Source organism: Pituophis catenifer, unplaced genomic scaffold (genome assembly GCF_029215685.1).
Source record: "Pituophis catenifer annectens isolate HBS135680 unplaced genomic scaffold, rPitCat1.0.hap2 SCAF_1, whole genome shotgun sequence".
NCBI classification, from domain to species: domain Eukaryota; kingdom Metazoa; phylum Chordata; class Lepidosauria; order Squamata; family Colubridae; genus Pituophis; species Pituophis catenifer.
The window spans coordinates 42314271-42454181 of record NW_027256881.1 but is presented as its reverse complement, the minus strand read 5'-3'; the positions used below and the strand labels follow the sequence as shown (position 1 = coordinate 42454181).

General features: G+C 36.5%; 1 protein-coding gene and 1 pseudogene across 1 annotated transcript; one reads left to right on the top strand and one right to left on the bottom strand.

Moving 5' to 3' along the window:
* Window positions 1–20526: 20526 nt before the first annotated feature.
* On the bottom strand, window positions 20527–117412 carry LRPPRC (leucine rich pentatricopeptide repeat containing). Its single transcript, XM_070932364.1, has 37 exons — window positions 117273–117412; window positions 107946–108142; window positions 106562–106684; window positions 105497–105618; window positions 105357–105415; window positions 104751–104837; window positions 103642–103768; window positions 102291–102435; window positions 101851–102005; window positions 100969–101074; window positions 100771–100878; window positions 92960–93078; window positions 89489–89582; window positions 88715–88784; window positions 84582–84609; window positions 81529–81577; window positions 80360–80466; window positions 80071–80148; window positions 78990–79100; window positions 77639–77769; window positions 75155–75240; window positions 73548–73755; window positions 60567–60691; window positions 60066–60172; window positions 55436–55504; window positions 52094–52184; window positions 48890–49032; window positions 48657–48771; window positions 43469–43589; window positions 40007–40095; window positions 35089–35293; window positions 32634–32764; window positions 30466–30581; window positions 26843–26917; window positions 26212–26296; window positions 23691–23833; window positions 20527–22151 (listed from the first exon to the last, which is right to left on the bottom strand). Exons 1-37 carry the CDS (start codon window positions 117410–117412, stop codon window positions 22083–22085), a joined length of 4134 nt encoding a protein of 1377 aa, XP_070788465.1. The 3' UTR covers window positions 20527–22082.
* On the top strand, window positions 96284–96913 carry LOC139327377 (cleavage and polyadenylation specificity factor subunit 5 pseudogene; annotated as a pseudogene).
* Window positions 117413–139911: the final 22499 nt, after the last annotated feature.

The following is a 139911-nucleotide window of genomic DNA, read 5'->3' as shown; positions in this document are numbered from 1 at the left end:
ATTTGAATCAGCCACTAGATGGCAGCAAACCACCACCAATAGAAAGCCATATTCCTGCGTTTGGCACACTCTCTGGTACTTGATGAAAGAAACCAGATTTATCACCCCAAGACTTTAGTGCAAAGTTATACTCATGGTTGGATCCATACAACCTAGATTTACCTCAGAAAATGGTGATTGTGTAATCAAATGTTGTCTTACAAATGCTGTCTTAAATAAAATCAAATGCAGCAGAGAGCCTGACAATGATTATTTGTTGTACTTTTATTTGTACGGATTATTTGCTTTATTTTTCAGCAATGGGAAAATTAAAAGAGAACCATGGACAATTATGGGGAGATGCCAATGCTTCTTCATAAATAGCTGAGTGCCGCTGGTGGGGCAGAAGCAAGCTATTTTGAAAGCTTGCTGTCTTCATTCCATAGCAAGGACTTGGTGGAAGAATGACCGAAGTTTATTCTTCCTGTTTATTCATGTCATGACAAACCACAGTGCTAGAAGACAAGAAACAATCAAGGAATCTATAACATAAGAGCTGCATAGGAAGAATAACCCTAAGTTTGAAAAATCCACATTGGAGGAGTTTCTTTTATTTGATTCCTCTCTCTTCCGCCATCAGAGCTAAGTCAAAACCCAAATCTACACAGGATGGTGACAGCGCACCACAAAAATATCTGTTTAATTTAGTTTACTTTATTGTCACTGCATCTCGTACAATGAAATTAAATGCCATCTTCAGGGTACATCATACATAAGAAAACTATAAAAATAAAACAAAAACACACATCCTTCACATTCTATACAATTGAATTGAAAAACCCCGATACTGCATTAGTATTACACTATACCGTAGAATTCAATATAGTTACTGCTCTGGAATAGAAACTATTTATGGAATAGTTGTAGACAAGTTGCAATTCACTAAAGTGTGTAACAAAATAAATAGATATCTGAAACAAAGTTTTTTTAAAATTCATATATCCTACAAGAGAGTCCCCGGGTCACAGTCAACAAAGCCAGTGAATCCCAACAATAAAGTGGCCAACATTTCTATCAGAGATAAAAGAGGTGCATCAACAATCATGGAGAATTAAATAAATTACATGGACAGGAAAGAAGCCAAGTCTGTATTGGCAATAAAAGTAACCAACTAGACCCAGCCTTGAGACTTTTGCCATAGTCTTATTGTCAACTCTAGTAGACATTTCTTAATCCAAATGATAGCCATTCCTTTTACTATTTTGATAAGATGATTGTTATTTGCCACTTTAAACTGAATTGCAAAGTCAAAGAATGCCCAATTCCACAGAAAAAACAAGACTTAAACACAAAAATTAAAATCTTAACTAAGAAAATCTATTTTATTAAAAATCTAACTTTTAAGCTCCACAGAATTTTATTAGTCCAATATTGAACTTACACCAGGTAGTGCTTATATTATGTAAGCATTGGAGGTCATACTATTAAAGCTGAGAACATAGATTTGTGTGGAGCAGCCATAACATGAACTTCTTAGAGTACTAAAGATAAAAGTGATAAATAACTCATGAATAGACCAATAAATTGAACAGCTTGGAATGAGTTGTGACAGAAATGCACTTCACTTATGGAAATAGCCTGTTTTTCTGTGACAAAAAATTAATATAGAATTTGGACATATGTTCAAAGTTGACAGAAATGTTTCCAATTAACTCAATAACCACCACATAAACCATAGATGCATTGATAAGTTCTTTTGAGCAGGTTTTCCGCAACTATCAGTGATAGATAATGCATAGATAATATTTTGTAGCTGAAGTTTCAGAAATTTCCAAAATAGAATGGAATCGTGTATATTACATCAGATATATTGCATCAGCACCAGTGGTGGGTTGCCCCCGGTTTGCACTGGTTCTATAGAACTGGTAGTAAAACTGGTGGGAGGCTCCACCCACCGACCCCGACATCATAAAAATGCTTCTGTGCATGCGCAGAAGCTTCTACAGTTTGCGCAGAAGAGCGTGCGCACGTGCGAGCGAAGCAAGCACGTGCGTGGCCCTGCTGCGAACCAGTAGTAAAGTAAGTAGAACCCTCCCCTGATCAGCACCATGGAATCAGTATATTACATCAGCAAATGGAATGGATGAAAGGTTTTTTCAAGTTTTCAAGAGTGATTTGAGAGCAATACCTGGAGAAAATATCATGATCATAAGCTTTCAACTGTTCTATTTGCATATCAGAGTAGAACATATTGAAGAAATCAAACACCAGTGATATAATTTAAGGAGCTGATCCAAGCTGAGCATTTTTTTTTTATGCTGAGATATATCTATTGGAGACACTATTCTACCAAAAGTCAATAGAGCAGGGTATAAGAGACAACCAGAAAGATCAAAGAAAGAACACATTTTCAGTTCTTGACTTACATCTCCCCAAAGCATACACAACCACGTTTGCCTCATGGTCACTAGTACTACTTGACTCACAGTGTTCCAGTTGGTTGTGACAGATGATAACCAGTGGTGGGTTTCACATTTTGTTACTACCAGTTTGCTCCGTGCATGCACACTCACTTTGCGTGCGCACGCACCTTCCACGCATGCACCCGGCCTCAAAAACATGCCTAAATAGGATGGCATAGCGCCGGGGCGGGTGGGCAGGCCCACCCACAATCTCTGCTACCAATTTGCCTGAACTGGTACAAACCAGCTGAATACCACCTCTGATGATATCCTACTCATATATGAAAACCATAATGGATCTTAGATTTATAAATATAATTGAGTTTGTTTCTTGACAGGGAAGGGTATTGATCAGAGGTGGGTTTCAGCAGGTTCTGATCAGTTCCGGAGAACCAGTAGCGGAAATTTTGAGTAGTTCAGAGAACTGGTAGTAAAAATTCTGACTGGCCCCGCCCCCATCTATTCTCTGCCTCCCAAGTTCCAGCTGATCAGGGAAATGGGGATTTTGGGGTAACCTTCCCCTGGAATGGGGTGGGAATGGAGTTTTTACAGTATCCTTCCCCTGCCACGCCCACTAAGCCACACCCACCAAGCCATGCCATGCCCACTAAGCCACACCCACAGAACCAGTAGTAACAAATTTTGAAACCCACCACTGATATTGATTGTTTATTATCTTTTGCTGATAATTGCAGTTATCAGAAGGAAAAAGAAACAAGCATATCAAGTACCCTGTTTTCCCGAAAATAAGACATCCCCTGATAATAAGCCCAATCGGGCTTTTAAGCGCATGCGCTAAAATAAACCTCCCCCAAAAAATATTTAAATACAAAGCTGGAAATCAGGTAAGACGGCAAGAGGAGCCCATCTTGCTCCATGTGCCCCAAAATAATAAGACTTCCCCGAAAATAACCCAAGCGCTTATTTTGGGGTTAAAAAAAAATAAGACAGGGTCTTATTTTTGGGGAAACACGGTATTCTGGATCTAACTTTGAATATCCAACAAGAACTGTTTGATGGATTGAAAATGTCAGGCATTTAGGAGAGGGCAATATAGTCATGCTGAAGTTACAGATAGCTAGGGGGTGGGGATGGGCCGTTTCTGAATGTTTTCAGATGCAAGTTGGATGGCCACTTGCAGATGCTTTCGTGGATTTCTGCATTGAGGAAAGGGTTGATCTAAATTATGTATACAGTCTCTTTCAAATCATATGTTCCATGGTTCCATCATACAAACGTTAACTTACCATTTACTGGTCAAGGCATTGCATGTTAATAATCTTGACAATATTTCTCTGTTATAGGACATTCCTTTTTTCTCAAGCATGATTATAAAAAATTCTGAATTATGCTATTGCAAAAAGGAATCAAGTACAATCTATTAGATGGTCTTTCCCATAAGCATAAAACTAGGACCATCTGGATGTGGAATAGTGCAGTTCCTCCCTTAAAAACTTAAAGTAAATTATAATATGCATTCTAAATAGACCTTTGCAAAATTAATTTTCTAAGGTGTAGTTTTATATGTTCTTTGTTCTGTCCACATTTTGTCCTCGTTTTTTTATTTACTTTCTTAAAATTCATTGTGAGTAAAACCTAATTTCTGATCATCTTCCCATCTGACCCCATCCCATTAATTTGATTTGACTGTGTTATTCTTACATAAACATAGGCTTAATTCATAAAATAAGCCAAAACTTGTCTGTTTTGTAGCAATTGTATCTGGCTGGATTTGAACAACACACTAAACTAGTGCTTATAAATTGCAAATATAGGTGCACACACAATACACTAAGCCAAAATTAAATCAACCAACCAATTGGCATTGCTTGACATTTTCTGAACACTATTAAAAAGGAACCCCAATGCAATGGGATGATGGATTTGAAACATACAGAGAGGAAGATCCATATTGTGTTGATGATGTATGAACATGCAGATTGGCATTGGTGCATCAGGCATGGAAAAGACATTGCTTATCCAGAAGACATTATTCCTGCAAATAAAAAACTGAATTTGTTTGGAATGCTGCAGGGATAATCAGAAGCAGTAGTTATGGTAGCAGCAGCAGCAGCATTTTCATTTATTATTGGCTTCTAAAAAAGCAAAGTACAATCATAGACAACTTACGTTAAGTAATGTCATGCCTAAAAGCACCAATGAGTTCTTAGAAGTCACCTTTGACATCAAGCAGCTAAAACAGATTCTAATCTATTTTACAATTGTTCTGCTAAAAAATAAACAAACAGGAAGCTGATATGCTCTAACATAATTTCCAATAAAGTGTCCCAAAGCTCTTAAGCATAGTTTAAACCAGGGGTCTCCAACCTTGGCAATTTTAAGACTTGTGGACTTCAACTCCCAGAGTTCCTCAGCCAGAAAGCTGAGTTGAAGTCCACAAGTCTTAAAGTTGCCAAGGTTGGAGACCCCAGGTTTAAACAACGGAGAGGATGGAATGCTGTCAGCCCAGGGTTTTGTGTTGTTGTTTTTTTAACAGTGTTTCCACCTGACTGGGAAAAAAAGGTAAAAATAAGAGGAAGTGGTAGAAAGTTTCCTAGAAGTTGCTCTTGTGTGCGTGCTTGTGCGTGCGCGCACAGAAAGCAAGTTCATCAGTTTTGTCTTGTGGTAAATTGGTATTTTCTCCTTAGTCATTTGTCAACCTTGTCCCCTCAAGACGCTTTAGAAATTTTCAGAAAGCTTGCTTCCTATGGAACGAAAGCAAAACCCCCTGTAGATACAGACTTACTTACTGTATAGTTAGAGCGGGTATATTTAATATAAAGATAATAGAGCTATAGACAAAAATATTAAAAAGTGAACTAGTATTTCAATAATTTTTAAATTACCCAACTTTCTCTATAAAAAGATGAAAATGAAAAGAGATAGGCCTAGACATTTTCATTCTCATGTGGCATCATTAAATTGTCTAGATGGTGGCCTCTCTCTGATTCTTAATTATTCCTTTTTATTGTATTTAAGACTTTTTTTAAAAAAAAAAAGATTTTTTTTCTCTTTTGCATAATGTTCTGTTATGATTAGGATCTCTTTTCTAATTTGCTAGTTTCCAGATTATATTGGCAAGTCAGTTCTTCTTTTCCTTTTTTTCTTTTTTTTTAAAAAAAACCCTCTATTTTTAAGGATTAAATTCTAGGCTGACTGTCTGTTGTGAATGCAAGGTGATGGGGTTCTTTTCGCACCCTTTTTTTTTTAGAAAAAAGGGGGAGCAAATAGAAAGGAAGAGAGATAATTGGGGAAATCTCACACCACATAGAAAATTCTGAATTTAGAGGACGAAAGATGTAAAAATGCCCCCTTTTTCTCCCCCTTTAGTTTTTCCTTTTGTGAAGTGAATCAAGACTTGACATTGCTTAAACAAGGTTTTTAATATTTTAAAATTCCACCCTCTAAGTGTTCTGCTAAAGGGACTAAGCAGGATGAGTGCTCAGAAGTGGTGTTATGACAAGAGGAGATCCCCGTACAATGGAATTTGGGGGAGAGCAAGGCTACAACAGCTATTTTGGCATTTGAAAGCCGAAAAGTCTTGCAGAAAGCAAGTGTGCACATGCTGTCGAGTTAAGGAACATCTGTCAGATCTTACTTTTATCTCCCTGCCCATCCTGATGTGCACAAAAGACACATAGATTCTCTTTTATCAGTTAAGAATTAGGGATGTGCAGCCACACCGTGGTCAATCGGTAAAACTAAGACTCATTATCATATAACTAATAATGCAACAATGTTCATTAACTTTCCTGTACATTGAATTGCATCCTGGGATATGCACAGGGGGTGGGATGAAAAAGGTCAAGATGCCAGCTGCAGCTGGGCAAAATCTCCCCTTTTTTCATGCACTGGAAGCAAACATGTGCATGTTAAAAGAGGGGGTTTAACTAATCAAGTGATTGCAGTTACCATTTTCACTCTTTTGATACACGCCTACCACAGATGCCCCTAACTACAATGTCCAAAATTCTCATACAGGTTAATCTTTAACAATACTGGCTGACTGTAGCAGCTGCCCCCACCCCTTTTCTTCTCAATGTTTCTTATGGTGTACCTTTCTTTCTCTCAGTCTTCTGAAATCAAACAGTTAAAAAAAAGAGCATTTGAGAAACTCAAAATACTGGAACTTTAGCTGATTAGATTAATTGCCACAAATGAAAAATATGTATTTATTTATTTAGTGTATAGCAGTGGTGGGATTCTACTGGTTCGGACCAGTTCGGGTGAACCGTTAGCTCTGACTTATAGCCGTGAGAGAACCAGTTTGCTCCGATTTTGGAGTGGGCCCGCCTGCCCCTGCGTTATACTCACCTATATTTCTGTTTCCCAAGCCTAGCTGATCGGTGTGGCAGAGTGGATTGCCACGCCTCAGCTGTTTACTTTGCCAGCAGCAATGCAGAAGGTGAATTTTTTCCAAACTGTGCATGTGTGCACAGTGTGTGTCTGGCACACGCAGCATGCGTCTGTCGCACTCAGCAAGCTGGTTGTTAAACCGGTAGGATCCCACCCCTGGTATATGGCATATCATACATGGACTAGCAATATAAATTAACATTTGAACTCGATTAGTAGAACCCAATAAAATATAAATGTCAAAAAGATCTATATTCAAATATAGTCTAGGGCCTAGGCCATCTAATCATTGAAATGCTGCATTGTTTATTTTAAAAAGAAAATCAGATACTGGACCAGTATATACTTTCAGCTTACAGTCAGTCACAATGTGATCTACAGTTTGACATGTAAAATAATACATTTATCATTCCAAATAGTAAACCAAAAAGTGTAGAAGAGGCTCCTTCCATGCATGGGATGATTGGCAATGCCCAATGGCATGAGAATAGCAGGAACAGGAACAAAAAATAAATAAATAAATAAATAAAAAGTGTGATGAAACAAAACAAAAAAACTTGTCAATGCAAACTGTGGGAAATGAATATGCTCATTTGGGAGTATATATGTTTTTTCTTCCTTAGTTGAAATAAATCTGTGCAACAGACTTCCAGAAGAGTGCTAAACCCCTAGACCATTGTGCTAGAGCATTTGAGAATAGTCTGTGCTCTTTTAAAAGAAGACTAAACCCAGGTGTCTAAGGATGCCACATAATATGTGAATAGCATTATGCCTTTTGTTCATAATAGATTTCTGCTGAATATCAGAAAATTTACAGCTCTATTGTGAGAATAATCATACAGGGAACTAATTTGTTCTCCTTTGTTGGTTGTGACCAAGAGGAAGCTGAGCTGGTCAATGATCTGGACAGGATGTTTGAATTTGGATTATAATTCTGAACCAGGTATGAGACTCAGGCTTAAGTGGTGACTTCCAGTGTTATGAATCTATTAAAAAAAAAGGGAGATTACTGATTTGCATTAATTCAACATAAATTAATGTTCACAGCAGATAATCTTCAGAATGTACTTCTCACTATAGTGGAGAAATCTGAGATTGGGTAAAATTTGTTTCTACTAACTAGAAAAGCAACCTCAGGACATAGAACTATTTCTGACTCTCTTCTGGAAAATAGGCTTAAACGACAGACTCCTTCACAGAAAAGATGGTTCTTAAGCAGCCATTCAGGTGTAGGTATTGATCACAGAAAGTATCAGGAAACTCATGTCTCATGAGATGGCCACAATTTCATGAAATGGAAACAAGACCAAAAAGAATCTGAGAAGAACAAAACAGAATTCTAAAGAAAGAACACGAATAACCAAGGGAAAAGACACAGCTAAAGAGAAGAAGGCTACATTAAAAGAAAGAATCATAATTCGAACAGGAGTTAGGAGGAAGGAGCAGAAAAAAATCATTAGTAATCAAAAGAGATTCAAAAAGGTAAGCTTAAGAAAGAAACTTATTTACAATTTGATGTAGAAAATGTGAAATCCAGAAAGTGTTTATTTTAAGTTTAGTTTTAAGATTATTTTAAGACAGACATATATGAAATTAGAGTATGCAGGCAGATTTAAGTGGATAGATTATTTTTATGTGAAAAAGTAATGTAATGTTATATAAATCAGATTTTATATTTTCTAGTCCAATATGATTTGATCTTTAGTCAGAGCAGTCTTCGCTAAATTGTTCTTTAGACATGTTGGAACTTCAATTTACATAGTTTCCTGAACACATGATGGATATTGTAATCCCACACATCTGATGCACCATTTCGGGAAAGAAGAATCCAGTGCTTCCAAAAGGGTCCATAGATGTGAGTGAGAGATAGCTGATGATTTCAGGGTCGTTTGCAAAGGGGTGCCATATTATTGTGAGTTGGAACACTGTCAGCTGAGATTCAGACCAATAGAGTTGATTAAATTTGAGGAAAGCCTAAGGCTGAATTTGCTCTTTGCTTAATAGGAAATAAATGAAGAATGGCTTCTGTCATAAATCATGTGGTAGCTATATCATCTACAGTATAAGGGTCTCATTAACTGGATCAGTTTCACCCTGTGAAATAAGTCTATATTGCCACAACTCCTCTAAGACGAGGTACCGTATTAGGATCAAGATTTCTACCTGTTTGGGGCTAAATTTTAGTACCTATTGTTAAAATTACACACATAACATCTGCTTGTTTTGATGCAGGCATGACTGAATCCTTGGTACCTTCAACAAAGATTTTTAAAAGAGCCAGAAGTGATCTCAGCATGTGACTTGGACTTTTGCTGTTAGAAGAGAAGTTGGTATTTGTTGGTGAGAATATTATAGTATTATCAGTCAGGGAAGGAAGGAAAGAAGTCTTCAGTAGGTGGTAAAAAAAGGATTTCATAGTTTATTTGGCTGATACAATAAAGAAAAAAAAAATCAGGAATTCTTATTTCTTAATCTAGACAGAATAATTTATTTGATTTTGAGACAGTTCTTTTTTAAATTTCAGGGTGGGTGATAAGCAATAAACGTGCCTGCATTCCTCTGACATGTGGATTGGGGGGAAAAAAACCGTGAACCAAAAATGAACAACAACAGTTCACGGAGTGTTAACAACTATTAATTAAGGAGACAACATTTAAATGGAAGGTTGAGATATTTTTAAAAAGCCATTTAACCCTTTCTAGAATTTGCTTTCATAGGCAATTGAGGAAAAGAAGTATGCTCTTGTTATAGAGCCATTAAATACAGCCATTTGAGCAGGGGCTACTTTGAAATGGCCGCTTGGCTTGGTATTTGAACACAGAGTGCTTGTGACAACAAGGAAAAGCTGTTCATTTAGGCTGATTTTTTTCCCCTAAAGTCAAAATTCGCAACAAGGGGCATCTGAATTTCAAGTAATTTGGTTCATAGATGGCATGAAAAAATTTTATTTCTCAGCATTACAAGAATTAGATGTTAATAAAGTGGTGTCCACCATTGTTGCCTGAACTTGATAGGTGAACACCAGATGGAGGGCACTAGAATGAGGAATATTTTCCTTAAATATTCTTGGACAGGGACTTTGTCAGGAGCTGAATGTGGAAAATAGGCATAAATAAGAGCCTTGGTGGTGTAGCAGACTAAAGTGCTGTTAAGTAGCACTTAGCTGCCAGCTGCCTGCAATTACTGTGAGTTCAAATTTCACCAGGTTGACTCAGCCTTCCATCCTTCCAAGGTAGGTAAAATGAGGACCCAGATTGTGGGGGCAATAAGCTGACTTTGTATAAAAAAGAACACTGCTTAGGGGGCCCCGAAAGCCCTACTAAGCAGGTATATACAAAAGTATGAAGGCTATCCGTGTATTTCGCTGTGCCCTCAAGACCCTGCTGTTCCGCCAGGCCGGGCTATCAATGTAATGATTTTAAATTGGGTGTTTTAAATTTTTGGGGTTTTAAATCTGAGCCGAAATTATTTAATAATTTTATTTATTTTTAATTGATGCCTGTCTTTGTGCTTTTAATAGGCTGTACACTGCCCTGAGTCCTTCGGGAGAAGGGCGGTATAGAAATAAAATTATTTATTTATTTATTTATTGCTTAACACATTGTAAGCCGCCCTGAGTCTCCGGAGAAGGGCGGCATATAAATTGAACCAATCAATCAATCAATCAATCAATCAATCAATAAACAAATATTCCACTGAACTTTCTGCTCACAGCCTTACTGAAAAGGGGATAAATGGGAGGAACCTGTGCAGAAACCCTTCCCCACCCCAGATTTCCAGAACAGAATGTAGTGAGGACTGACATAGTTCATACACTTGCCAATCACTCATGATGCAGTTCAGAAACACTCTACCACTGCTGCTCCACATTTTTCTCAAAAGCTTTCAGCATGATGTGGCCTACATGCTTGTGAGCCTGGAGCATACAGAGAACACTTTCAACCAATTATTTTTTGCAATTTGTCCATCTGAGCTAGTTTACAGCTGAGTATATAGTGTAGAGAATATCAGCCAATTAAAAGCAAGAGTGTTTTGTGTGTGTGGTATGAAGAAAGATTATTTACAAAATTAAAAGATACAGAAAAATAAACAAGAATATAGAAAAAAAAAGAGATAAAAAGAAAAATAGGAAAGAGAAGAAAATGTGAACAGTAAACATCAAGAAAAAGGGGGGAAATGAAATATTTAAAGAAGTGACTTCCGCGCTTCTTTGCAGCAGTTACAAGGTTAATACTGCTTTCACCCTCCCAAATTACATAACGTAGTTCCTTTCTTCCGATACACAGCCCTTTTTAATCACCATATCTAGATTTCATCTGTTTATTTTTATTTGTTTTCAGCAGAAAACCCATAAAGGGTTTCCAGTCTTTTATACAAATAGCTATTGCTCCTTCCCTGATTAAGCAACTCAATTTAGCTATTTCTACAAGTTCTGCTACAGCAATTAAAAGTTTTCAATTACCGTAGCTGAGCTATCTTATGAATGTGGGAAGTCCTGGAAGGGGGACATGGAAACAAGTTCTGTAAGACTAGCATGCCAACATAGTTGCTATTGCTGTTCAAATAACAAGGTTTATGGCAAGATGAAACAAGTTTCACTGTGATGGTAAGTAGGATTTGAGACAGGGCATATGGGAAGCTGTCTCCACTGGAAGAGCAAATACCCTTACATGCAAGATGAGCTCAGTTAGATAACTAGAATCTATTCATTTTCCAGGATCAATGCAAATTTGTTTTGCATTCACAAATATGGCGAGGAACTGGAAGGTTGAAAAGTTTCATAGATGAAACTACAGCCAAGTAGAGCTTAGGGTTGACCTCACGCTCAAGTGAATGAAAATGGCAGGCTGGTTTAAGTGACTCTAAGATAAAATATTTACACAACCTGTGGAACTATAGCAGCAGAAACTTTCAAAAACGAATGTAGATATTAGATATAACATTGAATCCTTCAGGTATTATTAAACCATAATTCTTCAGCATTCACCCATGCTGTTTGGGTGTTGATAGAGATTGTAGAAGGACCAGAGTGAATGTAGGGCCGAGGAGTCAAAATAATCATGCCCATGAGATTAAATTCCCACCCTTTTTAAATGTCATGCTGCCTAATGCGTCACAACAGTGTCCTGCTGTATTGTTTCATCGTGACAAGGGAGAAGGTGTCATCCTAGGAAGGATGAATGAAGAACCTTGCAGTTATTCGCCAAGAATATATATTTCCATTTGGATCCCTGAAGGCACAAAGGTCATTCTAAATGCCCAACTAAAACAAGCAGGCTCCTATTTTAGGTAGTAGCGATATAGGAAGATGCTGAAGGCAGATTATCACTCTAGTGACAATGGCAAAGGCATCTTTTTGTATTGTGCTGAAAAGGCAGTGTATTTTATTTAGAATCGAAGGTAGTAAATGTAAAATGATTGAAATATAGTGCCAGATGATGGTTCTTCAAGTTGGATGACACTCAATATGCCACTAAGGAAGTGTTACGGATCTTTTAGGATGTCTAGTTACTGCCTTTGCCAAGCAGGAAAATAAAATCTGAAATCACAAAGATAGACTTACAGTGGAAGCATGACTTCCAAGAAGCATGAATATGAAAAAAATCATCACAAATGAAAGATCAAATGAATCAACTACAAACTGACATCTTAGGCCTCAGCAAATTGAGATGGACTACAACTGGACTCTTAATCAGAATGCACTTAATTGGACATTTATTATTCAGGACATGAAAATTAAAGGACTGGTGCTGTTTTCCTAATTAGGAATTATATAGCAATTTTATATTCCATGCAGCAAAACAGAGGAGGAGAGTTTTATGGCCATGTTCAACCTGAATATAAAACAAAACGCAAGCAAGATGTGCTACTTGTGGTTGGAGACTGGAATGCCAAAGTTGGAAATATGAAAGAAGAAACTACTGTTGGCACCATGGCCTAGGAAACTGAAATGAAGCAGGGGAACCACAGTTCAATCTCTGTCAATCCAATTATTTCTTCTTTGCTAACACATAGACATCATCAGATGGAGTACATAGAAGTCAAATTGATTGTATTATTTGTAGAAGGATGTAAGAGCTCAGTTATAACAACAAAGATGTAACCAAGAGGGCTCACTGAGGAACAGATCATAAATTCCAGGTTCAGCTAATCTGGAAGAAAGAAGACAACTGATTTTTAGCATGTGATTTTGAAACTATACCCACCATTTTCAAAGAGAGCATCAAGAATCGCTTTGAAACTTCATTAGTCATGACATACAGTAAAAGAGGAGATATTTGGTATCCATCCTCTTAATATTTTTATCACCTTTTCTCTCTTTTCCATGAGCTATGTTTTCTCTGTAGGCAGTGGAATATATGAAATGGATTATTTTAAAACTTATGGGGAACCTGAAAAAACCATCCTCTTATTTCACTAGATTAAATTAAACTGAATATTAAACAACAATAATCATCACAGCAGCCTGATGCCAGAAGAACCCAAAGGCAGAACTATGTTTCTCACCAAATAATACTTTGTCGCTAAATAAACCTAAAGCTGCTGCAACCATTTGTGTGATAGGAACAATGCAAAATTGCTATTTTTGTTTTTTGGATTCCTAAAAACACAATCCCAGAAAGTGGCTTGTTGCTGTACTTGACCTACGACAGCATTTTGCAAGAGTAAAACCTAACACTTGGGATGCCATTAATTTCATTTTGACTGCATTGACCACCATTTTAAAACTCCATTTCTCTGCATTCTAAATAATAATAACAACAATAAATTACTGCTAGTAATTGTTTACAGTGATTATTTGGCTAAGTATTATCTGTATTCAGAAAAGCAATTTTCTTTCTTTTTCATCTTCTGGTTGCAGTGGGTCTTAATACATTCAACTATTTAGAATGTATCTCTGATTTGTTCCTTTTCAAAAAGAATAAAGAGGAGGATTTGACTATTTAGCTTTGTGTATTTTATGGAGAACATCAGTATTCCATATAATAAAAAAAGTACATTATAGCTGCTTTATAATATATTCAAACCCAGAAGCTTGACACTGAACACATTCATGTGTATAAATAATAATAAACCCATAAATTACCACAATTTTCTGCCCCTCCTGCAGTTAATGGTACAACACACTTTTCCAAAGTAGTTTTCACTTGCTCCATTTAGATAAATTTATAATGTTATTAGCATGGCTTAGAAAAGTTATTCATACAAATACAACACACACACACAGACACACAGAGGATATTCTTGGACGTGCAAGATAGTATTTTACTGGAAAACAAGAATTCTATCTTTAAATGCCAAGTGAATATTATTATTTTACTTACGTATTGATATGACATTCAACTCAAACTATGTGACTCTGAGTCGCATACAAAAGACACGCCCCCCCCCAATTAAAATAAATAAGTTAAAACTTTGATATTGTTTTTGGACCCAACCAAAGGTTCTCTATTCAGTCTGTAATTAATTCTTTATTGCCTCCTCTTGATTTGAAATCCTGTTATATGGTACAATTACCTGTTTTCCCCATTTGAGTTTTCATCAGTCTAATTCTAGAATGGGGAAATATGGAAGGTCTTTGACAATGTGTCAGAAATTATTCATTATTAACCCATTGAATTTCATCTATCTTCTGCATGTCCTTTTTTCACTCAGTAAACCATATATGTGATTTCTTTTTAAAAAATCTATTTTTACATGAAATACTTCATTGGCATACAAGACTACTGGTTCATTTCAAACCCACATTGTTGGTTCAGTTCTCAGCCTTGAATGGTTTGGGTTGCTGGCATGAAAAATAAAGTATTGGTGCATTAAGTGGGGTGGATTGGGGAACTAGAAAAGTCAAAGTAGTTGTCTCAATTACATGATCACTGCTGCCAACTTGATTTTTTTGACTTCACTTGAAAAATGTGCCCTTTAGAAACACTTGATTTGGAAATGTATGAGTTTTTATGTATTAGATAAAAAAATTATTGAACTTTTTAGCTATTATGTCTGGATATAATTCAATCACATTTTGTATCCTACTAAGCAGAACTATTATACTGTGACTGCAGATCTCAAAACCAACTGAAATTGCATATGGTTTTTTGTATTTATACTTAGAGTCAAATAAAAAGTTAGTGTTCTGACCCAGCTCTCCAAACATGACAAACCTTCTGAAGTTAACTCAGATTCCTTTATTAGAAGTGTCAGCAGCCCCGGCAAAAAGTTTCTCAACGCAGGCTAACAAGTCTGTCCGGCCAGAAGATGAATAGTTGTCTGCCACATCTATTCATCTCCGCCCCCTGCCTTTTATCCCCAGAGCTAGGGTGGGGCTTTGCTAGCAGCGGTAGCTCTTCCTTCCCCAGGATCGGCCCATGGCTTTCCACTGCTCTCCTGTCCTCTGCCTTCTGTGCATCCGTGCATCAGGCACTGGACCTAACTGTTCCTCCTCTTCGTCATCAGCCACCTCTGGACCTGGGGGTTGTTGATTCTCCATCTGAGGGCTGACAGATGGCCCAGGCTCCCCCTCTGTCTCTCTCTCTCTGCCAGCTCCATTCCCTCTTCCCCCTTGGAGCTCTCAGGTTGCCTTGATGCTGACCCCAACTCCCACACTTCCTCCTCCTCTGATTGGGCTGCTGGAGGGACTGGTGACCAATAGGCCACAAGTTAGGATGAACTCATCTCTGCTGCATTTACAAATTTGCTGAATACTGGCCATCGCTTGTGCTTTCCATCCTTTTTGCTGGGGAGGAGGACATATATTTATTATAATAAATATGTATTAAAATTAAGCAAACTAGAAAGCCATTTGGCAAGAAACTTTTAAAACACTTTCAGTATTTTTTTTGTGCTCAGAAATATATATATATATTTTTTACAACCAATTCTATTTCAAAGATACTAAATGACATAATAAAACCAAGGGAGGTTCTTATAGTATTTTGTTTGCAAACCTGAATCTGTTACTAGTGACTAATGCTGGCTTTTCTTTAATTCTAGTGTCTATGGAGATTCTCAATCATCCAGGTCATGGTTGACCCAAAGGTGCTTTTCAAAAGACAACTGGACTTTCTTGTTTTTTTTCCTTTGAAAACATTTGGTTTCAAATCTAAGAAGCTTCTTCAGTTTTGACCGACTGATGGGGAATGGAAGGAATCCTGCAAGGGATATAAATCGTTCCATTCCCCACCATTCAGTTAGAACTGAAGAAGCTTCTTGGATGAGAAGCGAAACATTTTCAAAGAAAAAAGCCCAAGAAAGTCTAGTTGTCTTTTGAAAAGCACTTTTGGGACTTTAATTTTAATATTACAGGGGACAATGATATAAAGTGCAAGGAAATCAGGTCTTAGATGGCTGGAACTGAGCATATTAATATGGAGAAAGGGTGATTATGATGCAATGAGACTCTTTAACTCTATGAATTATTCAGGGATAAAATAAATTGGTTTTACCACATAGGCCAAATGACCTCTTCATTTACTTTATGATTATCTGTTACTGAAAGACATTCTTCTTCCCCTTGACAGATCAACTCTGTGTGATAGCAAAACTATCAAACCAAAAAACTATTGAGAATAACTGCATTTTGCTCTTTTACAGACATTTGTCATCTTGATTTTTAGCTGTTCAAGGTGGAATGCAGGCTCTTCATGTTTTTGTCTTTGTTATTTAAAACATTCACAAGTTCTCTATTTTCATAGTTTAATATACTTTGGTTTCTGTAACACACTTTGCTCCTCTGTGCATAGAACAGATCTTCTAAAGGACATGTAGGAGTAAGAGTTATAGTCTACTGAATGGATTGCCGAAAGGATTCAATTACAGAAATGTTTTTTTTTTTTCTGGAGTAGTTCCCCAAAAAAGGGAGAAATGCCTTTCATTACAAAATAACATTAAACACCTAAATAAACTTCTCTGCAAAACAAAACACTCAAACATGGAGCCATGTGTCATTATCTTAATATATATAAGCACTAGAGAAAAATAATTATAGTGCTAATTAGCAAAACCTGTGGTGTTGTGCTTTATTATACAGCTCTTTCTTGTTTGCCTGAAAATTTAAGCACAGAAATGGGAGTAATTTAACCACATCATTCTATTATCAGTGTGGAGAGCCAATTTGAGCTAGAAACCAAGAGACTGAGTTCTAGTGTCACCTTTGGCGTGAAAGCTGGCTGCATGACTTTGGGCCAGTCACTCTCTCAGCTCACGTCAGGCTTGTGTGACAACTCAGTTACTCAATTTCTGTTGCAACCAATGGATCAACATTTGGCTGATCTGAAAAAAACAGATGCTGCACTTGCAAGAAATATACTAGGAAGAAAAAAATAAATGTTATCAGGGTTGATGAGATTCGAACACCCTATGGAGAATGAGGGATGAACTCTGACATCTATAATAGAGGAAAGAGTACCCTATGCAGTGTTAATAATTATGTAAACAAACTATGGTTTCAGGAAGCAACTTTATTTATTCTCATATTCTGGCCCAAGATCTTCTATACAATTCTACTTCCAAGATTAGCTTGTTGCAAAAATGAAGGAATTTGTATTTCTTGGTTCTGTGTGGAAGTTTATACAAGTTGCTATTCGGGAAAAATAGAAATGAAACCCTAGAAAGTTGCTATAGATCAGTGATGGCTAACCTTTTTGCCATCGTGTGCCAAGAAGGGGGGCATGGGGGAGTTCGCACGTGCCCACACCCATAATTCTACATGCCTCACCCTGTGCATGCGCATCCAACTTGCCCTCCCCCCCGCTCCTGGCACGCAATGGCTCGATAGACCCATTTTTCTTTGTCACCTGGCTCCAGATCCTCTCTATGCATCTGGGGAGGGTGAAAACAGCCTTCCCCACCCCCTCCAGGCCCTCCTGAGGCAGGAAACAGCCTGTTTCCCTACTTCTGGTGGGCTCAAAAGGCCTGATAATCAGGTGGCCAGCCATGTACATGTGCGCCAGAGCTGAGCTGGCGTGCCCACTGATATGGCTACACGTGCCACCTGTGGCACATGTGCCATAGGTTCACCATCATGGCTATAGATCATGTTGCTTAGATTTACAGTGTATTATTCAATGCTATTACTGCCAATTTCCCCCCCACCCAGTTTTTAATTTTTTTAAATTTTTTTACAAACGTATCAACGCGTGAATAGTGTGGCACCTGGGTGTCATACATTCTAATACAAATAAAACTAGTAGAATTAATCAGTTATTACATTCAATCCATTTATATATTTCTAATAATACACATTTATATTAAGTTAGTCTGTCATTATTCAATTATTCCATGTTTTCTTGTTATTGCTTTCATCATATAAGTGTATACACTAATATTCCCCCTTCCCCTATTTCTATCTCTTATTCTAACTTCTAGTCATCTCACCTATCTAAAAAAAGAGAAAAAGAAAAGCAAATCAGAACAGCAAAAGAGAAATAATCTATCCATCATCTCTTGCCCGCTTCAATACTTTAATTGCTGTTTTTTTGGCTTGCCTCCAGTATTCCTCTTTTGGATCTTTATCATTGTCTGCATCTGCTTCTTGGCTGTTTAATCCTTTCTCCATGATGTCCTTTGTTTTGAAAAAGTAATCCCATCTCCTTCAAAGTTCCACTCATTTCTTCCTTATAAAGCATTTTATTTTGTTTTAAAAAAATGTTTGTCCATCAGTCCAAGAACTATTTATTCAATCCTTAAATTGTCCTTCAAGGAGTGCACTAATCACAGTTCTTTATATCCCATAGGTAAACAAACAGTTCCATTTAAATAGTCCCAGAGGTTATCAAAAGCCTCTTTGCGTCCCCTTTACAGGTTCAATCTTCTAGCATAACATTCAGGGGTCTCTTTAATTAAATAGCTTTCTTATTTTCATATTTGAGTCTCCAGTAGTCATGGGGTAGTTAGGAATAATCCAGTAAATATTTTCACAGTCCTTCATATAGGTATTCCCAGACTTGTAATTTTTCCTTTCGTCAGCAGGTGGCACACTCAACTTAAATTTCTGTATTGCTACTAGTCAATCGTCATTTTAGTTGTAAATCAATTATAAAAGCAGAATAAGTTTTGTAAGTAAACGATTCCAGCATTTTAAAATGCCTTCCCAGTATCTCTTCCCAGTTTAAGAGTCCAATTTTCTGTATATTTCAAATTTTATTATTTTTCTCTCTTGTGCCTTTCTCTTTCAGTCTGGTATTTTCTCAGAATGTTTAAACGCCGCTTTAACAAATAATTCTGAGCAAATAGTTTGAAATTATTCCTTGGGGTTAAGTTTAAAATAAAAAGGAATCCCCTCCCTCAGTTCCAGTCACTGTTCATCTACTTCGCTCCAGCACCAGTCTTCGTTGTTATTTGGCTGACCCAGGTGTGTGGCAGCCATCTTTAGGCTGCCTCTTCTTCTTGCCGTGGCTAAGAGGGAAAAAGAACCCTGAGTCAGACAGGAGAGGTGCAACACTCTGCGACCTCACAGGGCGCCCCTCTTTGCTTTACTGCCTATACAGGGCGGCTTTGGCTCCTCTCGGAGCCCACAAACAGAGAGAACTCAGCACAGGGAACATGGAGTCCTGTTCCCTGTGTCTGATATCGCCGCAACGTCAACTGGAAGTCTCTATTTAAGTTTATACAAGTTGCTTTTCAGGAAAAACAGAAATTAAACCCTAGAAAGTTGCTATAGATCATGTTGCTTAGATTTACAGTGTATCATTCAATGCTATTACTGCAAATTTCAATGTCAAGAAACTAGACTTTTCTACTTATTTAAGAAAGACTCTGCTTGTTACTTTCCCGTATCTTCTGAATGATCAGACTGCCAGAGTGCTGGATTAGATTACCTTAATCCATCTGGGTTGTTCTTTGATCTGGGCCTGAAACTGAGGAAAGAACAGCAGTGACCATAGCATATGGTATGTGTGCTATGCATTTTGTTTATGCCTTATTGTCTCTCAATGTCTTTCCCAGCACTGTGTGTGCATGAAAATCAACAAGATGATAAATGAGGCATTAAAGCAATATCACTTAGATTTATATACCACTTCATAGTGCTTTACAGCCCTTTCTAAGCGGTTTTCAGAGTCAGCATCCAGGTCCTCATTTTACCGGCCTTGGAAGGATGGAAGGCTGAGTCAACCTTGAGCCTGGTGAGATTCAATCTGCCAAACTGCTGGCAGCCGGTGATCAGCAGAAGTAGCTTGCAATACTGCACTCTAACCACTGTGCCACAGCAGCTCTTATACTGCAAGCCCCAGCCCCTTTGAATGAGCATGCAACATTGATGAAAATAGAAAAGGGTGGGGCTTGTATTATAATGCTCCATTTGGCACATTGGTGATTTTGAGTCATTCCCACCTGCTGGGGAAGAAAGATACACAGAACAGCAAAAGAAAAACCAAATGCATCGCCCCATCTCTCCACCAATCGGGAGCTTTCACATATTCTCTAAAATGTATGAAGAAAGTTCTTGGCTGAACTTCAAGGGAAGGTTGTTTAAAAATGTTCCAAAGTTTCCATATGACAAATACTTTCAACATTTTAAGCATACTCACAACAATGTGCCATTAATGTGCTCTCTAATAACAAACTATACTGAAAAAAAAAAACAGTACAGAAAAATACTCCAGATTGTGAGTATAAAACAGTTAACAATGGAAATCTATGGCACTGGTACCACTAATGAAAAATGTACTATATCTAAATTTCTTAGATAAAGCAGTAATTTGTCCAAACTTTGACAGATAATGGAAACATTGGCTTAATTATTTCTGATTATTTATTTGATTTGTATAACTGCCCATCTCACAATTTTCTGTACCCGTAAAAATAATTACAGAGCTTTGCATTCATACAGTGACCATTAATGAAATTTGCAGATTTTCTAAAAAGGAACTAACATTTTCAAGGAAATATATACAATATAATACTGGTGAGGATGAGGATTATCTATGGTTTTGGAGTCTGAGCGAATTCTGAACTTTGAAAGAGCTACAGAAATCTGAAATTTAATTGCTGCAGTTGAATCTGGTATCAGAAGTATCCTTATTTTACCCCATTTACATGTGAGAAAAGATTGGAAACTCAATCAAAAACAATTAGAAAAAATGAAGAGTTTTTAGGGATCAGAAGGTTTTTGGAAAAATTACAACTCTTTCTGTTGGCTGACTATAGCTGTTTGTCACCCGTTATAGCTATTGTCTTAGTTTTTTGTGCTGGTTTCCCCTTACTTATAATCCAATCACTCGTTGTTGTTTTTTGTTTTTTTTTAAACAAATCATGAATACATGCACAACTTTATTCTTTGAAGCCAGAATTTTACTGGAATAGATGTGCTGAGGGTAGGTAGCAAAATGAATGCAGACCAGAAGAAATAAAGAAACAGTGATATACCGTATTTTTCGGAGTATAAGACGCACCTTAGTGTTTGAGGAGGAAAATAAGAAAAAAAAATCTGCCTCTGCCTACTAGCATCCATCGGTATTCATCTGGCTTGGGTCCTTTCAGTGTGTGAGAGAGAGTTGAGGGCTGTTTGGAAACTGAAACAGTATTTGCTGTGTGAGCAACAAGGAAGGAGACAGCAAGGAGCCTGGGCAATGGAAATCTGTGGTTTAGGTATGCAGCTCTGAGTCTGTGCTAAAGCTGCAAACTAGTATGCTGCTCAAAACTGAAACTGAAATTCCTCTCCTCTGCTTGTGTTTTGCTTGGAAAACCTGCTTTTGGTATTGTATATTTTATTTCATGTGTTATATTATATATAAAGAGAAGTTATTGAATCCTGCTAAATCAATTACTTGTGTGTGCTTTCTGGATGTGATTGCTGCTGCAAACTCTGAGTCCTTGCAGCAAATAGCAAATAGCCAGGTCAGCTTCAGCACATTATTGCAGCCTGATTCAGCACAAGCAACTGATTGGCGGGTGGATCGGCCTTCCGGAATACCCCCAATCAGCTGTTCCAGGCTGCAGGGATTGCCAAAGACCATCACCGCCTCAGTGTCTTGTGTTTATGGTTACATTCAGTGTATAAGATGCACCCAAATTTTCACCCTCTTTTTGGAGGTGGGGGAGGGAAGTGTGTCTTATACTCCGAAAAATACAGCATATAGTTCACATGTAACTCTTTTATATATATTTTTGTTAGCAGCAAAAGCAACCTTCAGGGTAAAACTACTGTAAATCTGTAATGGTATGAAGTCAGTTACATTACACAAAAAGTCCTATTTTTTCACCTTTATTTTCTGACAATAACACAGAATTTAAAACAGGCCCTTTTACAATAATCACAGTATTTCTAACAGAAGCTAATATATAAACAAGTTAATCATCATCGGATGAATGTGACTCCTTTTCACTCCTTAACTTCTCTGCGTAGAATGTGAAGCTTTCCTACAGTAAAAAAAAAAAAAAAAAAAAAAAAAGCAAGAAACAAAAAGAAAGCAAGAAACTGAAGTGAGAACGCAAATAAGCCATATTTTAACATATATATCAAGCAATTTCTGTATCAGATCCTCAGATTTTTCTCTGTAACAGAATATTTGATATATCTATTCTAACGGCAATGATATTAAAAATATAAGGATATTTTTAATGGGGAAGTATTGTTATTTTATTATAAATTACAACCATTTGTTCAGCAATATTCAAATTTATGACAAAACTGAAAAAAGCGACTTAGGACCAGCCTTAAACTTACGACTGTCGCAGTGTCCCGTGGTCATATGATCAAAATTTGGGTGCTTGGCAATCTGCATGTACTTACAATGGCTGCAGGGTCATGTGATCACCATTTGTGATCTTCCTAGCTGATTTCTAACAAGCATAGTCAATGGGGGTAAACTGAATTTGCTTAATGACCATGTGATTCACTTAATAACTGCAGTGATTCCCTTAACAAGCATGGCAAAAAGGTCATACAAAAGCTCATGAAAAAGATTTATAAAGTACAAGCAGTCCTTGCTTAACAATGATAATTGGGAGCAGAATTTCCATTGCAAAGTGACGTGGCGTTAAGTGTGAAATCACACTTACCGCATTGCTTAGTGATAGCAATGCCACTAAGTAATCCTGGCAGTTCCCATTGCTGTCATTAAGTGAGGAACCACTTTGCAACCTCCTGAATTTCAAAAACATAGTCAATCGGAAAGCTTGCAGACAGTCTCAAGTCACAAGCAGGCCAATGGGGAGTAAGTGCTGTGGCGGCATGGGTGTAGCTAGCCAGGAGTGGCTCTAGCCAGATACAGGAGGATATCCTGGTAACAGTTGCTACACGGTGCAAATGTTGCCAGGCCAGGATGGACAGTGTGAAAGGATGGACAGGTGGCTGCTGTGGTGTGGGTCATGGGGATTGTGTATTCCATAGCCAGGCTCCTCAGAACAAAAAGTGGAAGGAGTGGGAACAACCTGCCACCTTCCCTGCAGGCTTCCCCACTCACTTTGCTTTTGGGGAAGCCAGCAGGGGAGGGCACAATTGGGGACCATGTGACCATGGGATACTGCAACCACTCGAGGTGTGACATTGGCCACTCTCTGGATGTGCCTGGATCACCATTATGTGACGGTGGAATGGTGGGAATTTCAAGTAGTGGTTGTAAGCAATACTTTGTAACTGAACGAACGTTTGTTAATTGAGAACTTTATGTAGTAATCAGTTACAATATACATTAGATCTTATTCTACACTAAAGCATGCAGTAATCATTTAAAGATAAAATATTCTGTAGATGCATGGTAAATCCACACCTGAGCTTGAATCTTTGGCTTAAAAATACAGATCCCCAAAATTTCAGTTCTCCCACTAATGAGATATCACACTGGAGTAAAACAATAAGTATTCTCTGAGAAACTTTAATCTGAGCAAAATTAAACATGTTTTATTAAAATTTACAAGCACATAGATTTCCCCTCATGAAAATCACTAAGCACTCACAGGAGGTTCAGTGAAAGGAACAGGTTGTCCGAATTCTTTCAGAAGGACTGCCAAACGTTTCAAACACAGGTCATTTAAGTCCATATTTTTTGCTTTCATTTCTTCATACAGAGCTTTACATGAAACTACATCCTTTTCCAAGTCTAAAAAAGAAAAACAAACCAAATAATTTGTAAGTATTTAAAATTATCTTTGTATTCTGTCTATCTAGTCAGCATGCTTTGTGTTCAGAAATATCTAGCTGCACACTTCACAAAGTCAAGATGTGGTTTGAAAGTATCCAACAGACTCAATTTGTTGCTCTACAGCAGGGATGTCAAATTGGCGGCCTGTGGGAAGGATACTTCACGCGCAGGCCACGCCTGTTCCAGATCCGCGAAGGGAAAAAATGTTGTGAAACACCACGGGATGGCAACACAACACTGTGAGTTTGACTGTGCTCTACAATAAACCTACTCATCCCTGTGAAAGAATACTGGATTGTAGTGGGGCTACAAGCAAGAACTGATTAATTGGTGTGATTAAATAAAGCTTTGAAAAGCTGATTTAGCAAAATCTCTATTTTTGGAATGGAACTACCCTGTTTCCCCTTAAATAAGACACCCCTTTAATATAAGACCAATCGGGCTTTTGAGCGCATGCACTAAAATAAGCCCCCCCCTTGAAAATAAGCCCTCCCCGAAAATATTTAAATGCATGCACAGCCGGTCCCTGCCATTTCCTTTGGTTTCCTCCATGCACCCCAAAATAATAAGACCTCCCTGAAAATAAGGCCGAGTGCTTATTTCGGGGTTCAAAAAAAATATAAGACAGGGTCTTATTTTCAGGGAAACACGGTACTAAGAGGTAAATCAAGTCCCTTGTTCTTATAGTTATTGATCTCAGCTGCAGTAAAGCTTCTACAGAATATGAAACACAAGCCAATCAGAAAAGTGTCAGTGGTACTAAGTGCTACTGCATTCTTTAAAATAGTGATAAGATCGAAGTTTGCTAGGAGATGAAGACATTTACAACCCTGGTTAATGATTCCCATTCAAAAAGTAATAAAATTCCTAAAGAAGGTTTTCTGCTTTGATCATAAATAGCAGAGGTTGCTTTTACACCGAAGCTGTCATCCTCAACCAATTGAGCCCTTACCATACATAGACTCTACGGAAGTGTCTTTGCAACTCTGACCTCCAACATAACCCTACTAACTCTGATGTTTTCCTACAGAGCTTGTGCAGCAAAACATTTACTGTTGTTTCTTTGCTTCTTCATGCAATAAGTGACAGAAACACTAAACAGTGTTTTGGGAAATTATGCTGAACTGATTTGATTTTCATTTAACTTGTGGTATCTGCTTTTCCAACAGGGAGTTATTCAACTAAAAAGCTTCTATTCCATGGAGGTGTATGCCTCAGATCCCTCCATTTGCTAGGAAGAAACTCCCCACTCACAGCTGCAAGTGTAGAAGTGTTGCTTTCTAACTGTGGGAGGCTTCAGAATCTGCAGAAAGTGATGGTTTAATAAAGGTATAATAGAAATTGTTAACTTCCCATTCCTTTAAAATGGAAGTATCTATTGTATGAAAGAATAGTGAGATTATGTTTAATGGACCGCATAACTGAGACATTTTCTTAGTAATTCTTTATTCCTGGAAGACTAACAATATAAAGAGCTTCTCCTACCTCACCGCCCACCTACACATATGCATCGAGAACAGGATTGTAGAGAATTAGTCTTGATGAAAAACAGAAATGACTATCTATTGGTTTGCTGCCTTTGCCGGATGTCTGATTTGTATAACTCACTCCCTGGTGAGTTTAAGCAACCCTGATCTACCTCCAAATGCAGTGAGTTTCAGCTCCTGTGACTCCCATCCACATTTCTGTTTCATGAGGAGGTGCTACATTTTTAAAAATGCCAAAATATCATAACATCCAATCCCAAATGTGCTTTTTCAAGAGGCAACTGGGCTTTCTGGTTTTTCTTTGAAGATGTTTCCCTTCTCATCCAAGAAGCTTCTTCAGCTCTCTCAAGAAAGAGACGCGAAAGAGCCTTGGTGGCGCAGCAGACTAAAGTGCTATTAAGTAGCACCAGCTGCCTGCAATTACTGCAAGTTCAAATCTCATCAGGCTCAAGGTTGACTCAGCCTTCCATCCTTTCGAGGTAGGTAAAATGAGGACCCAGATTGTGGGGGCAATAAGCTAACTTTGTATAAAAAAGAGCACCGCTTAGGGGAGGCCGAAAGCCCTACTAAGCAGGTATATACAAAAGTATGAAGGCTATTGCTTAACGCATTGTAAGCAGTCCTAAGTCTCCGGAGAAAGGGTGGTATATAAATCGAACCAATAAATAAATAAATAAATAAATAAATAAATAAATAAATGAATGAATGAATGAATGAATGAATGAATGAATGAATGAATGAATAAATAAATAAATAAATAAATAAAATGCATAAAATGCAGATATGTAAATTAAATTAAAATGCAGATATGTACACAAAATTTGAAAAAAACTAAACATTAAATCTTACAGTAGCTTTTCAGGAGGTAGTGGAACAATTGGTCTTGATCTTTGAAATCAGGTATCAGGTCCCGTAAAGTCCTGATCTTTTTGCTCTAGAAAAATTACAGGCATAGAATATTAGTGAAATATCTTTCATAAAGATTTAGGGCTAAAGAAGAACAAAAGTGCTACAGTTTGAATCCAGAGATGCTTTCAGCAGAAAAAGCACAATGTGGACAGCTTATTAGAGAAACCAAAGGGCAAAAATATAGGAAACTACCTTGTATCATTATTATAGTTTATTATAAGAAGTTCTCCAGGGTTTCCCACAATTTTTTCCAAAATCTATTTTAGGGATTTAATCTGGGGCACTCTGCCTACAATTTGTGTGCTTTATCCCTAAACTACAGTGATTCAAGTTGTAAATCATGCATGTTTAGTCACTTTAGAATCAAAAGAAGGTAAGATGTCCACTGTTTATATTAAATTGGAATATCTCCCTTTTTCTTTTCTCTTCTCGGATTGAGAAAGTTCAATCTTAACATCCCTGTGAGAATGTTCAACAATGCAAATGCTGACATCAGAACACAATTAAGTAAAGATGCTAGAAAGAATATGCTAATTACATTCATATTTTTTTTTAAAAAAAGTTTATATACCTGTCCTTTGGTCCTGGATTTCTGTATAATAAAAGCTATGATATAACTCTTTTGTTCACTTATTGCTTTGTTTCTCTTGAAAGAAAAGGGGGGGGGGAGAGAGAAAAAGAAAGAAAATTAAATGAGCAAAGTAACTATAATATCTTGATAAATAAAACACACCTTTCAATTAGAAAAGTTCACAATAGCCAATAATATATTATTACTAAAGGCCTTAATGGTCAACCAGTTATTAAAAACCTGGAGAAAGGAACATACATGGGAGTCTAAGACCTATTTCTTCTTTTTCTGGCAAACGCTATTCTTGGCATTATAAACATTATGTTTGCTGCAAAGGGAGAAGAAAATGAAGAAATGGCTTAACAACCCACAGGAAAGAGATTTAGGACTGTAAAAGAAAGAAAGGGGGGAAGACTATTCTTCTCCAATTATTCTGCCAAGCATTCACAAGTGAGGCAGGGATCATAAGGTTAATTATACATTTAATAAGGTGTCAGAGAGATAACTGCTCGTTTCTTTATAAAAATTAAAATGTACAAAGCAAGTTCTCTTTAAAGTATAATTACCTACACTTACACATACAAAAGGACTGATTTCAATCTCTCTATTTTATAAAAGGCTTTCTCTGCAACAGACAGCCACTGCTCAAGAGACAAAAGTTAAACTCAAAGTTTTTTTTTTTGACAGACCCGAAAAATCAAGTGTCTGTCCCATCTCAGAAATTCTATGGAAGGAAAGAAAAGAAAAACAGCAAAGCAGACAATAAAACTAAAACATTGTCTGATTTGCTGCTTTTTAAATTTCTCTCTTGTTTTTTGAAAACTTGAAAAATATACATTGACTTCTCCTCCCGCCTCCAACCCATCAATGTTAAAACCTCTATTCCCCTTTGTTTAGAAGTAGAAATATAAGCAAATCCTATAGATCAGGGGTGAGCAAACTTTTAGCAGCTGAGGTGATTTAAAAAGAAAAAGATTTTAAACATTTGAGGAAGCAGAGCAACATGGTGTTGAAGTACCCTTTAGCTTTCTTTCTGAACCCTTTAATCCTAGTCTGGGTCTGTGTGTGTTTAAGAGAGAAATGACTCACAACAGATGTGCTATAAGATAGTTCACAAACCTTTTTATAGTTCATTTTTAAGTTTAAAAAAAAGCTACAAACATGTTTATTTACTGCTGAATTTAATCAGCATAATTTGAGGAGGCTTCAGTAGACACAAAATGGAACTGAGATATAACAGATTACTGTGAAGACACATTAATTCAACAAACTATTAGCAGCAGAGCTGTCCTGATAGGCTGTTGCATGAACTCAGATAATTTTGTGGTAAACGTTAAAATAGGAAAACATTTTTTTTCTTTGTTTTTTGCTCCAAACCTGTAATGGCCAGAGAAAATGTGTCTTTGAATTTTGCTGTATTTTGTTACCACGATTTAGCAGCAGTGTTAGTAGTATGCGCTCTTCAATTCATGGATTGCTATCCCTCTTCTGCATCATTCATTCACAGATTTATTATCACAACTTAGGATATGAAAATATTTCATGAAAGGCATCTTAAAATAAATAGCATGCAATAGCAAAATGCTATTTCTAATTCTAATTCCATGCCTTAATTAAATAGTGCATTGTGTATTGAAATAAATGGGTCATCTTCCTTGAGAGATAGTCACAAAATACGATCCTAAATCCTTGTGAGTTTATTTGTGAGTATCAGCCTTAATAGTATGTGTACATGATTCTGGACCACAATAGAATTATGATCTGTGCACCAACTGAGAGAGAAAAATACGTAGTCTTTATGGCATTTCTAACAAGCAATATTTTTTAAAAAAAAATCCTTTAAAATATATGTAGGATCCACCATAATTTGAGGCAATGCAAGTGATATTTTTAACTTGAAACTAAAGTTAATGACAGAGGCATACTGCAAAACATTTTAAAAAGTCATTATAGCTTTTATAACTGTCAGTGCTAAGAGATGAGAAACTTAAGACACTGTTCAACACATTGTTCAAAATTCCCATGGAATTGTTTAAAACTAATGGAATTAGTTACAGAAGATCTATATTAATACCATCTCTTAGTGTATTTTTCACTAATTTGGACAATATTTATTGCTGTCTTCAGAGGACTCACACTTCATCCTTTAAGAATATGAACTAAAGAGCTGCGTTAAAGCAAAGGGGACAAAAAATAAGCACAGTTTATTAACCAGGTTCTATGGCATTCAATTTCCAGCCCACCATAACATGAACAATATATTTCTGAAGAACAAAAAGAGGACAAAGAAAAAAACTAATAAATGATGCCTCAGTCTTAGAATTTGGGATTTTGAGACAGAGAGACCAAGACAAGTTGCTTGGTTCTTCCTTCCTTTCGATCTTAACACAGTAAAGAGGTCCCTTGACAATCTTAAGAATCATAAACCAGAGATTCTGCTTTGGTAAATCCGATCAATGATGCTCTATTACGGTAATTTTGCGCAAAGCTGTATATACAGAGCGCCATTAGGCATATTCTTAGTACCAGTAAGATAATGTAACACACTGAAATATTTGAATTTATTTTAAATGAAACTAAAAATATTTTACATGTATATTTATAAAAAACCAAAACAAAAAACCCAGTTCTAATTTTATGACATAAAAATGTGTCTTCTAAAATATATCAGTGATACAAAGTATATGCAGCTAACTATTCAATCGTCTTCAAAAAAAACCAAGAAATGTTTTAAGAACATCACTCCGAATCTGCTCACTGATTTTCCATGTACAAATCCATATTGTTTCTTGAGCAGAAATTAAACAAAATTTAACATTCTAGATAAGCTATTCATAATGATAATGAGGTCCATTGAAAGCCAACAGAACTCTTCAACTACTAGATGATGACCAAACCCTAAAGTTCTTTTAATTTTATAAGCAACAGACAAAAGCCTTCCTTTTACCACACAGTCCTATTACCTAATCTCCCCAGATGCCGCAAAACGTTCTGATTAGAAGAGGAGGTGTTTTTCTTTCAATGTCCTCTTTAAAGTATTTAGCAGCTAAGCAAGAACAAGCAGTGGGGTTTTTTTTATCAGATACTGGAAGCAGGCTTCTGTTTGACAGAGGGAGCTTATACAAAGCCCACAATTTGCTGGATCATTGTGGTTGTCTGACTGCCACCTGCTGGGAAAGTCAGCCTGCTGAAGCCTGTTTGTGTACATTCCCAGTGCCAGCTCTTATCACTCAGTTTGTTCTGCGTTTTTCTCAGCTCTATATTTAGCCCTGTTAAAGTAGCGCAAACATGGTCATCCCATTCCCCAAAGACTGCCAATTCTAAAAGGGAGAGAATATGGTTCACTGCATTTGTCAGTTAACATGCCAGATTAATTGCTTTTTTTTTTTTTGAAAAAAAACGCTCCTTTCAACACTTCAGCAATTGAAAAGCTAAGGAAACCACTGTTTGAAAAATAAAACCCCATTTTTGCTTGAAAGTAGTTGGATAATGGTAAACCATATTCACTGTCTGAGTGTTTAATGTTAATTTTCCATTAAGCATAGACAAAAAATCCTTTATCAAAAAAATACAACTAAGCACACCCGTTTAGATTCATATTTGATTCTGGCATATTCTTTTACCTGTAGAAGAAGCTCAGCATCATTCATGTTTTCTTGATCTATGTACTGAAGGAAAAGGTTTGTAACAGGCTTATAAATTCCAAACTGATTTGCCAATCTTTCAGCCATGGCACTCACTGTAAAACAAATAAAGAAATATGCATAAATATGGGGGAAAATAAGGCTTATTAACATAAGGCTTTGTAAGAGAAATCACTGAAGCTGGGAAAGAAAAGGCAGTATTTCAAAATTGCTAAAACTGCAAATGGATTTCGCAATGCAGGGGTAACCCATAGGAAATGGTAAAAATGTCAACATCTGCATCACATATTAGAGAAAACTTTGATTGGACCATCATGGACACCAACCTGACTTTTTATCATCTAAAAAAAGGGAAAAAGAAGTTATTCCTTCAGTTTTGTAATGTGAGAAGAAGTGGTTCAAATAACTCAGACACATCATCTTAATAAATTCAATGGTAATTAAGGATGGGCTGTTTGCTTATCCAGTTTTCAAGTTTCTGTATCCTAACCCCTAATTTTCTAATATTAAACCCATTAAATGAAGCTGTATGTTGATATTGCTTTTTTGATTATATTTTGTAAGAGGGCTGACAAGGTTACGTATAAGCATTTTAAAAATGCAGGCCCTTCAAATTCGGGTGTTTTAGCCACCTTAATTTACTTTATGTTTCACAGTTCACTGTTGGGCAACGCTGGATGGCTTATACCATAAAACAGCAATAAAGCAATTAGAACATTAAAATTAAAAGATTAAAAAGTAACAAAACAAGCTAAAAAAGAATTAATTTATAAACAGGGTACAGGCTTCCAATTGTAATATTTTTAATGGTGGTTTATCAATTTTTGCTACTTTTTAATTCATAGCATATTTTATTGTTTTAAACTTTTTATGTTATAAACCACATTGTAAAAATATGCTATAAATTAAAAAGTGGTGATTACACCCTTCAACTTGAACTGATGATCAGTTTAACAGTACTTTTAAAAACTTTTTATATTCAAATAGTTCCATTTGATTTTTTATTTTTGTCTATTGGCTGCCTTGAGTACTCTTCAGATTGAAAGATTGAGGCAAAAACAGAAGTAATGAATAAATGAACATCTATTATCAATAAAGAATTAAAACTACCAGCACCACAATCCTACACTATTACCGGTAGGATTATATATTTCATTCTGCCTCCGTTGTGGGTAGAGAGATCTCATCTCAGAATTCTATTTCCCAGCTATCGTAGAAATCACCTGGGATTCTTCTCCCCCAATGTCAAAAAGCCTCTTGCTGTCCAACCCTGCTCTGGAAAACATGCAGCCCAGCATTTACTGTATTTTTCGGACTATAAGACACATCGGAGTATAAGACGTACCAAGATTTCGAAGAGGAAAACAAGAAAAAAAATAGTTTTTGGCCTCCACGCGTCCGGGTCTTGCCCTCCCTGACCCCCAGGAGCACTCTGCAGGTCTTCCAAACCCTCTGCGTGCCCTATTTTTGCGAAAAATGGGATGCGCAGAGGGTTTGGGAGGCCTGCAGAGTGCTCCTGGGGGCTGGGGAGGGCAAAAGTGTGACGCGTGGGGGGTTTGAGAGGCCAAAAACAAGGCCATTTTTGGCCTCCAAACCCCCCTGCGCCCCGTTTTTGCCCTCCCCAGCCCCCAGGAGCATTCTGCAGGCCTCCCAAATCCTCTGTGCATCCCATTTTTTGCAAAAATGGGCCTGTTTTTGGCAAAAACAGGATGCGCGGTGCAGGGTTTCAGGAGGCCAAAAATGGTTGTATTTGGTGTATAAGACGCACCAACAATTTCACCCTCTTTTGGGGGGGGGGGGAGAAGTGTGTCTCATACTCCGAAGAGTATGGTAGTAAAAGTGATCACGTAGTCAATGTTTTTCAAACTTGGCAACTCTAGGATGCATGGACTTCAACCCCTAGAATTCCCTAGCTCCGAAGTCCAAACATTTTAAAGTTGTCAAGTTTGAAATATATTCATGTAGGCTGTTTGTGGCAGGTAAGATTTCATTATAAGTGATGTTACTTTTGAAATTAACACAAAATGAGCTATATAAGGCTTAAAAATGCTGCTTGCTTCAAGAACTGACCAAGTAGGAAAGATTTACAGAAGCAGCTACTGAAGTTTTTTGTAAACCAGTGGATTTTTTTTGCTACACTAACTTACGTTTTTCCAAAGCTGTTTCCTCTTTGTCTTCTATCACTTTTTTGAATACAAAGGATAAGTTAGCCTCTTCAGTCAGTTGTCTAGAAATGAATTTCTCCTCAATGTATTCTGTGGCAGCATCGCAGTTATTGCTGGTGAAAGTAAAAAGCTGCATTAGCTAAGTTGCTAACGTTAGAGTTCATATGCCAATAAAGCAAGACCATGAATGTTTTATTCTATTACTACATTAATATTACACAGAATAGCAATGTTAAAAGTACTTATCAATCCACTCATGCAGATACTGTTATAACACAAAGTGAAACACATTTATGGCCGAGTGCATAACATCAGCACTAATGCCATTTCCTTCATAAATGAACTATAACCTTTTATACTGTTGAGTAACATTACTTTTTTGGTAACAGAACAAAATAACACATGGGTTAGTTGTCTTTGAAATATGGGGAAGTAAAAATAAAAAAAATATCCCCAGGAAACAAAAATTACAGGAAAAAAACAGCATGTTTATAATTATTAAATACTTCTTGACTTTTCCATAGTTACCTTTTTGGAAGTAGACACAACTATATTAAATGTGATATGCTCACCAGTGTCTGTAACAACCAGGCTGATATCAAAATGAAGATACCTGTGTCATGATATCATTGCAGAAAGGATAGAATTCATGTCACAATATCTGACACAACTATGTTGGCCTCATCATTTGCATCATAATGAATATATGAAATTTGCACCTTCGTGTCCTTCTATGCCTACTCATGGATAGGTTTAATGGTTTTGTTTACGTATTCTTTTACTTTCTAGTGTAATAGAAATGGCAATATATGATGAAAGTACTGTAGTTGTGTATAAACACAACTTATTGTGGCTTTGATTTTAAAGAGCTGGAGACAGCTGACATGATGTCTGAATTAATAAAAACGGACTACAGCAAATAAATAAGATAACTGGACTATAAAATGTCAAAAAGTTTGTACTGATTGTTTGTTACCATGTTCTTCTACCTGACACAACCTTATATGTGTACTTTGGACTTTTCTTGATGTTAAACTGATGTTTAAAAGAAAAGATTGGTCCTTTAAGCATTTCCAAAAGACTACCTAGTTTTTTAAACTGCTTTTCATGAAGGATTTTGGATACTATGGTATTAAGAATTTGTAAAACTTATTTCTCCTTAGAAGGATGGAGGAAACTGTCGTGCGACCACACTCTCAACAACCTTCGCCACAAAGTGAAGGTTGGAGGCAGGACGATAGTTGGCTAATACTGTCGGGTCCAGCGAAGGCTTCTTGAGGAGAGGCCTCACCACCGCCTCTTTCAAGGCCATGGGGAAGTAACCCTCACTCAACGAAGCGTTAATAATTCCCTGGAGCCAGCCTCGTGTAACCTCCCGGGAAGCCAGTACTAACCAGGAGGGACACAGATCCAGTAAACATGTGGCCGCACTAAGTCTCCCCAGAATCCTGCCCACGTCATCAGGGGTCACAGAATCAAACTCTTCCCAGATAACGTTCTCAAGACTATTCCTCACCACCCTGCCCAAATCTACCCAGTCAGAGTCCAAATCCCCCTGGATCTGAGTGATTTTGTCATACAGATATTGTCGAAATCCTCGGCCCTGCCTTCCAAGGGGTCCTCCCGTGCTCCCGGGTGGAGCAGGGAGCGGGTCACCCTGAACAGAGCGGCCGAACGATTCTCTGATGACGCAATAAGAGCGGTAATTAAACTTTGCCGCTTTTATCGCCACTAAGTAGGTCTTAATATGTGACCTTACCAGTGTTCCGTCAGATTCAGCAAGAAATACAGGTACTCACAATCTTTAGGCTAATCTTTTATTATTCTGCATTATAACAGGCGTGCAAAGCAATTTTAACACACCTGTACAACTTACTGCTATAAACAGGTATGCACTATGCTGTGAATTACAGTATTAGCAAGTTAGTGTACGTCAACGTTTCATTCAGGTAGACAGAATTTTATAAACATGTATGTGTTTGATATGAGAGTCAGTTTAGTGTAGTGGTTGTCAGGCTAGAACCTGGGAGACCAAGAATTCTACTCCTGCATGAAGACAGTTGGGTGACCTTGGGCCAGTCACTTTCACTCAGTCCTAGGAAGGATGCAATGGCAAACCACTTCTAAGAAAACTTGCCAAGAAAACTGCAAGGACTTGTTCAGGCAGTCTTACAAGAATTGGACACAATTAAAGGGGGGGGGGAAGAGTTTGATATCATTAGCCTACTGGAAAAGTTCACTTATCCAATAACCTGCATTTTTTGCATTTTATTAAACAGATTCCAACGTTCATTGTTTCTAGGCAAGATTTTTCAATGGCAGCCAATTCAAGTATTTAACTATTACGAAGAAAAGATTATTGATAAGACAACAAGATCACCGTGACATTACTTCCCTACTAGTACAAAGAAGTGGTACCAATTATCGAGTTACCTACTTTTTGATGTGAGCCAGCGCAATGTTGTTGATGAAAAGCATTTTTGGTACTTTAAGAATCCCATGGAGGGGTTCTATTAATTTCTCAATTTCCCTTATACTCTCTTCATCTCCCTTCTGAGCGAATGCCTGAACAAGACGAATAATTGCTAGTTGACTGGGTATCCTACCATTTTTAAGAAGTGCATCGAGGGAAGACATTGCTTCTGTTGAACAGATTAAAAAAGAAACGTTATTCAAAACATTAGATCTTGATATTACATTGCATATTCATAAATCTAATTAATGAGAGAAGGAAAAGTCTTACCAATTCTTTTGTTCAACCCACCATAGCTTTTTTAGATTGTTTACCGAAAGCAATTATATGTTGTTATGTATATCTTGCATGTAAGATTTTGATGTCCACATTTCCAAGACTACTTTCTTATCACTAAATAGTTAACAGTCACTATAAGCCATCATGCATATTAGATAGAGCCTTGGTAGTACAGGGGTTTAAGGCACCCTGTTATTAAGCTTATTAAGACCAGCTGCCTGCAATTACTGCAGGGTTCGAATCTCGCCAAGGCTCAAGGTTGACTCAGCCTTCCATCCTTTCTAAGGTAGGTGAAATGAGGACCCAGTTTGTGGGGGCAATAAGCTGACTTTGTATAAATATACAAAAGGATGAAGGCTATTGCTGAGCACATTGTAAGCCGCCCTGAGTCTTCGGAGAAGGGCGGCATATAAATCAAATTAAAAAAAAAAAAAAAAGATAGGAAAAGTACTGTTTCCATACCCTACCTCCTCAAGCACCATTTTTCTAGATTTGTGAAGCTTTTTTTTTATGGGGTTTTTTTAACCACCAAGATGTATTTATATCCTGCACTAGCATCTTGGAGGGGTTCAACAGTAAAAAGTGGTGGGTTCACTGGTTAAGTATACAGTTGGCTCACAATCAGTAGTGGTCACCTACAATAACTTTCAGTCCAACATTTGATATTAGCTATTGAAAATGGCAACATGAAAAATAAAATCATCACTTTATTATGTATTCTACCGAATTTTCATGATGAAAGTCTCCACCATATATCAAAACACCCTAATCTGTTTTGCTTAGTCTTAAGTGTAGGTCCTGTAGCTAACAGTAACAGTAGAAAACTTAAAACTCTTGCCAACTTTCCTTCCAAAATTTTTTGGGAAAAGGCGTATGGAACACATTTATAGCTAATCATATTATAGTTAAGCTGCATTCTTATCTTACAATAATAGACATAGAAAATTTAATGTGATATCTAAACAGGAAAACAGAAACATTCTGTGGTGATAGAGAGCATCATATGGTAAAGGAAAACACAACCCAACAGTTTGACTTCAGGTGAGTGGATCTTTGGTGCCTGGCCATGCCTCCATCCTCATCAATAATGAACAGGTACAGCAGCTATTTTATTAGAGCACCCAGAACATTTTTTTCAAAATACTAAATGTTCCCACTGACCACAATTACTTACCTATCCTAAATAATTAACAGTGAAAATTAAACTTCTGATGCTCTGTCCCCCACAAGCCACACTAATATAGGTAAAAGGAATTGGTTCATGTATGTGTGTATGTACGTATACACACAGAAACACATATGGATACCAAGAATGAAAAGGTAATATTAGAACATGATAATTAGATGAAGAGTAACATGTATTTATTTTACTATCTCATGTGTGTGTGTGTGTGTATGTATATGTATGTATATGTATGTATCTATGTATATGCGTGTGTGTGTGTGTATGTATATCTATAAGTGTGCATGTGTACATACATATACATATCATCATTTTAGCCATTGTCTTATCCATTGCAGGATAAAGGCCTCTTCTGCATGTTTCCAACCAATACGGTTTTAAGCTTTCTTTTGCAATTGGGTCTGCAATACTTGCTGATGTTGTCAATCCATCTTGTTTAAGTCTTTTTTGTAGACAATTTTTATCAAGTGGAATTCATTCTATGATTGCCTTCGTCCACCTGCCATTAGTTCTTCTTGCTATGTGACCAGCCCATTTCCATTTCCATTCTATTTAATGATATTGTTTGTATATATATATATATCTCCAGAATCTCAAGACTAATGTTAATTTTTCCAATAAATCTTTGATTTATTGGAGTTGGGATAAGGAGGATCAGTTCCCATTTAAATCAATGTCTATTAAATCAAACTGAAGTAATGTAACATTATATAACTGATGTTTTTATACTAACTTGTATCATTTTGTAAAAACATAGATTATATAATTAGAGAAAAGATGTAAAAAATTGTTTAGGCTGCTTCAGATAAATAATTGGAGATGAAATCTTTAAAAAGAATTGTTGCATCTAAAGATCACTAAATGGAGATCCAGAAAAATCAAGGTTTCACTATAAAAATGTGACTATTTTCTTAATGACTATAATTTAGACTCAGTTTATTCAGATCTGATGTGTATGTATAATTGACCAAGGTCATAATTCTCCCTATTTTAGTTACAATGGCTATATATTAATTTTCATGTTAAAAATTCTGATTATTACTTATTAAAATCCCATGGAAGCAATAAAAACAATCAGTACAAAATGAACATATTGCACCACTATTGTATGAAATTAACTCAAGACCAAATACCTGCTGAGGCAGCAATTCTCTGGCTAGGTTTTGAAAGATCTATAAATTAGAGGCCATCTCCAGGAGAGAGTGCTCCATAAAATGGAGGCCTGTTGCTGGACCCATGCCAGTAAATCCTCTAAGGATGGGGACCTGCAACAGGCTCTCTTTTAGGGGAATGAAGGGGTCAGAGTCAGTTTCAGCAAGGTGTTGCCTGACATATTCTCACACTGCACCGTAAAGAGCTTTAGAAATAGTAACTAGTACTTTGATTTGGGCCTAGAAGACAATTTTGAAACCATTGCAGTGACTGCACAATTAGTGTTTTTTTTGCCTGGCACAAATAATCCATCCAATGTTAAGGCTACTACAATGTGGAGCCTCACATTGTAGTAGGCTATCTGGGAATGATCAAGGCATGAATTACCTTCAGTGGAGCATCCTTAGGCTAGGTAGATCATATCAGCACATCGAATTAAGTATTTTTAAAATACAGATTCCACTGGACTTCCAATTTCAGTTCTATAGTTTTTATACAAGCTTCCCTGCTCTGCTCTAAAGAATAAAAAATTGGCTAGAGAAGTAAAGCACAGCACAGAGAAACAGGATTAATGCACTCAGTACTGAGAAAATGATCTCAAGGTTTGCAAGTGTTTCATTAGCCATTGCTGAGGGCAAGCCAGGAGGTATCCAGCAAGAGAAAGGGAAAGGGAAAGGGAAAGGGAAGCAGACACATTTGTAGAAATCAGAGGTCAAATATAAGCAAAGAAGTTCAAGTTCAAGAGTTTGAAGCAGGAAGTCTCTGCCAATCTATCTGCAATCTTTTACTGCCTCCTTTAGTTGCTGTCCAAGAGAAAGCCAAAAAAGCAAATTATGGGAGAACAGCAAGATGCCTTGTTATGCTTTAGAAATTTTGCTTAAGTACTGGTCTCAAGGGAAGGTAGAGAGGAGAAGCTATTCTCCCAGTGACTCTTCTCAATACTTTGAGATTCAGGATATCATGTCTGGCATTATAGGGTCATGGCAGCTGATTGATGGGCAATTATTTCTGATGAAAGGATTCCCTGGGGATAATCATTTGGGTACCACATGGAGCTTAAGCAGAACTTAAGTAGGACCAAAGCAAAATATGGACAGGCCACCCACAGCTTTTCTTACATTTTTTTCATCTCCTGATAATCTTTGTTTCTGTGCTGTTTCAGACACCTTCACTTCTTCCCACACCATAGACCACTAAAGGACAGGCACTTCTTATCAGAGTTCTGAACTTGTACAGTTTAAAGGACTCTTTAATTAAGCCAAGAACTGTATAATGTTATCCAACTCCGATATATTTAAACTAAGTTATATTCTTCAGAGAATTCATGAAACTAAATGATTTAGCAATAGTCCTGCTACCTTAAAGAAGGTTATTTGCTAAACTAGGACTAAAAATGAAATAAAATATGGAAACGATGCATTTAATCATATGATGGAAAACACAAAAGACATTTTCATCAGCAATCCGTAACAACTGTGGTATAAAATTGTAATTTGTGAAAGTTCAGTGATCCCAAACCTGACTGGCCTTCTTGCTATGTGAAAACCAGTAGATTCTGAGGGAAGATGTTCAAGATGAATCTAAACTAGACTCAAATAAATGAATATAGAATAACAGTAAAATTGTCCACCACTACATTCACAAGCATTTACATTGTTTAGCCGAAACTGCTGTTACTATGCAAAGTAAAGTTTACAAAAAGCACAAAAGGACAATGTATGTTTTATTACTGCTGGCATTGAGAACTATTAAAAGTATTCGATTAAGTTTTTAAAAAATCAGTACTATAAACATTTAGTGCACAGCCACTCACATTTAACACTCAATTTAACTCACTTGATATCTGGTGCTACAAACACATTGTGCAGGAAGAAACTGCTGGGAATTGTTTCAGATGCTCTAAGGTATGTTAATTTCCAAAGCAAAATGAATTGTGCTGTGAATTTTAACGCATTTGAAAGCCTGTACTTTTTCTCGTTCTGGAACACAAATTTTGCATGTCTGAAGAGCTGTGATTCATCTTAAGAAAACCCATCTTGTGTTAAATGGAACGGAAACTGGACTAAGTGGTCAAATGACAAGTACATTCATATTCAAGCTGTATTATAAATGCATGTACAGTAATTTACGTCTCTCAGCTACCACAAAAGGCGCTTGATAAGCAGGTAATTTGCTAAATGGACTCCTTTATCCAAGTATTCGAAGGGCGTTACAAGAAAAATCTGCAGAGGCATTAATGTGACGTAAAGGTCAAGCATTGTGACATACCTTTCAAATAATCCCGCCTAACTTGCGTTAAGATGAGGAGGCTGCTGGCAGCATCGTTCAGCACGAAGCCCTTGATGTGGTTCTCAGCGCTAAAAGAAGCAGACATTTAGAAAGGAATTACTGACATGCTTCTGATACGATAATAAATGGTTGAGCACCAAGGTGAAATTATAAAAACTACTGTTCGTATGTTAAAAATATTGCTGCAAAATATCGACCTGGAGACAGCTTTTGTGTTATCCTGTCAATGGTTATAGAAGGATAATTTTTTTGTGCATTCTGACAGATGACAAAGTTGGAAATGAGCAACAAAAGAAACAAAGTACAAGATTTTTTTAAACAATCGGTTCAGATTCTTGAATGCTGACATATTACATGACGAAAATAACTGCATGCCCACTATTGTTCTGCTGTATCCTAAGCGGGATACTTTGTTCTTCTTTTTAAAACAGTCACCATAATTATAAAATGTAAAACCATTCTTCCTGCATTGAGCACAGTATATTTTAAATACAAATCAAAGGGATATTATGAACCAGTTCTGTATAATTTGGTTGATTTAATTTTCAAATTTTTGTCATCTAGACATATGCAGAATTAAAAAAAACTTTATGTATTACTCTGCGGTCCTATAACTAAATTGCATCATTCATTAATTCTGTAATTTAAAAGGCAAAAACAAAATAAAAATGAACAACTTCACTTACCAGAAACTGCAAGAAATTAGCTTTACTAATATTTAAATCCTTTTGGGGGGGAAAAAAACTTTGAACAAGCTGATCAGAAAACCTTTTTCTATTTTCATGTCCATGGCTTTAAATGGTCCCCACATAATTAAATATAGACTTTACTCTTAAAATTCCCCCTGAGGAGTAAATACAAGGCTGACATTTGCTGTATCAACAATCAGATTAAACCACAGGGATCATCTTGTGAGAAACAACAGAAGAGCCCACCTTTCTGAATTCATGAACTAAGCGGATTAGGAAATAAACAGAGTCATTGCTAAATTATTCTCCCCAATCTCAAGAAAATCCTCCGCTAAATTCATAATATGACCTTCCTCTCAGTCACTTTCAGCTTCTGGGTCCTCAGGATTTCCTTACTCTTCCAAACCAATCCGCTTAATCTCTGCCTAAGCCCTCATTGCTCTTTTTTTTCTTTTGCCCCATCTGTCAAAACCTGTAAGTCAAAAACTCATGCACAGAACTGTAAATGACATATTACAAAGGATTTACTTTCCCCAATCTTCCAATCTTTAGTGCAATTAAATAAGTGTTGCTGTTATTGCAGACCTAATCCCTTATTTCAAAACTTCTACATTTCTATTTTAGAACTATAGTTAAATTTTATCAAGATCTTTGGGGTGACAATAATAATAATAAAATATTTTTCTATAAAGGCACTAGCATTCAGTATTTCCAATTTATCTATCAGAAATTATTGATTTTTAAAAAATATCTACCCATACAGGTAGGAAAAAGAAAATAATGACTTATTATTTCTTCCTTACGTAAGGTAGGCAGAACTCTCTTCCAAAATAACCTGATCTTGGAATGTTATTTTCCCCAATATACAATCTTATTGTATTTCACTTTGATTACCAAATTATTATTATTATTTATTTTATGTTTTGTCTCTGCTGGTAATAGACTATGTAAAGTATATTGTGTTCTGATAGATTAGCCTGCTTAAATTTTCACCAAAAGTGTTAACCTTTGCCAATGTGATGAAAAGCTATTTCTCTATAATTTATTAAATATTCAACAGTCCTAGTGATTTATATTTGCAATTTACCAAGCAATCCTGAAAACTCTTTGTTTTGACACCTAACATATGTATATCGTATCAAAATTAATGTAAAATGTAGCAAGATGAGCAGGTTTTATACAAGAGTCTCTCATTACATAATATATATTTGTTTAAGAGAATCTCTTTGTTTCTCTGTTTTTTATTTACTGGATTAGTATCTATACTGCACTCCATTTTGGAGGCAATGATTTAGCCTCCAAAATGATTCAGCTGAGCATTAGATATATAAATCAAGTATACTGACTCTCTCTAGAATATCAGTGAAGAGAACATGGATGGTTTTTATTTTGTTATTTTTCATAACCCAATTTTTTTTTTACTTGCATGTTTAAAATAATAGCAAGAGAAAAGAATATTAGGTATGTTCGTCATCCTGAGTTATTTATACAAATAATAAAGGCAGGATATAAATAAATGAATAAAGATAATAATAACAAAGACTAAACATAGTTTTGTTGGATTTGAGTCACAATGCTAAATTATGCTAAAGGAGAATTAGCTAAAGTACAAGAGAAAGATTCCATGCATTTGGGAAGGGCAACTGGAAAGGACTGTAGAGCTGAAGCATGATGAATCTTCTGTTATTTACTAGTAACCATTTAATTCCTAGTTATGCAACATGTCCAAGCAGAGCGAAATACAGGTAAGATTTTAGGGTTAAATACTGAAGTTAAAATTTACTTTATCATTTTATTTTATATAATTTCAGTATAATCTTAATTAGTTCACAATTTAAATCTTGCTTTAATTGTTTTCTGTTCACGTTCATCTTTATTTCTAGCAGGTTATTTTCTGAAAGTCAGTCAACTTGTTGGTAAGTTTGTGTTTCTGTATATTAACTACTTAAGATAAATCTCTATTTTTTTGAACATATAAAAATCTCAGGTTATTTTCTAGTAGCTATTTAATTATATTATTGTTGTTTTTGTTATTATAAATTTAGTCTAATAAACTGCCCTTTCAACAGTCTTCTAATTTAAAACTTTTCTGTCATTCTTGGTTACAATGTAAGCTAATTGTAAAGATAATTCATTCCTCTAACAGTCTCAATATTTATAGCTGATACCCACCATTGTTATTTCTATAGTGTGATGGATCAGATTACAGTTGGATGTGATGGCCACTGACAATCTTCTGTATGTTAATCTCTCTTTTTCACTATCGATATAAAATTAATCCATACTCTAATAAGTTTATTTCAAGAAAGTTCTTTTAAGAGATTCAAGCAATTGAATAAATGTGTGGCATAGCTGCATATTCAGATCTCTACTCCACACTGGGGATTTTATGCATGAACCAAAGCTGTCTGAGGCACTAAACGATGTTTATTCCTATTCATATGATTCTTTCAAGAGAATATTTGCAATATTTGTTCTCTGGTCTTGAGATCCCAGGACTACCTACACATAAGAAGTGTTTGATGTTTTGATAATGTCTGCATTGTTAAATTGTTAAGTGTACCAAATGTGTGACTCAGTCATGATGGACTATTGACAAAGATGACTTCAGAATATCAACTTTGATTCAACGATGGAAAGTGTAGTACATTACATTGACATTGTCCTTAAAAAAACAGGCAAGGTATGAAATGATGTATACGCAAAATTACCCATACCTGCTAAAGAGAGATGCATACATAAAATGACTTACATCTTTTTAACTTCCATTGCTTCTGTAAGAGAACCATGGCTGAGCAATGCTTTGATAAGATTGTTGTAACAACCGACATTAAGTACAACGTCCTTTGCCATTAGAAAAAGTTTGTATGCCTCTGCGAAAGAATTAAAAAAATAATAAATATGTCAGTGTTTATTGAAATGGCACAGTAAAATTTCCATCTGTTTCTCTGCTTCTTTCTGAGCTCAAAGCTACATTTAAGAGCTGTTTTAGTGTCCAATAAAAATCTCATTTCTATTGAACTTTTAGCAACTTAAGTTTGTCTTCATATTAAAAGGGGGGAGGGGGAATTACTGCCACCAATGAGAAACAAGTTATGTCTTAGCCAGTCACAAAACAGCCCTTTTCAAAAACACTGTCAAATCACTGCAATGCTACTCATTTAAGAATACTTTATATTCAATTTTAAGATAATTCCTAATTCTTGTGGTTAATATTTATCCCAGAAGTCTTTTGGAAATGTTAGCAGTATTTCTACTTTTGAGAGACGGAATTATTTGCTTACAACAAGGTTTACACAGAAACATACCATTTATAAGTATATTACAACAGCATTTATCTGACTGATTAATGGTTTTATTTCACACATTCACAATAATTGACAGTCAAAAGACATTATTAAGAAGAGGAAGCTAAGGAGGAAAAGGGAAGTATTCTTTTCAATCATTTACTTTTCTGAACAAGATTTAAGATGTGAATGTCCCACCAAAACATTAATCTGCTTTAAAAATACATGTTACATATCTGGAAATACCCACTATTCAACAGTTTACATTAGAAAGTCATTTCAATCCTTAGAATAAAATATTATACATGAAAGAGCTTATATATGCCGTGGAATTTTGCTTATGTCTGAAAATATATCCAGAAAACTGAATGAAGAATAAGTGAGACAGAATTTGAAAAATTACACTATATATACTGACTAAATAGATGCAAATCCTATATTATGTTATTCTTAAAGGTAAAAAAGATATCATGAAATTCGGTGAATGTTGCAGTGATTAAGAATATGTTCATAATATTTTGCATTGAAACAAGAGTGTGTAACAATTTACACACCGCTTTAGGTCAATATTCATTAATTTTGTTCTTTGTTATGTTTACAATGATTTTAGTATCTAGATTACTGTAGCTAAAATACCAAGTATTACATGTTAAAGCTAGGTTATTGCATTCAATGAAACACATACACACAAAACATACAGTTGTAGGACAGTACTACAAGATAAGTCTTGATAGCTTTACTTAAGAAAATAGTATTATTTGATCACTGATAGTCAAGATTAAATTAAAAACATGAACCCAACAAGTTGAAGAATATATGTTGCAGGCTAGCTGGCCCGTTTCCTGGAATTAATCAATCAAAATAGAACTGGAAGGGACCTTGGAGGTCTTCTAATCAAAACCCCCTGCTCAAGCAGGAGACCCTATACCAGTGATGGCTATCCTTTTTGCCATCACATGCCAAAAGCGGGGGGACTGCGGGGCGGTCACACGCGTGTGCGCCCACACCCATAATTCTATGCGCCCTGCCCCCCCGCTCATGCACGCATGAAACACCCCCCCGCGCGTGCTCCTCCCACTTTTGGCATGTGATGGCACGGTGGACCCGGTAGACTCATTTTTCACCCTCCCCAGGCTCCAGAGGCTTTCTAGGAGCCTGGGAAAGGTGAAAACAGCTCCCCCCCCCCGAAGGCCCTTCGGAGGCCAGAAACAGCCCATTTGCTGACTTCCGGTGGGCCCAGAAGGCTTGAAAATCAGCTGGCCAGCGCATGCATGCGTGCTGGAGCTGAGCTAGGGCAACGCTCGCGTGCCCACCAATATGGCTCCATGTGCCACCTATGGCACGCGTGCCATAGGTTCGCCATCACGGCCCTATACCATTTCAGACAACTGACTATCCAGTCTCTTAAAAACCTCCAGTGATTAAGCACCCACAACTTCCGAAGGCAAGCTGTTCCACTGGTTAACTGTCCTCAGTGTTAGGAAGGTTCTCCTCAATTACAGGTTGCTTCTCTCCTTGATTAGTTTTCATCCATTGTATCTTGTCCTACCCTCTGGTGGTTTGGAAAATAAGTTTACCCCCTCCTGTTTGTGGCAACTTCTCAAATACTGTCCCAAAGGCAACTGGACTTTCTGGTTTTTCTTTGAAGACATTTTGCTTCTCATCCAAAAAGTTTCTTCAGCTCTGTCTGAATGGTGGGGAATGGAAGGATTTATATTGCTTGCAGACAGCTGGTCATTTGCATTCTTTTAAGATTTAAAAAAACAACAAAAAATGGCTGTGTTTAATGACTTTCTAAAAGAATGCAAATGAACAGTTGAAAAAAAGCACCCTTGCGACAATCATGATCTTGATGACTGAGAATCTCCATAGACTTTCAAATACTGGAATACTACTATCATGTGTGTCCCCCCTCCCCCCACAGTCCTTCTTTTCAATAGATTAGCCACACCAAATCCTGCAACTGGTCTTCATATGTTTTAGTCTCCAGGCCTTTAATCATCTTAGTTGCTCTTCTTTGCACTTTTTCCAAAGTCTCAACATCTTTTTTGTAATGTAGTGTGACCAAAACTGGATACAGTATTCCAGGTGTGGATACTTAATATCTCATTAGCAACAACATAATTACTCTAGTATTAAAAAAAAAAGCCTAGCCAATTATACTGAGTAAGAGGAAATGGGTCTAATATGCCAATTCCACTCCAAGCATTCCTCCTTCCAAAGAACACTTTAGAAATTAGGAATAAATATATGTGACTAAACTATGTTAAATTGGCTGCAGGTATAGATAGGCCCTGAGACATTTCTCTCCCTCTTGATACTCAATGAAGGTAGCTGAAGGGTAGCTGGCTATTCTGTCTCCATTGCAGAAAATGATCTTTCATGATAAGACCAACATATTGCTTTCCTACAACAGAGTCAAATCATTTTATAGTGGAACAAACAAACTGTTTGTGAGGGCTTATCTTTTATTAAAGGAGCTTAATTGTATAGGACCGTGATGGCGAACCTATGGCACACGTGCCATATCAGTGGATACGCATGTGCACGCTGGCCAGCTGATTTTCAAGCTTTCCAGGCCCACCAGAAGTCAGGAAACATGCTGTTTCTGGCCTCCAGAGGCTTTCTGGGAGCCTGGGGAGGGTGAAAACGGCCTTCCCCACCTCCTGGAGGCCATCTGGAGGCCATAAACGCCCCATTTGCCGACTTCTGGTGGGACTGGAAGGCCTGTTTTTTGCTCTCTCCAGGCTCCAAAGCCTTTCTAGGAGGCTGGGGAGGGCAAAAACGGCCTTTCCCACCCCCAGAGGCCCTCGGGAGACCGGAAACGGACTGGGACCGGAAGTTGGGAAATGGGCCGTTTCCAGCTTCCAGAGGGCCTCCGGGTGGGGGTGGGGGTGGGGGGGCAAGGCTGTTTTTGCTGTCCCCAGGCTCCAAGAGTCTCTGGAGCCTCGGGATGGCAAAAACTGGGCCTACTGTGCCATCATGTGCCAAAAGCGGGGAGGACCACAGGGGGGCGCGTGCGCATACGTAAGGCACATTGCATTACGGGTGTGGGCGCGCACAAGTGGCATGCGGAGCCATATCAGTGGACACACAAATGTTGCCCTAGCTCAGCTCCGGAATGTATGTGCGCACTGGCCAGCTGATTTTTGGATCTTCCGGGCCCACCAGAAGTTGGGAAACAGCCTGGAAAGGGCGAAAAACGGGCCTACAAGGCCCACTGTGCCATCATGTGCCAAAAGCGGGGGGACCACAGGGGGGCGCATGCGCATGGCACACTGCATTATGGGCATGGGCACGTGTGCGACTCCCCTGCGCAACTCTCGCTTTTGGCACACAATGGGAAAAAGGTTAGCCATCACTGGTATAGGAACTACTTTGTGCAGCACTCTCTGTATATCTCTGGCTAAAGTGGATAGGTTAAGTTGGTGGTATTTAATAAAGGAGATCATGATTATGTGACAACTCAATAAATAGCTCATACTCTTGTTTCATACAAGATTTCATCCACCTGTAAAGGGAAGTATATTTATTTATTTATTTATTTTATTTATTTGTTTCAATTTGTATACCGCCCTTCTCCAATAGGACTCAGGGCAGTGAACAGCCAAAATAAAAACAGGACATACAAAATTTAAAAGCAGTTTAAAATAATTAAATATTTTTGGCCGCAATTTAAAACAAACCCAATTTAAAATCAATTAAAATATCCGTTGGAGAGAGAAGGAATGGATTCTTTCCCATGATAATGAATATATGTAGATTGTCATGTGATTCTAAAGACCTTTCAAATTCAGGTAACTAAGGCTAAGGCACCCATTTTTGGTCCTCCTCTTTGCTGGGTGGGGAAAAACAATGTTCACTCTTGCTGGAGCTGCTGGGGCTTGTTCAGAAGTCTCTCTTCTCCCAGCATGTTTTGAATAGTAGGAACTAGAATTGTAAGAACTAAAGGAATGACAGAAATAACTTGAAGTCCTACTATCCTTACTTTCATAACTTTTGTTGGATAGGGATATAGTTTTTCTTTTCTTAAATCTCTAGGGCTTCTCCAAACAATTTTCGATTCTTGAATGGGCCCAAAGCAGACAGAATCTCTGTACCAGTTCTTCAGCCATAACTGCCCTCTGGTGGCCATAGTAGATGGCATTCATCTAGCTCAAAATTCTAGGCTATTTGGGGTAATGTCTGCCCAGAAAAGATCCATCATGGCCAATTAACTCATATCCCTTCCAAATTCCTTATGCTTAGGGGCAATGAATTAACTGTTTTGTCTACAGGAAACAGACTCCAGAAAAGACAGATATAGCAAGAGAAACTATAGCCTCACAATCTCTATTCTAGAGTATTTCTATCCTGTTATGCTCTTGTTCTGGGGTGGCATTTTTCCCATCTTAATATACTATCATCTCAGTATACTGTAACAAGATACTGGTATCTTGTCAGATTTTGTAATCAAAATAGAAACAAAATTAGAACAGTAATCAAGTCTTATAAAAATGTGGTACAGTAGATTCAGGTAACACATATATGTAAATATTCTGGCACTAAAGTTTTCAGTTGCAGTTACATTGTATGTTCATAGAACATCAACTGTGACTATACAGAAAAAGTTAATATCTTCAACAAGGATTTAAGAAGCCAAAACTGATTTACCTTTGGGGTTACCATTTTTACAAAATTGGTCTATTTTTTCATTAACTTGATATATTTGCTGAGGAAGTGGTGACAAGCCAACAGCTGCAGAATCATCATCGCTTTCATACCAATTCTTAAAAAGAAACAAATGTGTCTTTATTTTTCTAAATACATAATACCCACTTATTATCTAATTAAAAATAATTATTCTAATGTAGCTATTTCATCATAAAACACTGAATCTAATTTACCTCAGGTACAGTAAATGGAATTTTCTGATTATTAGCTTTAAAAATATGTCCTAGCAAATGCAAAGTTCTTGAACGGGGAACAATGTTTTCTTCCTGCATTTTAGTCCAAACAGATTCAGCCTTTTCCAAATCATTATTTTTCCCTGAAAGAAGAAAAGAGAAAACAATTACACATATGTACTGTTGATAAATGTATTTTAACATATTGCCACAAGTTTCAAATATTTTAGCAAAATCTCCATTAAAACTAGTAAGCTAAAATAAAAAGTACTTTTTTTCCTTACTGCTTCACATTTTATGAAACAATAATGGGAACACCGCTGTTTACCAAGGGAAGGAAGATTTTATTTCAAAAACTTGTTTCAACTCTATTTATATTTACTTTGGAAATTTGACTATCCATAACAGTAAGAATTAAAAGTCAGATCATGTTGTATTAAGTGAAACTTCATTAATATTCTGTTCTGGTTATATCATTTGGAGATGCTGTTTTGTTAAATTAATTTAAGCTCTTTGCTGGATCCAAAAGATCCTTCTATGAGTGGAAACAAAACAATTGTTGTTGATGTTGAATAAGTGCTTAAGCAAAGTTTAACAAAGTGTCATAATTGATAAGTTTGTTTGTACTTTTATGTACTCACTCCTGCAAAGGGATGTGTTCCTCCTCTAGGATCACAAAAGAAATACGGTTGTTTTGTTCTTTTTATTATTATTATTATTCATACAACACTAAGTATATAAAATACCCTTCTTAAACTACCAGCATAAATCCTAAATACAGTTGGCAGACAAGGATGCTCCTGGATCTATTTTCTTTCATTTCTATGACGAAGGATTATAATTAATTACCAAATATAAAGCATTAAGGGACACGTTAATATTATCTTCTAAGAAAAAAACTGTTCTTTTCATTTGAATAGAGAAATTGTTTGTGCCTTTTATTTTTGCTGACTGGAGAAGTTTTTCATAAAATTTATATTTCTCCCTGATAGGCATATTGTCAGTATAAGGGAGGAAATTCCAATTGGGAAGAAGAGAACAACCTCTTACTGGGGGGGAAATATGCTTTGAAGCCCAATGCTATGTTTCTTTATTTAAACTGAAATTCTGACCCCTTTTTGCTTATTTTCTGCTGAATAGTAAGCCAATAGTAAACCATCTAAAGCAGAGCTGTGGAGGGAGAAGTGGGTTAATCTGCTGCAGCAAAAAAGCAGATAGTCCTTTGCATTCTAAAGATAGATTCATCATGCTTCCTTCCATTTTGTGTCGATTTACAAGGGTAACTGACCTATGCAAACAGGAGAGAGTCCTGGCAATGGAAGAAAAGCTTTCAGCATTCATATTTAAGTTCTAATAAGAAGCTTTTCCCATCTGACATTGAAGTAATGGGTAAAGGTATCAATCTGTATCAGTACAATAACAGACATCCAAAGGTTCAAACTTTTTCCATCCCTCGCCATTCCACAATTTACTTTGGAAAATTGTTTTTAAAAAATAAAATATAAATATTTTCTGGGCCATTTTTCCTGTGACCTGGGAGCCAATTAGCAGACACCATGGCCACTAGTCAATTTCTGAGTTCCCCAGTCAATTTTGTGATCCAAAATGCAGGCCACTCAAAATTTTCGGGGGGGATGCATAAATTGGCCCATGTATGGAACAGCTGATTTTGATGATTTGGTCCAGACACTGAATGAAATGGGGTTGTTTTGTTGCAGATGACTGGACATTTGCTGTTTCATGAAGACTGAGAGAAGATGCAGGTGGGATACATACCACTCCAAGGTGGCAGAAGCAGCCAAGGGAAAACAAAGAAGGAAGTGTGTGTGTTGGGGGGGGGGGGGTTGGATATGCCACTATTCTAATGTGAAGTGGGGATGGGGGTGATATGTCTCAGCCTTGCCTTACATGTCCTGTCAAATCTTCTGGAATTTGTTTTGTCTAAATCACCCAAACAGCCAAAATGTTCAGGGTTCTGTTTCGGCTAAACTATAGCTTCTCTGAAAAGGTTCAGTAGAACTTCTAAAAAAATAATTTGCTTTGGGTTTTAACCAGAACACATTTTCACCTTTGTGACTACCCCTAGTTTTAATAGAATTTCCAATGTGAGGCTATACTGCTCCAACTTTGAACAGTAACATACACATTCTTAAAAGCATATATATATAAGCTGTAAAGCTGTTTGATAGTACAAATACATATGAACTTCTGATTTTTTTTCAAAATAATAATTTCAGCTATTTAACATGTCTGCCAAATTTAAATCTCCCTGAGTTGAACGTGCTATGAGGCTCTCAATTTTATAGCATTTTCCTCTAAAGCTTAACAAGTTGCCTACGTAATGGTAAAATTATGAAAGGCTTGGAAGAATGCAAGTGTATTTGGCTATCTTCTATTGAAAGCAATTATGTACAAAGCAAAGAGGAACATTTTTTCAAATTCTTTTGCAGACAGCAAAACAAGACAGTTCAAAGTAAAGGGAGAAATTACACAGACACTTCTTGAATTTCTGAAACATGGTTTAGTACTACAGAATGATGGGAAATGGCAACTTTCTTTAAAAAACTCCTCAAGAGATAAATACCACCTATGCAGAAGAAAATAGGTAGTTTACAAAAACCTTCAATTATCATTCAACCAAAGTAAGCCAACTGTAGAATGTTTCCCTATTCAAGTTAATACTTTAGAACTGAAAGAAAGAAACCAACTGGTAAATTGGAATGCAGCCCAAACATACTGAATATTTCACCCATGGACAAGTTGTTGAATTGAATGCAAAAATGCCACATAATTTTTCTTGTGGTGTTTTTTTTAAATAGAATATATGAGCATTGGTCAGCAAGAAGGAAAAGTAGTGTTATGCCAAGATATTTAAACCAGAACCTGCAACAGAATCTGGGGGTGGTGGGGGGTGTCTTTTCCAGTTAAGAACTGGTAGGAAATACTTATTCCTGAGATTTGAAACCTTTCAGAACATGCAATATTGGATGACATTAATATTTAGTCTTGTCTGGTATATGGAAGTTTTATGCACCTAACCTCCTTGGTAGTTTCTACATTTTATTTTTAATTAGCTGATTGTAAGGATACATATCTATTTTTTCATGCTACTACACAGTTGCATTAGCTTTTTGGGGAATTCTTAGCAATTACGACAGATAAGTCTAGCCTATGAAACAAAATAAAACTGGTCACTTTACTTACGGCATAATAATAACAGAGAATAATACATCTTATCTCTATCACAATCAAAGAGGTTTTGAGTCAGTGTTACCATGGCTTCCAGGCTCTCACCCTTTAAAATAAAAATAGAATATATATATTATAATATTCATATTTTTTTCTGTTTACATTGGGCAATTATACAACTTTCCATATGATCTATGTTGACAAAGGTGTGAAGGCCTGATTAATAGGAAAGTAACATTGAATGAATCACATATTTTCAAAACATGGACCAATGATTTAGTAATAATTTTCATAATCTATGAATTCTTAGAATATGTGTAAACAAAAAGAACTATAAAAATATTCAAAACATGTACAGATATTTCAAACATCTTATTACATAAATATATCTAACACAGCAATTTCCATATATTTGCATTAATAGTATTCATATATTTGCCCCTCAAATATTCTCTTTTAGTATGAAACCACTTTCATTTGCCTTTTGGTCTAACATGCCAGCAACCTCTTCAATGTCTAAATATATATGTAGGTTTATCTGGAAAGCTATTCGCCTTGTTGATAGCACTTTTTAAAAATATGGATAGCATAATGTTTGAGTTCTTAAACCTATCAGTACTATAGTTCACACAGCCTATAGTGCCCATTTTTTCCTCACTTCTACACATTGTGAGGTATAAGAAAAAGCACTTTATTGGGCTTTTTTGAAAGATACAAGAGGCATCACTTGTGGCTATTCTTGTTATCTATCAGAGGAATCAACCAGGGGCAAAGAATTTGAAGGAAGAAAGGAGAAGCAAGCTGCTTCCCAAAAACTGAATCATGTAAACTCTCCAAAAGGATAAAGGGAGATAAGTGTGTTCTCTTTGGCTGGGGTTTTGCAGCAGGGATACTAATAGGTCATTAACTGTATGAACTAACAGGTTTTTGCAAAAATGGAAAGAGAGGAGAGTGATCAGAGTAGTTGTATGTCCTGAAGGACTGTCCATTGAGCTTTGGGGATGAAAGGATAATTATCCTATTATAACCTCTCGATAGTCCAATATCAAGAGCTTCTAATTACTCAGCAAGAATTATTGAATGATTGCTTCCTGCAAAATAAGCAACAATTGCAAGAGGATTTATTCTAGGTTTATTCCAGCCAATCTCCAGATTCGAGTTTCTCCAAATGAGGTAACAAGTTTTTCTGGGGAGTTTAAGTGATAGTCCCAGCACATTTTCTCTTAAGGCAAGAATTTGTATTTGATTAAAATGAAAGCCTGACAGGAGAATAGGAAGAATACAAGTTCTATTATCAGTAGTTCCCATAAAGATGAAAAGAGCCAGTTTGGTGTAGTGGTTCAGGCATCATGCTAGAAACTGGAAAAAAGTGAGTTCTACTCCCACTTTAGGTATAAAGCTTGCTGGATGAACTTACACTAGTCACATTCTTTCAGCTATCGGAAAGAAAAAATACAAACCACACTTCTGGAAAATCTTGCCAAGAAAACTGTAGGGACTTGTCCATACAGTCTCTGAGAATCAAACATGATTGAACAGAAGAGGGAAAAAATGGAAAAAATTAAACAAATGAAAATGAATAGAGAAAACCTATAATGGTGACAATGTTTCTAGCATGTTTATTTTCCTGCCTGAAAATAACATATGAATATTTGAGAAACATTGAAGGGAAAAAAATGGAGCTTCAGCTAACAAGAATGAAATTTTTTGAGAAGCACTTCTAACAAAAACTAACTGCGAAAGTATTTCTCTATCAATAACACAAGTCTAACTGGAAGTCTAATTGGATAGCAATAGAAGAGCATAACACCTACTGGGAAGAAACCCAGAAAATAGTAAGCACTACTGGAATTCATAAATAGTTTTCAGATTTACAGGTGAATAAAGTTCTGAGTGCTCAAAAGAAGAAAAAGAAACAATGCATAAAAGAACAAGATGGCAGATCCTTAAAGGACACAATGGATGCAACTTGAAGACCAAGAGAAAAGTCATGGTAGCTGGTGATTAACTATTGCAAGGAACTGAAATAAGCATATACTGACAGGACTGACTGGCTTTTGAAGTGTCCTGACTGCTAGAAACAAGGATCAGGGATGTGACCAAAAAATATCAGTATCTTATCATGTACACTGATAGTGTTATCCTTCTTGTTAATCATATTGGAACAAATGATGCTGCCTAAGGACTTAATAATTTTGCAACTAAATTCAAGATATAGATAATTTAGGTGGTGTTTCTATTTATCCTGCAAGTACTTGACCATTCCACATTAAGCATTGCAGATGCAACAACTATCAATGGAGACTGAGTGGAGCAAGTGGCCAGTTTTAAGTTTATGGGTGTTATCATAAAAGAGGACCTGACCTGGGGCGCTGACATTGCAGCACTGGTCAAAAGGGCCCAGCAGAGATTATACTACTTGAGATTTCTCAGGAAACAACTGAATTAAAAACTGCTGGTGACCTTCTATTGCTGCACTATAGAGAATATCTTAACTTACTGCACCTGTGTATGGTTTGCTAATTGCACAGTGGCAGATAGGTCAGCGCTCCAGAAGGTTAACATCATTGCCCCAGAGGATCATTGGTTGCCCTTTCTCCTCCTTGGAAGAGCTTTATAGCCCCTGCTGCCTTAGGAAAGTTCAAAACTAAGATCCATCTCATCCAAAGCACCCTTTTTCTGAACTATTGCCATCTGGCAGATGGTACAGGACAATAAAAACAAGGACAAATGGGTTGAAAAACAGCTTCTATCCCAGAGCAGTAACTATGTTAAATTCTACTGTACAGTGCAATATTAATGCAGTATCAGAGTTTTCAATTCAATTGTGTAGAATGTGAAAAATATGTTGGTTTTTTTTTTATAGTTTTCTTATGTATGATGTACACTGAAGATGGCATTTAATGTCGTTGTAAGGGGTGCAATGACAATAAAGTAAAGTTAAACTTAAACTTCTATGGGATTCTTGCACTCAGCAGGAAATTAGACATGCTGGTCTAAATTTCTTTCTCCAATTTCATTATTCTGAACTAGCTATTGACCAGAAACAGTCACAATTCATGAAAAGGATGAGAAGAATGGGGGGAAATAAAGATTAAAGATTATCTATAGCAACATCTCTCAATCCTGGCAACTTTAAGACGTGTGGACCTCAACTCCCAGAATTCTCCACACATTATAATACTGTATAATACAGAGCAATTATAATACTGCCATCTGTAAACTGGATTAAATACTATTCAGAGATCACTGCAGAAAGCAATCTATTTGTCCTTGGATACGAATGATTTGATAGTAATGTGATAGAATTCTACTGAATCAATAATATACACGAACCAAAATTAATAGTATACATACATTATTATTTGCAATACATTTGTTTGCAAACCATTCCATTCTTTCTGATTTTGCTCTTAGGCCAGGTGTCTGTAAAAGAAGATTTCAAAATCAGTAAGTACTTGTTTTCTAAGGATAACTTCTTCAAAACAAATTATTAACCTGAATTTGTAATTTGGTTCCCTAAAAGGCAAATGCCAATTGAACCCCCACTGAGTTCTATAGTAAAAAATTCTTACTTATCCTAAAATAGCAAAAACAAAATTTATTTTTTAGAATAAAGTTTATGGTATCAATAGAATTATGTTTTTAACATGACATTCCAAGGTAGAATATACATATAAATACTATACTTTCAAGTGCTCGAAAGACATTCTGTCTTGAAGAATAGACTTTTTGTACCTATTGTTTATGTCTTAGTTTACTGATGCTGATTACTTTAATTGCTGTTACAGACTTTAATTTTGTATACACCTATTTATCGATAAGATTCACTTAAAATAAGGTAATTTGTTAGAACACAAAACTCACTTTATAACTGTCTTGCTTAGCAACAGAAATTTTCGGCTGAATTGTGGTCATAAATTGAGGATTACCTATATAGACAAAGTGGGCTGAAACATTTTTTAAGTCTTGGGAAACAAGGTAATATTTGGAAGTGGCTCAGGCAGATGCCTCTGATTCACTGGATATAAAAAGGAGATTTGGGTATAGGGAGTATATAATAAAGGAGGGATATAAATAAATAAAATAAAAATATTGTATTTTGACAATGCAAGTCAGGCATCTAGAATTCTCCAATGCAACTCCAAACTTTTTTTCCTGCACAATTGCCTTCCTGACAGTCACTTCACAATAATCACTGACAATGAAAAGATATATAGGTTTAAGTAACCATCCTATTCTTATTATAGCAGAAATATGTATTTTTCAAAAACAGATTTCCTTTAGTACCCTACTAGCCAGTAGCCCATGTTATTACTGGGTGCATTTAATTTAATTTAATTTAATTTAATTTAATTTAATAATTTAATTTAATTAATTATTTAATTTAATTTAATTTAATTTAATTTAATTTAATTTAATTTAATTTAATTTAATTTAATTTAATTTAATTTAATAATTTAATTTAATTTAATAATTTAATTTAATTTAATTTAATTTAATTTAATTTAATTAATTTAATTAATTTAATTTAATTTATCGCATTTCTATGCCGCCCAACTCCCAAGGGACTCTGTAAGCATGAGGAATATTCTGCAGCCAACTGCTTCAGAATACTCTGTAAACCCATCTATGTTACTGCTAAATTCCTATTCTACTGAGTAATATTATTTGTGTATGATATTTAACATCCAATAGGTAAAAAACTGAATAATGTAAGTAGCCAAACTTCTAAAACAATGCCATAGTAACACTGAAACAGTAAAATTTTGGAAAGATAATTTTCTTCTCATATATTCAAAAGAGAATAAAATATGATTATCAGACAAATACAATCAACAAAAAATCTTTACATATTATTTTATAGTTCACTTTATACTTGCAAGCAGTATAAGAAAAAGAGCTTGTTCAATCATCACTTTTATTTCATACTGAATCAATTTGGTGAGAATATACAAGACAAAATAACCAAGCAAGAACTATAAAATTAATATTTTACACACTATGCCCATCGACATTATACAGTACTGTATCACTTGAAATTGCAGATAATCCCCTTTGTGATATGGCAAAAATCAGATTCAGCTTTCACCTCCAACTTTCAATATTACTTATGCTCCAAATGCCAATTATCTAAACAGCTTTAAAAGCTGAAAAAGTGTATGTAGCAAATCCTTTTCTCTTAAGAAATTATTCTGCACCAATCACTGAATTTATACTATGGATGTTCTTGCATTTCATTTTGAAATGGAGAAGTGTTTTCACATATACCGTGTTCTCAATTATTAAAAGAACATCTAGGTCAGATTAACTAAATCTCTTGGACTGCCACAGTAGTCTGTATTGGCAGTTTATCTCTAACCATCCTACTGCATTGTCAAAAATGAGTTTAACATTTCAATTTAACATTTAACTATACTTTATTGTGGATTATAATTATGTATTCCATTTTAATAAATTTTGTGTTTTTAAAGTTGTTAATCACTCCAATAGAAATTATAAAGCTAAATATAATTGTATAGCGTTTCCTTCTCACCTATAGTTTTACTTTTTAGTCATTTGTTGCAATTTTCAGACATTTATTTTCTAATGGGTCAAAAGTATATTTTTCTGTATTATGTCACATTTACGTCTCTGCTATTGTGTTAATCTCTGCCAACCTACCTATAGATGCTTTTATAATTACTAAGGGAGCATCTACTTTATTGCTGTTGTATATTTTATAAGAGAAACTGACAAAAAGGGAGAATAAGCATTTTAATTATTTTATCGAAAGAGCAACATATTCACTGGCATGTCATCTGTTTATTTGTTTATTATATTTATATGACACGGTGGCTCAGACACTGAGCTTGTTGATTGAAAGGTCAGCAGTTCAACGGTTCGAATCCCTAGTGCCGCGTAACGGGGTGACCTCCCGTTACTTGTCCCAACTTCTGCCAACCTAGCAGTTCAAAAGCATATAAAAAATGCCAGTAGAAAAATAGGGACCACCTTCAGTGGGAAGGTAACAGTGTTCTGTGCGCCTTTGACATTTAGTCATGCTGGCAACATGACCACAGAGATGTCTTCGTGATCCCATTGCGAACCGGTAGTAAAGGTAAGTAGAACCCACCCCTGATATGAGGGCAAGTATATATTTCATTGCTGCTTCTTAGCAACTGTTAATCAAAATAATATATAACTATCAAGGTTAGAGAAGTAAAATTTTAAAACCCAGGAAAAATGACCTTTCATTTTGTCCCTATCATAAATTGAGAGAAGGGAAATAATCCCCTTACCTATCTTAAAAGATAGATTAAATTTTCATCAATCCTTTAATTTGTAACTTTTTTGACAATTCAAAACTAAACTTGTCAATCAGATAGTGTAGCTGGGTAAAATTAACATTAATTTAGATAAATTCATGAGTTCTTTCTGTGCAATTATTTACAAACCACATTATAATTAAAAATATTCCTTGGAGGTTTTTTCCTGTTTGAAGCAACATTAAATTTCACATTTTCCAAAGATTAATGTCTCACCTATGCTCTCACTAATGTGCAAGTAGTAAATGAATATTGAGTTGGAGGCAAGGAGAAATGCAATTGATTTGGCCCATTTCAAGAAGTAAAATTTCAATGAAAACTAGATAAATATACTAGTTCTACATAGATCTGGACACATTATCACAGCATAGCAAAACTCTATCCAATGTTTTACTTCAATATACACTTTCCCCAACAGGATATTGCTCTGGGTCACCTCCATCCTTCTAGAACTTGCAAAGGGTTGCCATCACCTAAATATGTCTTTCATACTCAAGACAACTTTATTCTCAGTCTTTTAAATACTCAATTCAAATGAAAGCCTCAAAGTCTATAAAGTAGCATAAAACTGCCCCACCCCCCAAAGTTCTTGTGCTAATAGGAATGAGGTGCTGTTTCAATGTGATTGCTCCTTTTTTGGTTGCTACTATGGTTGCACAAACCAGGGACATGCTATTCATTATAGCTTGTGGGCCTGGGAGTAAAATGATAGTCCCTTTGCCTGCTTGTCATACTGTAGCAGCTACTACCTAAATGTCACCTTTGCCTGTATGCCTTTGCTCAGGGATGTTCAACCTTGGCAACTTTAAGATTAGACTATGCTGACTAGGGAATTGAAGTCCACAAATCTTAAAGTTGACAAGGTGAACAATTGCCTTTGCTTATCATGTTTCTTCCTACACCCCTTTTCACACTCTTAGTATTTGCTTTTTTAAGCTAAGGGCCCAGGTGGGATGAGACTGCCTGTGGACATCGGCATGTTCTCAAAAATGCCAGGGTTGGCTCAATTATCAAAGGGATCTGCCATATCTGCTTGGAGGCTTCTGGATAAAGTTGTAAGTGAAGGCTTGACAGAAGTGGGAAATGTTTCTCCCTTGGCTACATCTACTTTTCCCAAATGCAGAGACAGTAACTCCAAATTCAGTCCCTCACACCTTCCACTCTCTATAAGCTTCTTACTATAGTAAGAGAAAAAGAAGTGCTAAATGAAAGATCAGGCTACAGCAGACACTGCTGTTTGGCTGATTAACTCTTAGACAAGCATTACAAATAAATCTAAGTATAGTCTGCAACAAATTAAATTCCAGTGCTTTAAACAACAAAGAATTTGTTAGAAAAGAGGATTAGCAACTTTACACCCAGGAATGCTGGTTTAATTTGCTTCACAATATAAGATTTATATGCAAATATTATGTGGATATTTAATAGGAAATTTGACAAAATTAAAAAAAAAAACAATTTGAATATACAGGAGATTATTTCATTTCTAAACATAATTATACATATTTTAAAAACCTGCCCAAGATCTCCCTTGGCTTTCTACCACTCATATGTGATTAGATTTGAGCTCTATTTAATGTTAATTACAACAACACTAATTAATGGCTAAAAAGTTTAAATATATTCCAATTAACACTAAATAGCTATAAGAGATTAGGCTACTTTAGATATACTCTCACCTCAATGATCTTCTTGGCTTCTTTGTATTTGCCAGTTGCCAGAAAGGCAAAGAAGAGATCAAACATCATTCCCATCTGTTTTTTCTCTTCGGTGAGAAAGTCAAAAACTGTAAGATTTATTTAAAAGACCCATTAGGCTAATGTTAACAAGGAACATTAAAGAAATAAAGTAAGTTATATGGTCAGTTGTAATTTTTTGTTCAATGTCATTTACAAATCTCTTATATTGGTGAAATAAAACAATCATCTCTAGAAAATCACAAAATTAAGCTATGTCTAAATGGTCACCATCCAATTCAAAATTACATATATCAATTATTTTACAACAAAGAAAAGCTATGTAACATGTAGCACAGCTATGATAACTTGTTTAAAAATACTGTGTCCTATTATTATAGAATATTATTTGAACCTCCTTATTTGAACAAACCTTTCCAACAGTTTATTTGAAAAAAAAAAAATTGCACCCTGAAACAACAGGAGAAAACAGAAGCGACTAACCTTTCTTCACTGTTTCGGTGTCTCCCTTCTCTATTAATCCACATAAGATTTCATGAAGTCTAGGCAGCCCACCATACTTCCTATAGCAATCAAATAACACTTCCACCGCTGTTAATAAGTCATCCCTTAAAGAAAATCCAGCAAAAGATTTTGTAGGAAGAAAAAAAATAAAACACCTTAAAATAATAATTTGAATATCACAATGTAATTCATAGAGTAATATTTAAAAAATTTAAATATTTAAAAAATATTTAAAATATTTAAAAATGCAAACATATTACAAAATTTTCTTTCTTTTTTTTCTCATTCTATCTCCTGTAATGCACCTATTTTACAATTCTGGTCATTCATATAGTGCAGTTAACTAATTACAACTTAATTTTATTCATTCATTTACAAATTATAAATTTAAAAGATAACTTAAGCATTTTAACCAATTAATATACTAAAGAAATATAATCTGGTAGTTCTACCATACAAAAATATTAACATTCAATTAGTAACTATGAATCTGAATCTTTTTATTTTTTTGCTTTAATTTATATGCCGCCCTTCTCCGGAGACTCAGGACGGCTTACAATGCGTTACGCAATAGCCTTCCTACTTTTGTATATTTATACAAAGTCATCTTATTGCCCCCACAATCTGGGTCCTCATTTTACCTACCTTTGAAAGGATGGAAGGCTGAGTCAACCTTGAGCCTGGTGAGATTTGAACTTGCAGTAATTGCAAGCAGCAGATGTTAATAACAGTGCTTTAGTCCACTGTACTATCAGGCTCTTAACTAAGCAGCATAATATAATGAGCTGACATAGCTATGAATCCTAATATGTATGTGCCCATCATAAAAACATCATTGGTCTAGTTTAGAATTCCATTCGTTAGTAAGCGTATGATGGTGGTAGTGTGGTCATATATTTAGCAGATTAATTCAAAATTTTAGTGAAAATTAATAGACATGTTAGACACATCTTCAAAACTAACTTCTAACAGTTAATTACTGATATTTGTTGTATTAGATAATTATACAGAAAATGTTGAGATTGAAAATTCAGCATGTCATATTTATGAAACAAGATTGTTACATAACTTCAGAGGCAAAATTTTTGAAAGAAAATTATTCATTTAAACTCTTCCCATGAATTATTGTTTTTAAAAGGTTGCTACAATTTTCTAACGATTGATGCAAATTTAATTATTAATTACAAATGTAGGCAACATAATGATATTACTCCAGTCCGGATAAAATTGTAAATAGCCTGGCTTGTTGGATCTTTACCTTATCCCCTTTTACTGAGCCCTGTTTACAGAACATCTTCTGGCACCCCACAGAGTCATTTGAATTATTGTCATTTGGGGTGAAGACTAAATTGCAGGTTAATTTCAAAACTGCAAGAGGATGATACAAACTAGATTACTGTCATACAAAAGAAATGCTATGGTAGCTACCACACATGGATATAAAGCTTAATATAATCAGTGTTTTCTTCTGCTCTGGATAAAAGTTCAGTTAATACACATAGAAACAGCTTGGAAACTCTTCCCCCCGATTTTCTTTAGGGTACAATTTTATATGTTCAAGTTTTCTCTTATTTATTTCAGCTTTTGACAGTGACTCTGGAAAGAGCAATAGTATTAATCTCAGCTGCTTTCCCACAGTATTAAATTCATTGTTTATATCAAAGTTATCAATAAACGAATAATTGGAATGCCCACCAACCAGATACATTACTAATGTACACAGTATTCGAATATAGAGTTCTGAAGAAATCTAGCCTATGTTTGTAAACTAAGAAATGAGGTAAAAGGGTTAAAACTAATACTTAGAAGAGTAATGGGAATGTATGCACCTATAAAAGTTAGATTTTTAAACTGTCATCTTGACTTAACATCTGGAGAGTACTAGAATGACATCTTGATATTCAGTTCCATGATTGCCAAATGAGAGTTCTCCAACCACATTTACAAAATTAATCACACCTACAGCAGAAAGCTCTGGAATTAAAATGCTATGCATGCTAAGAAACTTTCTTACCCACCAATGTCCAGATTTCCCCAAGCAAGAGCTGCCGAGAAAATACCCTTACAGAACCTGATGCAACATCAGAAACTTCTCAATATGAGAGAACTGGTAATTTGGTTCTTTTTTTAAAAAAAAAACACAGTAGCAGCAATCAGTTATTCACAATGAGGTATGTTCACTGAATCACTCTGAGCCCAAGCCAGGATTTTTAATAAGCCACTGCAAAAATTAAATAGAACTGTAAGAACCCAGCCTCAACCAAAGTCGTGCTCTACTGTTATGCAACTGCCTTTTTAAAGAACACCTTTCAAAACCAGACTTGTCAAATCAACTACCCCTCTGAGCTTTTTTATATATAATTTTTATAAAAGAGAATTGGAAAAGAAAAAAATACGAATTTTGACAGAAAAAGGGAAGTAAACAAAAAAGTAACAAGTGAAATGAATGCAAAGAAAAGAAAAAAGGCTTCAGATATTCTTAAAAGTGGTTATAAATATATTTTGCCCTCTTTTTCCAAAGTTACAGCATAACTTCCTTCTTTCCATAGTTTACCCTTTCTAAAGATCAAACACATAAACCACAAGTTCATTTTTAATCACTGATAAATGTAGTTATTGTCCTTCTCTCATTATGCAAGTCAATTTTGACACATCTGCTAATTGTCATCTTTACCATCTATTCCTCCATTGTGGGTATAGAAACATAGTCTTCCATAACTCTTTTCTAATTGTCTATCCATTATTCCAAACAAGAAAAGTTATGGTTTCAATTGAATATTCATCTTAAAACTCTTTGTATCATTGTATTTGAACCCAAAATTTTCTGGATTTTTTGCAAGTTCACCTGGCATGATAAAATGACCCTTCATGTTTACACATATTTAAAATTGCAGTACCTTTATACACTCTAGACAATTTTTCTGATACACTATTTTATCAAGCACCTCTTTTAAATAACAGCGTAGTGTAAATTTCAATTCTTTCCCATTTTCCCATTGTTCAAGCAATATATTATGTGTAAAGTCCTTATTCTATTTTATCATTCTCTTTCAGTTATCTATTTTAAGTGTTTCTTTTAATTCTGCATATGAAAACTACTGAAAACTAAACCTCTCTGTAGTCAAATTCTCTTGATTTCATCTTATATTCTCCAGAGCCATGTACAGCTCTTTATATGTTAACCATTTCTCTTACACTACTGTTTCTTTTCTTTAAAATTCTTCTGGTGCTGAGATCCATACAGATATTTTAGGTACATTTGGATTTATATCTATTCCATATGCTCAATTTGGCAATTTAATATAGCAATTTTTAAAACTTATATTAACTTTAACTTTAATGTACTATAGAGATCCAAACTTCAGGTTAGAACTCTTCAAGTTCTAAGATTCTCTTATTTCTTAGCTGCATCCACTTATTCAACCAAACCAAGCTGCAGGTTGCAAAATACAATTTCCAATCAGGCAGTCCTACTCCTCCTTATCTCTTTGTATCTTGCAAAAAAAATAAATTTAATCTTTAGAATCCCTTGGTGATCTCCCAGCTTTGGTTGTTTTCTTGAGACATTTCATTCTGCCATTATTAAAATGGTACATTTTTTCTTATAAAAATAGCTAGTTTAAAGAAAAACACCACCATTTTAATCATAAAAATTTAACCTAACAATGTCAGCTGTACTTTTCCCAATCTTAGCATATTTGTAACTTCATGTTTTAATTGTTCTGATATACAATTCATATTAGTCAACCAAATATTTTACTTTTGTCTCCATCTTAAAACCATTTTTAAGAATTTTTGCTCTTCCAGCCATGTTTTTATTAATATCTTCATTTTCTCATTATTAATTTTAAATCGAGATAGCACACTAAAAGTGTTTAATTTTTAAATTAATATTTCTATTTCTTCCAAAGGACTTTCCAGATTTTCACCAAATATTGCCCATAATTTATACTTTTCTTTTTTAATCCGCTCTAGCAATTCTTTTGCCTTGTCTTATTGTTCTGTTCAATACTTCCAGAACTAATATGAATAATAATATGAATAATATCAACCTCATCTGTATTTCACAAATGTATGTCAATTCTGTTTATATTTATCTGCTTTCTGTGAAGTATAAATTGATTTTGCCGATTTAATAAAATTCTCACCAAAGTCTGTATCTTCCAAAATTTTAAACAAGAAAGTCTAGTTCAAATTGGCAGAGGCCTTTTCTGCATTTAGAAAGATCAGTGAAGCTTGTTTTTCTTATGCTGTTCTAAGTATTCCAAAATATATTTCTATTATCTCTCAATCTCTCTTTAGTAAAAGTTGAAGCAACTCATACTCCTTAGCTGGGACTCGATCTGCGAAACTGCTTAACAACTTGAGTGTGTAAAGATTGCAGCTGTTGAACAAGGCAGTCATGTGATGTCTCTTTTAACTTCTTCAGTAATTGAGATTCTGATCCCAATTACGGCCGTTAAGTGAGGACTACTGTAATGTTTTATTAGTATATTTCAATTCAGCTACCTCATATCTTTCCATTCAATAAAAGAGTTCATTTTTGAAAAAAAAAAATTGTAGCAATTATTCCTGAAAGAAGCTAGAAATCCATTGTTCCAGGCACTTTCCCTCTTTTAGCCTATTCTATGGCTTCACAAACTTCCTTGTTGCAATAGGTCATTCATTATTAGTTTCTATTTTTCCGTAATCTTCACTAAATTTTATTTCTTGAGCCATTACTAGGTGTGACAGCTTTTTTATACTAACTGCTAGGTAACTTAAATGGGAGGATGTTACTGAACTTTTATTGTTCTTCTTAAGTATGGGATTTCCACTTATAGGTGGCTAACCTTTCTGAAGAGAATGCCAGATTACACAATTGTTAGATCTGATTTAGTATAGCTCTTCCTAGCACCATAGATTTTCCAATGGTGAAATTTTAATACAGATCAAATTACTTGAACATTTTGTTCCATGACTATAATCTTACAACTGTTCGTAATATTGTTTATGCAAAAGTCGGAACATTTTGCTATTCAGATATACTGCTGCATTTTTAAACAAAGCTGTTTCATTGTTACTTTCATACCTGCCAGTTTATATATTTCAGTCCCAGCAGTACAGTGTCATAACTGTTTTGAGAGCTCTATTCTACAATATGATATTCTGCCTAAATAAACATGCAGTCTACATATGCTCTATTTGATTAGGAATTAATCTCTCATTCATACACTTAATTGAAAATTGAATTAACTTGTGATTAAGCAAATGTTATTTTTCAACTCACCTGGCTGAATCTTAACAGGAAATAATATAATTATGAAATTAATTCATTTAATTGTAAACATTTTCAAAAATCACAACATTAAAAATTATCTGTACAAATTAGAAACCATTTATTCGTGAATTACAGCTACATGCATAATTCTTTTTTTTAACCTCTTCTAGTTTTAATTTATAACGAATATTAATACTAAAATATTGTCACTCTTTCAGCTTCATAGTAAGCATATATGTACAAACCAAGGAGCTTGCTTGATAAAAAAAATTAAGAAGTTAAATATTGATTTTAATTGGAATAAAGTGTTTTAATGTTCTGCATAGCATATTAGTGAAGTGGCAATTTACCTAAGGGTTTTACTAATTGGAATGCTCTCAAACCAGAAATCACTAGAGAGAAAGGAAGGAAAAGAGGGGGAAAAAGGACTCTGGGGGAAAAAAAACAGAATGATAAAAACAAACCCTTCTGCAAATCTAAAGCAGAAGTTCGTATGGAAGGAAATCAATTCAAGAAGGTACAATCAGCTTTAAAAAATTATTCTGTTAAGAGAACAGGGCTCTTAAAAGAGCTAAACGTCCCCCCTCCCCCTTGTTCATCAGCTTTAAGGAGGAATCTTCAAGGAGACTCATGTTGCAATTACAACTAATCCTCCCCAAAAAATTAACTGTGTTGAAGGCTTTGTAATTTCCCTAGGTACAATTTAGCTGTCACTTACTTTAAAATTTACTCAAACATGAATTCCGAACAGCACTAACTTCACATGTCAAGTGCTTTCCAGCCAATTGAGTCTAAACTGGAAGTCAGTGTTAAACAACTGAATGATTAGACAAGATAGCTCATTTCCCTACTCTTTTGTTCAGAATAAAATGCCACATTTACATTATCAGGCTCAACAGGATTTTCTGACAGAGGGAGAAAAAAAGCCCCAGCGAACACTGTCCGTACTAAATGCATGAAGCCTGTCATTTACCAATCAGCCTTCAAAAAGTAATAGCAATGAATGTAACTTAATTACGACCCAATGATCCTTGACGAAAAATCATCTTATCACTGTTCTGTTCTCCTAGGGCAAATGAACCACTTTTGTCCTTTGGCACTAAGGATGTAAAATTCTTAATTGCAATAATGGAGTAAGAGAAGACAAACCCTTCGTTCACTTTTTTTAAATTGTGTTGATGAGAAGAAAACAATCCATAAATAATGCAAACATTTGAAATAAATGTAACATAAGCTGATAAGGGTGGTGTATGTATAGATTTCTCCATAAATCAGTAGTTTGGAGGGGTGGAGGAATTACTTTAAAAATAATACTAGAAAGTTTAGGCCAGGATTATTAATCAATTTCTTATTCTCAGTTCAAATCTGTTTCAAAAAGAAACTGCTACAGGCATTGTTCAAGCATAAATTATTCCATAACTTACTGGAGTGGCCAAAATAATTTAACTATGACTGGGAGACAGCTGTAGTCTCCCAGTCATAGAAAATGTTCCATAAGAAAAGCTGAACTGAAATTAGTAATGTCATTTCAAGACTATTTTCTCTACTGAAACACATATACCCATACCATTTTGTCAATGTCTACAGAGCAGTTCATTGATGCATTTATACTGCCTTCTCTCTCAATTGGTTTCATTTGCCTTCAGTGTTACTGTCATGTAGCCAAATCTGACTGGCTATTTAGCATCACAATGACATCTTATTCACAATATCACTGCCTGGTTTGGATCACTCCCATGATTGAAGCGGGAAATAGAATTTTACTTTCAGATTGGCTTTATACATGTAGTCTTTGAGTTACAAGCACAATTAGGACAAAACTTTTGGTTGCTAAGAAATGGGGTTGTAAAGTGAAATATCATGTGACTGCATCACTTAGCAACCTCAATTCCAGCAATCCCATTTGCCGTCATTAAGCAAATTTTACCAGCTGTTAGCCAATCCTAGGCATTCCAGGACGGTCCCTCCCAACCTTCTTTTGGCAAAGTAAGGTGCCTCCAACTTCTCCTACCTGTCTATCTCCCCTTCCTCCATCTCTGTCCTTTTGATGACCTTGCACTCTGTGGCTCCAGGTTTCTTGCCATTCACCAGGAAGTAGCAGCCACCCTAGCTCACTGATCACCCTATATTCTGAGACACCTGCCGTTCTGCTTTCTGGTGCCCCAATCCATTTTTGCCATCTTCTTGCTGCCACTATGGATGAGGCACATACCTATTCTGACCTAGGCTCTCTTAAAAAGCAAGAAGCAGAGTCTTGGTCCCAGCAAAACCTCTTTTATTTACACGCCTATGAATTACTTTCATTCAGTCAGCAAGGCCTATCCAAACAGTCTTTCAGAGAAGTATTTATCAATACACCTTATCTCGCTTGGCAAGCTGCCATGTAACTTGTTTCCAAACACAGTACAAGGTAAAACTTGGCACAGAGTCTCTCAGTCACGGAATGAACGAACTGTTTCCTGCAAAAGCCCTGCTGTCTAGCTCCCTCTCTGCCTCCGACGCAAAGCTTTCCCCAACCCCCAGGACTGGCCCAAGTCCCACCCCAACCTCCTCACTGTCTGTTCTGCTGCCAGCTCTGCTGGCCGCCGGCAGGCCACAACAACACTCAGCCTAGCTGATGGGGCAGGGCTGGGCTTTGTGTTGCACTATGGCTAGGGGGCTGCTTTTTACAATCCCAGCAGCAGTGCACCAAAGTGCCCCTTTGTGCTGTGCTCTTCAGCTGGGCTGGGTCTGATGTTGCACCGTGAGTGGGAAAAAAGACTAAAGCAGGGCCCTGAGCTGCAATACATCAAAACAACTCTTTGCAAAGAGTTCCTGCACAGGGCTGGGACTGGATTTGTGCTGGGAAAAAAAAAAGGGGGGGGAGTATAAAGTAGCCAAGGGGTGGCAGGTGCAGGATGGTAGATCCTCTTGGGTGGCAGAGCACACAATGGCAGAAGGCTAAAAGGACAGACAGAGACATATTGGGGAACTGCGGTGCCCCTGTGGTCATACGTGTGTGACCAAACTCTGATCACATTACTGTGGGGCCACTGCAAAGGAAGTAACTTTGAGCCCCTTCATTCAGTGCTTCAAACAGTGACTTCAAACAGTCACTGAATGAGTGGTCATAGGTTGGAGGCTACCTGTATGTTCCCTAAGTAGCATCATCATGTCAAGAAACCTTATGGGCTTATTAGCTTTGATAAAAATTATTGTAAGAGCTCAGAAAAAATACTATAAATATATCCAGTCAAAGGGGGGAAAAGCAGTAAGAAAGTTCACAATTTTTTGTGAATGCTAAATAAAATAAAAATGTTATCTATCATTTGTAAAAGAATGACAGTTTAGAAATATATTTAAATAGCAAAATAATGCTGAGTGTCAGATGTTCTGACTGAATAAAAATGTTATTTCTGGCTCCAAATCCACCCACCCCACTTTTGCTAAAAGGGAGCTATCACAGGACTGCCACAAACCTGTTTGGATATCATCAACCTTGTTCCAGAAAATATAGGAAGAGAAAGTAGGACTTTTTAAACATCTGGTCAGAAGGTGATCTAATAAGCTTGTGTTAAGCTTGAATAACACATTTTAAAAGTTTTGCCATGTCTCTGTGATAAACCAAATTATTGCAAAGTTATATGGGAAAGACCTTTGGAGACAATGGGGACTGTCTAAGAAATAATCAGGTAAGGAACAGTATAGCCTGGAACTGCAAAATGGGCAGGGAAGAGGCTCACAAGGGATTGCCCTTAGTTTTTCAGGCTGTAAAGACAACGGCAGGAAAATTGCACTTTCAGACTTTCAAGATTCTGTTAATATAGCTATATGATAAAGTAGAATTAGCCTATCTGGCCCTGTTTTGTATCTGGTCTAGCTAGTAATTATACACACTACCACAGAGTAGCATGAGCCAGTAAGAAGCTGCCCCATTTATCTGGCATCCTGACAAAACTGAATGCAGATACCTTATATGACATGTACGACTAATAAAATGATCTTGGCACACATTCAGAGAGGCAGTTTATATTCGAAAAAATAGAGGGGGGTGTCAGTGGATATGTTCTCCTTGATAGAACCTCTGCCTCTGGATTTTACACCAGTTTAAGAGCAGGAATGAGAACCAATTTGGCATAGTGCTTAAGGCACAGACTAGAAATTGAGAGCATATGAGTTCTAGTCCTGACTTCAGCATGAAGCTAGATGGATGACTTTGGGCCCAACACTCTCACTTAACCCTAGGAAGGAAGCAATAGCAACCATTCCAAAAAACAGATTTTACCCCATCACAACTTCATTCAGGTTCATAGGAACGATAAAATTTACTGTAAAAATGAATAATAATCTGGCACCTATGTGGCATACTTTCCAACTGCATTCTAGAATATGGTAGATCTGAACTTATCACGGTGAAACACAGGAAGATAAAATTCTTCATACAAAATGTATGGTCATAATTTCTACTAGTTGTTTGTTAGTAATATAAAAATTAGATTTTTTCAAGATTAGACTTTTACATATAAAAATTAAGATAACCTGAGAGCATTTAAAAATGATATATTTTTTTTCCAGGGCATTATCCCACCCTCCCACTATGCAAAAGCTCCATTTGCAGAAGTGAAAACCATCTCATTTCTCCATCAACTCCTCAGTACACATTGTGATAACACAGCTATCACATTCAAAAGCTTGGGAAAAGATTGTGAAAGATTTTTGAATATTTACATGTAAAAACTAGAGTAATAGTTATCATCTGACTTATTCTCTATCCCACCTGCATATGAACAAAATATTCAGGACAAACAAATACTTACATATAAATTTAGCGAAGCCTGTAAATATTATAGTCAACTTGAAATAGCAATAAGCGGCTTGTTCTTAATATTACCATTTCCTATGTCTGGAGCATTCTAACACCCCCAATGTATGACAATCAAAACCACAGTTTTGAAGAATGGAGCTCCGAGTTTAAAATAACTTAGTATCTTTAAGTCTCACGGCCCCAACTATTTCGCAGGGTTGCTGCTGAGGGGAGAAAATGAAAAGGGAACCCAGGCAAGATACTCTGAGGAAAGGCAGGATGTAATTCTAACAAATAACATTATTAAACCAACAACAAGCTCAATGTTGACCTGAGAAGAGAAACAGAATACAAATACATTCAACTTGTCATAAAATACTCTTGACCAGTGAGTCAAGAAAAAAAGGGATGTATTAGGAATGAAAACAAAAATTATTTACAAACTAATACCTTATATTTGAAAGATTAACTGTTTGTAATGTATGGACTGCACTGTCCTGTGAATTATATTTTATGATTTTAATTATTTGTTTTTAAATGTGTTAGCTGCCCAAAGTCACACATGTGAGATGATGAATAGCTGTATAAATTGAAGGAATGAATAAATAATTATTGCAAATTGACCAATACTGTTTCTAGTGCAATGGCATCATATAAACATGGGAATTAAGAAAATATTGAAGATGATTTAATACACATATGAAGCGTGTTAATACACACAAAGAGATGTAGTTTTAGATTGAAAGTATGATTCTCAGACTTCCATATTGTCTTCAACGATAAGGATCGTGTACTGACTTTGCTGCTGATGCCAACCTCTTAAATCAGTACGTGTTTGTTGGTGAGAATTAAAAATGGAATATTCCACCAGAGCTGCTTTGCAACTGTTTATCAACCATCCTGACATTGCACAAAGGATAACTGAACAGATGTTGATGTCAGTCTTTGAGGCTGGAGAGGAAGCTAATAGAAAGCAATCATTATGCTCCAGGACATGCAACAGAGACTGATGGCTGCATCCCTGCATGTGTGACAAAAAAAAAAAAATCTGTCTAGAATACATTCCAAGTTGTATCCTCTTGTAATTGCTTGGCTTGGCATGCTACTCTACGATTAGTCCCTGAACTGTCAGTGTCACTTGTATTTTGGTCTTAGAAAAGGCTTGGTCATAGACATTTTTTTTCTTTTCGATCCTCCTAAATAAGAGATTGAATTGAACTGAATAGAATAACCTTTATTGTCATTTTCCTGTATACACAATGGCACACATTAAAATGAAATTACGATGCACTGCCCTTGAAAGAGAGAAAAAAAAAAGATTCACTACATGCCCCACCATTTCAATGTAACTTTCCAGAATTTATGGAATAGACTCCATTGTTTGAACTGATGAAAGCAGAACGTATCTATGAGCTCATGAGAAGGTGTCTGTTGAAAGCTATTGGTACACCAAGAACTGTAAATCTGCTCTGAGAAGGAATAGAGGGAATATCCAAATAAGAGAAGCTTCCACTAATTGTCCCAAACAGTAACTCTGAAGGATTTCTGCATATCTGTTTGGTAAATGAAGATAGGAGAACATTGTAATTAAAGTGCATTTTGTGCTTGACAAGTTAATGCGGGGAAGCGTTCGGAATGTTGGCACTCTACCCTCAAAAAGCTGCCAGGTCACAACACCTTGTGCAGTGATTCAAAAGGAAACTTTACTTCACTTTCTAAAATGCCCCTATAATAGTTTATAGTCCTACCATTAGTCTAATCCTATTTACAGATCCAGGAAACACTTGTCAAATTAGGGCATTCGTCGGAGCCCTCACAATACTGTTTACCTAAAATAGGAATAAGGTGCCCAGTTCTGCCACATGCTATGTGGCAGATTGGGGTCCCCAAATAGGTCGCTACTGGGCCATGGCCTGTTTGGAATTGGGCCACACAAGTGGTGGGCCAGGGCACGCATGCGGCCCTTGCGTGTGTGGCTGGCCGGTGGGCACTCGCACATGGGCCAGATGCTCAAGCAAGTTGAGCTTTGTGTGTGTGCCGGCCCGCCACTTGTGCAGCCCAATTCCACTCCTACAACCCAGCCGGGCCACCAAGCCGCAAAGATTGGGGATCGCTGCTATAAACCACTCTGGAAAGCTGAAAAAAACAGCCTTGAAGAAGGCAATGGAAAACCAATGAAGCCAAGGAAACTAAATAGATATATCAGGGGTGTCAAACTCGCATTGTCAGGGCGTCGTCACGTGACGCGTCACGACTTTTTTCCCCTTTGCTAAACCAGGTGTGCGAGTGGCCAGCACATGATGCATCCAGCACGTGGGCTGCAAGTTTAACACCCCTAAGATATATCTATGTTAGTCATCAGGAAGTAAGCTTAACCCAAACCCAACTTTACTAGCTTTTGGAGATAGAGTGGTGGGAATATCTATCAATAATTCTTAGAGGATGTAGTGATCTAAAACATCTTTTGTTTCTTTGGCCTAATCTTTTCCCTTTTTCTTTTTAATATGAAAATTTTAATCTGTTTTTAAATGATTGGGGTGTTTTAAATCTGTCTGGGCCAAATTGTTTAATTCGGTTTTATTCTGTTTTTAAATTTTGTATTTATGTATTTTATCATTTGGCTGTTCACCGCCCTGAGTCCTTCTGGAGTAGGGCAGTATATAAATCAAATAAAGATAAAGATAAAGATTATTAGGTTCACAAAATGAAAGAAATACTGCAAACAAAAAAAGCATGACGGTCATGATGACATAACAACAACAATAAAGTAATTAATTATTGGATTTAATGAGGTTCTCTAACTATAGGCTCGCAGAACTGCAGTATACAGAAAGCATGTAAAGATTGTGCGTAAAATATAAACATGAAAGTAAGTATCTTTGCTTTTTTAGTTAACTGCAGGTGTCAACCAACTTACCTCTTCAAGTGAACAGTAACAAGGGGAGAACACAATTTTACAGAAGACTGTGGTAACAGCAGGTCTACCATAGCCTCATGCAGCTGATTCACCTTTTCAACTTCACCTTTGAAGGCTACATTATTAAGGATATGGAAACATTGTGTGACAGCTGAATCTTTAATACAGACATTCTTCTCTTTCATCTCCTTTAAAATGTTAATAGCATCTACAATAAACCACAGCACAAAAAAAAAAAAGCCTTAGGTAATTTTATATACAGGGAAAAAAAACAAACTGCTATTAAAACAGCCTTTCAAAAACCAGCAGGAATGTAAATTCTGGTGTATAATGCCAATTTCAAGTTAATTACTACTTGCATTTCTAAACGAGACTACAATTATGAATCCACAAAGCATGGTTTTATCATTTTGCTGCAACTTTGACTACAAATTACAGATGGGAACTGTGAGCCCACTCTGCACCACATAACCCTGTAGAGTCTGCCCTATAGCAACAAGATCCTACTAAATGGATGCTTTTATCGTTTGGTGCTAACATCTGTTAAATCACACCATTGTTTCTTCAGCAGATGGCTTGTCACGAGGCCAAATAATAAAGATGTGTTTACACTGTATATAGAGCCAGACTAATGGTCTGATACCGATAGGGCCTGTTTGCTGTGTCGATACTAATTAGCCAAGGAGAGCCAATGAAAGCTTTCTAAGAGATTGCATGTTAAAACATTAGGTTCATTAATCTTCATTAGAAAGGCAGAAACAAACATTTTCATATATGGAATAAGACCATTTTTGTAATGTTCTTAATTACTGCACAAGCAAAATGTTTTGACTACTTTACATAAAAGCATCTATTGAAATATTTCCTGCAGCATGCTATGGGCTTTTGAAAGCTTGACATAATAGCACCTTTTAATTGTATAGGTATCTGATCTAAACATCAACTCCTTTTATGAAAATAATCACTCTAAAACACATACAAACACACACAATGTGTATATTATACACACACACACACCCTTTACCCTTTTAAATAAAGAAATTTAATATAAATCATCTAACAGAATATCATATTCAAATTCACTAGTCAATGTCAGATTATTTTCTTCTAATTAACTATGCCAATAACTTACAGTTTACAAATCCTGTAACATACAATTTTAAGACCTAATCCTGTATTTCTTTTAAAAAATCATTTTTTCTCCAAGAGTGCTTAGACACTTTTCAAAGAGGTTATGTTTACAGGCTTTACACTCAGGCTTCACACCTTCTTAAGGAAAAACAAGGCCATTAGTCAAGGCACATACACAATTTGTGCCATAAGTCATGATCTTCAAACTCAATCCTAACAGCAGTGCTAATAAAAACTAGCTGCAGAAATGCAAAAAGCACTGAGCTGTGCAAATGTAAATGACAAGCTTGCCAGTCCATTAAAACTAATGGCCTACATCGTCCAAGTATCTCTGGTTGAATTCACATGCAAATTTGGATGTAAAATGTTCAAGCACTTTGTAGGGCATGATATACCATTAATATTTTTATTCTGGTGGAGAGATATCTGTATTATATAACAGTAATATACATTGAAAGAAAGCATGCATTGCTTACCATCCAGTCTTTCATGTTTCATCAAAATCTTAATCAATTCTAGGTAAGTATTTAATTCAAGAACATCAGATGAATCTTTACGGCAACTAAAATATATAAAAAGAAATAAATCAATTCTTACATCATATTGGAATACAATAATCTCAATGCACAAGCTGATGCATGTTCACCTAGAAATAGTACATGGAATGAAACTAGTCCCAATAACTGGATAAAATGATAATATTATTGCTGAAACAGTAAGATACTGACAGAAGCACATTTGTTTGAAGACATCAAATTAAATCCAGCTGCATTAATAGAGGGCTTGAGAGATGAATGTAAAAAGAAACAAAGTATTGGAAAGACTAAAGGGCAGTGCCTTTGTTTTTAATCTCTGTTTTAAAGAAAATACTGTATATCGCAAGACTTATGTAAAAATATGTACAAAAAGAGAAACCTAAGATATATTATCAAGCAATACTGCTAATAGGATATATCAAGGCTAACATGAACTAAGATCCCATTGACATCAAATGGACATCAAATGTCCATTATATTTATAATTGCACTAGGACCCAAGTATAACTAAGCTTATGCTGAATTTAATGACACTTATGTCATTGGCCTTGCCACTGCTGAGTGATATGGTTGTAAAACATGGTGTCATGTAATTGCATTGCTTAGTGATGACCATCCCAGCAGTCCTAGGTGTTGTTATAGTCCCAAGTATAGGTCATTAAGCAGGAAGGTATGTGAGTCCCAGGTAAAAAGTGCATGGGTAACATTGGGGCCTGGTGCAGGGTACATGATAGTTGGGGGAGGCTGGGGAAGTGGGGTGCTTCAGCACCATGTGAGCAGAGGAAGACTGTGGAATGCAGAGCGTAAGATCTAATGAGCACAGGAAAGCTGGGAAAGACTTATTGAAGTGAGCTGCAACCTTCCCTGCTGGCTTCCCATTCTCTTTGTTTGTGGGGAAACTGGTAGGGAAGTTTACAAATTGTGATCTGTAAGGACTTTCATTTGTTTGCAAATTCTGCAAAGGGTGAACGGACTGAGCAAATGCACTTTATAGATCATCTAAACTGGAGAAAGCACTGTTTACCATGGAGATTAAAGAGATGTGCTCAAATTTCAACTACATTTGATGGATGTGTCAGTGTTAGAAACATTACAAGAAATATTTATGTGTGTATGAGACTTTGCATTGTCTTGAAATACTGATATAAAAATAGTGACAAATATTTGATACAAAAATACTCTATGTGGCTCCTCTTCAGCTGTTAGTCAGCAACAGAAAGTTTACTAGACAGCAATAGAAGAAGACAACAAACAATTCCACCAGTCTTTCTTACCCCTTCTATGAATACCTATAACTGGATATAATGGAAGAACTACTATTTATCCGTTGAAGACCCTGTTGTTCCGCCAGGCAGGGCTATCAACATAATAATTTTAAATTGGGGTATTTTAAATTTTTGGGGTTTTAAATCGGCCAAATCTATTTAATTATTTTAATTTTTAATTATTGTTGTGTCCTGTTTTTAAATTGGCTGTACACCGCCCTGAGTCCTTCGGGAGAAGGGCGGTATAGAAATAAAATTATTATTATTATTATTATTATTATTATTATTATTATTATTATTATTATTATTATTATTATTATTATTATTATTATTTTTCTTCACCCTTCCCCAATCTTTCTACTTTTTGGGTCAACTACTTTTAGTTAATATGTTTATGGATATGGAATGTTTTTCACTGAATATATGTAACCCACCAAAAAGTATTTTTGGTTCAAGAACGGAAACAAATATCTTAAAATCAATAAATTATTTTAGAAAGTTCAGATGTATAACAGTTTTGAGTTGTTAATAAAGTTGCATATGCTGAATCACAAACTTTTAATGCCAAAATAACTAAGGGAAAATCTTAAAACTATTTCAGTTTATTATACTTATTTGTTTTAATTTAAAACAAGTATCTCAAGAGTACAATTTTTTAAAAAAATTAAAGAGAAAATTAAGTGCTGAAAAGCACTTTGCTTCTTTTCAAATCAGTTACAGAATTACAAGTTTTAGCTGGGAGCTAATTTTCACAATCAAGTTGTTGCCTTTTGAAAAACAAAAAGCATAATAACTGAAGATAATTATTAAAATAATACCACTTACAAGAATTGCAGCAATCCATACTGTAGATGTATTACTAATCAGAATCTAAAGCTAGATACCAAGATAGATTCTAAGACTTCTTCAGAAATAGATTAGAGAAATATAATACAGAGTAATATGAGCCTAAAACACTAACAAAAATGCTGGCACAAAAGCGATTGTGTAATCATGACAGCTTACACAATCAATTTTGAATTTCAACAGAAAATATTTTGTGTGGGATAAGCTAATTAAAAATGTATGGGGGAGGTGATAATATTCAACCTACTTAATTCAATAAGGACTGTATATCAGCATAAATCTCTGTGACATCTTTCAGTGCCAGTGTACTTACAATTCTTCTTTCAGGTTCATTGCTTCCTCTACATTATCATTTTGACAGCAAAGACGTATTAAGGCTCCATAGCCCACAACATTCATGTCGAATTCATATTTGGCTTTTATTTCAAGAGCTTTCTGCATATTCTAGAAGGAACATTAAGCAAAAGATACAAAGTAGAAAAAGAAAATCAACATGACATTTTATATCATACTAGGAAATTACATTTATTTATATATGCTTACACATTGCACTGCTTCTTAGCAATTCGTATGCTTTACATTTATGTGCAAATGATTTTTTTATAAATTAGTAAATAGTTTAAATATGTTCATTATAAACTTTTATCCTGTTGCAATATATGCTTTCACTGATTTCTGAAGTATGCATATCATTAATTATATCACATTGAACTTCATGGCAAAACATTTTCACATTTTAAATCTTCAGCTAATATACCACAATCACTTAAATATATCAATGAGCAGAGAACATGTTAAATTGATTAATTAAAAAGAAGACAAAGTTGTTCATAATTCAATTTTCTGGCATGATATAAATTTAAAATTCTCATATATTAATATATTTTTAAAAATAAAATATAGTTTAATTCACTATGAAATCAGACATTGCATCAGTGCCATGTAAAACAAAATTCAGGGCCCATGTATAAGAACTCGGAGCAAGATGAAGTTCTATACAAAAATATGAATTAAAGTTGGATGCCTGCTAATGAAGACAAGAGCCTCTGCATCTCAGAAAGCTTTTCTTCAAGGGAAAAAAAATGGAATTTCAATCCCCACATTAACTACCTTTTAATATTTGACTTGCAAATTATTATACATGTATCAGTTGCTTGACAATCTAGTTGTAAGAGACCAGAGCGGTGGCTTGAAAGGACACTTGGCATGTATGATAAACCTTTCACAGCTGTTACTATCATTCATTTTGCAGATTACCATTAACAGACTTCCACAATCTCAAAACATGTCATTCACAAGGTAACTAAAAATCAGCACTGAGGGGTTTTTTTCACTAATTTTTTTAATACTTTAGATTTTCAAGGAGCAAACCTGAAATCTAGAAAATACTAGTTTTCCTTAATCACCTACATGCATTTGCAGTTTGACAAGAAACAAACACATATAATTGTATTTGTTCATTTTGAGCTCTAATGACTTTTATAATCTCTCCTTAAGTCCCCCACCACCACCTATATGAAGTCTCCTGTGGCTAGGATTTGTATTTTACTTAGGTTATTCTGTAAAGTGTCATTTAAACTGATGGTGCTATACATAATTAGAAGTATTTAATTTACTTATCATACTCTGTTAATAATACAATAAACAAATCTGCTGAAAATTACCTTTTCTGAACACAGAGCAACTATAAAGTTCTTTAGAATATCTCCAATGGGTTTGTTTTCAGCTTTAAATTGTTGAAGTTTCTCCTCCAAATTTACTGAATTAATCAAGGACTAAGGTAAAAGGATAGAAAGATATTCAAATGATGTTTTACAATGAAACACATCCCAGCAACAATATGTCTTATTGATATACTTTTATATTTGCAGGGGTTATGTGTATGGTACAAAGGAAACCCTAATGTTACACTTTTGAAAAATGTATTTCTGTTATCTCAGTTGTGGGCAATGACGTTGAGTTGTATCAGTCATGTATTTCGCTAGGATTCTTATTGGTCTTAAATAGGCTTCTCCCACTGGGAGCAGGTCCCCCATTCTTCTTTGTTCTCTGTGCGATTCCAATGCAAGTGAGGACAGACTAATTTGTATATTCCGTCATCTTCTGCATCAGCATGGCATAAACATGGCCTGAAATTCTTAACTATAAATAGCTCTATCCTTAAGAGGAAATTAAGTCATAGCAACCAACCATTTAAGGTTTCAAATCAATTTATGGAAGAGTTAGAAATACCAGTTAGAAAGTCCTCAACTAATACATATTTTTACTATTGCTAGGATCAAAACTCTTTTTTTTGTACAATAAAACTTGGAAGCCATGCATTCTTGTTATGTAGCAAAATTATTTAATGCTAACCCATTTAAATAGGTGTGTACATACACTTTAACAGCTGCTCATCAGAAGCCAATAAAATTACACTGTAAGATATAATTAATGGCTTGATACATATTTGAATATAAGCATCAATGTGTTTATGATAAATTAAAAAACTCAAGGAATGTGTGGTTTTGTTTTGCTGTTAAGATTGCTATCAACATTTAAGAGTTGCCCTGTCTTATTTGTCTCCTTAAAACTTTAGCATTCTATCTAAAATATGCTTCCTCATTTCAGAAAAGGATTAAATAAAACTAATTTTATACATCAGGCTTATTAATTTTTAAGGTAACTACACACTTGGAATGAATATGATTGTATATATGTATGTTTTATATAATTATACATAAAATAACATTTGCAATTACAGACCTTAATTAAATTGGGAACGTTGTATTCAATCAGCACTTTGCGAATACCTTTGTAGTAGGTAGGAAGAATCGTTATATTCTGTAGGAAGAGGTGGAGAAAATCATGTGAGTTTTAAAAGCACAACCAAACAAAAAAAATTCTGTTACACAAATTTCAGACATAATTTAAATCTCCAACACTTGCATGCCATTGAGAAGTGGTCTGGCTGTACTTAAAAGCTGCAATTTCAAATCTAATAGATACATGTCAGGAAGGATGGGCATTATGTAGCAAAAAAATGAAATAGTACCATCTTCTGCAGCTGATGGAAGTATTGTCTCAACTGCTCCTCCTTGTCCTGTACCTCTGAGTCAGTCATGTTGTCAATCAAGGAATAAAGAAAACGGCCAATATTTTCTGCGAGGTGGGGGTGGGGGGAAGACAAGAGAAAGCATTCCACTAAAATTACTGACACTGTCATGTTATCAAGATTAATTTATAAGAAATCATTTTGGTGTGAGATGTCACCCTGATGAGAGGCTCTGAAATGGCAACAATGATCACTGAGGCATAGAGATTATGTGGTTTGGGAGCACATATCTAACTGGTGAGTGAAAGGAATATTAATTATTTTCAAACCGAATGACAGCTTTTCAGAACAAAATCTTTCTTCAATCTATTTTTCCATGGCTGTGTGACAAAAGCAGCACTGCCCAAGGCCTCTCTCCCACTTTCCTGCCCACCACCCCAAAATACTTGCCGTAAATATTTTGTCATTTATTCAAAAAGAAATAGAGCTTTTTAAAGCTTCATAGGCACAGCCCCATGTATTTCTTATTATTTCCAGGGTTTTTCTGAAGCTAGTGGATGAATGTAAACACAATAAAGAATATTAAATGATATTTAATCACCAGCTCCAATAATCCTGTGGGAAGCTGCTTATTAGCCAATGAAATTTAAGTTTAACAAAAGATGCTGTATAGGTTAATGGTATTAATTTTGACACTGAAGCATCAGGAAGAATAAATGAGGTTCCAATAAAGAAACTACATAGTGATGCATACTGTATTTTCTTATTATTGAAAATATTTTTGTCACAATGTAACTTTTGTTATTAAAACATTACAAAAAGCTATTAAATTAATAGCTTCTTAAAATATTTGTATTAATGCCCTTTTAAAAAGAATCTTACCTCCATCTGTAAATGCTTGATTACATTATCCCGGTAATCTGTTCATTTTACTTACTATATAAGCATCTCAAGTACATTTTTCATTAAAAAGGAAAAACACTAATAAAATCTCATGGATTCCACAAAATATACTGTGATCATCTGGGTAAAGTTTTTACCCAACATGTTTTCAAATTTCACTTTCAAAAAGAAATAATCAATGTTTACGGTTGTAATCCCTCAAACCTATCATTACCCAGAAGAACGGATTTGTGGATAAGTTACAATCATAGAAATTGAAACTCTACCAGTTTCTTGTTCAGCCTTCTGTTCCTCCATATACAACAGTTCCGTTATCTGGTAAGACAGAATAATCGTACATTGCAGCCAAGAAAAGCAAGCAAGGGCAAATAGTAACTGAAATTGAATTCCACAAATAACAAAGCAGCCCTCTACTAGCCTTATTCTGAGCCACATCACAGCAATTTATTTTTAAAAAAATAAAAGCTTTTAGTATTTTTTAAAACATTGCACAACAAAAGATTCATGCATTTTACCATCACGAGCGATCATAAAGAAAAAAAAATCATGAAGCACTAAGACAGTATTGTTTAAAGGTTTAAAATTTGGGATCTAAGTAGTTTTCTATCATTATTTACAAATTAATTTTAACAGGAACTTGCACTGTGCATAACAGACTCTATTCCAATTAAGTATTTAATTTAGAAATAGCATAGTATACTTGATGTAACAGTTAAATAGAATTGGAGGGAGTGAAACAAAAGAACTATTCCTTAATACTTGATGGCTAATAGTAACCAAAAGATCTAGGTAGCGGCTTTTTGGGTCAGCTGTTTAACTTCAAAGTTTTTTTCTTAAACTTAATTACCCTTCCTACTATTAAGGGAACAAGATTTTCCACCCCCATTAAAATCCATTTTAATGAACATATTCTGGCAACTATGACCAAAAAGAGATTTCAAGATATTTTACTTGCCTTTACTGACTACTTGCCTTACATACTGTTTATCTCCAGTAGTTAAAATATTGGAATTACTTTAGCTTTTCTGCATAAAGCTAATAAATAAGAAAGCTTTCTCCTCACTGCTCATCTCTTTATACATAATTAACAAGGTCAATTACACCAATAGACAGCTATGTTGGCCAAAAAAAAAAAAAAAAAAACCCACACACCACACAACAACAACCCCTAGTCCTTTTGTATAGAGCCTTTTAAACCTTTCCAAGTAACAGTTGCCCCAGTCCTTTACTTTTTTAGGGGGAAACTACCAGTGTAAAAGGAATGGGAGGGCATTATGACTGGCCAAATGTCTATTTGTTATAAGGTGTCACACTTCTTACAATAGACAAAAAGAACAAAAGTAGGCACTATAAGCCAAACTAAGTCAGGGAAAGCATAGCTTCTACAATTCCTTCTAGTTCCTTCATCGACACTGGCCATAGAAGGCATAAGCATTTTCTTCTGTTTAGTGAAGTGTGTGTTTGTGTTTGTGAGGTATCATTTTCCCCTCATGTTTATCTGTGTGTGTTTATAGAGGTGAACTGGAAAGCTCAAGGCATCACAGAGGGAGAAGGGAGGAAACTTAGAATGGAACAGCTGCCAACATTTTAAGCAGCTGCCCAACTTCCTTTCCTACTGGGATGCACCACGGATATTTTTTTCATAAAATATTTTTCTCCACAGCCCGTCCAGTTTCAGATGTGCTATCTCTTTTGCCAATTTATCCCATCATAACAAATGTGGTTCAAATTCTTTCAGGTTTTAATAGTAGACAAAACTAATGGGCAGAGACCTGAGTTCCTTTGCATATTTTGTCCCCAATATTTCAGTGGTTTGGAAACCACTGATTTGGAAGAAAAATAAATAAAAAGGGGGAGAGCATTAGAGGTATCAATTAGAATTATTTTACTGCAGAGAAACCACAAAGTTTGAAAAATGTCTTTATCGAGGAGGCTGCTTAATAACATCAAGCAATTTTATTCAAGTAAAAACTTGAATGAATTTAGGTAATACTAAAAACACAATATGTAATTTGAATCTACAGTAAAAGAAATATTTTATAATGAATATTTTATTATCCTAAATTTGTTACTAAAATATCAAAACAATTATGTCAGGTAAGATGAAGCTACAGCAAGGATAACCATTTGAAAAAACAAAATATGTCCATTTTTGGAAAAGAGAAGGTATAACTCATTAAATCCATGTTTTTAAAAAATCTGGTTTATTTTCATTTATCATTTTTTAAATTTTGTTTCAAAGTCTTATACAAAAGAAAATAAATCCACACCATTACCACCCATGCAGTGACATTTACCATGATGGTGAATGAATGGTACTTGCAACTGGTCATCAAACTTCCAGCCTTAGCAGTGTCCTAATGGTAATTATTGCTGCTTGCCAGCTTTCTACTATCAAAGTCAATGGGGAAGCTGGCAGGAGGTCACAATTGGCATCCATGTGATATCGTGTTTAATGAAGAAGCACGTTTCGCTTAACGATGACAACTGGGAGTACCAAAATTTCCATCACTAAGCAGTAAGATTACATGGCATGCTTTATGATTGTGTTGCTTAGTGATAGAATTTCCAGCCCCAATTGCTGACATTAACCAAGAACTACCTGTATTGAAAAAGCCTTTCAAAAATAGCTTTAACATTTTTATTTCCTAATTATTAAAAATGAAGCTACAGAATCTTGATTTTTTAAAAAAAAGTCAGCTATGTTTACAGCTACATTTGTTTGAAGAGAAGCTGCTAGCACACTTACTAGTAGTTGCTTTAACTTTGTAGTTATGGTCTTTGGAAAAATATTAATAGGCATTTTTACATTTATAAGGTTTTGTTTTGTAAATCCTTTAAAAAGAAATTTTCCAAAACTTGTTGGGTTTTTATACCATCAAATATTTCCAACTGGTACTTGGGATATCTCTTATAAAGACAAAAACTGCTGCCCCTACCTAAAAGAAAAATGTATCCCCTACCATGAACAATAAAATTAGTGCTTACTTAATAAATGCAATAATAAATGCCATTTCTACATTAATATGAATTCACAGTCACAACATGAGCAATAGATTATAAAACAAAGCCAAGCATTTGAAAGACCAAATACAGACAAGGAAAAAGTATTAATTACATGCTTAATTTTCCCCACTGAGATCAAAAGGAGTTAAAAATATTTAACTTTAGATAACTCATGACAAATTAAAATGCTTCACGCAGGTGTAGTAAAAGATTAGACTTACATCTGAAATAGGAGATCTTTCTATTTATTGTACTGTTCCAATACTGTGTACCCAAAATATCTCCCCATTGCAGCTTAACTGTCTTTACTTACCTTGATCCAAAGATCAACATCAGTACACCTGCAGAGGGCAGCAGAAGATAATAAATTGGAAATTTAAAAAAAAACTATTATTTATTTTGAGTGCTCAATACAACTGAATAGTCACATCATGAGTTCAGAAGATTTGCTTAAGTGAAGAAAGTTAAGAAATAATTGACATATATATTTTAGCATAAGCCTATCTTTACAAAATTATTTTACTATATTTACAGACGATCACTACCACTGGAGTTTTGTGATAATGTTCGAATCTATCATCTCATTGCATACATGCAATCTGTGTAATCTTTTACCTATACCACCTACACTGCCTGCTGTATTTAATACATTTTTCCATCACGAAATTGACTTGAAACCACAAACCTCACAGCTTTAAACAACTAGCCTAATCTCCACTATTTATTTTTGTATCACCAACTATTATACTATATGGAATTTTCTTGTAGAACAATGATTGCTTTTTAAAATGAGTAAAGATACTAATCCTATACAAAGTTATATAACTGGAGCCTTCACCGTGTGAGCAAGCCTCATCCCATAATATCATGAAAATAATAAAACCTATCTCTGGAAACAAAAGCATTCCATGTGCAATTGCACACATGTTGCCTCCTCTGTGATCTAAATTCCTGATAATATGGTCCTGCCTCTCATACAAGTAAATATGCATACAGTTGTATCCAGGAATGTCTGCAGGATACTGAGCAATGCCACAAAGGGATATAGCTTATTTTAATCCATGAACAGAACCTCTACTTCTTCAAACAGAAGTATCATATTTGACAATTGCTGGATTAGAATATATAATGTATAATATTTTTATACTCTTCTTTCTCAGATATGCTTTCTAAATGTTTACAACAAATTTATCTGCTTTACCCTAGAAATTGTAATGTCTTGGGCACAAAGCCAGCTTTGTGCAAATCATTTTCTTTCAGAGACTGAACCATATCTGAAACCTTGCCAAGAAAACTGCAGGGACTAGTTCAGGTAGTTGCCACGTTAATGCTTATCTTAATGACTGCAATCCTGGCATTGTTGTTTGTGGTTCTTAAGTGATCCCATGGGTCATTAAGCAGACAGGAAACCAGTGCAGGGTGCCTCAGGGGGATCTAGGACAACTCACTACAGCCAACTTGCCATGGCCAACTCGCCGCAGGACAAGAGTTACACTAATATCAAAGAAATGGTAGAATAGAATAATTAAAGAAAGGATGCCAAAGGAGGGACAAAATGAAAAGTGAATGAAAAAAATTAAAATAATGTTTTAATTAGTCTAAATAATTAAACTGAATTGTTGAATTGTCCTGTGGCAACTTGGTCGCAGTGAATTGACCGTGGCAAAATGACCATGGCTGAGTTGGCTGTGGCAAGTTGGCTGCAGTGAGTTATCCCATTCCGGCCTCAGGGGAGCAGGGAAAATCCCACTCAGGAGCCGAAAATACACTCTGCCAAAATCCAAGAAATGTTTTTAGCCTCTTGAGTGGAGAGACACTCGCATGTGACCTGTGCCAGGTCACTCTGCTCAGGAAGTGAAAATCCTCCCTGCTGAAATCCAATCAGGATCTTTAGCCTCAGAGCAAAGAAGCACTTTGTGCATGGCCTTTGCCGATCCTCTCAGGGCCTCCCACCCACCCGAAGCATTTTGGGCACCTTATCATATCATGCTGCCTCTCCATTTTCTGCTTTATTTTTAGCTCCCTCTCATTTCTGAGGGTTAGTTGAAAGAGCTGCCTGCGAAAGGATTGCAGCTCCCTTCCATGCACTGAAGGCAACTCCTTTGGTAAGATGCAGGAACCTGTCTTGAGTCCTGCTGAAGGAGTAAATGTCTATGGAGATTCTCAGTCATCCAGGTCATGGTTGTCCCAAAGGTGCCTTTTCAAGAGGCAATTGGACTTTATTGTTTTTCTTTGAAAATGTTTCACTTCTCATCCAAGAAGCCTCTTGGACTGCTGAAGGAGTACAGCTCCCCTCCGTGCACAGACAAGAACTCCCTCAGCAGGGAGCAGGAACAGAAGTGAAACCTTCAGGATTTTAAAGAGTTTAGCTCCCCTCAGCTGGCCATTCTTTCAACCAGATCCCAGAGACGAGAGGGAGTCTTTTGGCAGCAGCGGCAGCAGCCTGCAAATTTCCATGTCAGCTTCCCACTGGCTTTCTGGGGAAGCTGGCAGAGAAGAATGTAAATGGTGATTACATGATTGTGGGCTACTTGGCAATCAGTTATAAGTGCCAAATACTTCGATTGCAATCACGTAACCAAAAGGTGGTAGTGCTATGTTTTGCAACAGCCAGAAGGGCTTCACAAGCTGTAAAGCACTATAATGAGGCCATCATAATTCCTGATCATCATTAAACAAATGATTATAACTCGAGGACTATCTGTATGAGAATCTTATGGAAAACTATTCATAGTATGGTTTCTGTGTTCTGTGACAAAAGCAGCATATACTTTCAGCATTTCTAGTAAACTATGTGTCTTCTAACTCTGGATTACTTTTACAGGGTAATTTCTACTCTGAACTGACAAGTAACTTATCCTGACATATCAATTTAATAACATAAAAACAGTTCACAGATTTCCTCTATACTAATAATTGTTTATGACTTTGTCTTTCTCCCTGGATAAATGACAATATAATCCTAATCACTTTTACTTCCAATTGGTTCAGATTTTGAAACATCTTGCCAAGAACTAGGATGATTTACCCCTTTAGTGATACACACGTATAGTAAAACAATCTGTTTTGTCTCACCTGTACCTGTTACTGTTTTCCTTGTCTGTCACTGTATCTCTTTTTCAAATAAGGTAATTTTAGTTTTTTCCATCTCCCTACAATTTGCATGTAATTGCCACCCATTTCTTATTTTGCTTGCTCTCTCCACTTTAATGCTGATTATTTTTTGGTTTTCTCTCTATAGCCAAATTCTGATTTCTTTCATTTTTTCCTATCTATTATGTCTACACAGTTTACAGTCAGGCCCAAAAAATACTGTGTAACAAAATTGTAACATCTCTCCTATAAGCCAAACATAGTCTCCATTTTTGTCACTTGCTGATTTTTCTTTGAACAGTAATTTCCCTTTTTGTTTTGTCTTGCTGCCACAAATTTGAATTACCACCATTCTTGTCTGATTTCTTTCCGTTATAGTTTTATGTTGTGAGCCACCAAGACTCTGTATAAAATTGTGGTAGGCTATAAACATGAAAAAAAAAATGTTCACTAAGAGTAAAACTTTAAGCAACCAACGCACTACAAATAAAGGACAAATAAAAAGATGTAGATAGCACCAAGTATCATATAAGCTCAACAATTACAACCACTGACAAAATGCATTTACATGAACGTTTCTTTCCTATGCATCATTCAGTGAGGATTAATATCAACACAAGATTTTTAGTATTTGAAAGAAAAAAAAACAGTAAAACTAAAAAAGTTCTGAAAAAGAATCCTTATATGTATATATTATATGAGGTTTGAGTAGTCCAATCTCTAATAAAATTAACTATGATTACAAAGTTTTTAAATTCAAATCTGAATTTAGGCATAAATTTATGGGATGGCATTAGGTAAAGCATCTACTGTGTGCTCTAGAATACATACTACTGATTAATCTATCCTAATTGTGACTAGTATTACTGTGATAGTATCTTTGAAGTATAATATGTATATAAAATACTTTGTGAATATTTTATATAAATACTATTTTACTTGATAGTCAATGTGATATTATCAGAGCAGTTTCAGCGATAGAAGCTCATTATGAAATTTGGGATTTGATAATTTAGCTCAGCCACCCCACATAAAGATGCTTCTTATAAGGGGATATTTGGAAGGTGCCATGATCTCCTAGGAAAACTGGAATATAAATCTAAAACAATGAAAGACAAAATAAATTCTGTTTTCAATTTACTGAACCTTAACTTTTCCACTTTTAGAACAGGATATTAAACTTTAACACACTGAAGCCTAGCCACAAAGAGAGCCCTAAAAGATCCTGCCAGAACAGTGGGATATTATTAGCTACAAATAGCTATTTTAAAAAAAAATGCCTTAAATAACAGAAAAAGAAAGTTGGAACTTGGAACCAAAGATATCCAAAATATAAGATTTCATAAGTCATACCTTCTAAATCCAAGGGTTATACTGTTCCTGATATGATTCCTGTCCGTTGTCCAGATGTTTGGAGAAGATACTGCAAGTTAAATTAAATTATTCAGTATGCATTGATTTGTACTTCTCTAAACAACATTGATTCAACAATTGTTATTTTAAACCAATATGCTATGAAGGAAAACAAAATATTTAATGTTATATACACATACTTGATAGAGCTATTGCTTTATATTTCACTGTAAAAACATATTAACCCTGTCTTTCTCCCTGTTTCCTAATCAGTTCCTGTTCATGGCTAAGTTTAAATAAACTTTATTCTTAAATAAATAAAGGATGTGTTCTATAAATTCAGATTTTCCAGTCAAATTAGATATAACTCTTTTCATTTAAGTATAGTTCTCAAAAACAGTGTTAAAGCTTATATTAATTTTATAGCACAGTGAGATTCAAATAGACCATTAAAGGTATATCTATTAAAACTGCTCACAGTAGTTACATAATTTCTGCAATATTTTTTAAGAAGAATATCTTAAGAACAGTAGGTAATGTATCATCTCTTTCTTCTATCAAAAGGATCTGGGCTTTTTAAAATGAAACAAAAGGCTAATTTACATATTATACTTGCTTCTAATCATAAACAGAGGCATATTAAAATACTACTTCAAATAATCTTAAATAACAAGTATTTTTGTATAAATTATCAACATTTACCATTCTTAGAATTACCTCACACTACTTTTCCAAACGGGCTACTCAGATAATATGTAAAACAAGAGCACTTACATAACTGATAAACTTTATCCAGTCTGCCATGTGAAGCTTCATGCCTGATTTCTGCTGCTAAGAATCTATTGGTTTCCAAAGGATTGCCTTTTTCCTATGGAAAGATGGGAATACAGTAGTACCTGGTATATCATCATAGTCAAACTCTCTAAAATACTTCATATTTCAGATCTGGTGTGGGTTTGGCCAACAGCCTTCCAACCTTGACCAACCCTGTCTTCTGTAATTCAGGGTGTACAACGGTTTACCTTACAGATATTATTAAAGTTCTCAAAAAAAAAAAAAAAAAAAAAAACTATTTATGCAAAGCATAATTTTAGAATTATAATTTAAAGACTAAACACACAGAATGTGCACAGTAGACCTTCAAAGCAATCATTTTAAAAGACAGTATCCATTTCAATTTGTTAGAATTGTAAATATAGTGCAAACTCTCCAGCTTTTCATATTAACAATAGTGAGAAATGTTTTGATTGCTGTACAAAAGAGCTAAAGTCCTTTATAAAATTAACTTTATATCTCTGAATGTTTTTAATGTGCTGTGTGCAATATTACATTTGGTAGAAAAGGAGATCTAGCTAAGATAAGCTTTTTTGGAAGGAAGTGTGAAGGATATCCTAGACTAAAATATATGCTTTGTTTATAGACTATCATTTTATGGTAGAGAGAACTCACTTTGCAAGGAATTTAGCTACCGTGTTTCCCCGAAAATAAGACATGTCCTGAAAATAAGGCCAAGCTTTATTTTTGGAGTGGGCCTAAATATACGCCCTCCCCTGAAAATAACCCCCCCCCCTCCTCTCTCTCTCACACACACACACAGGTCCCTCACCCCACCAACCCTCCCAAGGTAGCCACATCCCTGCAAACTCCTGCGCCCCCCTGCCCCTTTTGCCACCCGTGGCACCAACCGTAAACTTTGAGCACCTGCTCCTGCTCCATGATAGCGGCCCACCCGCTCTCTCCCCTGCGCCCAGGCACCGCGTCCACATAGCCTGCACTATGGTTTGGAAGCCGCAGAGGCAGAGTTTGGGGGAGAGAAAGAAAGACTTCTGCTGCTTTTGCTGCTTTCTTTGCATGCAGCCAAAAGGGCAGCGGGTCCTCTGGGAGTGTGCTTCCCACTCTATGGTGACGGCTAGAGCTGGAGCCTGCAGAGAGAGCTGGCCCAGGCCGTGGCTTCTGCTATCAGCTCAAGGACCTGGTGCTCACCGGCTTCGTCCACATCAACATGGTGAGGCCTGGGAGGCGCGCGAGCGGGGGTGGGTGGGGACAGGCACTCGCGCGGCTTGGTGCTCACATTCTACACACACACCCCATGGGAGGGGAGGGGCTTCATGGCAGCGCACGAAGGTGTTAGGGAATGGCTATTGCCTAAATGGTTGGGTTGGCAATATATATAAACCATCAATGCATGTTTGCAGTCAAAATGTAATGTATAGCTTTAAGACTGTAATGCTGTATTGCATCATACTGTATTCTGATTGGCTAGCTCTGTAGCCAATGTACTTAAGAGGAAGCTTGAATCACTGCTTATTCTGCTTATTACATTCTTATTGCTACCTCTGCTCCTCTCTGCCTGTTCTCTGCATGATCACTGCTTGATCATTGCTACTTGTTGTTTTCTACTGTTTTACTGATTGTTTTACTGCTGTACTTGTTCCTGTTTGCAACTCCAAAAAGAACTGTTTTATTGCATATGACTACAACAACTGGTAAGAAGACTTTGTTCTTGGAATATCCCTGGATTGACAATTTAACTATCTTTATCTGTGTATGACCTGGATTGTTTATTGGACTTTGCTTTACTCTTTCCAAAAAGTAAAAGAATATCACAACTCAGTGTGTCTGTATTGACAGTGCTTATTCACAATCATTCTCAGCCGTTTCTCATGTGCACAATCTTGCTACTCAAGGGTTACTCTGCGCATATTCCTTAACAGAAGGGGAACCTCTCTCTGCCGGACTCCCAGCTGTGAGTGAGCAGGCCGCTCGGGCCTCCTACACCCCCAAAATAATAAGACTCCCCCCCCTCCGATAATAAGGCCAAGCCCTTATTATTTAAATAATTTGCTTTCCTGTTATGTTCAACTTATATATGATTATAAAATGTTATCTAGTATCTCATCAAGCCATTAAGTGTGATTAAATATTCTTGTTTCCAGTTTTAATATCAAAATTCATGAATGTCTAAATTGTGTCAACTGCTGCTTTCATCTCTATATTTTACAAATCAAACAGACATTCAATAGTATCATGGACAGATTCAGGAAAACACTGGTTATACCAAGCATCTTTTCAGATCACTTTAGTTCTCTATCTCATGAAAGACTTGTACTATCCCCTCATGTAAGATCACTAAAGGAATGATCTATATATGAGAACAACCATGCAAAGTTTTTCTGTCTTCAGATCACTGGTTTCAAGAAAAAAGAAAGACAAACCCAGTGTGCACTCTGTCGTATGTGTGGAACAAAACACCAGCTGGGAGAGGCTAGTGATCATATGAAGGACATGGAATCCTGAACCTCTCCAGCGTGTGTAATTTCAATGGGAACAATGAAAAGTCTTAGGACAAAAGGGTTACGAAGAAACTGAGTTTAGGAAGAGAACCTTATTCATATAAGGTTCAAATATTCAAATAAACCATTAATACTATTTTCCTGCTCTTACAACCTAAATGCATCATCAGATATTCAGACTGGCAGACTGTTAGCCCAACGCATCTGATCAATAAGACAAAATTCGTATAGATCAAAACAATTCTACTCTGTCCTCCAATCCTAACATGCTGTACTACAGAGCAGCCTGGCTCTCAGTCAGATCTCTCATGATGTATGTTAAGTCAAGGGTTTTATCCAGAAATAAATTCTAGACAACAGCTGCCTTACTAGGAACTGATGTAGCACTGAAGAAATGCTCCTCTGGAATGGAGGAACCACCACCAGAGTAACCTGGATTATTTTTGTTCCAGAAAGAAAGGAAGAAAAGAAGCCAAAAGCAGCCTGTCTTCTTTTCTTTGCAACACCACCATTATCCCTCTGCCAACTTTTACTCTGAGGATGTTTCCCATCCTTCACTGCCCTGATACATCTCTTTGTATCACACCTATATAAAGTGTATTTTAGCAAAACAATGTCTGTCCTGATATTCACGTGCCTGAGATAAATCACAGTGGAGTGTCCTCAGTCCCCAAGCCATTCCTTTGGTGATAATTCCATCACTAGTAACTTGAACTGGCCCAGGACAGCTCTCTTTAAAGCAATAGTTCCAGGCACAACAGTATGCATCATCTCTGTTGATTTTTATCTTAAAATTAACAAAATTACTTTATCTGATATAACAAATATGTATCGTCCTACTACTTGATACTTCCATCATGAATCGAAGTCTTAAACCTCACTCCTATACAGCCCCAGAAATTTCAATGAGTGTTATTAAGTACTAAAGTGCTAAAACAAATGATAAATTTACCTGAATCCTCTGGCGAACAGGGTCAAGGTTATCCAAATTTGTGAAAACATATAATAAATAGGTGTCAATAGTTGGCTCTACCTCCAATTCATCCATAGTTTTGAGGACATTAATTATACCTAAAGAAAAAGAATACAGGTGTTAAACAATAGCTTGCTAATCGCTCAGTTCAGTCTATGAAATAAAGATTACATAATGCTTTATAAGTTTAGATTATTTTATGTTGACAAAATTACATAGAAAGCAGAGATTACATTGGCCTTTGTTTTTCTGTATTCTGCTTGATTCTCTTCTAATACAGATTATTGGATCCTAGGATGTGAATTTTTCTATAAGCAGGTTGTCTCATTTCACATAAAGTAGAAGACAATTAAAGTTTAAATAGTTGGAAAAGGATTTCATTTCCGATAGCATGCTAAAGATGGCAGCCTTTAGCCAACCATGGCTGATCACAGAAGCTCTACAGGTCAGGCTTGGTAATAAAAGTTTTTTTTAAAAAAAATCCTGTGAGGCAATAATAAACCATTTCTATTACACTGCTGAGAAAACTGCATGGATACAATCACTAAGAACCAGGAAGAACCATGATAGGCAAAATCTATGTTCTAAAGTTGCTGGAGTATTTAATTCTCCCACCACGATAAATGTATGTCTTTTTGGAAGATTTTCTTTTGGAAGACTTCCACAGCATCTCCACAGTAAATAATAGTACTACTTTGATTCCTCACTAATTTTACCAAGAAATTTACTAAGCCAAGTTCATTAATTTCAATTTCTGACCAGGATTGGATAGTTTAGTTTGTTAAGTTAAGTTAAGTTAAGTTAAGTTAAGTTAAGTTAAGTTAAGTTAAGTTAAGTTAAGTTAAGTTAAGTTTTAGTTTAGTTTTAGTTTTAGTTTTAGTTTAGTTTTAGTTTATTAAATTTTTATACCACCCTTCTCCCAAAGGGACTCAGGGCGGTGTACAGCCAAGATAAAACCAACAATACAAAAGTTAAAAACAATTTAAAATTATTAAATAGTTTGGCCAATCGTCTAAAATACAGTAACCCATTAAAATAATATTTTAGGCCAGCCCTGCTTGATGGAATAATAGCGTCTTAAGGGTGCGGCAGAAGGTACGGAGGTCGGAAATCCGAAGAATCTCTGGGGGCAGCTCGTTCCAGAGGGCAGGTGCCCCCACAGAGAAGGCTCTCCCCCTGGGGGTCGCCAGTCGACACTATCTAACTGACAGCACCCTGAGGAGACCCTCTCTGTGGGAGCGTACTGGTCGGTGGGAGGCTATCAGACGCAGAAGGCAGTCTCCTTTTTCTTTTCTACTACTATTCCTTTCCTTTCTACTGCTTCTTTCTCTGTCTTTAACCGTTCTAATTAATATAACCTCATTTTATATTCTTATTATTACAACAAGCACATTTTAAAGTGAATGCCAGTTTGGTGTACAATAGTGGTTAAAGCATCAGGCTAGAAACCAGGAGACTGTGAGTTCTAGTACCGCCTTAGGCACAAACCCAGTTGAGTGGAAGAAAGAAAACTGCAGGGACTGGCCCACGCAGTCACCAGGAATCAACATTGACTCAAAGGCATAAAATAAAAAATAAAATAGAAATAAGAGACTAACATTGCTATATAAAAGGTTACCACAAAGTGTTCAGAAATTAGGTCTTCTTGAAATGCATACACAGAATTTCATTACATCGTATTGAGTTAATTTGAGATTCATGTCAAAAACTGGAACATGCACTGGAACTAGCATTTTTATTTGGTCTAATGGTTAAGGAACCAGGTTTAGAAAGTGGAAGACTGTGACTGTGAGCCATGAAAACCAGTTGAGTGACTTTGGGTCAGTCATTCCCTCTCAGGACAACCCACCTCACAATGTTCTTGTGGGGAAAATAGGAAGAGGATGGTGTGTTGGATATGTTTGCACCTTGAGTTATTTGTAAAAATAAAGGCGGGTTACAAGTAAATAAATATAAAATAGTAGCATAAACATTATTAGTCCAAGTTTCCACATGTGTTATTTTTTTAAAAAAAATCTATTTTCCTGAAGTCCTTGTCTGAAACCAATAGAAATGTTTGAAAAAGTGTCACTTCCATGAATTTTTTATGTAGTGCACCACAGTGCAAATAATTAAATGTGAATTCCTGCTGAGCACTTAAAAGTACATGTAAACAAGTCACAGTAAGTTAAAGCCACACCATTCATTGAAGTTTGCCTTAAAATAGAAAAGTGATTTGATTTCAGAAGAACTAGAATTTTATTTAGAAATAATTAATTACAAAGTAATTGTCAATAGCTCTGGTAACACTTAAAACTTAAGTTTAGAAGACATGGAAAAATACCATTAACTGAATTTTCATTCATTGTTGCTTCTTCCACAATTAAAAATATTAAACTCATATATGACAACAGTGCATTTACTTTTAAGCAATCACAATGATCAATTATGTTCAGTATATCATAAAGCAAGGATACAAATTATCACCAGCCTGTTTATGAAATATATAAAGTAGGGTATTCAGTGACCATGCAGGAACTTCATACCATGTTTCCCTGAAAATAAGACGCATTAGGGCTTATTTTCCAGTTAGGTTTTATTTTTGGGTACATTATTAAAAATGCATCCATCTGGCTGGCAATCTTAACTGGGCTTATTTTTGGGGTAGGGCTTACATTACGAGCATCTGGAAAAATCATGCTAGGGCTTATTTTCTGGATGGGTCCTATTTTCAGAGAAACAGAGTAGATGTTCTGTCACATCTAAACCCAGAATCTAATTACTTTAAATTGTCTGAATATGCAGCCATATAATGGACATTCTTAACTCACTGTTTTGCTTTGGGTGCTATGGAATCCTAAAATGTTATTTAGTTTTAATACTTTAATCAGTATTATTAATAATGTTCCTTTCCTTTGTTAATACCATTGAGTCAATGTTGACTTCTGGCAACTGCCTGGATTAGTCCCTGAACTTTTCTTGGCAAGATTTTTAGAACTGGCTTGCAAATGCCTTTTTCCTAAAGCTGAGAGAGAGGAACTGGCCCAAAGTTATTCTGCTAGCTTTGTACCTAAGACAGAACAACAACCCAGCATCTTCTAGCTTTTAGTCTGGTTTCTTACTCATTACACAACACTGTTTCTCTATATTCCTACCATAATCCATTTATTCAATTATAACTCATCTCCAATTTATTAAAAAGAATCAGAGTTCCTAATTTGTTTCACAATTAATGCAAAAATAAGCAACAGTTTGATATGGGACATTAATTCTTAAACACAGGATTTGTTCATTTAGTCACTAAAATTATATTGAATGTCCATCATGCTACCCAACTGTGATCAGCTGGCCCCATGGGATCTGTTCAGAAACAGATACATCCAGCAAAGCAAGCCTCTCACCTAGAATGAACCATTAACCTGTACCCATTTGCAATTATACCTTTGGACAAAGGAATCCTGCTATGAGGATAGTTCTGCAGGCACCCAATTCTAATATATGAGGCAAGAATCTGACAAGATTGGAGTAAGGTAAACCAACGAGGGATCCTCATTGTGCACAAATATAGGTTGCCCCATATGCTGCTGCTGCTGCAATTGGGCAGAACCTTCTTCAAACTGTCAGGTGGTGAACTCAATCCAGATGAGGTAGAAGATCTTAAAAATTTAATGACAAAAAATTTGGGTCTGGATCATTGATGATTGCTTTGGTGGCCACATTTTGAACCCCTGCATCACACATGCATTGTAGCTTTTTGGTTACAAAACCAAAAAGAGATCAAGAAGCATTTTTTGGTTCAGCTTCAAAAAAACAAAAGCCTTGTTTGTGATCTGCAAAACTTTCAAGCTAGTAGTTGTTTTTTTATTTGAACTTTATGACAATGCACCAGGCTATAATCCTATCATTTCCAGTCTTCCACAATTTTTGAGCTGGTTCATTTTTATTTACATCTGAATTTCCTGAAGTATGAGTATAAGCCATATCTGTGTGAAAGAGCTTTAAAATGTAGAAGAGAAAACAAGGATTTTTTATCTCTCTCCATTCATTTTTTCCCCTCCCCAGCTTTCTACCTTTTGAACAAGAAAGTGAAATTTGGCTTTTTATATAATGGAATAAAAAATGTAATTGTATTTTAATCATCTATGTCAGGGCATCAAACTCAAAACCCGCGGGCTGGATCCGGCCTGCTGGGTGCTTAAATGTGGCCCGCAGGGCCGCCCTGGAAATAGTGAAGGACCAGCCTGCAGTGCTTCTGCACGCGGCCCTCCTCAGCTCTGTCTTCACTGGCAGAGGGTTGCCGGAAGCCATCACAGCTGAAAATGAAGCTTGCAAGGGCTGCGGGCAGCACTCCCAAACTCCATTTTCACTGGCAGAGGGTTGCAAGAGGCCGTCACAGCTGAAAATGGAGCTCAGGGGCCCGTTTTTGCTGGCAGAGTGCTTGGGCCACCATAGGTGCCCCCAACACAAGTGACGTTGAGCTGGCTATGTCCACCCCACCCGAAGGTCAAACATAATCCTGATGTGGCCCTCAATGAAATTGACATCCCTGATTTATGTTGTGATTGTCAACTAATTTTTTTCCCAAAAATAACTTCAAACAAAAATGGACTGATAAATTATAGTGAATAAGATGTATAGTGAAAAGAAAAAAAATCTCTCCCAACTCTATCTGTAATCTTCATTTATTTATATGTATTTACACTTTGTTAAGACTTCAGAGTTTAAAATCATTGGATTAGTCCATTGATTAACTGCAGAAACCACATTGTACTCTACTGAAAATAAACATGGATATACTTTTTGAAGGTTTTCATTTCTTAGGTAAACTGGACAGGAAACAGGACTAGTTCTATATAATTTCACTATAATGTAAGGTACATAATTTGACAGAATCATTCAAATCTGAAAGTAGAAATTTCCTGTGTCGCTTTTAACTACTTGAACCATTAGGATAGGTCCTTCCTAAATTTATTTCTCTGATCATTAAGTCACTGGGAGCTTCTGCCTCTCTTGTCTTATTGTTTCAAAGCATCTCTTCCGCTCTTTCTGAAAGTCATTCACAAATTCCATTACAATTATGTATGATGACAACAGAATTAACTTTTTTTTTATTTTACATATTGCCTTATCCCTCATTCAGTGTCTCAGAAAATACATGCTGATGTTTCCAAATTAGATAACTATTCATTTTTTAATCAAAAGCAAGATAACCAAGTACAATTTAATTGTAGACAGATATATTTGTTATCTTTTAATCATCAGTTACTTAATCTACCAAAGTTTGCACTTTCTCTCTGTTTCTTTCTGTTACTACATCTAGAGGAATCATATTTGTAATTCCTATTTCATAGAAAATCTTTACATATAACTCCAGAACTATCTACAATACATTAGATGATAAAAAATTACAAAGGTATATCCTGAAAAGTACCATGAACCAAGCTCAACTATATTGCTTAGCTTTTTTTACACCAAAAAAAAAATTCACATGGTAACTATGTCTTTACCCAATGCGTAATTTCTTTATAGACAAAATTTAAGGTAAGATTTATAAATATAATCTTTTAAATTTACATTCCAAAGGTACAATATAAAATATGCTGGTTTATATAATTTAGTCCTGGTTTGAGAACAAAGTCTTAGTTTGAAAACAAAGGTTTCTGTTTTTACTGCTGTCTCTTACATATAACTTTCTGCAAATAACAAAGTAGTCTGCAGGGACAGAGATTTTATTTGAAGCCACCCTGATAAAAAAAAAAGCTGATTATAAGGTATAATGAGAAATCATCAAAAAGTTTGCAGTTGCTTCATTTTAGGATGGCAAAAACAAGGATAAATGTTCTCTAGGGATCCTTAACTTCCCAAAGTTTTAGACCGATGGCTTTAAGGATTGAACATATTTTAATAACTCTTTCAAGGCACAGATGAGAAAACATTAGTTCTTTAAATTATCCAACAAATAGCCTTCAAATCAAATAACTAAATGGTGTCCTACTCCAATTAAATAATAATACTTTTCAAAAGCGTTTTTTAAAATTAAAAGTAGCTTTCCCACCTGTTGACAGAAGGATAGCTTCTTCAATGAATGACAAATTACTTCTGAAAATTTGGGCATCTTAACACTACACATTCAAGAAGAGAATCCAACAGTTCAACTCTGAGCTAAATGTGTATACAACAAATACATATACACTCTACTATTGAAACAACGGACTCTAACATGTTGTCATCATAAAGGAATTCTTATTTTGTGGTAAGAGTTCATATAATTCCTCAGTTCAAGTTTATACCACTAGAAAAAAGATAGCACACCATGTTTGAAGAAAGACTGACACAGTGAATTGAATTCTGAATGCAACATTTAGAATTTCATTGATAAGAGAGTCAAGGAGTCATTATCTGAAGAAGCACCTCATGATTTTTAACAATATACATAAAGTTTTTCTACATTTTAATCTTCACAACTGCTTGCCTATTCATCTTCTCATTGCAAGAATCATGAAACCAACACTTACTGTTTCTTTCTTATCAGCAAGAAGCTTTTTTACTGGATGAATATAACTACTTATAGCTAGCCATTCATTAGTTTTGGGATAAAGGTAAGTCAAACTGGAAAGAAATAGGATTAAATAAAACATAGCTAAACTGAAATTTATCGTGGTATGTATAGTTTGGGGATAGTTGGAGGAGATGCAATACACTGCCAACAATTTTGAATTCAAAGGTTGTATTAGGCTATTTTCCCCAGTACTTTTAAGCATTTTCAGGAATGTAAAGAGTTAATAAGAGAATGTTGTTTTATAAAGACTTTTCTAAAAAAGACTGGCACACTTTTATTGCCAGAAACAATTAGGGAATACTTGTTTCAGCATTTAGTCTAAGTTGAAATTTGACTGTATATTTTAAAATAAAATTGCAATATGAACTGCCTGCTAAAAGCTCTTTTTTTTGTTGTTTTTGCATTTTGTTTGTCATCCATGTCACACTAACAACTCTGCATCGCATTCTAAAACACATTATACTGTGAAATAAGATGAAAAAGACAGTTTTTAATTTTCCCAAGGGGAAAGTACTTCTCTTAAAAGCATCTTTTTATCAGTCAATTCTTTCTGAATTACCAATAATGCAAACCAAAGAATTAGATATTGTCCTTTAAAATTTAATATTTGTTCAATTTTTACTCATATCTTATAGACACCCCCATCTGTAACAGGGGAAAGTGTTTGCTAAATGCTTAAGCCTACTTAAAAATCCAAAAACTGAGCATTTTAGTCCTTCAATCCTTTAGTCCTTTAGTCCTTCAATCAATATGCTGTCAGATCATGAGAGTTCATTCAACAATGAAGGTTTTATGCTTTTATTATCGTAACTAAGTTCACATTTATCATTGCAAAGAATGATGAAAACCTCATCTAAAAGATTCATTTCTTTTATATTTAGAGGAAGAATTTGCACAAAGTAACCTGATTTTAAAAGCTTGTCTAGATTTCAGTATTGTCTTTCAAGTTCAGAATATTAAAAGACAGCCAAGAATATTGTGACAAATTGAACCTTGGTTTTAACCAAGCTAAAATAATAATTGCTCTTTGTAAAGTTTCAAATGTGACATTATTAACAATGACAAAATAAAGTAAGAATGAAATAATAACCTTTCAAGGCAATTGTTGTAATATACAGTACACTACTACATCAAAAGACAATAATGTTTTGATAGAGTTGTACATGTTGCTGAGTTGTTCTCATGTGCAAACATGTTAACATTATTACATGTTAGTATTAATGGTAACCAAAATCTGATTAGAAGTGCTAACCTTCAGGGTTTTTCTTTTCCTGGTGCTGAGCCAGCAATGGCCAAAAATAGTGAGGTTTAAGACATAAGCCTTCTTCTTTTATTATCTTCATTATATCAATAGATAAATCTTAAAAGATCCAGAAAGAGAAAAGTTAACGAGCATGATAACAACATATATACAAAAATTTCAGCAATGCTAAACAGCAAAAAGAAATACCAGTTTTCTTTGCTTCCAATGCAAAGGATAAACTTGACAATAGAGGTGAAGGGTGTAAGTTGCTTGCTTTTAGCTCACTGCAGAAATATTTCAATTTGGCCAAGGGCTGCAAGAAATAAGATTTAAGAATTTAAGCTCACCACTATTCAATAAATCATTCAAAATCATAATGACAATAAAGCACAAAATCTTGAAAAACAGATTTAAAAAAAAACTTTGACTGGGAAACCCATGTTACACTTAACAATTATCAGCCAAACAGTGAAAGACCAGGGAAGAATTCCTTGGGTTTCAATCCAGAATACAGATGAAAATAAAGACTAAGAGACAAGACAATGCAATTCTCTTTCTAAGTTGGAATATAGGAAGAATTTATTTCGTTGGTAGTCTATGGAATTAGTTGGGGAGAGGAAGATAAGAAGTGCATAAGGAAACCCTAACAGATCAGAATAATATGTTTAAGAAATTAAATAAAATAGATCTAAAAATATGCCAGCAGAAATAGCTAGACATATGCAAAGTTTTCTGCCAATTTCACACTATATAAATCCCTGAGAGTTATCCACTTACAAATATGAATTTATGAAAGAGGATTGGATATTAGTTAGCTTTCCACAGCACAACCCATTCCACTTACAGTAGAAGGTCCCAAAGATTTTTATAGAAGTCTAGTGGCTGGCAGGGGAAGGAGGGATTGAGAAAGTTAATTCTTGCTTATTCCTAGACCCTAAACAACATAGAATCCAACTTTGGATTTGATAATTTGGATTTGGGTAGTTTGAACACATCTTTTAAAACCAATCCACAAAAATCAGCTTGAGAAATTTTGTAAGCAGGAATGCACTTTTAAGCCTGTTTGGTCCACTGTGAGCCTTCACATACCGTTTCCATATTTATACAATGTCGTAAGAAAAAGTTGCACTGGGTATTGTGTTTTTCACAGGTGAGCCCTAATGCCACAAAAACTGAATGCAGAACTTCAAAAGCTGTATCTTCTAAGTTAAATGTTATTAATCTCAGGCAAAGATTCTTTACATCTACAGTTGGAATAAAAATAAGAGGGAAAGATGTAAGCTGTAAGATCTTGACAAAAGTTTATAAACATGCATTTTCTGAAAATCCCAGTAAAAGAATATTTTGATGTGTATTTACACATGTATACTTACACAAGAAATATACTCTACCTACAATTCTGGTTCTATGGCTGCTACATAAATAGGACACATTAACAAATCTCATTTACCTTACATTCCCCGCAACATGTCATTAACAGAATAAAATTAGCCATCTATATCCTGAAATACTTGCAGAAAAACCATTACCTGGTATGCTTTCTTTACTAAACTTTATCTTCTCCAGAATATTTTGTACATACTGAGAATATCCGGCCTTAGCAAGAGTAAAAATGATATCCATAAAATCTCTTTCAGAAAGATAAATTTCAGCCCTTTCAACATTTTTTAGTTCCTATATCAGCAAACAGAAAAATGTTGTGTTAGTGTTTATTATAAACATCATAATTGCTGTTCTTTTATTTAGTTTTGTGGGCAAGACAAAAACGAATCTAGCTATCAATTATAAACTTTTGAGAAATGTAGCTGTTAACTTTCCCAGTACTACTTTCAACAATACAGGTATCTTATTATGTGTCCATCAAATAAAAGAACACACTGTTTTCCAGAGAGCAACATCTATAAAAAAACTCTTCAGATTTATAACATGCCTAGCAAGTAGCAAACACTGATTCAATACTGAAATATGGCATTGGCTAATTAGGTAAGCAGGTCTTAAGACAATATTTCTTGAGGGATTACCATAAAATTGTCACTGCAGAATTCAAAACATGGCACCGTTTTACAATTATTGTTTTGCTTACTGACAAAATTATTGTAATTATTATTATTATATGTAATAATAATTTTAAGCAAAATTATTGCTTAAGCTGTCATTAACAGCTATAAGTTTAATAAAGTGGTTTAAGTTTGATGATGGCTTCTATCTCACTGTAGACTCTTGCCAATACGCATAGACTGGAAAACAATGGGACTTCATAATAACTGCAAAGGACTAAAATAGAGTAAGTCTTCATACATGCTGAGCTAGCACAGCTCCTATTGAGCTTTTCGTAAATAGTCTTTCTTTTCTTTCTCTGTCGTTATATCATTTCTTTCTGTCAGCCCCATGACTCCCTACTACTTTTGTATATATGAAAGGAAATAGTTTAGGCATGCATAATCAATTATTCCTTTTAAAAAGGGATACTTTTATAGACAATTTTAATTAGGAACATTTTGTTCTTATCCAAGGTCTATCCAAAGCATTGCCTTTATATTTATTTGTTTATATATGCAAAGAGTATCAGCTGCATAAACTTCTTGGATGAAAAAGATGTACAGAATTAGTTTTAGGTGGCTCTGGTAATCTTAAATTGACATAATATGGAGTTGGGCTTTATATAGGATTATTATATTTATTTTTATGTGTGTATTCATACAGTATTCCCTGTATAATCTTCATTTTTTTTTTTTTGAATATCATCTCAAATTCAGGACTATCTTCCTTTCTGGATTAATATGATAGATATATAGTGAGTTATGGAAGAACTGTATTTAAAAAGGTCAGAAGCAAATTATTTTTTAAAAGTGCCGTAAGCTGAGATATAAGTTGTATTACCTCTTCAATTTGGTTTATGTTGCCTTTCTCAGCATATGCATTCAAGAGTGCCAAATAAGTGTCCGAACCAGGTTCAATTTTAGTGTCTCTCATGACAGAAAGGATGTTGACTGCATTGTCCATATCTCTGAAATATTATGGAGAAAAATACCATACATAATTACACGTATTTCATGACTGACATTTGTCCTTAGCCCATGAATGAAACCAGAAGTCCAGAATCTAACATTTATTTACATTTAATTAAATGGCTGTGTAAAAGGAAATGAACACAAAATTAAATAGCTGTGGAATGTATTAGAAGAAAAACATCAACTTTTAAAATTCTACTTTTTTTGTATAAAGTGCTCAGGAACTATGTTAAAAGATGAGAGCACTCTACTAAAAAAAAAGATTCACAGTCACAGCAAAAAAAGTATCAGCGTACTGTATACGGGATGTGGATATTTTCAGCAATTTGAGATTTGGACTGATCCAGTAATAAATATTCAAGATCTCTCTGAAAAAAAGACTACTGTATCAGAAAAATCCTTTCCAACAGCCCACTCTATTGGCAGACTCTTAATATATGTCAATTATCTCCTCATACGGCTTGTCTGTGGTTTGGAGTTTTTAAATCTTATCTACTCATATTAAATCTTATATAACCATATTATTTGTTTAATGACATGCATATGATATTGAACCTTTATGTATATTGAAGTAGTAGATGTTGTTTCAAAATCAGCATTATGGCAGAAAAAGGATCAAAACTCCCCTTCTCAAATTTGCCTGCAACAGCTATTTTCAATTCCAAACCAATTTAAAAAGATGCATTTAATGTAATTTCACATGTGTGAATAGGATGTTTCTTGGAACATAGATCAAGCAAGCTCACACATCCTAGAAGACACTCATACAAAAAGATATTGCTTCATATTAATGTGCAGAGCTGCTTCAATTCAGGAAATCCTTATTCATATTAGAATGAGCAGAGATCTCTGAATAAGGTAAGGAAGTTCATTATGAAATAGATTCTATTGTAACTATTCAAACTATTTAAAAATATAATTGGCTAATTAAGATTAAGTTTAGACAATGATTTAAGGAGAATAAGAAATATAAATTACCCAGCTTTTGCATGACCAGTGACAAGGGCGCTGAAAATCAACTCTGTTATTGGGAGATCTTTGCTTTTCATAATATTAAGAATTTTGCTGCAAATGAAAACAAAATCAGATAAATTTTCCCTTGAAAAATAGGAAAAATGTATGTAGAGCTATAGATAACAAATAGAGATAGGAAGACACAGGCAGAGGAATGACATTGGCAGTTGCTTTAGTTAAAAGAATTATGGAACGATATTCTAAAATTTGATTAGCAAAAAGGAACATGTCAATCTATCATTCTGCCTAAGAATCACCATTTTAGCTTCAAAGATATTTTAATTGAAATAGGGAAAATTAGGCATTTTTTAAGAGACACTGTTCAATTTCTGGCTTCCTACTCATATATTAAAATATGGCCTAGTCAGGAAAATAGCAATAGCACTTAGACTTATATACCGATTCACACAGCTTCACAGCCCTCTCTAAGCGGTTTATGTGAAAGAGTTCTTTGAAATTTCCCCAAGATTTGGAGTAAGTTATACTGAACACAATTGGAGATACTTCAAAATAAACACATGTAAGATTGTCCCACAAGATTTCCTGCAAGCTATTTGTTTATGTTGTTACCTGGAACCATCAATATCTCCCTTGTTGCAATAAGCAGCAATCAGTCGCTGATATGTGACCTGTAAAACAGAATTAAATGAGAATTGCTATTTATCAAATGGTACAGTAAATTTATGAAAATACCTTTATGAAATACCTACTCGATTAGGCTGGACATTTGCCTCTTCCATTTTTGTTAGGAATTCATCTGGAGAAAAATCATGTTCATTCTGGAGATAAACTTTTAGCAAAGCATTATAATGGCTGACATCGAATACAACACCTAAGTAAAAAAATGTAAAAATAAAATAAAATTCAGTACAATAAAAAGTTCATACAATTGTTTGACACAACAGTAATATACAGAAAATGAACTAAAAATCAAGACACATCGGATTTTGGCAGTCCTTGTTGCTCACCCAAGCTTCAGCTTAAAATTGGACATTTTTGATACTATTTTCCAATGCAATGATAACCCCTAAAGGAAGAGTAAATAGAAGATGCCTTGTCACTATTGCACAAAAATATATACAGCTCTTGATACTATTTGTCATGAATGATGGGAACTAACTCTGGTTGGTAGCAGATCCCAGCTAAAATTTCTCCATTAAGTTGGGGAAGGGTGAGTTATATACTTTAGCACATGGAGTGCTGTACAATAGTTCCTGACATTTGATTTCTTTCAATTCTCGCTTTTTAAGTTTGGAGTAACAACAATTTATGGTTAGCACCGAAGTAACATAGGGAATTTAAGTCATTTAGGCAGGGGGTAAGGGGAAGAAAAAAGATGAACAAGTACATATTTTCCTTCTGTAGCACCAATTCGCGGTTTGGAGCTAAGTCTATAAAGTATCCAAATTGATGCTGAACACCGTAAACTGTTATCCAAAACCTTTAATATTACCAGGCAGTTCAGTTACGAAACCCAGATGGAAAACTGCACAGAATTCCATCTAATAACCTGACAAACAAAACACAAGATCAATAAACTTAGTCTCAAAACAATAAACATAAAGCTAAATTAACTGAAGATAAAATAAAAATAGTTTGCTTTTACTATCAATCCCCTAGATGTCAGCATAGCTCTCCAAATATGGAAACTGACCTGAAAAATGTCATAGCAACCGGTATTAAAGAATGATAATAGATAAAATATTACCAAACCATTTTTTAAATAAAAAACATACATGCTAATCTATATGGTTTATTTTACTTAAATCACATACCAGCCCCTTTCAGTTTTGTCCACATGGTATGAGCAAGTGCTGTTCTTTCAAGTGGAGGTAGCTCAGGCAACAGTGAGCCACAGCTTCTTAACAGCAGCAAGGCCTGGTTACCATTTGGAAATCCTAAATTAGAACAAAATAATTTGGAAATGCAACAACTTTTAACTTTCCATAAATAAGAGGCTTTGAACAGTTTAAACATTCTAGTCTTCTTTGTATCAACAAACAATGAAAAACAAATCAAACTTTACAGAATAAGGAAAATATACAGATACAACCTTAAAGACAGGAAGCATTAGTATACTCATGTATATATCTTATTTGACTAGAGGTACAATGAATTAAAGATATAAATGAACAAGTAGTCCTTGGCACGCAACTATAATGGAGTCTGCCCATTATGATATGTTGTGATGGTTGTAAAATAGGTCAGTCACATGACCAATCTGATTTTATGATGGTTTCTGCAGCATTTGTTAAGCAAACCAATGGAGGCCCAATCGTCGAAATTTCAAAGGACCTAAGCCCTCTTTTATGGGTCAATTATAACTCTGAACAGTCACTAAGTGACCAGTCATAACTTGAAGGCTACTTATTTGTTTTCTACACTGTTATGGATATTGCATTATGCATCTAGCTATTATTAAAGACCTTCTTTTAGACTTCTTCAAATTTTCTGGAATCCTGCTGGCCCATTTGGAATCATGAGCAGCTTTTGTGGAGGCCATCACAAAATGGAGCAAGTCAATTTACAAAATGGCCCCATGAAGGAAAAGAAAATACTGAACAAAGAATATTAGGAAAAGCAGGGAATACAAATTACATTTTTTGGAGAAAAAAGAAATCCATTACAAAGTAAAAACATACAAGACCAGAGGAAAACCCATTTTGCCAACTCTTAAGGGGAAATGACATTTACAAATTACTCAATGTGTGAAGATTTTAAATAAGATTTTAAACATCTAAATGTTAGTAAACATCAAAATATGAACACTATACAATGGACTCTGAAATTCAAAATAATTTATAGTTATAAAAAAACCACTGTATGGACTTGCAGGTTGAATGGGGGAAAGGGGAAACTGAATTTTCTATTGAAGATATCTAGATAACTAAAACAATAATGGTTTTTCCTGGTTTGATATTTTAGCCTCTTAGCAGAGGAGATATGCAGAAGGGTCTTCTAACTTCTATCAAATCACATTTTATAACATTTTTATACATCATATCTACTGCTCACATATACAGAGTGAAAATTCTGATTGTAGGCCCTCTAAAACAAGATTCCAGAGAAATGAAAATATAAACAATATCAATAATTAATATATTAACATAACATTTATATTAGTGATATTCAATAAGAATTAAGAAGATAACTCTTTACCTGTTTTGCAGGCATCATGAAATATGTCTTCTAACAGGGATTTAGTAATGCACCCATGTCTTCTGATAGAACTGTCCATTTTGTTAAAGGCCCAATCAAAAAATTGTATCTGCTTTTGTTGAATAGGTAACTGCTCTTGAACATCTCTGTTTTCTTGGACTGCAATTGCAAAGAGCCTTGTGGGATACATTAGGAATCTGCAAATCAAAACAAAGTCTATGATATACCACAGTATTTTCCTGTTAAGCAAAAATTATTACAAGCTACTAATTTTGTATCTAAAATGTTAACAGAGCAAAAGAACCTAAAGTTAACACCAGTGCTAGTTATCAAATGGGCATTATCAGTATAACAATATTTCTACATTATACACAGATTAAAGCAGTTTCACAAATTAATGTAATCAAGAGTGTCATGCCAGCAGACGATACTATATCCTTCCACCTTTCATCCCTAACAAGAATTGAAAACCAACAAATCTTTGCAATAAATTCAATTTTTTCTTAACCAAAAGTGATAGCCTCACTAGATTCACATAACATAGTTCACTTGGATTTAGGAGAACCACTGCCGCACAATACCCTCCATTCCCAAGTTTTACAGCTATTCTAGAAGGATATCATGGTCAAGAAAGATAATTGAGATTCCACAAGACTAAGAAAGTCAATCTCCCACTATCCCAAACACAAAAGAGTGACCAATGCCATTTTTTTCCTATATCCATGACTGAATTTGAAAGGAACCAGATAAGCTCTCTGAAGTTTTAACCCAACTACTTTCTCAACAATCTTCCTAAAAAAGGAAAGTAAGAGATAGTCCAAGAGTTATCCACAACAACTTGAGGAAAGGCTTCTTTGCAGGGAGGGGGGAGGAGGAGTAATATTATACCACTGCCTCTTTCAAGTCAAATGACAAGGCTGCATTTGCTACCCCTTGAACCCAACTTGTCACCTTGCAAGAGAGATTCAGTCCATAGGTGATGAAGGTAATATTACAGAAAACTGTTCTTTATTCTGAGACCCAGGTCCCACAATGAGACTGTGGTAGAAGATGTGGAAAATTAAATATAGTACCTCAATGAACAACAGTGAAAACAAATATTGAGAGCCAGGTAAATATTCAAAATAGGGGACAATCAGTAAAAATTGTAATATGGGGTGCCTTTGAGTCAGTGTTGACTCCTGGTGACTGTTAGATTAGTGTGTTTTCTTGGCAAAGTTTTTCAGAAGTAGTTTGCCATTGTCTGTTTCCTAGGGCTGAAGGTGTGCGACTAATTTAAGGTCACCCAGTTCTGGGTGCCTAAAATGGGACTAGAACACACAATCTCCTCAACTCTAGCTTGATGCCTTAACCCCTGGACCAATTGGCTATCTAAAGCTATAATAAATTTCTGAAACCACCACCATGAAAATAAAGTAAATCAATGGTTTACTGGAGGAAACGTCTTATCTAGATCCGTTCCAGTCGGGTTTCAGGCCCGGGCACAGCATGGAAACAGCATTGGTCGCGTTAGTCGATGATCTCTGGAGGGCTTGGGACAGGGGTTACTCCTCTGTTCTGGCCCTGTTAGACCTCTCAGCGGCTTTTGATACCATCGACGATGGTATCATGCTGCACCGGTTGGAGGAGTTGGGGATGGGGGGCACCGCACTATGGTGGTTCTCTTCCTTTCTCTCAGACCGGTCGCAGTTCGTGTTGGCAGGGGGGCAGAGATCGACCTCAAGGCCTCTTATATGCGGAGTGCCTCAGGGGTCGGTCCTCTCGCCCCTTCTGTTCAACATTTATGTGAAGCCGCTGGGTGAGATCATCTGTGGCTTTGGGGTGAAGTACCATCAGTACACTGACGACACCCAGCTGTACATCTCCACCCCAGGCCACCCCAACGATGCCCTTGAAGTGATGTCCCGATGCCTGGAAGCTGTGCGGATCTGGATGGGGAGAAACAGGCTCAAGCTCAACCTTTCCAAGACTGAGTGGCTGTAGTTCCCGGCATCCTGATATAGTCAGTTGACTCCATCACTGACTATTGGGGGTGAGTCTTTGGCCCCTTTAGAGAGGGCTCGCAATCTGGGAGTCTTCCTGGATACGCAGCTGTCCTTGGAGGAACATCTGACGGCTGTTGCCAGGGGGACTTTTTGTCAGGTTCGCCTGATCCGCCAGTTGCAGCCCTTTCTTGATCGGGATGCCCTGTGCACTCATGCCCTCGTCACCTCTCGCCTGGACTACTGCAACGCTCTCTACATGGGGCTCCCCTTGAAGGGCACCCGGAGGCTCCAACTGGTCCAGAATGCGGCCGCGCGGGTAGTCACGGGAGCTACCTGGCGCTCCCATATAACACCTCTCCTGCGTGAGCTGCACTGGCTCCCAGTGGTCTTCCGGGTGCGCTTCAAGGTGTTGGTTATCACCTTTAAAGAGCTCCATGGCATAGGACCTAGTTATCTTCGAGACCGCCTGCTGCCACCAACGGCCTCCCATCGACCTGTGCGCTCCCATAGAGAGGGCCTCCTCGGGGTGCCATCAGCCAAACAATGCAGGCTGGTGACCCCCAGGGGGAGGGCCTTCTCTCTGGGGGCACCTACCCTCTGGAATCAGCTGCCCCCAGAGATAAGGAGAATCCAAGACCTCGGTGCCTTCTGCCGTGCCCTTAAAACTTTCTTTTTCCAGCAAGCCGGGCTGGCCTAATACTTTTTAAATGTTTTAATTGGTTTGTTACTGTTTTTAATTATGGGGCCAAATTTATATATATCTTTTAATGGTATTTTAATATTTGTACTCTATGTTTTTATGTGGCTGTACACCGCCCTGAGTCCTTAGGGAGAAGGGCGGTATACAAATTCAAAAATAAAATAAATAAATAAATAAAATAAAATTCGTTTAACAAATGATTAAAATTATGATAGCCATGGAAAAAGTGACCCCCATAATCACTTGATTGTAATTTGGATGTTTGGCAACTGTTTTACATTTATAACTGGTTGCAATGCCCTGCTGTTACACGATCACAATTTAACCATCAACCATTTTTGCTGATTTCTGGCAAAAAAAATTAATTGGGGAAGCTGGATTTACTTAACAATTGTGTGATATACTTAACGGCTGCAGTAAAAATTGTCATAAAATCAGGTCCAACTCAACTTAGATCTGCAACGACTTACAATGGAAATTCCAGTTCCAATTGTGATTGTAGGTTGAGGATTACCTGTTTTTGGAAATATAAAAATACATGCCTCAACTCTTGTGGTGGAACCATTGGCTGCGAGGGGGCGGGGGGTTAGAGGGAGTAAAGAGACATTCCAGCTTAAGAGTCTGTTTAGGGGAGGAATCATCTGAGTTCAAACTGTTAGTTCTATATCTGCTGTTTCCCAAGGCATGGTAGATAGTCATGTAATACAGATGATCAACATGGGTCTATCCACAAGGGGTTCTGATATGTGCACCTGACAATACTGTATGTTCAATTAATTTGAAATTTATAGAATAAAATCATAAAACGTATGAGTTGGGGAAAAAAACCTAATAGATAATGATATATCTTGGGATCAAGAGACAATCAGGAGTCCTGAAGGGAGCATTACTTGCTTTCTGGAATGTAGTTTACAATTTTTCTTCTGCTGGAATGGAGAGAAGGTAAGGAAAGGATTTGTAAAATTCAGATCAAGCAGCTCAATCACTGGAACAAGCCCTGACAGACCTCCAAGAGTTGGAGTTACCTTTTCATCCAGTGATATACAAAAAATGCCCACCTCCTTCGCTGGCCCTCAGCAGAAGCCATTTTTCTTCCTGTTTTATCTACTTCTTTGACAGAGACATAGAGCTCTTCTACATACAATTTAAAAGATATAACCAAAGATATAACCAAAAGTCAAAGAACAGTCAACAACCCAGAGCATACTGAACCAACAATCAATACCAAATAAACAGTATTAGAAAACCAATCAGAAAAGCAATATCACAATCGATGAATTACCAAGGAAGACAGACCATACCCCAACCAAAAAGCAAACTATTAACAGAAAAAAACAGCAAACTTCATTCTCCTGTAAATTGTTATTACCTCACCTATAAAACATCTGCAAAAAAAAAAAATCACTTCAGAGAATACCAAGAGCCTAACAATTTAATTCTGAGCAACATAGTGTATATTCTCTAGTATTTGAGGCAGAAACCATAATCTACTACCCATCAAATATTCTGAACTCCACTAAGTCCCAGTTAGCATATCTATAGTTAGGGATCACAAAAGCTACAGTGCAAATCTTAGGATGAAAGGTACCGTTACCCCGAAAATAAGACCTCCCTGGATAATAAACCCAATTGGGCTTTTGAGCACATGTGCTAAAATAAGCCCCCCCTAAAATAAGCTCCCCCCCAAAATAAGCCCTCCCTGAAAATATTTAAACACATGCGCAGCCGGTTCCTGCCATTTCCTCTGGTTAAAGTTAGGTAGACAGAGCTGGAAATCAGGTAAGATAGCAAGAGGAGCCCCGTCTTGCTCCACGCACCCCAAAATAATAAAACCTCTTGAAAATAAGGCCTAGCGCTTATTTTGGGGTTCAAAAAATATAAGACAGGGTCTCATTTTTGGGGAAACACGGTAGTTCAGATCAACTCTGAAAAAATTAACAGATATTTTATTAGTAATTTATTGCGTGTAATAACTAAACTCACTCAGAAGTACTAATTCTAGCTCTTACCTACTGAACTGATTGATGTAAGAGATACAGTTAGTCCTTGAGCACAATTGAACCCAAAATTTGTTGCTAAACAAGACAGTTAAGTTGATTCTGCCCATTTGCCATGGTTGTTATGTAAATCACTGCAGGTTAAGTTAGTAACATGGCTGTTAAACGAATCTGACTTCCTCATTGGCCCCAGGACATTGTAGCCATCATAAAGTTTATGTTGCCAAGCATCCGAATTTTGTTCATGTGACCATGGGAATGCTGCAATGGTCATAAGAGTGAAAAATGGTCATAAGACACTTTTTTCAGTGCTGTTGTTAACTTCAAATCGTCACTAAACAAATGGTTACAAGTCAAGGGCTATCTGTACCCTGTCACAGTCAAATAAACTTGAGGAGTCAAATTATCTTGACAGAATTGGCTGATAAAGAACAGGTCTAGGGTTTAAGGCACCAGGCTAGAGAACGGGAGACCATGAGTTCAAGAGCTGCCTTAGCCACGAAAGCCAGCTTGGTGGCTTGCATTAAAGATAACCCTCTGGGCACAAGGGCTGTAAGGAACTGTAGGTGTGTGGTTGACTATCAGATGCACCAAGTTGGATGCATGAGAAGCATGTCAACCACATGATAACATGCCTGCTTGGATGGTCACGGTGGCTTTACCTGTTGCAAGCAGAGAACTAATAGAATATGAGAACAGTCTCAGTCCTTGGATGAGGTGATGATACCAAGAAAAAGAATTTAGAGGTATTGGAGTACCTTTCAGGACAAGACAGATCTGTACAATATACAATGCCTAAAATAAGAGGAAACTAGAATGACGGCAAGTAATATTAAAAAATTTAGTAAACTACCTTTAATCTGATTCCTGAGAAAAGTCAACAAGATGAAAGTTGAGGGAAAAATAATTCCTAGAGGATGATTATATACATCTTAATAACCATTCCAAGGGGGGCAGCGGAGGTACAGGAAATAAATGTAGTTAATCAAGAAACCCATAAGGACACAAAGGTAAAAGTGCATGCCAAAGTAACTCTAGTTCAAATCCTTTTATGTAAATGCCAGACCTCTCCAAGACAAAACAGTAGAGTACCTGACTTCAGAAGGAAAAACAGAACATACAGACATTGAAGAAGTCTAATGGCGTGGTATATAACCAATGAAATTATTTCTGCAGATGATCTCTACAGAAATAATAAGGTCTACTGGAGAGAATTTGCTCTATATGTCAAAAAGGATGTGGTGCCATAAAGCACAATGTATACCTGGAACTGCAAAGAATTTCCTTTCTGCATAGTAAACACAGCCAGCTAACAGGAACATAGTGTATTAACAAAAGGTTAGGAAGAACAGACATATTTAAGCAATTGGAACCACATGAATGTTGAAATCAGGTGATAAATGTGGCAAAGTCTATTCCGAGCTGGATTAGTGATTTTCCAATTGCTGGATTGCACCTTCATAGGCATCATAGTCAGGGGTGGGTTCTACTTACCTTTACTACCGGTTCACAACGGGGCCGCACACACGTGCTTGCTTCGCTCACGCTTCTGCACATGTGCAGAAGCTTCCTGATGATGTCGGGGTCAGTGGGCGGAGCCTCTCGCCAGTTTTACTACCAGTTCGCCGGGGGCAACCCACCACTGATCATAGTCAATAATTACATAATTCAATTTTCTACCGCTGAATTAGACACAGGACTCCATGGTTAAATACCCCCACAAAACACACCATCTTGATGATAAAAAAATACTACCAGTGTAACACTCAAAGCTTTAGTGAGTAAATGATGACTTAAAACTTTTGAAATATTTTAATATTTTTAAATATATTGTGTACAGTCCCAATTACCATCAGTAAACTTACAACCACAATTAAGCCCAAAATTTATGTGGTTAAGTGAGACATTAGTTAAGTGAGTTTTGCCCCATTTTACAACATTTCTTGCCACAGTTGTTAAGCAAATCACTGCAATTGATAAATTAGTAAGATGGTTGTTAAGTGAATCTGGCTTCCCTGTTGACTTTGCTTGTCAGGAGGTTGCAAAAGGTGATCACATGACCCAAGGACACTGCAATGGTCAAAAGTATGAACCAGTTACCAAGCATCTGAATTTTGATCATGTGACCATGGGGACGCTGCAAAGGTCGTAACTGTGAAAAATGGACATAAATCACTTTTTCAGTGCTGTTGTAACGGTCAATAAATCCACTGTTGTAAGTCGAGGACTACTTGTATTGTTCTGGTCTCTGTAACTCAGAAAGGATATTGTAAAGTTAGCTCTAGGAAATGACAAGCAGAACAATGTGCTGAGCAGAGCAACCCGGTAATGACGTCAATATTTAAAAAATTAACTTTAGGGAGAAAAAGCAAAGGACAAAATCTCAGTTATAAATTTAAGCAAAATATGGAAAGCACATCCAAAACTCTCCAGACAGATTTCCTCACCCACACTAAACTAAAATGCAACTAGCTGTGTCAATCTAACTAAACAGTTGATTTATAGTTTGGAGCAATATATCTCACCCTCAACAACTTTAGTAGTGTTGAGTTTAATCCAAATTTTTGCTGAGGTGGAGAAACACTAGTTCAGAGTGTTGCATAAAGAGTTAATTGGATTAATTCAGTAAACCATGGTTCATTTAAACATGGAGTAGGTTATGCAAATACATCTTCCTTTCCATAGTATTAGAATCCAAGGATGCTGGCTATTTATTTATTTATTTTTATTTATTTTATTAGATTTTTATACCGCCCCCTCTCCCGAAGGACTCGGGGCGGTGAACAGCCAAAATTAAAAACATACAATATAAACAATTTAAAATACGTTTAAAACAGAATTAAATCTAAAATGGCTCCCCAATTTAAAACGCCTTACCCATACCCCTATAAATAAGACGAATTTAAAATTTAAAAATTTAAAATTTCCACATTTAAAAAGGGGGAAGATTTAGGCCAGGCCAGCTTGATAAAATAGAAAAGTCTTAAGCGCGCGGCGGAAGGTGCGCAGATCCGGGATCCTACGTATCTCCGGGGGGAGCTCGTTCCAAATCGTAGGTGCCCCCCTATGCTTCAACGGTGGAATGTTCAAGCCAATTTTTTTTCCAGAACACATAGTTAACGGTAGAAAATCACTGACTGAATCTGTAGCAACGACTACCAGGTTAGGCAGAGGTTGGTTAAAGGGAAAAGAACAGCCAAGTACAGGTAGTCCTCGATTTATAACAGTTCATTTAGTGACCGTTTAAAGTTACAACAGCACTGAAAAAATGTGACTTATGGCCGTTTTTTCAGTTACCACCTTTGCAGCATACCCACGATCATGTGATCGAAATTCAGATGCTGGGCAACTGGTTCATATTTACGACCTTTTCTAGTCCCAGGATCATGTGAGCGTCCCTTTTGCGACCTTCTGACAAGCCAAGTCAATGGGGAAGCCAGATTCGCTTAACTGGGTTACTAATTTATCTATCTTCGAGACCGCCTTCTACCACATAGCTCCCAGTGACCGGTAAGATCCCACAGAGTTGGTCTCCCCCGGTCCCGTCAGCTAAACAATGTTGGCTGGCGGACCTGTGGGGGAGGGCCTTCTCTGTGGCTGCCCTGGCTCTCTGGAACCAATTACCTCCTGAAGTCCGGACCGCCCCCACCCTATTGGCCTTCCGCAAAGCGGTGAAGACCTGGCTCTTCCGGCAGGCCTGGGGCCGTTGATCTCGTTATAATGATCTTGCGAGACCTGGCCATGAATTGGAGTGCATGTGTTTTACCATTTTTAAAGTTTTTAACGTTTTAATGTTTTTCTTTTTAACATTTTTTATGGGATTGTTCGCATTGTTTTGTTCTTTGTTGTAAGCCGCCCAGAGTCCCTTGGGAGTTGGGCGGCATAGAAATGCGACAAAATACATAAAATAAATAAATACTGCAGTGATTCACTTAATAACTGTGGCAAGAAAAGTCATAAAATGGGGCAAAACTCACTTAACAAATGCCTCACTTAGCAATGTAAATGTTGGGCTCAGTTGCGGTCGTAACTGGAGGACTACCTGTCCTCTTTCTTTCTTTCTTTCTTTCTTTCTTTCTTTCTTTCTTTCTTTCTTTCTTTCTTTCTTTCTTCTTTCTTTCTTTTTCTTTCTCTCTCTCTCTCTCTCTCTCCCCCTCCCTCCCTCCCTTCCTTCCTTCTTTCTTTCTCTTTCTTCCCTTCCTTCCTTCCTTTTTCATACCCCCAGGGCAGTTTGTCTCTGAAAACCGGCTCTTTGTCGCGTGTTTTATACCCTGCAGCTTCCCACTGGCAGCTAGTGCGGAACTGGTAATAAAAAGCAGGATGGGCCTTCGGTCTGGTCCTCCAAGCTAACAATTCTAACCCGGAGTTCAGATGGGCATAGCCTGATCCAACCTACTGTCCAGCTATCGACTGGGTTGGATTAGAAGCCCCATAATCCACGCCACGGCCGAGGAAGGCTGCAAAAGCGTGCAGCCTCGTGTTGCGGACCGAGAACAGTCTGGGCTGCAGATATTCGGGCGGTGGTCAGAAAGCAGCAAAGGGATACAAACCCCCACCCCACCCCAAGCATCTTCACGACCTCCCCCTGCTTGCCTCCACTCCCGGACCCGAGAGGCTGCGTGCTTTCCTCGGGGGAAATACTCACGCTCTGCTGGGGTTGCTGTTAAAGCGTCGGAGGGCAGCCGAGGGCAGCGGTGACGGGACGGGTCCCGGAAGGGCGCATCCCCCTCGCCAGAGCAAGAGACGCGAACGAAGCCACACGGCTGACCGGAGCAACCCCGCCATGGCTACTCACGCACGCTGGTGCAGCCAAAGAACCCAGCGGCCTAAGGGAGAGCACGTGACCGGTAGGAGGAGGTTACATTCCCCGAGAAAGACGAGAGGGGGTGTCCTGGGAGACACTTTGGCAATTATCCGCTATGCTCAAACCGAGGAATACATTACCGCAAACCCAGATGCTGGAGAAATGGTGTGATTTATCCCGAAGAGTTGGGATTACTTTAAAAACGTATTCGCGTTTCCTTTTCAACCCCAACAATTATAATAGATCCCCTTTTAAAAAAATGGAACAGTCCAATACGGATAGACGTAACTCAAGGGCAAGGACGAAGAGCGGTTTGGGCCATTCCGAATGGAACCCGAAGTTTCAGTCTGCGAATTATTTATTATTGTTCCTGGGAGAGTTACGTTTTCAAAAGGCACCTCAAGACTTGTCTTAAAAATAAAAACCACGCGGTCCAGAGACGGACCGATTCAAAGAGGTTTTGGAGATTGAGCTATGACTCCAGAGCCCTTTCACTCCGGGAAAGCTATTGGTCGGTCTTATCCTTACTTTCCCTTCTTGCCGGCGAAGACACGTGAAACTTCCCTGCTTGCGCATGCGCTGTAATCATGCCCGCTCTGATTTTATTTTATTTTTTTAAAACTTCCTAGAGCGCGGGAGGAAAGTAACCAGCGAGTTTCTTGGCGGTCGCTGGAAGGCTAGGCTCGCCTGTTTGGATTAAGGGATACAGCCGCGCTGCGGTTTAAATCCGAACCGCAGCGAACCTTCCCCAGAGAAGTGGGAGCTCAATCGGCAGTATAATAAATCTCGCTTTTTTTCTATCCCAATCAGGGGTTTCTTATTTCTATAAGGCAGAGGTCTTCGAACTTGGCAGCTTTAAGACTTGTGGACTTCAACTCCCAGAGTTCTCCAGCCAGCAGAGCTTCAACTCCAATTCTGGGAGTTGAAGTCCACAAGTCTTAAAGCTGCCGAGTTTGAAGACATCTGCTATAAGGTGACCTTAACAGCAATAAAAAAAGTTTTCAGGATTGAGTTTCCTCGGAGGCAGAAATGGTGTTGCTGATCTTTGGGCATATTTCATCTGGTAGAATAGAATTCTAAATTTTTATTATTTTAATTTTTTATTTTCAATTTACATAACAATAAAACATTTTTTACCAGTATTGTGTCATGTGTCTCTTACAGGTATTTACATTTATTCCTATACATTTTTGTGTGTGTTTTTTTAATTTGATTTATATGCCGCCCTTCTCCGGAGACTCAGGGCGGCTTACAGTGCGTTAAGCAATAGCCTTCATACTTTTGTATATTTTATACAAAGTCAGTTTATTGCCCCCACAAACTGGGTCCTTAATTTACCTACCTTAGAAAGGATGGAAGGCTGAGTCAACCTTGAGCCTGGTGAGATTCGAACTTACAGTAATTGCAGACAGCTGGTGTTAAATTACAGTGCCTTGTCCGCAGAGCTATCCAGGCTCTTTTTCTTTGTTTTCTCTGTTCTAACCAGTTATACCACTTATTCCACACCTCTGCTTCTTCCTTGCCTTTCATTTCTAACGTGAGCTTATACATCTCAGCACATTCTAGTATCTTGTATATAATCTCACTGGCTGGTATATTTTCTAGTTTCCAACATTGAGCATAGACAATTCTCGCTGCTGTTACTATGTGTAAAATAATGTATTGGAGTTGCTTCTTGATCTTTCGGTTAATCATTCCTAATAAAAATAGTTCAGCTTTAAATTCAATTTGTTCTTCTGTTATCTCAGCCATCTCCTTATCTGTTCCCAATATTTTTTTGCTTTGGGGCATTGCCACCACATGTGATAAAATGTTCCATCCTTGTGTTTGCACTCTCAGCACTCTGGTTTCATATTTGTATACATTTTAACCAATCTCGCCGGTGTTAAATACCACCTATAAACCATTTGGTACAGATTTTTTTTGTATGCAGTTGACTGTTAATTTATAATTTTTGCTCCATAATTTTTCCCATTCTATATTACGTCTATATTTTGTGCTCATGCTATTCTAGAATAGAATAGAATTCTTTATTGGCCAAGTGTGATTGGACACACAAGGAATTTGTCTTGGTGCATTTGCTCTCAGAGTACATAAAAGAAAAGATACATTCATCAAGAGTCATAAGGTACAACACTTAATGATAGTCATAGGGAACAAATAAGCAATCAAATCATATTAGGAAACAGTAAATATAAATTGTAAGGATACCAGCAACAAGAGTACAGTCATACAGTCATAAATGGAAGGAGATGGGTGATAGGAACGATGAGAAGATTAATAGTACTGCAGACTTAGTGAATAGTTTGACAGTATTGAGGGAATTATTTGTTTAGCAGAGTGATGGCATTCGGGAAAAAACTGTTCTTGTGTCTAGTTGTTCTGGTGTGCAGTGCTCTATAGCATCGTTTTGAGGGTAGGAGTTGAAACAGTTTATGTCCAGGATGCGAGGGGTCTGTAAATACTTTCACAGCTCTCTTTTTGACTCGTGCAGTATACAGGTCCTCAATGGAAGGCAGAATGGTAGTGTTATATTTGACTGTTTGGTGTACCGTTAAGAACCAGTAGACTGAGTTCTAGTTCAACCTTAAGGCACAAAAGCCAAATGGGATGACTTGACCGGTCACACTCAGCTGATCTCACCTCACAGGGTTGTTGTGAAAAAAATAGGAAGAGGAAGGAGTATTATGTAGCAATAGCACTTAGATTTACAACCTGCCTCATAGTGCTTTCACAGCACTCTCTGGGCTGTTTATAATGTTAGCATATAGCCCCTCAAAATCTAGTTTCTCATTTTACTGACTTTGGAAGGAAGGAACGCTGAGTGAACCTCGAGCCCCATCAGGATTGAACTCCAGACTGTGAGCAAAGTTAGCCTGCAATACAGGTAGTCCTCGACTTGTGACAGTTCATTTAGTGACCGTTTGAAGTTACAACGGCACTGAAAAAAGTGACTTATGACCATTTTTCACATTTATGACCATTGCAAAATCCCTCTGGTCATATGATTGGATGCTTGAGAACTGGTTCATATTTATGATGGTTGCAATGTCCCAGGGGTCATGTGATCACCTTTTGTGACCACTTAACAATGATGTAACTAATTTAACAGCTGCAGTGATTCACTTAACAAATGTGGCAAGAAAAGTTGTAAAATGGGGTAAAACTCACTTAACAAATTTCTCACTTAGCAACATAAATATTGTGCTCAATTGCGGTGGTAATTCAGGGACTACCTGTACTGCATTCTAATCACTGCGACATTAGGGCTCAAGTATGGTCTCAAACTTAAGTTATTTATTAAAATTTATGTGTGTATGTTTCATATTTCTTAACTGTCCATCTCCCTCGGAGATTAAAATAATAAAGGTGGCGTAAAAATCAAATAAATTTAACAAAATATTTTTTTCCCCATTTGTTAAAAACTTCTCCCCCTCTAAAACTAAGGTGGCAAACACACTTAATATTCCTGCCTCCAGATGAAATTGATACTGATTCTGAAAATCATTTAGAAAATGGGTGTCAAACTCACCGAATTACATTGATGTCAGGTGATGTATCGTGACTTTTTTGCCTTCGCGGAGCTGGGATGGGTGTGGCCTATGATGCATCTGGCCCGTGGGGCACCAGTTTGACAGCCCTCATGTAGAAGAACTTGATGGGGACGCTGAATCAGAACAAAAAGTTCATGAAACAAGTTCATGAGGAGCCTTGGTAGTACAGTGGTCTAAACCACCCTGTTATTAAGACCAGCTGCCTGCAATTACTGCAGGTTCGAATCTCGCCAGGCTCAAGGTTGACTCAGCCTTCCATCCTTTCTAAGGTAGGTAAATTGAGGACCCAGTTGTGGGGGCAATAAGCTGACTTTGTATAAATATACAAAAGGGTGAAGGCTATTGCTTAGCACATTGTAAGCTGCCCTGAGTCTCCGGAGAAGGGCGGCATATAAATTAAAGCAAAAAAAAAAAAAAAAAATGAAACTGAGGAAGAGGATGAAATAATAGCAAATGCTAATTATTTTCTAGGAAAGGCAAAATTATGAACTAATAAAGTAATCCATCTTTTAAAAAAAACAGCACACAACCTTTTAAGATATTTTCCAATGGTTACATAAGTGATTCACGTTTGGCAAAAACAGCTGTGTATTGCTGGAAATGTTTATGTCCTGACAAATTAATCTTGATTCTGAAGAAAAAGCCTTCATAATTACATTTTACAATAAAACAAAAGGAGGAGTGGACACTAGAAATAAAATGTGCACCATGTATCTTCAATATTTTGGGGACAGTAAAAATTTTTAGTTTTATGCAAATATAATTTTTTCATATAAAGAGGCAAATTAATGTCAAGTAAAGCTTTATCATTATAAATATATATACTATTCTTTATAATTATCTTTCTCACACAGCACAAAAAGCTGATTTGAAATCTGCTGTAACAGTAACATAGACTATAAATCATGTTGGCTACTGACTAGGAACTCAGTGCAATCTGAAGAGTATCAGGCTGGGAAAAGCTGAACATATACTGTATCTACTGAATCCAAGTCTGGTTGTCAAATAAAGATATTATTAATACTACTTCATAGGATCTATTTCAGTCTTTGATGCAATTAAAAAGATAATGGAATTGCATACATTCAAATGTAATTTCAAAGTAACTTAATATTAATACTAGAAACACTGATAAAATCTTTCTTACATATTATAAGCAAGCCATTCCAGACTGTTTCATGAAGATTAATACTTAAATCTCTAGAGCAGGTTCTCATCATCATTTGAGATTAGGGAGAGATATTGATCATTATTGATTTTGTCCATGCAAACTGTCCCATCATCCTTGTGCTTTGGGTTTATAATGGAACGTGAAACAATTTGCACCTTATCTTGCAAAATATCAGAACAGAAGAAATTGATACTGTATCAGGTTTACTTTGGAAGACAAAATAGAACCTTCCTTCTTTTTAGCTTTTCTGATTAGTTTACATTACATTATATTTAGTTCTTATTTCTTTTTCTTCACTGTTACCTTACTCACTTCATATGTGGCATTGTCTCTGTTCTGGACGCCATCACAGTTATCATTTGGTACCTAAGACTCAGTGGTGGGATCCTACCGGTTTAACAACTGGTTCGCTGAGCGCGTGTGTGCGCTGTTTGCAGAAAATTGAACTTTTGCATTGCTGAAAACAAGGAAAACAGCCGAGGAGCGGCAATCCACTCTGCCACCCTGATCAGCTGGGCTTCGGAAGCAGAAATATAGGTGAGTATAACGTAGGGGCGGGCGGGTGGGTCCACTTCAAAGAAAGAGAGAACCGGTTCACTCATGGCTGAAAGTCGGAGCTAATGGTTTGCCCAAACGGGTCTGAACAGGTAGAATCCCACCACTGCTGAGACCTGTATTGGGATTCTGGCTCCTGCCTTCCTTTCTTTTTTATCTCTATCTGTAATAGAGTTGACATTGAAAGGTTAGAGTTCAGGATGTTTGCAACCATACTATGGCACATTGTATTGTTTGACTGCTACTTTATGTGATATTAAGCCTATTTAGAACTTTGTTGTGGGCAGTATTTTACGGTAGCTACAAATTAGTGCTACAATACTCCAGATGACCACTAGGTGGAAGCAAAGACTTAGACTTTTTTTGTATTTCTTTGTTAACCTCTAATGTTTAGTTTTGTTTTGTTTTCAATCTTTTCAAAAAAGATTTGATAGCCCTAAACTATACTACACTAATGGGCAGAATTTCTGAGAACCCTGTGTCATCTAGGTCCATTTCTTTGTTAAAATAAAATCCCATCTTTTAATTTTATCCTCTGCAATTATATCTTATTTGAAGCTATTGGCTTCGGCTAAGAGAAAAATCGGGATGACTACTAGAAGCACGGAGAAGGTTTAACAGCCTAACTGAAGGCTGAATAGACGCACAGTAGCTGAGTGGCTTAATGATGCTTGAGCTGGTTTAAACTCCGATGCTTCAAGCCCAAACACTGCATGGCACTTGGCTCAGCTTCTATCCACCTAAAGCATGTTCTATGCCAAATAGATACCGGTAGATAGCTACCACTTTGGTGGGAAGATGAGCTGGTGCTCTATGCAGGCAGTTAGATTCCTGATGGCTCTGAACCTTACCAGTTGCAGTTCCCATTTGCAAGGCAGCTCCAGAAAGGGAGGGGGCCTTGGGTGATGCTGCAGAAAGACCCACTCGCCTTTCTCTCCGGTGCAAAGCTAGCTCAGCTTCCTGTGGCGCACCTTGGTAAGTATGCAAGAATATCCTATAACAGGGCTGGTACAGTGTTGAAATCTAAAATTTGTTACTACCGGTTCTGTGGGCGTGGCTTGGTGGGGGGGGGTAATGTGACTGGGTGGGCGTGGCCAACTTTTTTTTTTACTTTTAAAACCATTTTTTACATGTAAAACCATGTAAAAAATGCTTTCAAAAGGCTCTGACGATCCCAGCTGAGTTGCCTGATCATCAGAGGGTTTTTAAAAAACCCTCTGCCGATCAAGCAACTCAGCTGGGATCGTCAGAGCTTGGATTGTCAGAGCTTGGCTCGTCAGAGGCATTTAAAAGAAAAAAAGCCTCTGATGATCGCGCGGCTCAGCTGGGCATGGGGGGTGGGGGCAGAGATTTTTGCTACCGGTTCTCCGAACTGCCCACTGCCATCGCTACCTACTCGCCCGAGCCGGTCTGAACCGGGAGCATTTCACCCCTGGGCTGGTACCTTGGCAAGCCAAACTATGACTCTGCAATAGCATTGTGGTCTCCTGGCTACTGTAACAACGCCATACGACCATCATCATCATCATCATCATCATCATCATCATCATCATTCACCACCAATAGTTCTTAAATCAAAATACATTTTACCTGATTGCCTTATCACAATACATCACAATGGCAGGACAAAAACCATTGAGAGATAACCTTAATTAGCTTGGGTGAGAGCATTCTCTGACTTGTTCAATAGGATTTGTGCGTGGGACAAGGAAAAGGTATGCCATGCATATCATGACAACATTATGACATCTATGGCATTTGCATGACAACATCATAGTTACATGTGGCATTTTCTGTAGCTTGTAATAGATGTCTTTGTAGAAAAGTATTTTACACATTGGCTGGTCTCATGTATTGTGTAAAACTACAGCGTTATGAATTGATTTCAACTTAGTGTTTCACATGAATCCAGGCATTGTGGTTTATAAATCGTAATGTATTGCTTTAGGTGAAGTGTGAATCTAGCCTATATTCAACAAACCGTTGTTAAATAAACTGGAACATAGTGCAATGTGTGAACAATGTATTGTGCTGAGAATTTATGTTCTGACATGTTATGCTAAAATAACTAAGAAAGTTTGGGAACGTAGCAGTGACACGACCTTTTCTCATCCCCTCCCCATCTGCCATTAAGCAATATTTTGCCACTGAATAGTGTAGCATCTTTCCAAAGAGAAACCGGGGGCAAAAATGTGGAATGTTCTAAATGGGTGGCCTGCTGCCATTGCTGACACAAGCAACTTAGTTTGTAGCACTTGAAATGTCTAATAAGTTCACTTCCTTAAAAAAGGAAATATCGAAGCTATCCTCACATTTCTCCTCACATTGAGGACAGAAGAGCTGAGTGTTTTTCTATATAAAAACACTCATTCAGTACAACTCTGCATTTTCTCTATGTCCTTCCATTTATGAAGAGATATAATTCATTATTAATCACACATCTTTTCCTCTCCCCCCCACCCACCTGTCTTTCTTTTAGATCCAAATTATCATTCTTTAGTGCCAATCTCTAGGATGAGTAAATCAGCAAGCAATTGGTCTGAGCTGAATTCTTCTGTGATTCCTGCTGGCACTGTAAAGTTTCCTTTAATTCTCAGGGGGCTCAGAAAGCACTGAGATGGCAGAGATTGTTGTGGCAGAAGCAAATGGAAAATGTCCTGAGATTGAAACACAGACAGATTAACATTACCCTTGTGGATGCTAATGACTTGCACTTTAAAATGCCAGAAGCTCATCCTGTCAGCTAAAACAAAGAAAAAACACATTTTTGAGTTTCCAAAGAACTTAGATCTTTCCAAACTGTCAGGGTGAATTCAGCCATAATGCATTTTTATAGTAGAACAGGGCAGCTCATGCATGCCACTGGGGGAATCATTGCCCAGAATTGCTGTAGGCAGTGTAGGCAGTATAGTTAAATAAAACAGCAGCTGAAAATCATGGAGAAGATAAACTAGTAATGGTGCATCTCATACTTCAATGCAATCAAGGCTAAATAATTTCCAATCAAAAAGGTATAGTTTTCAGATACCAGACAACGCCTTTTGGATTGGTTTTAATCATTACGTAAGCAGACAAATAATTCAGTAAAGAATACCATAATGGATGTGTCTTAAAATGTCAGATTTTTCATAGCAATCAAACCAACAGTCCCTTAGTATCATTGATTTCAATTTATGCTCAGGTATCTGTGTATAGGACTGCCATTTCAATTAATTATTTTTCCCCAACTCTGCACGGCTTTTAAATTTTATGGATTTGGGGTTTTAAATTGGGAAGCTAGTGATTTAATTCTTTTTAATTATCTTAACTTTTGTATTTGTATGTTTTTTAATTTTGGCTGTTCACTGCCCTGAGTCCCTTCTGGGAGAAGGGCGGTATACAAATTAAATTAATAAATAAATAAAATAAAATAAATAAATAAACCAGCATCTATAGTGATTTGTAAAATATATATGACATACCAAGTTGTATGAACCCAATCAATTATATTGGTTCTAAAAAGCATGAGTTAATCGCACCATGGCTTAGTGCTGTTGAAGCAGCCTTTTTTTCTCCATGTTCCCTGCAGCTTTGCTGCATTTAATTTCTTACTTAATGCCTAAGAGTAAAAAGACTGTCACTAACCAGGTTAATAATCACCTTCAATTAGATATAAGAACTGGGTCTGTAGGCAAACAAAGTTTTTAATGCCCCCACCTCCACAAAAATATCTGTATTTTTTTTTTAAAAAAACTTTTGGATCTCTGTGGTAGCCCAGGTTTATCTACATGAATAGGCTGCCCTGGCTAGAAATTTTAAGTATACTCATTATCAGGTAAGGGAATGTTGTCTAAATCTGCCAACATCTGATTATTTGTTTAAGGTAATTGCAAGGAACCTTAGAAAATACTATTTTAAACTAGGAAAGTGACTCTGTGTGTTCTCATTACATATTTTCCAACTGGCTGGATCTTGATTCTATAATTTCTCTGTGTGAGTTTTGTATCACAGTTTTGTTTTCATTAATGATTCAAATAAACGCTCAGAATGTTTTTGTTCTGAATACCCCCCTGCTTTTTGAAGGTCAAGATGAAATTCAAAGATGAACTACACTATCTTCTCCTGTTTCCAACTTTGCGGAAGTTTGCAAAATGCAGGGACTTACAAGTAAATCCATATTTAGAAGGAAAAAAATCCTACTCTGAAAATTAATGGGAGAAATCACAATGTGCCTCCAGTTCTCTGCCGACAAAAATTAAAATACTTGTATTTCCTGAGTCCTTATCACCCGAAGAATTAGAACTGACATAATGATGTTTCCTTTTATTGGTTCTATGAGAGAATTTAAGCTATTTTAAATATTAATAAATATTTTAAGCAAATATTTAGCAAGCATGAGAAGCAAGTAGGTATATAAAAGTAACTTATATATTGTATTTGTGGTTAGATTCAAGAGGAAGTTGGTCAAAGTAGTTAGAGCTAGTTGAAGCTGTGGTTTGACATTTAACAGATACATTTAGTATGGTAGATACAACATTGAATATTTTAAACTTTGTGTGTGTGTGTGTGTGTGTGTGTGTGTGTGTGTGTTATAAACAATATACTCTGTTTCCTTTGCATCAGAGTCTTGCCCATGTGTGTTTGACCTGGGTTTGTAAACTGATAGTAAATTTTAGAGATTAAAGTATTTTAGTATAAGAGTCTCCAACCCCCAGGCCATGGCCCATTACTGGGCTGTGGCCAGTTCGGAAGTGGATTGTGTGAGCAGTGGGCCAGCGCACACATGCAGTTTGACTCACATGCATTGGCCCACCGCTTACATGGGCCAGTTTCCCTCTCCTCCCTCCGCCATAAAGGTTGGGAATTGCTGCTCTGGTATCCTGCTTGAAAGACAAAATGAACCTAATCTTTAAAGAAAACTTGTAAGTTGGAAACAGAATGGACATTCAGGAATTCCCTCTTACAGATTTTTCTCGAACAGCTAGGCATGTAAAACTTTGGTAGAAATTTGAACAGTATCTGTGATCCGAATTTTTTTCATTTGGTCCTATGGTGGGAGGTATAGTGACAGTACATCTGAAGAATACTATGTTTGGAGATATCAGGCTTTTGGCAATTCCCCAGCCAACTCCCCAAATGATCTGTTTAACTCCTTGAAATGGGCAGTAATCTCCAGTTCCATATTAACTGTAGCTGAAGAAGGAATCTCTGAGGCTTATTACCATAACTGGAATTTCCTTTGTTCCAACATAGAGAATGAACGTCATGAACAAAAAAGGCCTGTAGCATTTAGTCTGTTCAGGGCTAAATATAATTCCCCTAATTCAATCCTAGATACGACATTAACATGGATTTTGAAATCTATAGTTGTTTTTTTAGGTCACTCTCTTATCAACTCCAAGAATCTTTTGCCTTAACCCTATAAATTCCCGTTCCAGTATATATGATATATGATCTCCAGCTTGAGTAGGATGTTGGACTACAAGACCTCCAAGGTCCCTTCCAACTTTGTAAGTCTATATTCTATATCCCACATTTATATTTAGGTCCAGCTTTTGTGTCAGCTTACACTATGGTTCTCTTTATTTTCCAGTTTGCTTTAGGTCTAGGAACAAAGGGCAGACCTTAGACAGAAGGTAGCAGTTTAAGTATCAGAGCTGTTCTACTTATAGATTTGACTGCTGTGGGGTTATCCAGTCCATGCTTTTATTATTGGGATTCTAAGAGAAGGGTGAGGATGAGTTATATTCTCACTCTTTCTCTATTCAGTTCTATATCCATTGACTTTCAGTTCTATATCCATTGACTTTCATGGGAGCGGGAAGAGGGTTGGCAAAAAGTATACATAGCTGTGACCATGCAGTTGAAGAAATCCATGTAAAAAGGGGACAGGGATTCAATTGCATAGTTGTGTTCACATATGTATATATGGAAGTAAGTACAACTGTACAGAATCTTAAGCCTAGTTTCCTGTTCTGATTTAGATCAGAAGGCCGTTTGGATAGGAGGAGCTTTTTCTGCGGTCAACACTTTGACAATCAGTTTTATAAAAACTGAGCAGGTCTCTGTACCTAAAGGAACCTGGAATGCATGTGTCAGACCCACCAGCTTCGGCATGGTGCCCTGCTGGTGTTCTGTCATCAGTTGGGGAAGGGAACAAATGGGCAATAAATCTGTATACCTTTATGGTGGGAAATTGGGAGGCGGGAATTGAAAGTTGAGGAAGAACAGACCTCTTGGAATCTGGCTCGTACTGGCACACCAGCATCTTCAAGGCCGCTTGCCCTGAAAGTGAAATTTCACCAGCCCAAACACCTCAGTGTTTCTCATAACAGCATGTTTATCCAATAGGATAAATCACATATAATCCTACTGCATTTTTTAATGGATTACACATTTAAACTGCTTTGAAAACTGAGGCACAAATAAAATAACATGCTTTAAAAATTGTATTTGTGGGCAGTCGTGTTCTTATTTTAAGCTAGATAGTCTAAGACAGTGGTCCCAACCTTTCCAACTTTGTGGCCCAGCTGGTGGGGAGTGGAAATATGTTGTGGCCTGTCGGCAGCTGAATCAGATGAGTAAGAGGCGTGGGAGTCAGGGTCAGCATCAAGGCAACTTGAAAGCTCCAAGGGCGAAGAGAGAATGAAGCTGTCAGAGAGAGAGAGACAGAGGCAGAGCCTGACCGTCCATCAGCCCTCAGATGGAGACTCAACAGCCCCAGGTCTGAAGGTGGCTGATGAGGAAGAGGAGGAAAAGCTGGGTCCAGTGCCTGATGCGATGATGCACAGAAGGCAGAGGAGAGGAAAGCAGTGGAAATCTGTGGGCCGATCCATGGGACGGAAGAGCCACCACTGCTAATGAAGCTCCACCCTAGCTCTGGGAATAAAAGGCAGGGAGGTGGAGATGAATAGATGTGACAGACAACTATTCATCTCCCTGCCAGACAGACTTGTTAGCCTGCTGTAAGAGAGAAACTTTTTGCCGGGGATGCTGGCGCTCCTAATAAAGGAATCTACAGAGGGCTTGTCGTGTTTGGGGAGCTGGGTCAGAACAGAATGGTTCCATGTCTCAGCCCCTCTGGAGCCGCCAGTGCTTCACCGGGCACAAACGAACATGCACACACGAAAAGGAGGATTCGTTCCAAAACCCAGTTTAATGGAGGCAACACAGCAGCGTACAGTAGAGATTGAGCTGCTAAGCAAAACAAAGTCAGAGACGCCCTAGCTCTCCGCCCATACTGTTTTATAGGGCGTGGATACAGTTAACTATCATTAAGCAGGCAATGATTTCTCTCAGCTGTCACAATTAAAGCTGCCGCTTGTTCCGTTCATGCTCGTCGCAGACATAGGACGTCATTCCCCTCCGCACTATTATCTCTTCAGCAGCTGATTTACGTTCCCATTCAAACCTCCCTCTTCTTGCCTTCCGTCCATCACCCACTATTAGTGTACATGGTGTCCTAACGCAACACCCCCCCTCCACCGTGTTTTGTTGCTGGAATCCTTCAGTATTCTCCGGATCCCCTTCATGGTCTTCAATACCATCCATCAAAGTGATGTGTTGTCGAGGGGCTTTTGACACTGTGCAAGCAATAGGTACCCACATGTGCACATGTAAGTCCATATGCATACAAATGGACTATAAACAACCACTGCTCATGCAAATGCCTGCCGCTCGTGCTCACGCCCATCAATTGTGAAAATGATGCTTCACACACAAGCACAAGCCCTGCCCCTTGCTCAAACAGAGCTGTGAATGCGAGTGCCCTCTGCTCGGGCAAATGGAGCTGTGCGTATGAACGCACACTGCTTGCACAAATGGAGCTCCCCACTGCCCTGCATGGCCCAGTTCCGAACTGGCTGCAGCGAGCCTTGGCCCGGGGGTTTGGGACTTCTGGTCTTGGGTAAGTTTTAATTTGTTTTATGCACGATTTTATGCACTGTTGAAGAGTTTTTAATTATTGTTTTAATTTGAAAATGGAGAGAAGAATACATTCCCTTACCAATGAATTTACAATTTGTTACCCTTTTTCAAGTGTGTCGGTGACTCCATTTAATTTGGGCTGACCATCCAAGACAATTTAGGCTAACACTATAAACTGTTCATATTCGTATGCAGTTGAATATTTTGGATGTTTTCCAAAAGGCCTACTGCTTTTCAGTATTCTAAGAACACTTATGATCCCACAATGAGCTATGAGCTAGAAAATGATTACCTCAAGATTTGTGGTAGAATATTATCCATTTATAAGAGCAGAAATGTGATGTGATCATTGAGCATGAGAATGCTGCAAGAACTCTGTGGTCAAAAGTTATTAGACAATTGTTGCTGTCTTTTGGGGTGTTGTGTTTTTAATGGTTTCATCTGGCCTCAGACTCTCTCCCATTCAAAGTCTTCAGCTAAGTCATCTTGCAAAATAATATGAAATTTCCAGTGCAATGGCTACAAAAGCTTGTTTTATTTTTGTTTCAAGGTTCATTTGCAAGCATAATGGACATTCTCTTCCACTTACCCCCCTCCACCATCTCTCCAGTGGAGAGGAAACCTAGGAGGCAAATTGCAACCAAGCTTGCAAGCTTTCTGTGAGTGGCATCTTTGCCAAAGGGGCAAGCAGCTCAGAGCAGCTGCAGGGAGCACACCAGCTTTTTATACTTGCAAATCACATGAATTTACAATTAGTGTGGAAGAGTGCTTTTTTTTCAATATTATACTCTGCGTGAATATGGTTTGCTTGAATAAAAGAAATGAATCACTCAAAGGCTATTCTGTTCCAGAGGATTTTTTTTTTTAAAAAAAAAACACCCTCCATACTTTAGGCAGTAAAATGTTTGTTTTCTGCACATATCATGGCCCAGGAAACGGAAAAGGTTGAAACGATTTTGAAGCCACTATAATGGCTCTGTTGAAATAATAATAAGCATGCCAAGTTGCTTCCAGACAAGATTCTTATAAGCTGTGTCATTGCCCTGCCTTGCTTGTGGAATGCTACAGCAGACCCAGATGTTCAGCTTTTTCTCCAAGCTTCAGTTAAAGTGATTACCCACTTGACCCTGAACCAACAAAGCTCTGTATCCACTGATGATCCCTCTATGGCCTTTATTCTGGCTTGCTTGTCGATGGTGGTGCCTGATTCAGCTTAAGAAGGAATATACTTCTTGAAATCCAAAACAGCCTAGCTTCTTCGTGGTTGAAGATTAGATGGCAGTGTCATGACAAATATCCTAATAAAAAAGTTGCCAAGGTCTTGGTGCAGTGGTGGGTTCCTCCTGGTTCGGTCTGGTTCGGCCGAGCCGGGTAGCGGTGACGATATGACGTCACCGAACTGGTTCTCCCCCCCCCCGCCCTCCCACCCACGTTATTCTTACCTTTTATTTGGTCCCACCCCCAATCTATTGCTGCCTCCTGAGTCCCAGCTGATGACTAGAGGGAAAAAAACTGTTTAAACTCTTGCCGTGGGGCTTCAAAGGGCCATCCTACAGCTGATCAGTGTTAAAAGCAAACAAATGAGTCGGGTCGTAAGTGTGGGGACTGGTCGTAAGTGCGAGGACTCTGCGAAATGACTCTGACCAGCTAGCCACGCCCCCTAGTCACATGACCTTCAAGCCACACCCACAAAATAAGCCACGCCCACAGAACCGGTAGTAAAAAAATTTAGAACCCACCCGTCTTGCTGTAATATGGTTTGATGTAAATAGTGAAAGGTGCATTGTTCCCCTCACTTGGAATACCCTCCCACTAACTCTGTGTTGCCCCCAAAACCATCCAGGAAGAAGAAAGAAATCTGAGGAAAGTCAATATTCTTAATCACTGGAGAGCCTCCATGGAAAGAAAGTCACTTATTCTATATATCTGGGAAAAGGAAAGGAAAATAAAGCTAGGTTACAGAATGAACAGGGCGCAAATCTGAAGCAAACACAACAGAATCTTTGATTTACTGTAAAGTAAGCATGGATGGATTTCCTTGTGCTAATCACAAAAGGTTTTCTGGTCAATGTCCTTGTTACAAAATGAATGAAAAAGTAGCACAAAGCCCTCAAGTTTAGTTTTCTTCTCAGCTTACATGGAGTAACCTCCTCTAAACAGCACAGCAGTAGATTTGCTTGCCAAACTGGAAGTTAAGCCCAGATTCCCACAGTTTCTCTTTTTGTGAACATGCATGAGAATAATTTCTGTGTATATATGTACACAGAGGATCAATTGTTGTGCCTTCTTACAGGAAAGATTACTTATTTATGTATTCACTTTATTCCTGTCACAATCTCATGACTTGTGTTGATGTGTATGTTATGCAAAGAAATGATTAATATAGCCACAGTGATATTAAAACAAAAATTAAATAAAATTAACAAGCATATATACCGTACACAGTGAAAATGTTTTGGAAAGATAGCAAAGTTTTAATGCATAATTATGATTTTAATCAACATAAACATAATGTAATGCAGTCCACTACCCACTTTAAGACACTGGCCTCTAGCCAGCATTCATAAGCAAAAGCATATGCATGCATGCTATGAGGAAAAAGCTTCAGGACTAGTTTTAGTTAAAACTGGTAAACCCTAGCAAATGGGGGCGGGGGAAATGCCACCATATACAGGGCTTTTGGCCTTGTTTATAATCTTCCATTTAATCTTCCTTTTCCAGGAGGACTGTTTATAATTCAGGGTTGGATAAAAATGATTAAAAACCCTATGGCCAACATATTAATCTAGTTGATTTTTATGATTATGTCACAATCCTTTCAAAAATAACAAGAATGTGCAGACTAGTCATGATTGTGAAGGAAGAACATTCCAGAAGGAAACCATTGCAACAGGGGAGAGCAAACTTTTTGTCAGATGTAAATGCCTTATTCTCCAATGTGTAAATAGTATATGAACGGGGTATCAGGGGTTAATTTATTCTTCACTCCTTAATGTATTCATAATTCACCACTCCCACATCTAACTCCTCCCATTGTATATATAAGGAGTTGTCTGCATCTTTTTCCTTGCTTCTATCTGTGAATATTCAGTGAATATAGAATGCCTGCTGTAAATAAAAGAAAATATATTCAAACCTCTAACTCTCACTAATCTTATTGAGTCTGATCCTGAAAATATTGCAACAAGCTGGTAGCAGAGGATGGTTAATTGACTCAATAAAAACTTAAAAATGTCTAAGAAAGATAGGCCCAACACCAGGGCATACAGCAAAGAAATGGAAACAGAACAAGAAATAATCAACGAATCCACAAACGCAATTTCGAGAGAATCCGAAGAATACACCACTGAAGACGAAGAAATTATAGATGAAAATGATGACCAGGAGGAAATCGAAATAGAGAATAACGAACTCAGGTCAGAAATATTAAAACTATTAAAGAGCCAGAAGAACGATGAAAGCCTCATCGCGAACCTCCAAGATATGCTGAAGAACAGCGGAGCAGCGAGAGAGAAAAACATCACTAATGAAAAGTCTAAAGACCCAAAAACAGTGAGTGATATGACTGCAAAAAAAAATATTGTGAAGAAGAAAAACGGTGATCCAGCGCGAAATTTTGAATGGCAGCCATCTTGGTTTCAACAGGCCTCCAAGGTGAGCGAAGCAGAGCCAATCAAAAAGCTCAATTCAAAATTTCTGGCGCGAAAAACGTTATCAGACAACGAAAATGAAAAAGAAGATTCAAACTCCTCAGAAGAATCAGAATCAGAAAGTGAAGGTGATTCAACAAACTACCAAATAAAATCAGCAATGAAAACGCTTTTTGCTGCATTTGGGCCAAAACTAAAAATCACTAAAAAGCTAACGAAGAAGCGAGCGAGCAAGCCAATGCCTCAAGACCTGCCCGCTCCCATCCTGACTATGAGAGCGCCGACGCCCGAACCCAGAGAGCCCTGCCGATACTGCCCCACGCCACAGACCGAAGCAAGCACCAACGCCCTCAGAAGAAAAGGAAGAACAGCCGCCGTCGTCAGGACTCCCAAAATCGAACCAGAGACCGATTCATCTGAGGAGGAGCGGAACGAGCGAGCCGCGGTGAGGAGAACCTTTCACGACGACTCCAAGGAAGAAATGGACAACGCGCATGCGCAAGACTACGCAGACGGCCCGGGAAGACATGAACTGGCGAGGAGACCGTGCAGGCTCGTTGCGAGCATCCCCATGCCGTTTTGTAACTTTCTGCATTTACGAGACCACGGACTACCTCAGGTTGTAAGTAATGGACCTAATAATGTCGGAAATTTACCCAGTGACTTCCCAAAGCTAAGGGTAGATGGCATTAATTTGCAAGAATGGTATCAACAGCTCCAGGTTGTCTTTATGAAGGAAAACTTACTGTTTTTTATCACTAGTCCCCCAAAAAGACCTTGGACTCTAAAAATAGATTGTTTACACCATAGAGCATTTTTCTTATTAATATCTAGTGTGTCTCCTGCAATGTATCACAGCATTAAGCCAAATCTGACTGTTTCAGAAATTATTCAATGCATGTTTAATTTGTTCCACAGTGACAGTGTAGCTACCACCACAAGAATGTCTAAAGATTTCTTTTCATCTAGGATAAAACCAGGGGTTTCCATAAGTGAGCACTTAATATCTTTAAACAAAATAAGAGCTGAGCTGCATTTGAGGGGGGAGGTGATTTCAGACCAAACAATGAAAAGTGTTATTATCAACTCACTTGATCCATCATGGGACAATTATATAACACATTTAGACACAATCAATCTAGGATACTTATCCATAGAAAGTCTATCCAATAAATTAATAGCAGAAGACAATTCAAGAAGGAATCGTTCTAACAATCACATAGAACACAAACCATATAGGAAAGTAGCTTTCCAAGAAAAATATAATGAAACATTTAAATGTCATAACTGTGGATCCAGGGAACACAATAGGAGAGATTGCCCCAAGATTTCAAAAGAAAGACATAGGTCAGAATATAGAAACAAATACAATTATAGACAGTCTTCCATAGATAGACATAGATATAGAAGCCCACCAAATTACAAAGAGAATAGAGGGGGCAGAGATAATTCAAAGGATAGAAAATCTGGTTCACTAAATGGATTAAATAAACAAGACAACACTAACATACAGCAAAATGAGAACAATAATTGGCTTATTGATTCTGGAGCAACTAATCACACCACTAATAACAAAAATATATTGTCTTCATTTATAGAAGATAAATTTGTAATAAAGGTAGCTAACCAAGAAAAGGTTCAAGTATTAGGTAGAGGGAATGTAACCCTGCCTGGTCTAGGAAAAATAGAGGGGGTATTGTTAATACCTGAAATACCTCATAACATACTAAGTGCCATAAAACTAAGTAGAGATTCTGACATTAACATTGTTTTTTCTAAAGGAAAAGCGACTTTGGAGAAGAATAAAATAAATATAGGCACTGTGATGATTAAAGGAGGCCTACCTTATCTGATAACAAAGGAAAAATGGTTGCATAACATTGATTCAAATATGGAAGATTGTATTGAAGTAGATAATGAAAATATTAGCAACAGTGACAATGATGAATGTAAAATATCTCATGATCACATAGATACACACAATGAAAAAAAACCAAAAATAGGTAAACCAATTCATGATGAGTGTGCTCACATCTTACATAGGAAGTTAGGACATGCCAGTTTTCCTGTAGTACAAAAAATGACTGAACACGCAGAAGGTGTTAAAATAAAAAATTGTGAAAACTATTTGGAATGCTCAGTATGTAAATCTACAAAACTAAAAACTAGTCCCAGACCAAGAAAATCTACCAGATCAACCAACAAAATTTTTGATTTAGTACACATGGACTTAGTTGGTCCATTAACTCCATCAATCACTTATAGAAAACGTTACTTCTTGACAATAGTAGACGATTATAGCCGCTATGGATTTGTTTATACATTAAAACACAAAGATGAAACCTTTCAAAAATTTAAAGAATTTTACAAACGCATAGAAACACAACACAATATCAAAATAAAACAAATTATGACAGATAGGGGATGTGAATTCATGTCTAAAGAATTCTCCCAATGGTTAAAAGACAAAGGAATGTTACATTACACATCTAGCCCATTTTCTGCGTTCCAGAACGGGATTGCGGAGAGGAAGAACTCAACATTACAAACCATGATTAGATGCACATTGGAAGATGCTGGCTTAAGCAAACAATTCTGGTCAGAAGCCTTACATTATTCAAATTACACACAGAATAGAACCTGGTCCAGCATTGTAAATAAGACACCATATGAAGTGATGTATAATAGGAAACCAAAATTAGCACACATGCACATATTTGGAGTCACTGCAGACGTACACATACCTAAGCAATTAAGAAGAAAGGGAGAAAACGTATCCAGAAGACTCAGATTTATGGGTTACGAGACAGGCACTAAAGGATACAGATTCATTGATAATAATAACAAATTTATAGTCTCCAGAACAGCTGTGTTCCATGAACAGGCCAACTGGTCTAAAATACATCTTAATGAAATATTTCCAAATAACAACAAAGATACAAAATCTCATGAGGAAGAGACTATAGAAAAGCAAGATATCAACAAATATAAAAACAAAACCAAAACATGGACAAATAGCCAACACAAAATAAAAACAGATACACTAACAAGAAAGGAAGCAAGATATTTGCATGATAACGATAGTAAACCTAAAAAAACTATTAGAAACACCAGAAATCAAATACCAAATAAATACAAGGATTATATAATGCATATGGATGGTGAGCCAACAACACCTAATACATATGAGGAAGTGTTAAAACTCCCTAGTAAAGAAAAAGAAAAATGGGAATTAGCGATGAAAAAAGAGATGGAAAGTTTACAAGGACTAAATGTATTTACACCTGCAGTTGCACCTAAAGATAAAACAATTATTGGTACCAGGTGGATATATAAAATTAAGAACTTAGAGGGAGGCAATACCCTATACAAAGCTAGACTAGTTGCACAAGGTTATGCACAGAAATATCCGGAGGACTATACTGACACGTATTCCCCCACAGTAAGAACAGAGAGTGTCAAAACAGCTCTAGTGGTAGCATCAGCACTCAATCTTGATGTATTCCAATATGACATACAGACTGCGTATCTACACGCAAAACTAGATAAGGAAATATATGTAAGAGCACCTCACAGTCAATACACAAACAAAAATGAGATTTGGTTGTTAAACAAGAGTTTATACGGGTTAAAACAATCTGGTAAACAATGGTATGATTGTTTAGTAAAAGTACTTAAAACCATGGACTTCAATGCTACCACTGCTGATAACTGTTTCTTTGTCAAAAAGGGTGATGATTACATAGAATTTGTATTGATTTATGTGGATGACATTTTATACATAGGAAAACATAAATAGAGAAGAGAAACTTTTGTAACTAAGCTAAATGAACATTTCTCGTTAAAATCTCTAGGCAAAGTAAACAAATATCTTGGTGTTCAAATTAATAAGACTAAAAGAGGATTCAAACTTACTCAGAGAGATAAGATCATAGAACTTTTAAATAAATGGAATCTAAATAATGCCAAACCTTGTGATACTCCTATGCAAACTGACTTTCTAAGAAATACTGATGAATCTTCTCCCGAATTCAAAGATAACACACTTTATAGATCAATCATAGGTTCACTTCTTTATATATCTAATTGGACAAGACCAGATATCGCTTTACCACTCAATTTATTATCCAGACATGTCAGCAAGCCAACAATGTATCACTGGGAAGCTGTTAAAAGAATTTTAAGATATCTGAAAAGTACACTAGACTTTTGTTTAATGTTAGAACCTAACGATAATAAAGAACCAAAGCTTACATGTTATGCAGATGCGGACTGGGCTGGAGACACCTCATGTAGAAAAAGCACATCTGGCTATATATTCCTCTTAAATGACTGTCCAGTTTACTGGTACACTGGTAAACAAGAACTAGTGGCCACTTCAACGACAGAAGCAGAATATGTTTGTTTATCCAAAGCTGCAAATAACCTTGTATGGTTTAATGATTTAATTTCAGATGTTTGGAAAAAACCTGCTTTGCCTTTTGTTATGCATGAAGACAACAAAGCAGCCATTGAAATATCTAGATCTGACGCCATTGGACAAAGGTCCAGACACATAGATATAAAATTCAAACATGTGAGACAATTATCTCAGGATGGATTTATTAAAGCAGTGCATTGTGATACTTCAGAACAATTAGCTGACATATTGACAAAGCCTTTACCTTCTAAACAGCACAAATATTTAACTTCTAAATTGTATGTTTTGTATTGTCCTGAATCTGAATGTAATTGGTGTTGCATAACGAATCGGCATTTAGAGGGGGATTTGTCAGATGTAAATGCCTTATTCTCCAATGTGTAAATAGTATATGAACGGGGTATCAGGGGTTAATTTATTCTTCACTCCTTAATGTATTCATAATTCACCACTCCCACATCTAACTCCTCCCATTGTATATATAAGGAGTTGTCTGCATCTTTTTCCTTGCTTCTATCTGTATATTCAGTGAATATAGAATGCCTGCTGTAAATAAAAGAAAATATATTCAAACCTCTAACTCTCACTAATCTTATTGAGTCTGATCCTGAAAATATTGCAACACTTTTAAAAGGGTGGAATTATCTGCAGGGGAGGTTCAGAAGAGTCAAGAAAGTGCCCACAACCATAAAATCAAAGCCCAAAGACCACTCCTTTTTTTAAATATGTCACAAAGTCATAGCCATCATTTTATCTTTCTTGTTCCCTTCCTCCAGGATGCCCCTACAAAAGGGTCTTTCCTAAAATAACCAAATAAGTTCCAAAAAAGACCAGCAATTCCTTTATATTTTAAGTCAAAACCACCTGTTAGCGGTGAGAGACTACACATAACATCAAAGTAGACATATTTTAGGCTTACAATACAGTTTTCCTATGTTCATTGACTCAAAATGGTATTTTCAGCATGCAATCAGCATAAACTTCAGAAGAATCCTCACACTCTCAATCTCTGTCTTCTGGGTGTTCTGTCTTCCTCTGAGGTTAGCAGGGTGTCAATTTACTTTGCATTATTGTGAAACTATCGTGAAGCTAGATTTTTGTGGTGTTGTTTAAAATGGTTTGGCTCCATTTTCCATTTCGGAGGAAATTCTTGCCTCACTGCAGTCCAGTGAGTTTCAGGGCCCGAGAGATTTGTAGTTTGGGGGCTTTATAGTATCCCTTCAGG

What these genes read in the sequence shown, in the direction of transcription:
- LRPPRC (XM_070932364.1), bottom strand. Translation starts at nt 117,412, where the DNA reads ATGGCGGGGTTGCTCCGGTCAGCCGTGTGGCTTCGTTCGCGTCTCTTG. An exon ending in AACAGCAACCCCAGCAGAGC is followed by an intron (nt 108,143 to 117,272) that starts GTGAGTATTTCC and finishes TTTGATTTGCAG; the next exon opens with ATTCCTAATGTATCCCACAA. An exon ending in GAAACATGAAAGACTGGATG is followed by an intron (nt 73,756 to 75,154) that starts GTAAGCAATGCA and finishes GGTTTATTGTAG; the next exon opens with ATGCTATTAACATTTTAAAG.